The 144179-nt window shown below is 40.9% G+C and overlaps 1 protein-coding gene across 9 annotated transcripts; it reads left to right on the plus strand.

The window, feature by feature from the left end:
• The first annotated feature begins 1105 nt into the window (after positions 1-1105).
• MBNL3 (muscleblind like splicing regulator 3) lies at positions 1106-110586 on the plus strand. Of its 9 annotated transcripts, XM_027608780.2 has the most exons (11): positions 2013-2132; positions 2278-2367; positions 42924-43785; positions 78967-79131; positions 91366-91557; positions 92653-92889; positions 95956-96106; positions 97710-97745; positions 100353-100447; positions 101425-101498; positions 103265-110586. In XM_027608780.2, the coding sequence occupies exons 3-10, from the start codon at positions 43609-43611 to the stop codon at positions 101479-101481; spliced, it is 1110 nt and encodes a 369-aa protein (XP_027464581.1). In that variant the 5' UTR covers positions 2013-2132; positions 2278-2367; positions 42924-43608; the 3' UTR covers positions 101482-101498; positions 103265-110586. The 9 variants fall into 9 exon arrangements, 8 of the variants coding, with proteins under 8 accessions (XP_027464582.1, XP_027464581.1, XP_027464584.1 ...); XM_027608781.2 differs by lacking the exons at positions 2013-2132; positions 2278-2367 and adding an exon at positions 1106-1327; XM_027608782.2 differs by lacking the exons at positions 2013-2132; positions 2278-2367 and adding an exon at positions 15387-15451.
• The last annotated feature ends 33593 nt before the right edge of the window (positions 110587-144179 follow it).

The following is a 144179-nucleotide window of genomic DNA, read 5'->3' on the forward strand; positions in this document are numbered from 1 at the left end:
TGCCAAATGGGTTGGGGGGAGGGGTGTCTCAATTATTTAAAGGACAGTTTATGCCAGTGTTCTCCTTCCAACCACTAAGATCCCGCTCCTATTATCTGGCATTTAACAAACAGACATTGATTTCTTGCCTAAAATTAGCTGGAGAATTCTACTGGGATCAGTCCGGCAGAATTAAAAAATATTATCAGCCTGAGAATTCGCTCAGCTCCTCCACCTAACTGCAACTTCAACATCTCCTGCGATGTTTTTCTGCACTTTCTGGAGAGCATGTAGAACTCTGTAGTGGGGTGAAGCAGTTCATGGCAGGAGAGCAGCCCATGAATTGCTATGAGCTTGTCACCGAGGCTCTCGCATATGCGTATGTTATCAACTACAATTGTCCTCGTAAAATTAAATAAAAGCACGCGTTTATTATTGTGGGGCTCCAATTAAGGGACAGCTGGTGTTCCTATTACACTTGCATTAGATCGAAACTGGTAATTTAGCTGCCCAGATGCATGTTTTTTTAAGCAAAATATAAAATTGCAGTGGCTTTGTCCTTTTCCCAATTCACAAGTGTCTGGGACCCTACCTTCGGGCTCTTGCTACCTGTCAAACTCCATCAAAGAAAGGGTGCTATTGGCACAGATCAACATTTCCCTGTCTGAGGTTCTTAAAGGGAAGTAAAAGATCGGGGCTTTTATAGAAGGGAGGTCCCAGGAAGGCAGCTGGTGAGTAATTTTTTTTTTTTTTTTTTTTGGCCTTCAGTGAGCCGATATATTTATTGACTAAGGTCATTTTTGAAATTACCTGTCTCACTTTACCCGTATCTGAAGAGACTCTAAGCGTACAGCTTCGAACCACACGGCATTTCTCCCTGGCACTCCAGTTCCTGAAGCTCTAGAAACTTTGCCGCCTCCCTCCCCCCTCGCCGGGGATGTGTGCGAGCTCTGTTTGTTTTCGCTTTTGTAAAACCTGAGCGTTATGATTTGTCCCCCATTCCCTTAATAAAGAAACGACAAAGAGCGTTTGCAGCGGGGGCTGGGCCGCCGGGTTTGGGGGGAGAGGCGCCACACCCCCTGAGAATAAAGCCCGCGCGGCGCTCTCTGAGAACCACGCACGAATGAACGAAGCACACAAAGAATACATCGGGCGACGAAACAGCTCCCTGCAGGAAGAAAGTGCCCGCACTCGGAGCGGGAGCGCGACTTTTGGCGCTCTTTGGGAGCGGCGGGAAGGAGGCCGAGGACAGGCACCAGTGGGCGCGGGAGCGGGGGCCGCCCGCCGCCTGACTCCCGCCCGGTCCGCAGCGGCCAGCCCGGGCCAGGAGCGGCGCACGCCGAGCCAGGTGAGGTTGGCGTTGGCGTTGGCGGCGGCGGCGGCGGCGCGGGGCGCGCCGGCGCTACCTGGCCGGGGCGGGGCGGGGCCGGACGGCCGAGGGCCAGCCCCGCGCTCCCGCTGCCCGCGCGCCGCTCGACCGGCCGGCGGAGTAGCGCGCGAGTTGCCGTTTTGGCGCCCGAAGCCCCCCAGCAGCGCCGTTTCCGCGACGCGTCCCGCTGGCCGGGCGCGGGGCGCGGGGCGCGGGACGCCGGGCGGGGCGCGGGTGGGGTGTGTGTGAAGGACCGGCGGCGGCAGCGGCGGCGGCGGGCTCGGCCGGGCCAGCGGGTGGAGGGCACGCCTTTGGCGAGGCCGGGCGGGGTTGGGGCCGGGGTTGCCATGGCAGCCGCTAGCCCGGGCGGGAGCCCCACGCCCGCCGCCGCGAGGGAGCCGGGAGCTCCGAGGTGTGCTCCGCGCGGACTGAACCAAGAGCTCGGGAGGGGTGGGGGGGAGAGTGGAGGCCCGGGCCGGGCGCCCCCTGTGCCCCAGCGCGCCGGCCTGACCCGGCCTCGGCCCCCCCGCCCCCCTCCCCCGCGCTGGGGAGCCAAAGAAAAGCTCCTCGCCTCCGGGCCTGAAGGGAGGCTCGCCGGAGCCCGGGGGTCCTCGGGGGGGAGGGGGGAGCGCCGGGGAGGGGGGAGCGCCGGGGAGGGGGGGGAGCGCAGGGATCGTCGCCGCCGTCCGGGAGTCCTCGTGCGCGTGTCTCTGGCCTTGACATTTTGCACCCCACAGCGGCGACTCGGAGCAGGGTTGCACGTCCCAGCCATGAAGTTCTGTAGGTGGGGCGGGCTTTAATTTGCTTATATCTAATGATTTCAGGAGCCTCGCTTTAAAATGGCGGCATTCAGTACGCACCCCTGCTAAAGGCTCTCCCGGCACCGGGGCCACCTCGCGCAGCGCTGCTTTTGCTTCTGCCGCTAACAGATGGCATGTGCCGCTGTCGCTGCCGCTGCCCCCGCCGCTGCCGCAGAGAGCAGGACCCCTTAGCCCCTGGGTGTGCGCTAGCAGCATAAGGTAAGGCGGGAGATGAGTTGGGGTTTGTTGAGAGTGGCTGCCTTCCTAGGACGCCGCAGAAAGCAAAGGCCTTTTAAACTTTAGTTTTTCAAGTGGCAAGCAGAAGGAAAAGTAATCTTAAAACTTCGTTGCAATTTCAGGGCTTTGATCTTTCTTCTTCCTGTTCTTCCGTCTTCTACTTTCTTTTTCCCTCGTGTTCTTCCTTACACACACACACACACACACACACACACACACACACGTGTATATATAGTAATTTAAAGGAATTTCTTGCGTGGCATATCATCAGCAAATGCTTTAACAACTAATTTCCCCATGTTCATGCGGTATCATGAGCAGTGCCACAGCTTCCTTGCAGAGCCGGTCTTTTCCCGCTCTGGATGGACACATTCGGCAGCTTGCTTTTACTACCGGCATCTGAAGGGCGTGAGGATAGATCTTAGGAGACTGTTAAAAAGGTAACTTTATTTTTAGCATCCACACAGTCAGCTTTTATGGTAAGGAAACGCCATTAAATCAAGAGGAGTAACGAAACTTAACATTTAGGTGGTTCATTTGTGTTGTGTTAACACTACTGTAGTGGACCTACTGTGTGCTTTTCTGACTCCTGTCTAGTAATTGATGCGTATAGATACAACAGTGAGGGTGAGTTTATTGTATTGCCGTAATTAAGGTAGTGTGTTTTAGAGGAGTTCTTTTTTCCTAGATGTTCCTGAATTGCCTAATTGGGCATGGATCCCCACATATGGGATAAAGCCTATGATTAGGAGCTGGTATCCTATCGCTACGCATGTATTAACTTGACGGGAAAGTATCAATTAAAACAAAATTATTGCAAGATTTAATTTTGAAATGACTGCTAATTTTTCCTCTGTGTTGACTCCCCGGTTTAATCGGTAAGTCTGGGTGATTACTGATGTAATGGTTGGAAAGCAGACTCTAGAAATAGCAGTACCAGTGACTAGGCATCCTTAATGCAATTCATCCAAGGTTTTTTTTTTCCCCCCTTCTGATAAAAGGCATATTGACAATGAGGCTTACCAGAGACCTCAGATTTTTCTGATTATATTCATATTCTGTATTTTCTTTTTTGCCTATGCAAATGTTTAAATACTTTTTTAAAGTTGTTTTTTTTTCCCCCAATATGCAATACCTTTGGAGGATGCCTTGATGTTTATGGAAACTTCCCTAAACATAGTGTAAAAGGGCTTTTGCCCATAGCCAGCTGATATTATTCTGCCTCTGTCCACTTTTTACTTCTCTCCAAACAATAGAAGCCACTTGGCTGGCAGACTCCTCTGCTATTATATTTAGCAAGCTTCTGAGAAGGGGTGAAAGAGATGTTTTGCACCTATTAAAGAACAGTGCAGTTTTCCTGCCCAGGCGCTGCAGTGTGCCTAGAAAGGAAGACCTGAACTGTTTACAATGGAATTTACTATATAATAAATTTTGCATCAGTGTTTCCAGATCATTGTTGAGAGAAGCGTGTGGGGGATTCATTGCTTCACATCCGAAAGGAGAGCTCCTGCAGGTAGAGCAAATAGATACTTGCATCCTGCATCCTTGCCCCGGGGAAGGGGGTGGAGGGTGACCAAAACCAACTTCTCCCATTTGTAGTGCTTATAGACTTAGATCCCAGTTCAAGAAACTTGGCCTCCTGATGTGCTGCCTTGTTGCTGAATGACTTTGGACCAAACGCATCCTTACAAAATAAATAAATAAGTGAAAACACTAAACCTTGGGGCCAGCATAGACAGCCTAAACCGGTGTCAGAGGCGTTAGGGGGAAATATTGCCAGTTAGCATTCTGCAGCTTTATATAGTGATGAGATTAGAGACCCTGTATGACAACATCAGTGAAGGGGTTTGCCAGAGGAAGAAAAAAATATTTTGAGAGAGAATTGATACAGTGCGAGGCTAGAGGTGATGACTGCATGTTTTGCTCTACTTCTGAGAGCTACTTCATTTCTCTAATTTCCTTTGCTGCTTTAAGCACTCATAATGATTCCCAGGACTATTATAAAGTACCTTTTTTTCCTCAACTGTCCACTGCAGGCCTTTCAGAACAGCCGCTTTTTCGGGGGAGAAAAACCTATGATTATGAGCTGGTATGCAACGTATCTTTGGTATTCCCTTGCACCCACCCTTTACCTAAGCAAAGCCTCACACAGAGTAGATATGTACGAGATATTGAATCAAAAAGAAGACTCAGTCATTGGTAAACTCACAAGAAGCAGATTTCTGCCCAGCTTTTAATTGCAACAGTACATTTTGGTGTACTTGCAGGCACCGAAAAATTTAAAGTAGATGAGAAGGTACGCACTCCTAATTGTCTGCATTCTGTTTGCTTCTCACTTGGCCCTCTAGGCTCTAGTGTAATTCGCTTTTGTGGCCAGTAGGTGTTTGGTTATCTGCCCAGTTCTACAGTATGAAAAAGTAACCACAACACCTTGGGGGAAACAAAACAGGTTTTGTCTTTTGAGGCTCTGCGGCACTGCACGTGCTCCCACAGTGACAGTCTCTTGGCTGCAGTGCAGATACCTGACAATATAGTTTGAAGTACAGTTTTGTTCTCTACCCGGCTGTCTTCAGCTGTGAGACGGAGGGGTTGAGAGGAAGAGGGCGAGAAGCCATCAAGGGATGAAGATTTTCATTCCGACAACCATGCGTTTCTCCTGCTTGATAGCACAATACGTTCAGGAAGGGGGCGGGGTTTTTTTCCGTTTGGAAATAAATAATGCTGTCTGATAGGATGGCAAACAGGGATGGGACACAGCACACAAGAGTAAGTTACAATACATGTTTGACAAGTAATCTGATCGTGTAATTAAAGGTAGATAATGGTCACTGCCATGTTAAGACTCTCAAGTGTCTGAAAGAGCACAAGGCTGCAGTCACCTTTACTGCTTCCAGGTTCTTCCCTGCGTGCTGTTGGCGTTTCCTTAAACCACGTCTCCTGCGCTGAACAGATGGATCCCGCCCCCCCCCCATTCTCAGTGTATGTGATGTCAGAAAACAGAAATCAGAAGTTGTGTTTCTTTGTGGGCTCTTTCTCCCTCTCCTGAGGTGTGTGATATGGTTGTCACTCTGGAAATAGAAATTTGTACCTCAGATAGAATGAGGTGGCATTTTTTTTTTCTCTAGGAGAATAAACTGTGTTTGGGAGCAAGGAGTTTAATTTTAATTACCAACCAAGCAACAGACAAACACAAAGTATGACCAAAAAGAAAGCAATTAGATCTGTATCCATGTGGGCCTTCAGGTCTTAAGGAAACCAGATGGTTCCAAGGCATCCTGCTCTTCCTGAATGGTTATATATCACCTCAAGACAGCCAAGTGACAGTGTTGGAAAGACAACTTTGAGAATTAGGATAAATAAGGTATCTATGATATTATCAAGTGTTAATGACATCCATGTGACCTGAAAGGGATCAGATAGGTATTTTTTTCTCAGCTCATTCTAGTAAAAGCACAGTATCAATCCATTTATTTCTACTTGGTATTAAATGGAGTGACAGTGTTTTTTAAAAAGATTGATGGAAAGCATAATGCAGTCTGGGAAGAGGGACCTTATTTTTAGGTAAGAAATAAAGGTATTCTCAAGTGCTCTGGGCACATCCACAGAAGCACACACGTGTGTGCCTACACAAATTAGTTGTCACTTTAGAACAATTTATACAGCTACGCATTGATTTCTGCCTGGCAGATTATGGGAAAATACCTATTCAGTTCCAGGCAGTTAACTTTTGGAAAAAGGATACTCAAGAGGAAGGAAGAATGAAAGGAAGCTTGATTTAAATGCACGTGTGTGTGTGTGTGTGTGATATATGTATGTATGAATATAATATATATCCACATGTATATTCACATGCATATGTATATGACACACACATAGATAGATAGATAGATAGTTAGATAGATATTCTCCCTCTGTATGTTCATGATGCTTTTCAAGAAACTCAAGCATAGTCATCCCAGAACTCGATAACAGCCGTGAGAACAAAGTGTGAAGGGGAAGAAAGGAGCCTGGTTAGAGATTTAGGAATCAATTAGGCACGCTTGTTAAATACTATGTCCACTCTCAAGGCCCACTTCCATGAGTGCTAAGTTGGCTTATGAGTAGGAGTGATTTGTTTCCCATTTTAGGCAGGAGTTTCTTTTATGCCTGCACAGTGGGTGAACTCAAAGGGCCCAGGAAGAAAGGGCCTCCAATTGAGAAAGGCAGTCTGGACAGAAATGCAGGGGGTTGGCGCTAGAAACTTCTGACAGGCCATTTGATCTCCTGAGGCCACGGGAGCGTCCTAGAGCCTGGCAGTTTGCTGGATCTTCTTTTCCATTTTGGATCATTCAAATTGCCTCCAGATTGTCCTCATGGGATTCTTTGCATCCTGAGCTTCCTGGCATCCCCTGTACTTAGTGCGGAAGTTTGAGAAACATTTCTTTGGGCTTATTCAGGGGTCCCTGAATGTCCAGGTCACTCATTAGGCAGGTGGCTGGGTCTTCCGACCTCCCATCCTCAGTGCCTGGCACGTAGTAGGCTCTCCGTAAAAGTTTGTTAAATAGACGAAAGTGTGGCTTAGTCTTTCTAACTTGTCCTTAGATTTTATGAACACCTTTCCTGGGATTTCAGGTAGCAGTGTCTCTATCTTTAGGGTCCCCCCACATCAGTAACAACAGCAACAAGCAGGTCGAAGCCTAGGTTGAGTGTCCTCTGGCGGCCACAGAAGCAACTGGAACGGGTTCAGGGCAGAGCCTGCAGTGGCAGCCTTTGGGCTGAGTCCTCCAGGAGCGGCCTGCAAGCCAGCTGTTGGGTTCTCTGTCACCTGCGGTTGCCTTTACTGTACCCGCCTCCCATCCCAGGGAAATCTGTCTTCAGCGAGAAGTTCTGTAGAAACAGCTCTCCAAACCGTTGCACCAGATTTAAAAAAAAAAAAAAAAAAAAAGACCACAGTGAGAAATACTGGGACTCGGACGCCTTGTGCCATGCGTGGTTTAGAAAGTGATGAAGTCACAGACAAAAACCAAAGGACACTGGGAGCTGTCTCATTTGCAGTTAAACACTGCCCATTTGGAGGTTGAATTTACATAGGTTTTTATTTACCAAGATACAGGTATGAACAGCGCCTCTTTTTTACTGGATCCAAAAAGCACGGTCCACATGGTACAAGAGGCAAGAGCTCCCGTTTCAGATCTCCCACAATCATCTTTTGTGCCCGGAGGACCATCAGCCTTTAGGTACAGCCTTTGCACTCTCCCCTTGAATGGCAGTCTGAAGAGACCAAACAAGGGGGTAAGGGTTTTTTTTGGGGGGGGGAGCCGGTGGCCTGTTAGCAAAAAAAAAAAAGTGAGTAAAAGAACCAGAGAGCTTGCATTTCCCCTTTTGTCCTGCAGTCTTCAACCTTCATGAGGGGAAAAAAAAAAAACAATGCAAAACAAAAGCACTGTGTATAATATTAGCTTGGGTCTATTTCCCTTAGTATAATTTCTGTTTTGTGCTTTACAAACCGAGATAGTGAGGTGGTCACATGGCGTTAAGGTGGCTGCTTTATTACGATTAGATTCAGGTACCATATAACACTTTTTCTGAGTTGTTAAAAATGTATGGAGACACATTCAACAAGACCCATGGCACAGTGGAGGTTGCCTTTGCCCTCCGAAAAGCTGGCGTTCAAGAGATGGTCCAGTTGTGGGTGCTGTTTTGTTAACAGGCACAGTGATGGTTGTCAAAATGCTTGCTGTCTGTGATGGATGAGGATCCCAAAGAAGAGGCGTGTATTTTCCGAAGTGATTTTGAGAACAATTTAAACTCGCAACTCGTTTATGTGAGCATTTTTCCTAAGTAATTGGATAGCACGAAGAAAGACCTTCTTAGCTCACCCACAAGTATGAAGTGGAAAAATTGTACACATGATAAGGTGACATTTTAGGTCTAAGGGCTTAGTCTTAATTTTTTAGATGAATTAATTAGTATTAATTAATTAGTATTAATTTCTTAATACAGAAAACGCAGGGTGGGGGACAGGGAAGGTCAGGTGCCAAGTAACCTGATCTGTTTCATGAATGCCCGTGGCAGTGGCCTCAGGTGGACACAGAGGCCACAGTCAGTAAGCGCGCTGCTAGCTTCCTGAGAGCCAGGGTCTGGGCTCTGATTGACAGGCAACCCCCAGGAGAGGGCCTTTTTGAGAAAGACCTTAGGTTTGGGGTGGGGGGGCACTGACTTTTGCCTAGGCAACTCCTATGAATCCACTTTCTCAGAGAGAGAAACCTGGTTTGGCTGAGGAGACTCATTTGTACATATGCTGAGAGCCTCAGGGTAGTGACAATAGGAGGGCCCAATGCTTTTACTTTCTGGCTAAAACTTCCCTTTCCAAAGCTCCTCTGTATTGAGAAGCTGACAGGCCGGAACAATGTGGCATAGGGTTTGGCATTTCACACTGCTTGGAAAAAGACAAGAATACCTCCACGTGTGGCAAAGAGTGTGATGATGATCATAGTAATAAAAGGATCTAAAATATGATCCCCTTGAAAAGCTCTCATCCACGTTCATACTTTGAAGTCACGTTGTGGGATGGGGAGAGAGCGAGCCAGGGCAGAGGAACCAACTCTAAGGAGTGAGTTCCTCCTCTCTGGGACGCTGGAGTCTGCAGTCCTCTCCCTTACTAATAAAATAGTGCTTCTGGAAATTGATCCTAAATGAACAGGAAACAACGAGGCTAGCTAATGTCCGGTTCCAAAGGCTTATTTTACTAATGTGGTCCGTTCCTGTAGTCCTTAAAATGCACGCGTTCAAGCGACTGGTCTTGTGACCTGTGCTAGGTAAATCTTTTTGGTGGGGGGAGTGGGTAAAAGTCACGTTTTTTTTCACTGTCAAGCCTACTCCTGGCCTTCCATCTATCCCCAAACAAATTTCCGTATTTTTAGCCATCGAAGAAAACAGTTCAGAGGCACTCAGAAACGGTGACAAGCAGTGACAGGAAATGCTGGTTGCGCCCTGGTCTCCGTGACTTCGTGAGGCCACAGCTGGCTGATATGCTTTCAGCTTCCTGTTTGGGGGCGCTTTGGGTCAAAAGTAGCAGTGTTTTCCATATAGATTTTTTCTTTCTTTCTTTCTTTTTTCTTTTTTTTTTTTTTGCTTTATTCTGTAAGGCCACAATAAATCTGTCACTGGACTGCGTGTTTTGTATATTTTATGGACTGTATCATGTGGTTTGCATTTAATTTGGAAGGCAGTGATTTTATAATCAAGAGTTCTCCCCCCACACATACACACACATGTGCAGCTTTAGGGTCTGGGACTGCACGGGGCCTTCGAAAGTTTATAGCTCTATTTACACAATAGTGATTGCCGAGGAGGGCATTTCCTGCCAGTTAATGACCGGTTGGAAAGGCCAAAAGTCCAAATCCAGGAGGAGAGAACCATTCATTAAATGCCACGAAGGGACCAGGGCTCTTTTATCAGGAGGTAGTGAGGAGAAAGTGAAATCACATTCTGCCTTTTGAGGAGCCCAGAGCCGCATGTGGATGCGGGGCCTCGTGGTATGGGAAACGGAGCTGCTTTTCAGGACAGGAACGAACGAGCTGGCCCACAGGTTGCCAAATCAAGACCCGGGTGGGTAGGGCATTTCCTTTGGGTTGATGACACGGTGGAGAAGGGACACATAAGGAGGAGGGCCCTGAACTGGCCCAAGTATTAATTAACTGTGGGAAAATGCTCGACTCACAGGTGTTATAGCTACCTTGAAAACCTGTAAGATCCCGTGATTGACTTCCCTAATTGGTTGAATAACTGATGGTTGCTGAAGTGGACGTGAGCTTGGGGATAGAAGGCATGATTCTTTTCAAGGTCAGTTTCACAGGACACCAATATTCCATTTTGATTCCCTGATATAATGAAGGTAAATAAGGTACACGAGGAGCACTTTGCCTTTTGTGGAAGTACCTTTGAGGGCGAGGGCTGTAATATTAACCGTTTAACCTAAGACATTCCCAGGAAACAGTTTTGTCCCCAGTATAATTCTTGCCTGCTATAAAGCAGCTGAGGTGTGAAGAGTTTGGCATTGATTTAGAGCAAAAACAGAGTCGGACCGAGATTAGGTTCACATCCAGGAATTCCGGACTTCCTGGCCCGTCCTTCACTCCCTTAGCTTCCTAAGCCTTCAATTTGCCAAAATGTTAAATGTACATGAAAGATAAACATCTGTTCCCAGTTCTTTAGTAGATACCGCCACACAAGGGAGGTTGTGTGACACCCCCACTTCTGAACATAGCTTGATCCTTTACCTTGAAATTTTAATTTCTTTCATATCTTCCACATTGTGGGCTGGGGAGTGCAAGGGGTGGGCTAGACCTCTAAAATACGGGCGATCATTACAGGCCAGACACCTGGCTTTCTTCATGGGATTGGGTAATCTGTCACATGCACAACAAACCAAATATTAAGTTTCATTTTTGGGTCTGGCGAATGTCATTATATGTTTTTTTAAATATCCAGTAATCCAAGGATTTCTGGTCATTACCAGTTCACAAAATAAAAGAGTTTTCTGAAGTTTAAAACACTCTACAAATGAACTGTATACCCGTTACCGTTGTTGCTATTAGATGAGACCTCGAGGAGATTTATAAACAGAGTGACTGGATGAACTACAAAATATATTTTTTTTAAAAAAACGTGATTTTTATTTTTTGAACATTCTCGAGTTCGAATGTTAAGATACACTAAAATTTTGCGAGCTCAGGTTAAAGACAATATTCTGGTTTACAAAATGTTTTGGAGTAAGAATAAACAAGGTTTTCCTAAGTAGATGTTCTACTGGCCTGAAAATTAACACTCATTTATAATTAGCACAGCTGCATTTAAATAATGATTCAAAAAATGTTAGAAGTATCTTGTTCTAAGAGGTTACATACCTCTTCCATCTTGACATTATTATTTTGTTTAGCAGACTCTTCGTAGGTTATTCAAAAATCTATTTTAAGCTGGCTCAGGTAACTATCACAGTCTGTACTAGTGGCGTCAAAGGTAATGAAGATTTACTCTACTATATATGGAGCCAACGTTACCTTGTGGTATGGGAAAAGTCTATTCTATCATTGTAGTTTTTAAGTGGTAGGCAATAACTCATTAACGCATGATGAAATCCATTTAGTAGGTTGTGACTAGCACTTTTTTAAACAAAATTGAATAAAGTAGTAAGAAATTTATCAGAACATATCATGTAGGAAGGTCAGATATTTTTGGTGAGAATTTTTCAGATCTAGACACATATGTACTTAGGATGTGAAATGTGTTTCTTACTATTTGTTGCTGGCAAAAAGGTTGAAAAGTTAGTGCTTTGGTGGATGTTACTTCTAACTCGATCAGAAATGTTTTGTCGTCTGTTTTTGAGGGAAAGGTGGTCAAGGGATGCTGGGGGCTAGGGTGCTGACATACTGACCAAGGTTAATTCAATACCTTGACAGTCATGTGTTTTTCAAACTGAGAAGTGAGCCATATTGCTATCAGAATGCTATAGGGTTTAATGTCTATGGTATTTTGTAATCCTGAGGAGATGCACTTTGTGTAAGTATTAGGTATTCACCAAGTGGTATTGCTAAAACATGAGACACAGAAAAGAGGGCTAGCTAGGAACCCAAGGCAAAAAAAAAAAAGGACATCTTCGAAAAAAGAAAAAAACACCCTAAAAATCTTGGGATAGTTGGGCCTGAGTTGCTTCTAACAGGAAAAGAATCGTCAAGAAAATTTAAATGTAGGAAAAGCCCACCTTATTTTAGGAAGAGTTAAATGTAAATTAAAAGCGTTTAAAAATTGCTTTTGATTTTTTAGAAATCAAAAATGGTCCTATCCAGAGAGAACATATTTGCAAGAAGAAAGCTGATTTTTAAACAAATATCAATGTACACATTTACCACACATTGGGAAGAAAACCTGAGCATGGTTGTTTTTTCTGCAGAGAACAAAGGCACACATTAAATGAATTTGAAAATTGTGGACGGGAGGCAGAAGTCGAGCGTCTGTTAAATATACCTAGGATATTGATGCGAATGATTATACAAATAGAGAAGACAACAGCCACATAGCCTTTCTTGTTACTATTTTATACTAATGAGAATTAAGCCCAGTAGTAGAAAAGAAAAAGATTTACTCACAGGAAGTACTGAGTGTGATCTGTTGAGAGACTGGAAACATCCTTAGAAGCCTGGACAATTTTTGCATATTCCTTTGACTTAAATAATTGTTAGAGGGGAGGAAAATACTGCCTTCTGGGACACTTGGCATCTCCAGTTGGACCCTAAGGATCTTGTCTTCGCCCCTCACCCCCCCACCCCCCGCCCTCAGTTGCCTCCCAGGGTCACTAAATCTTAGTGCTGCTTTCTCAACTCTGAGAATTTGAAGTGAAATTAGGCTTTTCATCATAGACATTTAAATGTTAAACTTAAGTTGCCTCTCTGAAAATAAAATACAATCTCAGTTCTAATGAGTTGGTAACTAAATTCTGTCACTGTAAATGAGTTCTCCTCTCCCCCTTCAGATACACCCCATTTCAAACTTAAGAATAGAAAAAGACTTACACAGCTAATGGTTGTGTAATTAGCAATCAGTTGATGAAATGAGATGTAAAACAAATTAAGCACAACGATAAAGTGTTACTCCATCACCCCCCCCAAAAAACCCACCAAAAACCCTGGTTACATACATTACTGTATTGATGATGAACAAAACAAACACGCTGATGGGTGAACCTGCAAACATTTCCAGATCCTGGGAGTGACAGCTTTTAGCGGTTTCCCATTCTGTTCATTAAAGCTCTTTAGAAAGCACCACTATGTGTGTTTTTAGGCCGGAGGATAACTTTGCTTACAGCATCGAATGCACCATAAACAACATTTACAGAGTAACATAGAGTAGGTGTGATAAGGTGTGGGCATTTAGAGCGTGAGTTAGTCAGGATTTCCAGCTGCAGTAAGCATATGGTTGGTTGTGTGTCTTAGGCAAACAAAATTAGTCATTGGTTTGGGGTGTCAGCTCCTTTTTTTTTTTTCTTTTTTTCACTTTAGCCTCCTGGGTTTGGGGTTATGGAATACTCAGCAAATGATTAGTGATAAGAAAAAGCTATGTAAGAAGGTATGCTAAAGCCTACTAAACCCCAAGCTCTCGTTCCCTTCACATGGCATTCTCCCGTTTCTTGGTGTGTCTGTGAAATATGATCCCTCGCCTGACACATCTGCCAAATTACATTTAAAACTTTGAGGCAGACACAGGACTCAAGACCTTCAACAGGCGAGTCCCTTTCGTTTATTGTGAACAAAAATTTCCCTCAGAAGGCAATGAGGGCAAACAGACTTCTAGAACGAAAAGGGAAGGTGAAAAGGAAGAGAGAAATGCTAGATTTGCTAGTCTTTTCTTTTTAAGATTTTATTTATTAGAGAGCGAGCGAGAGAACACGCACAAGCAGGGGGAGGGGCAGAGGGAGAGGGAGAAGCAGGCTCCCCGCCGAGCAGGGAACCCGATGCGGGGCTCCATCCGAGGACCCCAGGATCATGACATGAGCCGAAGGCAGACGCTTAGCCGACTGAGCCACCGAGGCGCCCCAAGATTTGCCAGTCTTTTACTGGGATAATCCCTTATCCCATAGTCCTCATTTTTGTGGAACCCTACTGGCCAGACGAAAAGGAAGACGTTGATATTGCCGTTGGCTTCTCCATGAGGAAAACCCCTTGGTCTGAAGCACTGCATCCATTAGCACTTTGCAGGAAGCCTGCCGCGATCAGGCAGAAGGAAAGCAAAAGCCTGATCATCTCAGCTCGAGGACAGGAGCCCCGGCTCCTATTGTTCCTCATGGTAGTTAACAATTAAAACCAAACCAACCCCTCTGGAAACGAGAGGTCGGTTTGTTTTTAAGCGAAAATCAGCTGGGTCTCCTTGGGTTCCCATAAAGGGAATATTGTGAAGTACATACACATCCAAACTTCTGAGACGGCCTGCTTTAGCTTCCTAAAGCAGAGCAGACTTGGGAAATAGGAAGTCAGAAAATAAAAGCAACAACCATTGCTTTCTTTTGTGGCGCTAAGGGTCCCTTTCTGATTTGCTCGGTGGGAATGGCGGCAGAGAGGGTCACCAGGTGAGATGTCAGGGGCCTGTGACTTCCCTGGACACGTCTTCATGCTGGTGAGCCCAGACAGGGTGACACGGGCTCTTGGCGTTCTTGAGTGGCAGCTTTTACTACCACCTTCACCTCCAGGAATGTCTTAGACTTTTAAATCAATCTTAATATCCGTAGGCAGGAGTTTATATATAGGAATAAAATTTGAACCCCCATTTTCTCACCCAATAAAAACGTCCTATAATAGGTGTTTATTTAGAGTCAACTGACATTTATCGAACAATTACTGTATGCCAGATGCTCTGCTAGGTGGTTTCTTTTGGTTATGACGCAGTTTCCTTTAGCTCTGAAATACCTACCACTGGTTCTATCAGGGCAAGGACTCTCCTTGGCATCTAATAGTTACCAGGCTAAAAACGGCATCTTCCAATTCTTTGCTCACTTTTCAATGCCACGCCCCTCCCCCAACACACCATAATTTCTTCTTTGTCTGGTCCCGTTCTCTTCATCTACTCGGGGACCAACTCATGTCCTATGGGCAGGCAGCCTCTTCCATCAGCGAAGGCATTTGTCTCCTGGGAAGTGAAGCCAACATGATCTCTCATTCATCCCCATAGAACACAAAACCTGGTTTTGCTATCTGGTGGCTGGTGCTGCAGTCGGATAGGAAATGTCCGTGGATGAAGAGTTAAGGAGTCAGGACAATGACTGTCGAGTGAAACAGCGTGTAGAAAACCCTAGCACCAAGTGGGATTGAACTTGTCCAGAAGGCAGAGAAAATAACAGAGCAGCCATGGGAGTCCGTCTCTCGCCTCTCACCCCTCACCTCTCGCCCCTCACCCTTCGCCCCTCACCCCTCACCTCTCACCTCTCACCTCTCACCTCTCTGAGCGGCCTAAGGGGAACGGAGGAGGGGGAGGAGGACGAGGAGGAGTTGGAATCTCTTTGATTAAGGGAAGAAAACGGTGCTGTTGTGCGTTTAAGGTAGGAGTGACTTAGATCACGCTCACTGGCTGGCAGGGAGGCGGAGGTGAAGCAGAATTTGAACGTAAGAAGTGTCTGTAAATGGCCAGATAACGTATAGCGTGGCTCCACCGCTTGCGCAGCGTCTGCGTTCTTATGCCCTAGTAGTGCTCGTGCCGCCGGATTAAGGAAACCGTGAGGAACTCTCGCGTTTATTCTTTTTGCCCTTAAGGTATAGGGTTGAGCTTGTCACAAAAAGAAGTGAGATAGGTTGGAACAAAACAAAGACTGGATTTCGGCCAAAAGAATAGATAAATGGCTTTCGAGACCTCTTGGGGCTACTGAATTCGTGCACATGTGACTGACATCTTTCTATGGGTTGGGCTCCAGGAAAATGAAAGTCAAGTGGGGAAAGCTGTAAAGAATAACGAAGATTGGAATATAACTGCCAAGGATGTGCTTTTCCTCTGTGATTTCCCTTTAGACTAGGATCCCGTGTCAGTCCTTCATAAAGTTGGAAATTTCAACACGGGCAGCACCTGCCCTGTGTTGCGTCGGGCAACTTCCGGTTTTCGTGGATTTTCTCTTTCACCGTGTAATTCAAAAAATAAGCCTCGGGTCCAGGTTCAGTTCTCCTTACTGTAGCCACCCTCCCCGTTTTCCCTTTTAGAACATATTTTATTCTTCCTTTCTCAGCAGCTGATGGATATCGGTACAAAATATCTTGAACATAAGCCTTGTACTTAATGTCTGGGTTGATGTTGATTCTCGTCCAAGAGAAAGGGTTGTTGCTTCGAGGTTCTGAAAATGTTTTTTATTCTAAAGAAGAAAATGATGCCAATTTGGCGACATGTTGAAAAACTTAAATCTTTGAAGTGATTGTAAAGGTACTAATTATCTAAACCCGCATCCCCTAGTCTGTGTTTATTTTGCCACATGTTCCAGGTAAAAACAAGTGTGGGGGGGGTGCTTCTTAGGTGGGATGCCCGGGATTTGATGGTTAAAATGAATTCCACATTCTGAGGATTAAATTGCATTAAAGCTATATTCCCTACCCCCCTCCCAAAATATCTAGACACAAATGTGTATGTGATGGTGTATGTGTATATACGTATATATAATTTTATAACTTCAACTTTTGTTTTTTATGCTACATTTCAAGTCACTGGGCAAACACTACTTGTTGATAAGAATTTAAGAATACTCCATCAACATGCATCAAAATAGTTGCACAACATCTTCCTGCCAAGAGAAGATATTGCACAAAATCAGCAGTAACTCTTCCCTAGGAAAAATGTTTGTTAAATAGATTTCTAAAACAAGTGGGAAATCTTTGCTTTTACTTTCCTGTTTATGATTTCTAGTTTAAACGTCTTCCTTACCATTTGACACTGGAAAAAATAGATATCTAGAGTATCCTAAATAGAGAAGCAAGCCGAATGGTTTTACATTTAAGTTATTGAGGATGTCTTTGTACTTTGTTCAAGTAAAAATATTCAGCAGATCCAAACTTAAAATGATAGCATGAGTGGGCTCATTCAGTCCATGATCAACAATTTTCAACTCTTTGCTTGATAATTGGGAGGATTGCACAGGAAGGCAAGTTCATATGGTTGGTTTAAATTAAGGCTATTGTGTTGAGGGAATCAAACAGCTTGGTAATCAAGTTGTGAACTCTGTGCCTCTCTTAACTAATTAATTTAGTCTGATACCTCTTCAAAGGTCTTGTTCCATATTACCAATTAACTACACCTCTTAGGCATCTCAGCTCCTCCTCCAGGGTCTGCTCTCTGGTTTATTATTATTACAATTACTTATTGGATTCACTAAAAAAACCTGAATTTGCAAATGGGTCATTTTTGGGTTTGATTAGCATCAGTGATAATACCGTCTCAGAGTCCTTTTGCACAGCGAAATTGTATTTTTTTAACAGTGAGGTTTGCACATTGAAGTTAAAATTAAAATTATTAATAATTCATATGAAAATAATTAAAATGAAAATAATAGAGAAAATGCCTGCTTCTCAAAACTCGGTACCATGTTATCTTTGTGTGTATGTATGATTAACACTGTAATAAATACCAGAGAAATGACAACTTGTTTTGTTGAGCTTACAGTGGGGAAAATTCCAACAAGGAAGACAAAAGTGAGTGGTAACAGCTTTTGCCCCCACTTCTCCCCAGCTGTGTTCAGTAGAAAGGAACATGTACTCAGGGGTTCTGTAGCCTCTTTTCTTGGCAAGAATTTGATTCTTCTAGTATTCGAATTGAAAACCGTAGCCTTCTATGTGTAGAACAGTTGGCAAAAAGGGGGAAGGGGGCCAATTTATCTGACTCCAGTCGACAAGCTATACAAATTCATATGAAAAAAAAAAGCAAATCTGCAAAAAAATACTTGGAGAGAAATCAGGTATACCGGTTGTGTGTGACTTGCAATTGACTGTCTACAGTGTATCAACCCTGGCATTCCTCCAAAGCAGGCTTTGACCAGGTAATCATTATACTTATAACTTTGGAAAATTGCTTTGGCAATAAAATGTATCAGACATCATGTCTTCTTTTGGTTTGGAAAGCATATTTACAGGCTACGTATTTATTAGTTTATTATAGTGCTCAATGCCTCCCCTCTGACACATATGCACACAAACACACACAAGAACAGTTTTGACATTCATTCATTCATTTGTAGTTTTGACTTCTTTTTAAACCTGAGTTCTGTAGTAGATTGCGGTTGTGTTATAGATCTGTAGCAGCCATGGACCTTTTGCAGTTGTATCATCCCATGTAATATCTGGCCTAAAATCAATCAATCATACCTTTTTATTTAAATTTAAATATGAATCACCACCAGTTTTTAGTAACAGAACAGGCCTCACTATAGAACAATCTACTAGGGAGGAAAAGAAAAAAAAAGGGGGGGGAAAGGAATATTAAGAAGTGATAGGAAGAGATGATATAATTGTGTGCTCTTTTTAAAAATGTTTGTTTGTTTGTTTATTTAAGTAAGCCCTACACCCAACGTAGGGCTCCAACTCACATCCCCAAGAGTCACACGATCCACTGACTGAGCCAGCCAGGCGCCTAGGCCTTTCTCATGGAAACAGTTCCTTACTCTGTGCCAGGCACTGTGATAAGCACTTTGCACACATCCTCTCATCTCCTCCTCATTGCAACCCTGTGACGTCAGTGTTGTTATTTATCTCCTTTTTACAGACGGGGAACCTGACGCTCAGAGAGATTAGTAGCATGCCCAAAGACATTCTGCTAGTAAACCGCAGTGTCAAAACTTGAACTTAACCCTCTGATTCCACAGTCTGCACTTAAAATCTCCATGGTTATATTGTGGAAATTTAAAAAAAAAAAAAAAGGTTTCATTGGGAACTTGAGTGTGCCGTCTGTCTCGTTTACAATACGTTAGTGACCTAAGACTGAGCACTGGATAAGGACGGTGCGGCTGGAATGAAGTAAAGATCTGGAATGACCAAAAGCTGCAGAGTTTCCAAGTTATGGAACCATAACCTCTTAGAAGTGGAGGGGAGAAAGCATCATTCAATTAACAGCACCCTTGTGCGGGATAAGTCTGCTGTGCACACTACTGTCGGTTAACAGTTACCAGACTTTTAAAAGTTATATTATGGTGAGATATACTAGTATTTAATAGTGGTGGTGCCTGATATTTTTATAGGAATCTTTTGTTTAGGAGTTTTTAAGGTAAACTCTGCTGGATCCGTGCAGCGGTCACAGCCTATTTTAAATCCTGGATTGATTTTTCTGATATTTGACCTCCCAGGACTTTTCTGTTTACTTTCCTTCCCATCCCACTTGTAGCTTTTTTCTTTCCCTGTCTCTCTCTTTTCTTCTTTCCTTTCTTTCCTCCTTTCCTTCTCTGCATTGGTTGTTCGTTCAGCATACCCTTACTGAGCACAATCCATGAGTCAGCCATGTTTCTAGGTGCTGAGGATAGAACCCTGAGCAAATATTCAAATAAGTTTTAATATTAAGGTAAGGAACCTAGATGTTTTTCTACAAAGACTTTCAAAAGTAAAGTAATAGCTAAATTGAGGGGGTTGTTGATCTATTTTTTAAGAGATGCAAAAAAATAAAAATAAAAACAAAGAGAGGCGACGGATGGAGACAGCTTTGGACTCCCACTTATTCCGTCACCCATAAGGGGAAAGTTGATTTCTTACATGAAGACCCACACTCACCATCTCTGTTCTTTGTGGTGCCTCCCTTATTGATGCACCATGTATTGGGCACTTTGCCGTGCCACCCTGCATCTTTGTTTTCCCACCAGCTAGTGCAATGTCTTGCATACAACAGGTGCTCACTACTTCCATTAGTTTAGCAAGTGTTTGTTGAGAATTTAGTATACATGAGGTATTGAGCCAGTGACAAGATGAATAAGAGGTGTCCTTGAGGTGCTCACAGTCAAGCAGACAGCTAATCAAGAGTTCCATTATCATGTGACAAGTGTTGAGCTGGAGATGGGCAGACATGTTTGATGGGGATGCTGAAACCCTGAGTAGAATTCTGTGCTGGATCTAATTCATCCACTAGTCTGATATGCACATCCCTTCTGGGGCATTGTCCCCTACATCTGAACCCATCCAATAAGAAGGTATTCACTTCTTAACAAGACAGAGAAGTTAATCTGCATTTTCCTAATCTCAAATGTCTGCGTACTTCAAATCTATGAATACCATGTAATTACAGATTTCATTTGTAAATAAAACTTAAGTGGAGCTGTTGTCGATAATGCTTGGCACCTCTAGAAATTATATCTTCATAGAACTTTGAATAATCTTTACAGTTATTTATTTATTTGGTAAGCTCTACACCCAACATGGGGCTTGAGCTCAGGACCAAGAGCTGTGTGCTCTACCGACTGAGCCAGCCAAGCGCCCCAAACTTTACAGTTTTTTAAAAAGTACTTCGATTCATTATGTGCCCAAATCTCTAGTACTAAACCTATAAATCTTAAGTGGTGTTTATGCATTTTTGTGCCCACGGGAGGCAGGACAGAGTGGTGATGAACAGCAAGTATTCTGGAGCATGCCTGAATTTGATCCCTGCTTCACTACTCATCCACTGTGTGGCCCTGGATCAAGTTATTTAATCTTTCTGTGTCTCAGTTTCCTCATCTGGGAAATGGGGACAATAGAGGCACTTGGGTGGCTCAGTCGGTTAAGCGTCCGACTAAGCGTCCGACTCTTGGTTTTGGCTCAGGTCATGATCTCAGAGTCCTGAGATCGAGCCCCACATTGGGCTCCGTGCTCAGCGTGGGGTCTGCTTGTTCATCTCCCTCTGCTCCTCCCCCTACTCAGGCTTTCTCTCCCTCTCTCTGTCTCTAAAATAAATAAATATAATCTTTAAAAAAAAAAAGAAAATGGGGACAATAACAGTACCTACCTCACAGGATTGTTATGAACAATAAATGAATTAATGTATGTGAAAAAGCTATGATTAGTGCCAGGCACATAGTAAACACTGTGCACATTTGCTGTTATTATATTTTCAATTCAACTGCAATTATACACTTTTTTTTAAAGATTTTATTTATTTATTCATAAGAGACAGAGAGAGAGAGGCAGAGGGAGAAGCAGGCTCCCCACTGAGCAGGGAGCCTGATGCGGGACTCGATCCCAGGACCCTGGGATCATGACCTGAGCCAGAGGCAGACGCTCAACCATCTGAGCCACCCAGGCGCCCTGCAATTATACACTTTATTCTGTTTTTCATAAATCATACATAGTCCTCTTTAAATGACATTCAAATCATTGGAGATTGATGTGAAGGTTTCTCTTACATGGAGTCTCTAGTCCTTTGAGTCTTTTCACACCAAAAGCCAAGTAAGTTCGCAATTCTCTATACTTGAAAATGAGAGGGGCGCCTGAGTGGCTCAGTCGTTAAGCATCTGCCTTCGGCTCAGGTCATGATCCCAGGGTCCTGGGATCGAGTCCCACATCGGGCTCCCTCCTCGGCAAGAAGCCTGCTCTCCCTCTCCCACTCCCGCTGCTTGTGTTCCTGCTCTCGCTGTCTCTGTCTCTGTCAAATAAATAAATAAAATCTTAAAAAAAATAAAATAAATATTTATAAATAAAAAAAAAGAAAGAAAATGAGAGGCCGACTTTGACATTCCTTTCTGCTCCTGTTACATGGCCATAGAGTTTGACAATAAATTACATGACTACCTCCTATCAGCTTGGTAAAATCTCCATAGCTCACACATTATTCCATGCTAAGGGATCAGTGCTTTTAGAATGTTCGATGTGTGGCTTAGAAGCTACAAGAAATAAAACATACAACAGAGTTGGATTTACACTTCTTGACTGCATCGATGCCATGCTGTTTGCCAGCCTTGTGATTTATGTGCATATTTCTTTAGTCGACCAGTAACATCTTTGGCAGGATGCTGTCTGGGGACCAGAATTTAATGGTTGAGTTTCAGTCTTCTGCTGCTGATAACTGTTTTTGGCAGTGCTCCGGAATTCTGCCAAGACAAATTGACAAATACAGAGTCGTTTAGAGTGACAATGAATTAACACTGAGATTACTGTTTGCCTTTCATCTTTCTGTGTTGTTTCACATTTATTATTTCCAGAGCAGTGATGATATAGTCATTTTCAGGATTAAGCACAGGGGGAAAAAATGCTGAAAAATGGCACGGAGGAGTGAAGCCTATACTAAGTGCAGCTCAAGCCAGGGGCCAGGGGAGAGCCACTTTACGGACCAAGCTGCTACAATTTCCTCATCATTATATTTAGACGAAGATTTTTATCTTTGTCATTAAGTGGCACCATATGGATGCTGTGCCCACCGAGCCAGCTTCCTCAGTAGCAATAAGTAAATGGGTTAATTAACTTTTACATGTACGGTGGTTATCAATTTTTATTCAGAAATTCCCTTACATAAAATATGTAAGCAGTTAGATTGGGCTTAGAAATTCACCAACAGCCTTTACAACCTACTGTAATTATCCCCAGAAATCAACATATGTTCGGTGACTAACTCTCCAGAGCTTTTACTAAGATAAATAAACAGAAGCAGCACTAACCAGTTCCCTTGCATTTCCTAATCTTTGGCATGCCTTTTGGTCATATTTTAGACTTAAGGAGGGCTCTTCTTTCCCGAGGAATCCAAACTAGTTTCCAGTTGGCTCACTGGAAAATTTAAATCTCCCTCTCGCTGATCAACTTCAGTATATATCCCTTCACGTTGTGCATATGTCAAGGGGTCTGAACATGTGGTATGGGTTAGCGAGCACCTAGCACAAAATAACAGTGTGATAGTCCAACAGTATGCCTTGGTAGATTAAGATACTTACCGGGATACTGCCTTATTGGTTGGAACATAAACACTGACCAGAACACCCTTTCCACTGCACACTTCCTGGACACCCCCATGATTCAGCAACAAAAATGTAACCAAGTGCCCAACATATCCTTCAAGATGTGACTGGTGTTTCTAATCATGACCCAGAATTATTAGAAAAAAGCATAATTTTGTTTTTCCTATTCTCTCTCTAAGGGGGCAACAAAGTTTGAAGAAGCATTTCAGAAAGATACCTACCAAGACTGATTAAAAGAGACAAATATTAATATTTAAAAGTTTTGGTTTCTGAAATCTCATTTTTATGGATCCCCTCCTTGCCTGACAATTCCAATAAATGAGGTGTTAATATAATAAGACCTCAATGTGAATTTGCAGACTTTTGTAATATCTTTATGGGCCAGCAGTATTAATAAGAATTACTTATCATTGAAATTACGGTGTTGAGAAAGTTATTTTGGGATCAGAACTAGGATTGTAAAGAGGTTGCTACTTTCAGTAAAAGCACTTCCAAGCTCATAGAGTTGGGGGGGGGGGGATGTGTAGAATACAGAATAGTAATCTTCTGCGTTCTCTTTTTTAATGAAATCTGATTGAAGAATTATTTTCTCACCTAATAATAGTCTAAGGGAGTCTGGGGAAGAAGAGCCTAAAATGAACTGGCATCACCACTGAATTTTTGCATGCACACCTTTTTTTTAATTTCATAAATATGCATTTGTATCTGGAGGGAAAAATTCTTTTCTTTCATCAATATCATACATGCTTCAAAATACTTCTGCATTATTTAGAAATAGCAATGTAGACTAAGAGGATAAAGATGAAGAACACTCTAAAATGTTTTTGGAAGTTCAGTTTGTCAGTGGAAATTTTTTCAAGTAACAATCACACTTTGCTTATCCTGCAGGGATTTTCAGATGGCGTGTGGCTGCGAATGTTCACTGCTACCCTGCGTTAGCATTCTCCTGAAAAGAACACTATACAAATGGGAATGTTGCTTGTGTGTGCTTCGGGAAAAGCTACATCATTTTCCTGGGAAGCATGGCTTTAAAAGTTAAGGTCAGCTCTGTACCGTTCAGTGTAATGAGCAATGGATATTCTAATTTATTTAAAAGAGTTACCACCATTGCGACAAAGTAAATACAGAGTACCTTACAAAAATGTGCCCTAAGTAGAGTTTTCTATGTGCAAATATATACACTTAATTTACTTAAGGGAGGCTTTTTGATAGGCTCAATATGAGAATCTTGTATTTATGTTAACATATATTTTTGAAAACCTACTATGTGCTCAGCACTAAAACTGTTTTGGTTCCCTTTTTTTCCTCATTACTCCCTTTCCATTTGCTTGGTTAATCCTCTTGTATCATTTCAGCTTCCATCTACTTTTAGAAAATGTCATTTCAGGTGTATCAGATGTTTTTTAAAGCAGGTTCTCCTTACCTCTGCTTAGCTTAACGAGTGTGTTTGGATAGCAAATACAATAGGACATTTTTTGTGTGATGTCATCTCTAGCTGAGACAGTACTGTTCCACTGATCACTAATGGTTTTCCTGATTTTTCTATTGACACGAATAACCTGGTAAAGAAAATGAGGTTTGGAATTAGTGTTTTCCTTGGGTTTTAACTCTTATTTCTAGTTTCCACTACATGTGAAAATGGAGAATTCCTCCATTCTTTATATTACCAACCTTTGCAACTGTAAGGAGCACGTTTTCTTGATTTTAGCTAGCAGTATAAGATATATTTAATTTTGGACTTCTATTGGAGCATCATATTGTTCCATTTACTATGAATTGCTGACACATTTTCTCAAATACACTGAAATAGTAATTAAGTGGAACTCAACTGTCTGAAACCCATAATCAATAAGAATTTTTTATCTGCATTCAATTGTTGTGAGAAATAAAATATGAATTTACCAGAGATTAAGTATAAGAAAAAATAACCTGTTTCGTAGCCTAAGGTCAATTCATATTGAAGCCAAACCCCAAGAGCTTCTATTAACCTTAATAAGAATTGATGTCCAGGGATCCTGGCCTTAAGGCATTATAATATCTCTAGTAATGAGATAAAGATTTAATTAGGGTTATTTAATGTTGTTTAGTAAGACAAAAAAAGGATTGTATCAAAAAGATTTCCACCAAAAGTGATTTCTAGTTACCACGATTTAAAAAAAAAAATCTCCCAGTATTTTCATTAATTCAGTCTGTTTTATATGATCTACCGATTTTGGACAACAACGTGCTTGCTTTATCTTTTCATAAAACTGAGGAAAACGATGTCTTCTCATGCATCCAGTCGTTATGTTCACTATCTCATGCCACATTCTTCTTCTCCTATCCCTTAAAAAAATTCAGCCAACCTCTTTTAGGTACAGTGATGGCTGAAACTTTGCTAAATTTCCTATCTATACAGTTATGTTTGATTATGAACGAGAAATCCACTCATTTTCTAAACATTATCCATTGTTAGGGATTGATATGTAATTGATTCTCCTGTAATAATCTGTGTATATTTTAAATACCACCAGGGTGAGAAAAGCAGTCATTATAAAGGCATGTTTTTAGCTGTTTGGAGATATTTTATGGGGTACGTATTTCTTAAATTATGCTCGCAGAGATAGCCTTAGGCAGGGAAATCCACTATGCTTGCAATTCTGGGAACTGCCACCAGGTGGCATAATTAACACCTTTCTCTCACCAAATTGTTATTAATAGCCTCAGCGCTTTCTTTGGTTTTTCCTTTAAGGAGAAATTTTCCTTTTAATCAAAATACTTTGTACTAAGAAGCTCTGGGCCATATGCCTATATATGGCTTCCTGTGGGTTTTCTGCTTATAAACTTCCCTTCTACTGCCCCAGTTAATTGCTGTGCTGCTAGAACATTGCCCTAAATGACTGAAGTCTGATTTCTCTAGGTTTCAGGTGAAGTATTAGTTCTTTAGCACTCTTTATATAGGAAAGAATTTTGTCATGTTCAGTACAATGTCTCACCACATTTAGCTCCTTTTTAGCCAGCAGTCTTAAGATTCTATCCCTTCCCCCAATAACAGACACACATGCACACACAAACATACACACGCACAGACACACTGGTTTCCAGCAGTATAACATACATACATAGATACGTGGCTGTATCTTCCTTTGGTCTCTGAAAAATCCTGTGGTGGTCTCTCTTCCACCCCAGCCAGCTTCAATAACTCATTCTAACTCCTGCTTTCTTTTGGACACTTTGATGCTTGGATTGTTTTAAAAGCTAATTTGCATCAAATAGTAAAGATTATCTATTAACTGCCCTAGCTGGTTGTGGGCTGTTTTATAGTCCGCTTTGCAAAAGTGGGCCATTACTCTAGTTCTCCGGAACATTTGAAAGCATTCACTTCAGCTTCCCATTCAAAGAAATAGAATAGGTTTTGAGTTGAGACACAGTGGCTTCAGTTGTTATGATCATACGTATTCTTATGCCATGGAAATTAAGAGTTTAAATATGAAGAGAGTACAGAAAGAGAGAGAAAGAATTAAGCAGACACGAATGGAGGGAGGAAGGGACTGAGGGAGGAAGGGGGACCACTATTGAGAGATTGAGTTTAAAAACGTCTCCAAGGTATAGAACTAAGGATTCAACTCTAGTTATTGGAACTGAGCTCTCGTGCTGCCTGTGTCACTAACTCTTTGTAACCATGACTGAGTCCCTTATTCTTTATAGTCCTGTTGTCTTGTGTGAAAAATGAGGGCATTGGCCTGTAGGCCATCACTGCTCACATTTTGAGTCTGTGACTCAGGCTCATATTAAAGCAGAAATGTGGGAAATGCATCTGTGCTTGAGGTCTTGCTTGGGTTCATGATTGAACAACTCAACGAGCAATAAAAAGTACAGATCATTATACATAATGAAAATGTATAAGTTCATTCTCTTCCTTTTTGTGTCCTACATTTCCCGGCCCTGCTGCTATGGATGTAGTGCTCTGCATTCGGAAGACATGGGTAGATAGAACACTTTCATATGCACGTTGAAGAGAAACTAGAACTCTGCAGTGGGTCTTTCTTTCTCCCACTAGCAATAGACACAGTCACTGTGATGGACAAGAAATACCACTTCTGGATAAGAGAGAGTCTTCTAAGAAGGCACAGCTTGTCATTCTAGAGTTCTAGGAGTTTGTGGTTATAAAGCAAGGGAGATTCAGAACTTCCTTGCATGCTACCTCTAAGAATTTGGGGATGCGAGATTGTCTCCCCAACTAGAGTATAAACTCCTTGAGAGAAGAAAATCTGTCTTATATGCATTTCATGTTGCCCGAAGACCAAATGCAGTGCTATGCACACAGCACACAGGTTAGCAATGCCCTTGCTTGCTGATATCGTAATAAAAAGTTATACTCAGGGCATCTTAGCCTGACATGGTGATGTGGATGTTTCTAGCCCAGTTTCCCAGGCCGTGTGATAGAAACCCAGCAAAGAGGAGTACACCACCTAGGGAAGCAGCCCAGCATCCTGTGAGCCAGCTGATGCTGTCAGCCAGCCCTCCGCTGTGCCTCGCTCTGACTCTCTATAGTTTTCACCTATAGATCCTTCTAGAGAAAGAGAAAACAAGGCAGCCTCTTGCTTTTATTTTTTCTTGTTCATCTCCAGAGTTCCTCATTTTTAAAAGTACTTGTATAAGGAACTTGATGGCTTCAGAGTAAATATATAGCAAGACATTTAAACGATTTTTTATAATTATTTTAAAGTAAGGGGATAAGCCTTGTCAAATTCCTGTTCCCATATTGAACACGATGAGGTGATTTATTTCCGAAGCACTTAATTACTGCTTGTTTTGTGCCAAGTGCCGTTGTAAGTCCTTTATAAATATTAACACATTTCAATCTAGGAAACAACCCTATGAGATAGATGCTATTATTGGTACCTTTTTCTGGGTGAGGAAACTGAAGTCACACGGTTTAGGTAGTTTGTCCAAGGCCTTCCAACTACTAGGTAAGAGGTAGGATTGTGAGCAAGGCCTTCTGACTCCAAAATCCTGTATTCAACCACAGTGCGGTTTTTCCCTACATTTATAAAAATGCAGGGACATTTCAATATTTCTCTTTTTCGTTCCCATAAGTAAATACCCAGTTGCTGAAAGGTTGCCATTTTTCATGGCACTTTATTTACTTATTGTCAAATTAACTTTCCTTTTTAAAGATCTGGGAAAGGTACTGTTAAAGATCTGGAAATCATCTATTCTCTTTGTTTTTGCCACCTGGAAGCACTATACCTTTATTTGGATTATATAGAACTTTTTCCCATTTAATTAACTGATGTTGCTAATATCTGGGCAAGTTTTACTCTAGCCTCTAAGGATGCTGTTACATCAGCTCTGTTTTCTGTCCCTAGGGCATCTCTTCACTTTTTTTCCATCCAGGTCCTTTGCCCTCTCCCACACTGGATTTCTTTAAATGTTTACTTTGGCTAAAGTCAAGCCCGAAATATCAAATAAGTACTGTAATTTGCTTACTTATGTATTTTTTTCGTTGTCTTCAAATTCCTCGCAACCCACCTACCACATCTAATACTGTACAATGCCATTAACTGGGACCTGGGCTTATCATCTGCCTCCCTTACACCAGGGGAGTTCCCATCTGCCATATGATTTAATCTTGTCAGGAAACCAAGAGGCTGAGGCTAAGTATCTTGACTGAGGTTCAAATGCAGGTCTTTGGGCCTTAGTGTCCTCGTATGTGCAATGAAAACAAATGGGCTGAGAGCCCACCACTAAGTGTCAGGCACCAGCCTAGGTCCTGCCCTGAAGCAGTTCACAGAAATAGCTGCACAGCCATGATCCAGCGGGCTCAGGGTGGAGAGTTCTGTTTGAGCACTGCCCGGAGAGCCCCATGGTCCCTTTTCCTTGGTGGAGTTGAGAAGCTGGCTTTAGAAGAATGGGATTTCAGGTGCCTGGGTGGCTCAGTTGGTTAAGCGACTGCCTTCGGCTCAGGTCATGGTCCTGGAGTCCCGGGATCGAGTCCCACATCGGGCTCCCTGCTGAACAGGGAGTCTGCTTCTCCCTCTGACCCTCCCCCCTCTCATGCTCTCTCTATCTCATTCTCTCTCTCAAATAAATAAAATTTAAAAAAATAAATAAAAAGAAGAATGGGATTTCTCCCTTTCTAAGGGAGGCACTTTCCATAAATCTATACAAATTATGTATCTTTTAAAAACACCTGTATGTGTGTGGCATTGCAGTTATATTTGCTAGATGATTCAGGTCCGTGAGAATAGGAACCAGGTCCAGTGCCTTTTACATAGTACTTAATACATATTTGTAAAGCAAACAAAGCAAAACTCAGTTTTTGTAAATATGCAGACTCTTACCTGTACACGACTGACAGTTCAAGATCTTTAATGGGTAACTACTATGTCATGCATACTGCCCCCTTTGTTATTTATGTAATATTCAACTCCGCTCGTATTTATTGAGAACCTAGTTGTGTCGGGTATTGTACTAGGGGAGTTAATAGTAAATATACCTACGGTTCTAGCGATGTTTAATTCAAATTAGTGTTGTTCTTGAATGAAGTCATTGAATCTAGGCTGGTTTTAATAGAATGCTGGAGATGGAAGCCATATTGTAGTCTGTAGTCTGTACAAGAGTGACTGACAGTGAGGAAGAGAAGGTATAGGGGTAGAATATTCCAGCAATGAAGGTTTAGGAAGCCTTCCTTGAGAAAGAGGCACAGCTGAAGTATGGAAAACTCACATGGATGTTTTGGGGGAGACACAGAATTGCAGCTTAAGAGATAGTAGAGACAATGGGAAGATACTTGAGGATCATGGTCAAGGAATGGATGAGTTCCTAATGATATTGTGGTTTGGTTTATTCATCAGAAACCCTTGTGGGCCTAAACATAAGTTTTTCAAAAATGAAAGGTATATAACATCTGGTTTCCTAAAATTATGTCATCCACGAAAATTATCTTTGGGAAATTTGTTTGAGATTTTGAAAATAAAACGTAACACAAGGGGCTGTTGGCTTGTCCATGTTTATGCCCTTGACATCTAGGTATGTGGCCCCAAGTTAGTCCTTAATAAATGTTTACCCAGGGAATATATTTATGAAAGAGAAATTATGGAGAACTACTATTGATATGCATTCTGTAATTGGATATGAACCATTTACCCTAAGTGGGTTAAAGTCTTTCATTTATTTGCCTGAAGGTAATGAGCTAGATTGATCTTTCAGGATTACTTGTAATTCTAGAATGCTCAAAATCTTTATCGGTCCATAAAAGAATTTTGTCTGACTTTTGACAAGCCCGATAACCCAAGTTGTGTTTTTTCAGTGATTATTAATGCGAAAGCTGCTTTGGTGCCTGAGGTTTGAATGTTTTTGGTGGAACAGTGTTTGGCATTACATGTAATTGATAATGCTGTCCATATTCGGACCCTGGGAACGTCAGCTCCATTTTATGTTAGTGTGAATTGAAGGAGTTTCTCTTATGCTGAGTACCTTTATCATCTTTTGTGGGGTTATACTATTATTTTAAATAGAATCAAGGCATTTTTGTCTCCTTCATTGATATAGTAAGTTATATGGTGGTCAAATGTAATCATTTCAGTCATTCAGTACTCGGTGATATAGATGTTATAATGCTAACTTTAGATCGCTTCTCGGCCTTTTGGCTAATATCAAGTGTATAATGCTAACTGTAGTTTCTGCCCCATCCCTATAAGGTGTACTCACATGATTTCAAATTGATGAACACAACATGGTAAGTACAAGTATAGAATGTCACCAACTTTGATGGACATTCTGTTCACCTTAGTATAAATATAAGTGTTCTCTTTAACTCAATATTGGGGCCATTTCTCCTTTTCCTCTTTTGCTTGGCCATTTAAGCTGAGTTGTTTTTTGTTTTTTTTTTAATGATTGGTACTCTATAGGTATCTTCTTACTTCCCATGTGTGTTGGTGCTTAGCTCAATGCGCAGACTTCCTTGCTGGTTTGACTTCAGCGTTTTCCTGGAGTTTTGTTTTCAAATCCCTGCTTTCTTTTCGTGTCCTTCCTCAGATCTCATCCCGAAGCCCTCATGTAAGGATCTCTGCCTTACTTTTCCTTCTCTTTATGATTGGCATGCCCCCAATTTTGATAGAGCAAGCTTACAAAGGAGCAACAGAGAGAGGAGTTTTTGAAGGTGCTCACTAACTTGTTGTAGTATGATAGCTTCACAGTTGTTTCAGAATTTCTAAATCTTGCTTCAAAGTTTTCACTTTGATTTGGATAACACTTTTGGGTTTTTTTGGTTTTTTTGGTACAGAATTTTTATTATTGGGGAAGGGATTTAGTATGCCCAAAGGCTTTTATGCCTCCTTTCTGCCGGCTGGATGCCAGATCTCTGGGCCACATATTTTCTTGAATGGGTGATTTTAAACCTAACATATCAAGCATTTTCTAACTTACTTGCCAGACATGCATAAGAAGATATATTCAAAAAATTATAAGCAATTCAGGATCCTCTGGTTTCCATGGATAGGCAGTAATGAGCTTTCGTATTGTAATTACAGGAAGCTGGGAAGAAAATAGAAACTGGAGATTTTTTAATTAGTGTCCAGGACTCTATTATTATGACATCTGAGAATTTTGAATATGGAAAAACTCAGTACCACTATTTGGTGACAAGTGGAGACTTGAGATTTGTGACAGATTTTGTTTTGAAATTAGACCTTAACGTTGCTCCTTTGTATTGTCTATTTCACATGGCGTTAGAATGGTTGAACGAGATAATGAATATAAAACCCTTAACACAGGGGTACCTGGGTGGCTCAGTCGTTAAGCGTCTGCCTTCAGCTCAGGTCATGATCCCAGGGTCCTGGGATTGAGCCCCGCATCGGGCTCCCTGCTCAGCGGGAAGCTGCTTCTCCCTCTCCCACTCCCCCTGCGTGTGTTCCCTCTCTTGCTGTCTCACTCTGTCAAATAAATAAATAAAATCTTACCAAAAAAATGCTTAACACAGTGTCTGGCACAGAGTAAGAGCTCCATAAATGTTAACGATTATTAACATCAAGGAATATCAATAGTTTAATAACCAGGATACTGCTTTAGAATGCATCATAAAATGTACTCAGCAAAGCAAATTTATCTTCCTCATTGTGTTTTTAGTGGTTTTTTTTGTGAACCCTAAACACATTCTTGGAATTTTTACTCAATAAAATTCCCCAGTGTCCCAATTGATGAGAAATTGATGCAGAGAATATTTTTATAGAATATTTTGTATGTATGTTTATCCTGACCAGAGGAGAGCAGGAGAAATGGGCTCTTGTAGGCAGAAACAGGAAACACAAACACAAACCAAATATTTGGTTAAAGGAGAAATAGGAAAGATCCTATGTTTTGGCTAGCAGCAGATGGTGGCCAGGAGGGTTAGATGGTTAGAGGCAGGTAAGCGGAGTCTGATTTTGAAACATTTTCAAAATTAGAGAGGATCAGATAGAGCGTGGTAGAAAAGCAGAGTCCACAGTTTGGGAATCTATAGTAGAGAGGCAGTTGAGACAAAATCATGTGTGTAAAGAAGGTGGTATTCTCTGACAAGAGGATGGCAAAGCAGTTGCATTGAAATTAACAGGAGACACAGACTCACAGGGGTCAATAAATCTTTATAATCTCAGAGGCAGGGGCCTACCTTTCCCCAAGGATTCAAAGCTACGGAGAGTACCCTTCTGGTTTTCAGTAGTGTGAAATGCCTCCATAACCACAAATCCAAGTCCAACACTCTGGTTATGAGTTGTCAGGGAAAGAAACTACATGAATCAGGATGGTGGAGTTAAACTTCTGGGAACTCTGCCTGCCCATTCTGATCATGGATCGCCAAGATGTAAGATGTGATGAAATTGGATCACAAGCTCTTCATGTGTACACTAACAATTTCAGGTGTTTTATCCAAGTAGATGAACCTTTCTGGGCCTCTGCTCAAGGTCGAAGAAATCAATAGGTTACTTTGTTCCTCACTGGCTTTGCTAACTGTTGTGAGCTCATTTAGAGTTATTTGGAGTATTGTCATTTTGATGTGGACTTGATTTTCCACACCCTTCTTTTTAAAACCCAAAATCTGGATTTAAACTACACACCTTATAGGAGGAGGCACATAAGTTATTTCCCCATTTTTTGAGGCCAACTGGAATTGCAATTGATAGATTCCACGGAATTGTTCTTATCGAAGATGAGTATTACATTTCCAGGGTAAGGTGGTGCTTTCCATTCTCATGGTAAAATTAAACCAAGCTTCTCTCCACATCCCCTCTACCTGTTGAAGCTGACCCTGAGAGATAGTTACACATCTTTCTTTAGTGTTAGCAAAGACATTGACTACTTGTCCAAAATGCAATGAAAAGTTGTTAAAAAAAACCATTCTAGTTTACCTTTCCTCTAAATTTTCCTGTAAAGAAAGGCCCCTGACTCCTAATCCAGCAGAAATCTCTCTGAAATATTGAGAGACAAATGGAATTCTTAATTAATTAATTAACTTATTTATTTATTTTAAAGATTTTATTTTTAAGTAATCTCTACACCCAATGTGGGGCTTGAACTCACAACCCCAAGACCAAGAGTCGCACCTTCCACCAGCTGAGCCAGCCAGGCGCCCCTGGAATTCCTATTTTAGAGGCCTTAAGGAAGGGTACAGGTCAGATTCTTGTCCTGTGCTCCCAACTCTTCACTGCTAACCCTTTACTAAAGCAGCCCGCTTCCCAATCAACTCTAGGCGATTGGTTTATAGAGATATATTTCAGTCAGGGGTATGATATGAATGAGAAACATCAGGCCCCTAGCAGGAGTAACTTCAGACACAAAGGGTAGAACACTTGCGTACGCGTGCCTAGAAAACTCATTTTCCCCGAAACATCCCTTCAAGTCTACTAGAAGTTTTGGCATTGATGTGTTAAAACTACTGGGTCCTTGAAATCAGGGTGCATTTGGTCCTCTCCCAACATTTTCAGCCACAAAGCTCTGTCCTCTGTCCTTTCACTAGTTTTGTAAGCACTTCTAATAAGGAGCAGAGGTTTTGTACTGAGACTGAGAACCTTGATTTATTGGCTATAATACCTAGATATACAGCGATGAATTCCTTTACACCATTAAATCGCTTCGATGCGACTTAAGTTGACTTCTCTGACAAACAGTCATCTTTATGTGACTCATAAGCTTGACTAGACAGTTACTTGGCCGTTTATAAGTATTAAAGGATAAATAAACATTTAGTGATAGCTTTTGATCATTGTTTTGCAGTGTGTGTGTGTGTGTGTGTGTTTACTGATGAACAGTGAATGTTCAACCAAATCTTATCAGTGAGTAAATTGGCCCTGAAAATTCAATTGAATTCAACTCACTGTATGCTTTGGGAGGAGCGCGAGCACTTTCAAACCACTGGGGTGCTGGTTAAAGTCCTGTAGCAGGAATTTACAGGATGCCAGTAGGGACCAAAAAGTGACTATTTAAACATAACTCCCTGCCTGAGCTCATTCTGTGACAAAATATAACTGAAAAAAAAAAAATCCTCGTGGAGCTTTCAACTACAGTTTAAAAGGAATTTCCGTCATAGAGATTAAGATTGACAAATATTTGAGTCAATCTGGAAAACAGGAATGTAATTATATGTCCTTAATGACTGGGGTCACTGATAAATGGGGAGTTGGCAAAATGCAAACAAGAAGCTGCACTTTTCATTTTGTTTCTCTACCGACTTTTCATGCAGGCCTGACTTGAATCACTGCCTGGCCTGGCCTAACACAGCCTGTGAGCACTCTGACCTTCCTGTACCTCCCTTTCGTCTTTTGTCCTTCCGGAGTATGTTGGATGCATAAACTTGGCTCTGACTGCGTGTTGTAGGCTCCTTAAAGAAGACCATTTTAAAAGGGCAGAGCATTGTGACCACAGCATGTTTATGGCCACGAAGTTTCTACTCAGCTTAAAATCTTTGAGCGAGGCTCCTTTTTCCATAACAAATATATATTCCTCGGGTCACTTTCCAGGTCCTTCAGAAACTACCCATACATTATTTGCCTTCTGTGGTGTCAGCTGGCCATCCTAGCCAGCCCATGCCTGCTCACCATCCTATGGAAACCTGGCAACTATTGTTCTCTTTTCTTGCCTTCATTCACCCAGTTTCTGTTTCTTCATTCATTTATTTTTTAAGATTTTATTTATTTATTTGACAGAGCGAGAGAGCATAAGCAGGGGAAGTGGCAGAGGGAGAGGGAGAAGCAGGCTCTTCACCAAGCAGGAAGTCTGACATGGGGCTCCATCCCAGGACCCTGGGATCATGACCTGAGCCGAAGGCAGACGCTTAACCATCTGAGCCACCCAGGCGCCCCCTTCATTCATTTTTTAAGGGCCTGCTCTACTTGCTCCTCTTTGAAAGCTCTGGTGACCACTCCAGGCCTGAGGGACATTCTCCCCTTAGAATTCTCCCTGCATTTGTCATTCGTGGTCCTGAAGTTTACTCGTATTTTTCTTTTTCATTTTATTAACATATAATGTATTATTTGTTTCAGAGGTACAGGTCTGTGATTCATCAGTCTTACACAATTCACAGCGCTCACCATAGCACATACCCTCCCCAACATCCATCACCCAGACACCCCATCCCTCCCACCCTCCTCCACTCCAGCAGCCCTCAGTTTGTTTCCTGAGATTAAGAGTCTCCTACAGTTTGTCTCCCTCTCTGGTTTTGTCTTATTTCATTTTTCCTTCCCTTCCCCTATGATCCTCTGTATTGTTTCTCAAATTCCTCATATCAGTGAGATCATATGATACATGTCTTTCTCTGATTGACTTATTTCGCTCAGCATAATACCCTCTAGTTCCATCCACGTTGTTGCAAATGGCAGGATTTCGTTTTTTTGATGGCTGCATAATATTGCATTGTATATATATACCACTTTTTCTTTATCCATTCATCTGTCAATGGACATCTTGGCTCTTTCCATAGTTTGGCTATTGTGGACATTGCTGCTATAAACATTGGGGTGCAGGTGCCCCTTCAGATCACTACATTTGTATCTTTGGGGTAAATACCCAGTAGTGCAATTGCTGGGTTGTAGAGTAGCTCCTGAAGTTTACTCTTAAGTGTCTACATTGTTGGCTTTTCTTTCACATTATGTTGTTTTTGCCTCCCCAACTCAAGAGGTTTCCTCAGTGCAGAGGTGGTGTCTTTCACCTCTTCGGATTCCCCAGAAGCTTGGGACACAAGTCTGTGCATACAGTTGGTGTACAATAAATGTTTGTTGGTTGATTGATATTCTCACACATGAACATTTTTAAAGGCCTCATTCGCTTGAATTTTAGGACATGATGAAAAATATTTGTTAAATGGATAAAGTGAACAACAGATATGGGGTTTTTGTTTATTTTTTGCCCCTTGCCTTCCCCATCCATGGCCAACCAACATCTAGGGCGGTGCCTGGGTCATATTAGATACCCGATAAATATGTGTCAAATGAATTTTCAGCAAAATCACCCTGTATGTAATTAAATGCCATCAGTCTGATGACTCATTTTCTATTTCACTCATCTCAAGTGCTTGAGCATTATAGGACTTGAATTGCCAAATATGTTACATTCCCATTGACTTCAAGTTCAAATCCAGTTCATGAATGAAGAGCTTTTAATGGCACTGGACTTATGTCCCATGAACACAAGGAAGCAATTAACCAATGTTGTTTAATAATAACTGTGTCTAGAATCCAGGTTTTAAGGTGTATTTATATTAAATTGGAGTTGTTTAAACTCTTTAAATGGCATTTATTAGCGAGTTCTAATAATTTAGTATATTATTGAAAGCCATACCTTTTATCAAAAAAAAAAAAAAATCAACTTCAATACACGTAGCCAGTCACATATGTTGCTAAAGTTATGGTCAAAAGAGACACTGTGGCACTTTTTTTCCTGTGACCCAATGTATAAACTGAGGTATAGGGGGGTTCTCTTAATTGCCTTATGAAATGGAATAACTTGGCTTACCTGTTTTTTGTAGAAGGTATATTAAATGTATTACCCTAGGAGTAGTGTGGGGGAAAAAATGCAATGAGGCTCTAAAAAAAAAACTTAATGAAAATGTTTTGCACATAGGCAAAATAGCCTTATTTGTACAGCCTTTTCTTTGGGACAGGAAAACCCATTTTCCCTAGGACTCCTATGAAGTCCATCTGCACTGCTCAACACTTCTCCGGTGCCTTAAAGGGCGTGTATTGGTAGACCGCGAACCAAAACACGTGAGGGAAATAGAACTTGAAGCAAACTTGAAAACTTGAAAGGTTTTCAACCTTGTCAGCTTGCCAACTCAAAATATATGGTCACAAGAAATCCCGAGCTAATACAGATGTAAGGGAAGCTTAAAAATGGAAGGAAAGCAAAACATTGTTTTCATTGTTTATCCGGGAGCTTGATAAATGCATTTGGAAGAAATGCCTCTTCAGATAGTGCTTTAGGTGCCACATAGTCTCTGTGTGATCTTCGGGACAGAGGTGTTGGCAGTGTTTCCATGTTATGTGCTGGCTTGTGCATGGGAGGTAAAAGAGAGGACGAGGCATGGAAAGTGGAGGAAAAAGGGCCTTGCAAACAGCTTTGGAACAAGTTACTGTTTCCATGAGATCAGTACAGAGTATTTATTCCTTTTGTTTTACCATCAAGGAAACTTCCATGAGAAAAGGTATGAATCCTTTAAAAAGCTATCTGCTCTTTCAAAGGAAGCACTTGATAATGAATCTCGTGTGTATATAATTTCAAAGTAAAAATGTTTGTACTTTCTTTATGTCTTCTCGAGAATTCTTATAGATGAGCATTAGCGAACCGTCAAAACGAACCATTATTTTCCAGGAAGAATATGTAGGCAGTGTTTCTTCCTATGGCTCCAAGGGAAATCACCACCCCCACTCCCAGCTCAGTTTCATCACACTGATTATTGGGCAAAAACATTCCAAAGATTAACCTACTCTTTGAAGATATAGACAAAAATCATTTGGGTGTCCCGTATTTTTACTTTAAACCCAGGAAGAGATCTCACTGCAACCAAATGAGCAGAAATAGACCATTCCTGATGACAACTGAATGCTCCATATATCAAGAATCCCAGGTATTAACAGTCCAATTTGAAAGCCAGAATTGCGAGAAAATACTCAGCTTTATAGGGCCAGTTGATCTGAAACTGACAGAGGTGGCCAAAGTTCAGCCAGCCTAGAGGGTGTTCAACTGACAAAACTTGCCAGCAAGGTAAACAGAAGGGTTAATATTAAATTCCCATTTACTCTTTGACCTCTTAATATAGGAATCCTGGGGAATGCTGCATGGCTCTAACTTCCCACAAGACAGAGCCAGCAAAAGTAAGACATGATCTCTACCTTCAAGGAATGTACAGTCTAGTAAGGGAGAAAAGTTAAGGGTCTATAATGAGGAAGAATGTTTACAAATGCACTATGTGCCCTAAGACAGACACAGTATCATGATGTGGTTAAGAGGGGACTCTGGACTCAGGCTGCCTGGGTTTGAACCATGGTTTGATCATCTATGAGCTACACGAAGTTGTACAAGTTAAATGAATTAATCTTCCCCTACCTCTCTTTCCCCCATCTGTAAAATGGGACAGTAGTACCCCCCCCCCCCCCGCCCACCAAGAGGAATGCAGGGAGCAGTACGAATTGGTGTGAGTAATTTTGAGGTCTTCCTTTTGGGGCTGCATTTTGATGCAGCAGTGTTTGAGTGTGTGCTTAAGAGTGTTCTCAAGTCATGGGGCTTGGTGTCCCACTCATGGTGAATTAGCCTGTGCAGAATTCTGAAGACCTAGGGTCTGCCTCCAGTCCTACATAAACTCTCACAATCATTTCACTTCCTGGTGCATTAAGTTTCTTCTCTAGTTAAATGAGCATAGGAAGTTTCATGACAGCAGGGACCTTATCTTGTTCAACATCTAGAACAGTGCCTGGCTCATAGTAGGTGCTGGCTAAATGTTGGTGCACCTCAACTCGGGGAAATGAAGATGTTGATACAACAGACGTGAACGTAACTTTGAGAAGGAATCATAAGTACTGCTCAAAAATGACTGGCTTTCCATGTGTAAGGTTCCCAGAGAGATAAGAGATAAGAAATGAGCTCTATGACATTTCTCTGCCAGAATCTAAGCATGAAATTTCGAAACAGGAGATCTTGCCTCAAGTCATGGCTCCATCACTTAAAGCTTTGTAACTCTAGATAAATTACTTAACCTCTTTGGGCTTCATTTCTTCATTGGCATTTTTGGGCGATCACCCAGGCTTTTGAGTGTTCTTTAGAGCTCCAAAGATCAAGGAAATAAAAAGCACTCGTGAACTAGCGAATACTATGCAAGTACAAATGTACTAAGAAATGGTAGCTCTTCATGCTCTACATTAGAGGACGATAAATCATAAAAAGCAAAATTGTATTCCTGTTACTCGAGCTTAAGGTAGTGAAGATAAAGCCGTATTGTCTCCCAAAGTTGATCTTCTTTAAAATGCAGGGGAAAATGGCGCGCTCCCTGTCTTGTATACACAGCCAGACCAGCAGAGCAACTTGAGAGAACTGCTCTCCCTCGGCACACCAGCTCCCTTTAGCTGCCGCACCTCACTTCTTCTGAGCCAGCTTCAAAAACTGTTCCAAGTCTGCAGGAAGACATGTGCTGGCTAGGACGGTTTTTGAAGAATTGGTCAGGGTCCCATCAGAGGTTGCAGGCCAATTTCAAAAAAAGAAGAAAATTCTTTCTCCCATTGCCCCATCTTACATAAAATGCATGGCCAGAGTTCAGCACCTGTTTGCATGTTTCTTTTCCAAAAGTTCAAAATTCAAATGTATTATTTATTGTCTGTTTCTATACTTGATGGACCTCTGTAGAAAAATCTTTCTTCAGACCCTCAGGCCCTCACTGTTTATGTTCTGAGCAAATCATTCATATATATATATATATATATATATATTCCTTTTTGGTTATTTTTCATTCACATGTATCTTCCATTTGTGTTTTTACAGTCAAGATGAAACTCAATATCTGATACTCAGAGCTTACTTTTGTTTAGCAAATCCCTGTTATTTCAGTACATGTCCGTGGCATAATGCCAATAAATTAACCTTTTATCGATTCTCTCGGCCAAGTTGCTAAAAATTGTTGCTGGTTGACGCTGGGTTAAATTGCAAGCCTTAAAGCTGCCCAGTATTCACATGCTTTCAGGCAGCCTATGTAATTTAGTTGTAGGACTAAATATGAATATATTTTTAAATATAAACTTACAAACCTGCAGAATGTTCTCTCTTAGAGTATTTTCCATACTACACTAAATCAACTACAGTATGGAAACTAATTTGCTCTTGAAATTCCACTTAGGAACACTATGTAGAATTTGTGTCTAGGGAGAACCTAAAAAAGAAAGCTTGGGGTAGCCAGTTGTATCACTTGTGAGGCTTTTTTTGGGGGGGTGTAATGTTTCTTTAGACTTCTTTTTAATATATGTAATCCACCTACTATCCAATTCACCCATTGAAGTGTACGATTTCGTGAATGGGTTTTAGTATATAAAAAAATGGCACAACTATCACTATCTACTCCAGAATATTTTCATCACTCCCCAAGGAGACCCTGGACCCATGAAGCCATTACTTCACTTTCTCCTCTCCCCAGAGTCCTCACAACCACTCATTTGCTTTCTGATTCTGTGGATTTGCCTATTGTGGATATTTCATATAAATGGAACCATATACTATGTGGTCTTGGTGACTGGCTTCTTCCACTTAGCATAGTGTTTTCAAGGTTCATCCACGTTGTAGCACGTAGCCGTACTTTGTTCCTTTTAATGATGGAATCATATTCCATTTTGCAGGTATATCACTTTTTGTGTACCCATTCATCTGTTAGTGGACACTTGGGTCGTTTCTACCTCTTGACTATCATGACTAGTGAACATGAGTGTATACATAGCTCTTCGAACCCCTCCTTTCAGTTGCTTGGGATATATACCTAGGCACAGTGCAAGGTCATGTGGTGACTGTTTGCCACACCAGCTGCACTATTTTACATTCCCACCAGCAACGACGGTTCCGATTTCTCCAATTTTTCTGTTTTTTACTATAGCCATCCTAACGCTGGCGAAGCAGTATCGCATTGTTGTTTTCATTTACATTTCCCCATCTGGCTATTTAAAAATATATATATATATGGTAAATATTTTCCTAGAGGTCATTTGCCTGACAACCTTAACCCTCTAGAACATGATCCTGCATGGGACATATTGCTAAAGGGCCCCCAAACCAGAAAGCCTTGCACTTTGCCCCCAGGCCCATCATTCAGTGAGTAACTAACTCTTATTCAACATTCATGGTTGGCTGTTACATTTTCCTGAAGGGAGCTGGACAATCCTATGGCAGATACTGTGGCAGGAAGACAAGTGACAGTAGAAGTGACCATTAACAATGTGCCACCAAAGGAGGGAAACTATAATACTTTCTAGGACACTTATGACCCCAAGTCAAAAGAGGTCAAAAGATGTTCAGTATTTTGTAAGAAGGCAAAGCTACCTATAATACATTTTAGAAAGGCTTCCATGAAGGATGACTCAGAGAAACACATGTTTGCCCTTGGATGGATAAGCTTACCTGAATTTTCTAGATATTTAATTTCCCGGTGATATCTAAACAATTAGGTGATAATTGAGTTTCATCTCGACTGCGAAAAGACAAATAGAAGATTCAGATTCTGTAGGGTTGTTAAAGATCTCATTCAAAAATTTAAACGAAATGTTTTCAAGAACTTGAATTCTACTTTTTTGATGAAGTTGACCATGGGTTGATTTGACTGATACTCAGAGCTTACTTTTATTTTAGCAAATCCCTGTTATTTCAGTACGTGTCCGTGGCATAATGCCAATAAATTAACCTTTTGTCGATTCTCTCAGCTGAGTTGCTAAAAATTGTTGCTGGTTGACGCTGGGTTAAACTGCAAGTCTTAAAGCTGCCCAGCATTTAATGTATGACTGAACAGTGCTTTCTGTCTCACTTATTTGTATATGCTGAAACCTCCTCCTGAGTTGTTTCAGTATCCCTTTACAGAGACTAAGAACTAATAGGGCATACACAGAAAGAAAAAAATACCCACGGGCACCTGAGTGGCTCAGCGGGTTAAGTGTCTGCCTTCGGCTCAGGTCATGATCTCGGGGTCCTGGATCGAGCCCCGTGTCAGGCTCCCTGCTTGGTGGGGAGTCTGCTTCTACCCCTCCTTCCCACTTGTGCTCTCTCTCCTATCTCTGTCTCTCTCAAATAAATAAAATATTTAAAAAAAGAAAAAGAAAAAGAACCCAGCATCTTTTCAGAGGATTTTTTTTTTCTTTATCTGAAGCCCATTTTACATTTTACATTCTCCCCTACCTCATCTGCAGTGGGTGTCCGGTGAGTTATGTATGTCATGACCATTTGATGCGATCATCAACAATTACATTTCAAATACACATGCAGCAGGACCTCTAAGAGCAACTTAAATTTTCTTAGCAATTCGTATTCTGGATTTTGAGAGCAGATAAGCAAGCCTTCGATCAGACCATAGCAAAGCCAGGTTAATGACAGGTCTTTGGTAACCTCTAGAACCTGAGGGGCTGTCCTGTCCAGCTCTGGCAATTTCTGTGCGGTGAACCCCCAAATGAATTTCTGCCCCCAAACAGAATGAAACCATCGTTTCTCCTTTTTAATTGGGCTTGTATTTCTTTTTCTTTTAAGATTTATTTATTTATTTGAGAGAGAGAGTGTGTGTGAGCGAATGAGCAAGGGGAGGGGCAGAGGGAGAGAGAGAGAATCCTTGAGCAGACTCCCCTCTGAGCACAGAGACCCACGCAGGGCTGGACACGGGGCTCGATCCCAGGACCCTGAGACCATGACCTGAGCCGAAACCAAGAGTCCACTGCTTAACCCACTGAGCCTCCTGGGCACCCCAGTTGGGCTTGTATTTCAGCAGTAAATCTATGTGGCTGCCTCCTTTTACTCTACACTGGGAAATGCTCTTTTTATTCACAACGGCCGACTGTACTATGTTGCACTGGCAGTATCTAGGTGCTTCCTGTTTTAAATAGGATGTGGTACTTCTTTTCCAGATCTGAAGTTTAAAACCGAAGTATTGCATTCTAATAGCTAATTTTATTTTTTTTTCTTGCAGGTTTCTGAAAAGTGCCTTTTCTGAACACTGCTACTTCGATTCCACTCTAGAGCTGTCTCTTTATAAACCCCTCTCCCTCCCCAGCCCCCAAACCTGGTGTGCTTGCAGTTCAGTCTTAGCAACTGGTCCATTCTTTTTTCCCCTTCGATTCCCAGTTTTCCTAGTCTTTTTCCCTCCTCCTGATTTTGCAGCAAATTTTATATTTACAGTTGTAACATCCTTACCAATCTTAGTCATTAAATCCAAGAAATAGGGAGAAAAACATTTCTTCCCTTGATCTGAGACCATTCCACAAATTGAAGGGCAACCAGCAGCATATGCTTTTTGCAAGAATAATTGAAAACATCAACTGGAGAGCACAGAATTCTTTTGAAAGCCTGCCAGTTATTTGAAGTAACTTCGGCAGAGGAACAAATTAAACACTCAATATCTTAACCTTTCTGGTTGCCTTCTTAGGAGCTGGTCTCTAATTTAATTTTTAACTATTCTGATACAATTTTTATTTTGTGATTGGCTCTTTGACCAGACCCAATTTTGGCTGAAACAAAAACCTAAGTGCTAACAAAGAAGCATTTCACCAAAGCAACCTTACCTCTTCACATATAGCTTGAATTCACTTTTAACCTTTTAACAGCGGTGAAACTGTCCTAGAGAGGGTGCACTTGATTCTAACTTTGCTTTCAATATGACGGCTGTCAATGTCACCCTGGTTCGTGACACCAAGTGGCTGACTTTAGAAGTCTGCAGAGAATTTCAGAGAGGAACCTGCTCTCGAGCTGATGCAGATTGCAAGTTTGCCCATCCGCCAAGAGTCTGCCACGTGGAAAATGGCCGTGTGGTGGCATGTTTTGATTCTTTAAAGGTGAGTCTAATCTACACGCACATAACATTTCATTTAAATTTGTCGATGTCTATGTGTTTTGAAATATGATGTGCTTTGAAATTAGTAAAGTTAATAATAGCATGGAAGTGGTAAGTTTTGTTTGTTTGTTTGTTAAGACAGGATATAGACTCTGTGCTTGTAGAACTAAGCCAGACTGTAGTTCATCTTATCTCATCAAAGCCCACTGATCAAGATAGATTTGAAGGAAAAAAAATTAAAGAATTTTTGTAGGAGTGAGAAATTGCGGCCTTGCCATACTTTACTTCTTTGTATAGGATTTAAATGTTGAGTACAGTGATCATAATTCTCGTAGAGCCTAAAGAAGCCCTGTAGTGAATTACAGCCCTATTAACTATGTTATCAAAATACACTTGGCAGGGACCAGGCAGCTTTCAGAGGACAAGTGAAGTCATATTCCAAGAGTATAAGGTGAAAATCTCACCATCCAGGAGGAAAATGTCTTTTAAAGTTTATTTATTTATTTTAGTAATCTACACCCAACGCAGGGCTCGAACTCACAACCCCAAGATCAAGAGTTGCACGGTCTACCGACTGAGCCAGCCAAGGGCCCCCAGCATACTTAGTCAAAGTATATTTTGAAACTTTAACTTAAACATTGGTACCACACTAGGTTCACTTAACTTTCTTCCTGAACTGATTAACCAATTTTAGATTTGTGAGTACATTTTATAAGGCAAGTCTTATAGCCAAGGTCATCAAAACTGAATATTATGTACTAGACTATAACCAAAATACGAGGGCAAATGAGATATTATATAGTATAGAACATATGTGAAAATGCACTGACTTTCATGTTTTATTCATAGTTATCTTTACATTAAGGATAAAGATGTATAAATTAAAGCACAGAAGTAAAAATAAAAAATGGTAATAGATTCCTGGTTTAATAAGATTTGCTACAATGCATTCAAGAATTTTTTTTCAACATACATCAAAGTGAATTAAGCCTAATAAGAACCTTTTCAATTTCTTGATATTGTTTTAGCCTCATCATGACCAATTTTACCTCATTAACATTTTTATTTATGGCTGTATTGGCTGACAGAGATGTATTCCTTTATGTGATCATTTCTTCAGAAAACATTTCATCAAGTTACATCCTCCATAGATAGTTAATTTAACTTATTTCGTGGTTACTACTTTTTGTTGCAGACCCTCCCAAGTCAAGAATGCAAAGTTGTTATTGTAAAAAACCAGTAATTTTTGCCATCGAAAATGTTGAAATTGCTCTTATTTGCAGCAGATATTATGATTAAAGGGCTTATTCTCTACATCTCACTATCATTCGAGTTTCATCTACAATTATTTTGTGTATTATTAAAATCTCCTGCTGCATTACCTGGCAATGCCTTGAAGCAGAAAAGAGCACTGGGCTATTTGGGGTGGAAACAGGAGATATCTTTCATCCAGTCCGTCTAGTGGGTCTGGGATAGCACAAGGCACTGTGCATATGTTGTTTCAGGAGATGTGGGGGACAGTCCCAGCCTCGCTACTGTGTCTGACCTTAGCTACTTAACTCTGATAAGGCTTACATTCCTTTATCCCTACCTAACTTCCAGGATTATTATGGAGATGCCATGAGATTACATAAACTAAAACTCATGTATCACTCTAAGAGTGAATTAAATGGGAGATTATTTTCTTGCAGTTCACTAAGATGTTTGTTTGAGGAGTTCTTCAAAACGGCTCTATTTAGTTAGGGTTTATTGTTTGACTCTACAAACTCATGTTCCAAATGGACATACCCAAATCCAGTTGCCCTGAGTGTCATATTAATTCTTCAAGCTAAGTTATCACTGTTTTTATAGTTTACTCTTTGACTGAAAGTTCCTTGCAGGCTTTGTATATTCTCTCTTTCCAGACATCTGGTGGAAGGAGATAGGTGATCCTCCTAATCAATGGTATACTTCAGGTCAGAGTGCCATAAAGGAAATATTTTGAAGAAAATAATAAGCAAAGCAATTGTTAACAAAACACATACTGCACTACTACTTTGAAGGTTGGAAAATGTTTAATTCAGAGACTACATAGATAATGGCCAATGAATATTGATAAGCCACTTAATTATTTAAATACACTGTCTACTCACTGCATCCAGTGTTTTTAAAATAATTTTTGCATTATGTTAATATCTTGATGACCAATCACACAGGATAAAGACAATTTATATAACCCTCACATTTTCAAATTTTAATGAAAACTTTAATATTTCAAATACACAAAGCCTTTCAAACAGTTAATTAATTTGCCATTTAGACAACACATTCATCACAGTTCCACATCTACACAAGAGCTTTGTGGCTCTCTGCTTTTATATTATTCCTTATCCATGATATGCATGAACCCTATACTAAGTTGGGGGTAATTGACCTATGTGGATTGTACAACGATCCTATCTATAATACACAAATAGCATACCTCAGTGTTTATTGTGGCATTTACTACCCTCCTTGAGGTTGTATAATTGAAACACCTTTGAAATGCATCTGTGCGCTATTTCTGTTTCCGTGAGTGGTTAAATAATTGAAGCAATCATTTGATGAGTTTTGGGCTGCTGCTTTTGGTGCTCTGTGTCTTGTTTTTGTAAGGATTCCATTAGCACTAGGTACTCTACCAGATGATGATGGTTCTTTGCCTTCCTAATAGACACAGTAGACACAATGTTCTATACTCACCTCATAATGAGGGAATGTTGTCAAAATAAGGAGGGCAAGCTTGATGGCTAATTATGCATTGTGCTGAAGTGCTGTGCCCATCACTCCATGAATGTTGAGTGTTCATTGATAAAGGTTGCCCCATCTTCAGATAGAGATCTAGACAGTGCAGCCCATAGATTAATTTCCAACTACATAAAAGAGTCTCATGTCATGTTGATATGTAGCTGTTTTTGACTCAATTGCCTAGCCTGCTTGGCACATTTATTTCAAAATTCTCTCCAAAATATTGCTTAACCCGCTCTGTGCCAGTTTCTTGATATGACAGTTTGCCACTGACCTAGCTTGATACTTTCAGGGTATGTCTCTTACATTTAACAAAAGATCGTCACTAAAAAGTACCATGCTAGGATCTTTGTGATCGTTTCTGTAGCCAAGATTGTTATCTTCATGTATTCTGCTTCGACGATGTCATGATGTCTTGATCTCTCATACTTGAAGCAGGGTGACATTAGCCACGTGTTATCCAGGAAGGGTGTAAATGCTGTGATTATTTCATTATGGCAGATCAACACCCATTACATCTGCGGCCCCTCAACACATTGAGTAGTTTTGTAACAAAAATTTCCTGGCAAAGGCCTTGGCAGTGGGCCTCATCACAGGACAGTCATGTCAACCCGCATACATTCCTAAAAGATGGAAACTGCATGCAGAATGCATGTAAACTAGCCCCACACTATGTCTTCAGACATCACGTATGATCACAAGCGTAATCATATTTTGACAAGTGAAACCTGTTGTGTAAGCATACGGATGTGAATCCATCCTTGTAGGTCAGATTGTCCTGAGCCACCTGTATATTCTGTACTTTGTCTCACTAGTCACAGCCATTTTCACGAGTTCAAAATTTGACTGAATATTTATGTCATCCCTGTTTGCTAAGGGAAAACTTACTGGGAGCAGAAGACTCCTAGCAACATAATCCCAACGGTCACTGGATTATGCAAGACTTAGAGCCATTTCTAAGCTTGATCAGAGAGGTCTGCCTGCACTATAAAGATACATAGACAACACCTGTCATCCTGAGATTCCAAGAATATAATATTTTATTTGAGGATCTCTATCTTCAGTAATACTGAGCTTCAAAAGGAAGTATCTTTGACTGGTAAAAGTCAGTGCTATTTCGGACATTAAAAAAACTTTTTTTGAAGGAAAAATGGAATTACAATTAGAACCTAAACAAATACACATTGATAGCTCAACCTAACTTTTTAAATTTTTTATTTTGAAATAATTTCAGGCTTACAGAAAAGTTGCAAAAGTAGTACAAGGATTAGGGGCACCTGCGTGGCTCAGTCAGTTAGGCGGCCAACTCTTGATTTCATCTCAGATCATGATCTCAGAGTCCCACATTGGACTCCATGCTCGGTGGGGAGTCTGCTTGAGATTCTCTCTCTCTCTCTCTCTCTCTCTCTCTCTCTCTCTCTCTCTACCTCTGTCCCTCCGCCCCGCTCACTCTCTCTCTCCCTAAAATAAACAAATCAAGCTAAAATAAAATAAAATCTTTAAACATAGTATAAGGAGTTCCTGCATACCCTTCACCCAGCTTCCAGTAATGTCAACAACTTAGATACCTTACATAGCTCAGCTATCAAAACCAGGAAATTAACTCTAGTACAATATTATTAACTAAACTAGAGACCTTATTTGAATTTCACCAATTTTCCCCCAGTGTCCTTTCTCTGTTCCAGGATCGTATCTCCTTAGTCCCCTCCAATCTGTGACAGTTCCTCAGTCTTTCCGTATCTTTCCTGACCTTGACACTTTGGACGAGTACCGGTCAGTTATTTTGTAGAATGCCTCTCAGTTTGGGTTTGCAAGTGCTTTCTTATGATTTGATTAGGGTCATGCATTTTTGGCAAGAAAACCGCAGGAAAGATGTGCATTATATCCGAGAGTGCATGATGTCGATGTGTCTGATCACTCGTTATATTATGGTCAACCAAGAAGGGGAGGGAGGAGAAAATAGACCGAGGGCATGACAGAAAAAGACATGGTGACGGTCCCCCAGAATGACAGAAACCTGGAGGATGAGAAGCCCAAGAAGTTTTGGGATGTGTGTGTCCCTGTTGTGGGCTACTGTGGGCTGACCCTTGTGCTGAATGAAGTCAGTGCCCCTGGCCACCTCTAACTTAGGATCTTCCTACATCAGGAACCAGGTGTTCTGCCTTTGTTTCCAAGATAAATAATATTTCCCCCGATTGTGAAAGTTATCCAGTTCTATGAAGGGAAAGGAAAAGACAAAAAGAAATCTTAAGAAGCATACACAAGAAGACAAGAATAAAATGTAACAAAAGGTAGGTAAAGTGTAAATATCATCCCCACTGAGCCAATATCATCATTAACGTTTCTGTGTGTTTCCGTCCAGTCTTTCCATCCTTTATATGACTATACATATGTCTTATAAACCTTGCCTTACCTCCTGCATCCTCACAGACTTCACTCCCTCACTCGCTCCCCCAACAATCCTGGACAGCCAGCCTCTCCTTCCATTTATCCTTCCTGTCAATCTCATGTTCTTCCCAGGGTACCAAAAAAAAAGAAAAGAAAAGAAAAGAAAATCTAGATACTGCCTGATCTCTCATTCAGAGACTTTTAAAAAATATACCACTTATTGTGGCACTTTTTGTGGTCAGAAATTAAAAACATCATTTCTAGAAAACTGTAATATAGTCACAAAGATTTCAAAAGAAACAAATCTGTAAGTCTGTTACCTGATGAATCTCTTCAGTACGTATGTCCTTTCAAAATTTCTTTTAATGACAACTGTTTCCTCAAAAAGAGGAAAAAAAAGGTTTCAGTCATTCCATGGAATTCCAAAGGCTTTTCATACTTGTGAAAGAACAGTATTTTAGAAACATACTTGATGTAAAAGATACCATTTTTCAAATAATATACAGCCATCAGAAATTATGTTTATGAGAACTACGCCATCATAATAATAAGCTTTATCTTCTATTCAATGCCGACTGTATTCCAGAAACTTTACACATGCTGACTCTAATCCTCACCACAGCCCTGTGTAGGCTTTGCCATTGGATGGGCCCGGTTTTGGCAGCTGTGTGGCCTTGAACCAGCACCCAAACTTCCTGTCCCTACATTCCCTCACCCGTGAAAACAAAGAACCTACTCGCACCTACCTCTGGAGTTACTGAGCATTCAAATGAGGGGATCCACATAAGGCACTTGGAACAGAGCCTGGCTCATTATCAGCACTCAAGAAATGTCTATGTTCACCAAATAAATTCCAGGGGCCCTGACAATTTAAACATGAAAAATGAAATCCAGCCATGACAGTCCTCACAGTCCTTGAAGAATAGAATATACTAGGGGCACCTGGGTGGCTCAGTGGGTTAAGCCTCTGACTCTTGATTTCGGCTCGGGTCATGATCTCAGGGTTGTGAGATAAGCCCCATGTCACATATGGCTCCATACTGGACATGGAGCCTGCTTAAGATACTCTCTCTCCCTCTCTATCCCTCCCCTCAACCCCCCTCCACCTCCCCTCCACACTCAATGAAAAAAAAAGAATAGACTATACTAGAAGTATAACCCTGGGGGCAGGGAAGGCCTTCTAAGCACACTATCAAAGGCAGAGACAAAGCAAAGGAATATTAGAACTGACCACACAATACAAATCATGGCTGAGTGACAGAAAACACCAAAAAGTTAGAAGATAAGCCATAATTTGGGGGGAAAATTGTAACTAATGTGACAGACAAAAAGGTCTTTAATATACAACAAGCTTTACAATAAAAAAGAATACAAACAACGGTATTTTCCTGGAAAAATAGATGAAGGATAGAAACAGTCAAGCAAGACAATCCGATGTGTATGCCTGGGGACATTTTGGTGAGCCCTCCTGACACAGCTGCGCTGACACCTGACACAGCTGCCCTGACACCTGACACAGCTGCCTGTTTCCGCTGTCCCCGTCACAGTGCACCCCCCGACCTCCAGTCCAGAGAACTCTCACCTTGTAGTTCAGTTCTTTCTGCATTATTTATGTGTTCTACAAAACTGTTATTTCTAATCCAAAAAGAAAATTTTTTAGACAAGGCTAAGCTCCAAGGGGAAACTAAAATCATCTTTATAAGAGAAGTTTTATGATATTAAATATAATGCTTGCATACTCGAATCCTGAGAGAAAAGTTGAGAATTTCATTGAACATCTCCTCTACATTCTGGCATTCTGGAGCTGAGAATAAGGAATCTTACATGTTCCAAATACCTTCCTTCTTCCCCTCCACTCAGTGTCCATGGACAGATAGATACATAACTAGCTAGCTAGCTAGGTAGATAGATAGATGCAATTTATTCGTCCAGTCACTGGATAGGTACTTAAGAAGCACCTGTTGGGTGCCAGGCATTGTGCTAGGCAGAGGGATCTAGCAGTGAACTAGAAGCAGTCCCTGCCTCCATGAAGCAGATGGTCTAGTTGGGGGAGGGGCAAACAGAAAGGAAGTCAGTATTCAGGTGAATGACATCATCCGGTGTGAAGAAAAATGAGGCAGGGAAAGGACACAGGGAATGGCAGGGGCTGCTGTTTTAGATTAAATAGTCAGGAAGGACTCCTCTAATGCAATGATACTTGAGGAGAGGCATGGAGGAGGTGAGGGAGTAAGCTATGAGGATTTCTGAGAACATTCCAGGCAAAGAGAACAGCAATAGCAAAGGCCCCGCAGCAGGAGTGAGCCTGGTGTGTGTGAGGAACCTTGGGGTCACCAGGGTGACTGGAGCAGAGGGATGAAGGGGGAAGAGCGGCAGGAGATGAGGTGGGAGAGGTAAGGGGCTGTGTATATCATGGTAAAGACCCAGAGCATGTCCCAGATGAGGAAGGACCCTGGAAGCCTGTGTTAGGCATCACTGGACTCTCCTGATACAGATCTTTTCCCTGCTGCTTTTGCTCTGTATTTTTTGCTGTAATAAATCTTAGCCATTGAGTCTTAGAAGTCCGCTGGTGAATCGCCAAGCAGAGCTCTTCCATATATTATTCTTTATCATATGTTATTTACTTGATGATTTTTCTTTTACTTTTAACTTTTTAGAAAAATGTTGTGAATGGGTTGTTTCTTTCCCTTTTGATTTTTTAAAATTTAATTTTTGAATGGATAATGCATTTTAATCATTCAAAAATTTGAACAACAAATGGCCGTCAATTGATGAATAGATAAAATGTGTTTTCTACATACCATGGAATATTATTTAGCTATATAATGAAGTACTAACATGGATGAACCTTGACAACATTATGTTAAGGGCAAAAAGGCAGTTCAGAAAGACTCCATATTGTATGATTCCATTTATGTGAAGTGTCCAGAGTTGGCAAATCCACAGACGGAAAGCAGCTTAGTATTAACCAGGGGCATTGGTGGCAAGGAGAGAATAGATTGAAGGAGCAGCGGGAAGGGACCACTAATGGATAGAATGTTCTGGAAGTAGACAGTGGTAATGGTTGCACAACTTGGTGAATAAACTGAAAACCACTGACGTGTACACTTTACAAGGGGGAGCTTTATGGTATATGAATATCTCAAAAAAAGTTAAAAAAAATAAGTATAAGAGGTATGCAGTTAAAAAACCAATAAAGGATATGCAGTGAAGTTTCCCTCTCATTTTTTTTCTGCAGCTAACCTGTTGACCTCACAACCAATGTATTGAGTTTTCTCTCTCCCATAGATATTTTTGAACATACGTGCAAATATATATGTACCTATTCTCACTTCTTTACACAAATAGTAGCATACTGTTCTTCTCCTTGCTTTTTTTTTGTTTTATTTACAAATGTTAAAAGGAAAAGAAAAGATATACCATGCTGACATTAATCAAAAGAAACCTGGAGGTGCTATATTTATAATACCAATATATAGATTTATATTAAGGATAAACAGAATTGCACACAAGCACTGGGCTTAGTTAGTAAATCTGTTACTCACAGGCACATGTAAGTACTTTATATGGATGCTGGGATTAAACCAATAGGTGAATAGAGACTAGATAAAGATAGTCGGCTTCCTCACCATGAGAGAAAAGAGTTAAAAATAAGGAAAAGGGGAAGGCTAGAACTAATCCTAATGGATTAGCGTGGAAACATCAGTATGTTCATTTTCCTATGAACACAGATACAGAAATAGACATAGAGCTATGCGTATGCATGGATCACCGTACATGCTTATGTCTCCTAGCTCTGTCCTAGGGGGACATACAAGCAAGGGCACCCCAATAGTAATAAACACACCTAGCACCCAGATCTTGGTCTCTAAATACCATTCTTCAGGAAAAGAACCAGGGCTCCTCAGAGTAAGAGCTGACTGGACAGAGGCAGGGAAAGTAAAAGTGAGCCTGTAATGTCTTGTGGTGCCAGAAAATAAGTAAGTGCTCACAAAAGAGTGGGGCATGACAAGAGGACACAGGAGCGGGTCTGAAGGAGCTCCCACTGGCCAAAGTGTCAAGGTCACGAAACACAAAGACTGAGGAACTGTCACAGATTGGAGGAGACTAAGGAGACATTGACAAGTTAATGCAATGTGAGATCATGGGTTGCATCCTGGCACAGGGAAAGGGCATTTGGGGGGAAATTGGTGAAAATCAAAGTCTCTAGTTTAGTTAATATTGTACTAGAGTCCTGCTTTTGATAACACTACTATGTATGGTATGTAGGTTGCTGATGTGATGGGAAGCTGAGTAAAGGGTAGGCACGGACTCTCTGTACCATTTTTGCAATTTTTCTATAAGTCTAGAGTTATTTCCAAATAAAATGTTTCTAAAAGTTAGCTTTTGTGTTCTCACACGAGCACCTCCTGTCCCCTGATGCTCAGAAATACAGTGGAATATTGTTTCTTTTCATTTTGCCTTCTTCCACCTGGGGTATGGAAATGAGAAAATGCTGATGTCCGTGCAATGGCTGATCCTGGGCCTGACCCCAACCAGTTTAATGAGTCAGAGAGTTAAATCATTAAGAAAGCATTGCTACCCAGACTAGCGCTTCACAAACCTAGAAAATCAAGAATTTGGGCTGGAGAAGGAAGACCACCGAGTTTATACTGTTCGCATTTCCGGATAAGGAACCTGGAGACCCAGTGAGAGAGAGTGGCTGGCACAAGGTCACATAAGCAGTAGCCAGAGAGCCTGAGGACTCCAGTGTTCTTCTCATCATTTCGCTTCTTCCCCCTGCGGAGAAGGAAGAAATGGAGAAAACATCAACTGGGCTATTATTTTTACTAGACCAAAATCATCCGGCCCTTACCTTGGTCAGGTTGTGTCACATGACACTGGGGTGGGGGTTTGGCTCCCCTTCACTTTTTGTACTTCAAAAGGTGGGCGGGGTTGGGGGGGAAGCCAACGTTGCCTTTCCTAATCCTCATTTATTGTTTCATAACATTGCTTTTAGATTAAGACTTTTTTTTGAGAGAGAGAGAGAGAGCGAGCCTGAGCGGGGGGAGGGGCAGAGGGAGAGATAGAATCCTAAGCAGGCTCTACACCAGGGGGGAGGCTCATTCTCACGACCCTGAGATCACAACCTGAGCCAAAATCAAGAGTCCAGCGCTCAACCGATTGAGCCACCCAGGCGCCCCGCATTTAGATTAAGACTTTTCACATTAACGTTCATATTTAGTTCTTTGACAATCACTGGGGCTATTATTTTTGAGAAGAAAGAGGAATAGAGACCTGGTGGTTTTTATTTGTAGGCAAAGTTAGCTAACTTAAGTGATCTAGTTAGTTTTTTAATTGCTTTATTGAATGGCCAAGAGTCAGAACCCTGAGCTGTCTCGACTACCTTGTCTATCTCTCTCCCTCAAACCCTGTGTTGCTGTTACTTAGCTAGAATTAGGGATTATAACTGGCTGTGGATCATCTACATCTTTGCTGCATGAAACTCTGGCATCTGATTCTGTTATATACTCATTAGTACAGTGCCCTGGCTAGCTAGGGAGGCACCTGTCACAAGTCAGCTAAAACTATCGTAGAGGCGGTTCAGCTTTATTGTGGATCAGATATTGTTTCATCAAATAACTTGGACTCTAACCCAACCCATTTAAAATGTTGTTTTATGGGAGCATAGCTCAAGATCATTTCTCTCCACCTCAAAGCCAAGGTTTCCATTGGGTTGTATTTTTCAACCACCATTTGATGCCATTAAGACTGACCCCTTGCCACAGGACCCCTAATTAGCGTGAGAAATCTGAAAATCAGAAGTTGGAGAACTATCTACTATATATCAACTCTTTTTTGTTTGGAAGAAACTCTTACATGTTAGAGAAATATATACCTGATCCTACTTGATCATTAAATAATTCTCTTCATGTCGTGGAGCTGTTTGGAGTCATTACAAATATTGTCTTTTTCTCTATTTCAAGTTTTTGTAAAATGTGGATGCCAGGTACTTCTGTGCATCTGGAAATAGCAATTAGGTTTTCGAGAAACCTGACTTTATTCATAGAACATCATTTACCTACTGCTCTTTTTTGCCCTTACAGATTAGCTTTCTGTTTGCAACGTCCCTGAGCTTACCCTCTTTTCCTCTGTCTCAGTCTGCTGCTTGATTATTGACCTATAGGGTTATATATTCCCGAGGAATCTTAGCTGTCCGTTCTTTCCTCATTATCTCTAAGTAATCTTTTCATTTTCTTCCATATTTTCTCCTCTCTGTAATCAGTCTTCAGTGTCTTAAATTGATGGTTTTTTGTGGCTGATGCTGTAGAATCCAGATTTACCATCCTGGTTAGGTTTTTGAAACAATGCTTTTATTTCTGTGCCTTCGGTTCTCACCACAGGGTCAAGTTTTACTGCTAGATGTAATTAGAAGTTTGATTGGCTCATTTTCCTGTCTTTCTTGATATTGCTTTCTTAAAAGTCAGTAAACGATCCCGTTTATTCTTCAACCTTTTATTCTCTAAATAATCTCCACTATTTGGACTTGGCCATCTTGTCTCCAAAGTCAGAGTAAATTATTTCTTTCAGTATCTTGTTCATGATGAGTTTGTATAATATTGCTTAGTCTAATCTGTGATTTAGTCAAGTACGGTAGATATGGCTGTAGGATCCATCAATTTTGGCAGGTATAACGTGGCCACAGGCATTTAAATGTTTGCCGTAAATTGGATTTTTTTCTTCTATCCTACGTGGGAATATGTTTTTTGTTGAAACTCAAATTTTTATTTACCCACCGGATATTGGTAGAGAAGAAATTTGCTCCTACCCATGTTCTCATGGGTACACAGTGGACAGTGAAGGCAGTTTCTATACCGGGAAAACCATCCATAAGTTTGAAAATGTAGGGTCCACAGTGATGTAACTGTTAAATATGTTAAATATGTGGTAAATATGACAAATTCCCTCAGCTAAGACATATCCTACGTGTCAGCCATGATTTGCTAGCTAACTTATAAAGTAGTAAGGTTCTAATTTTGGCATCTAGGTACACTGAGTAGGCAGCAGTGTAGTATCAGTTAGCTCTTACTCAGTTTTAAATACTTTTTGGAGACTCCATTTTTAAAGGTGATGGTCTTTTTAAACCAGCCACATTGGCACATTGCCTTAACATTTTTGTGCATTGTATTTGTGAAAGAGTAACACTGAAGTAACACTTCGAGAATGTTTAATATCCTTAAGAACAACATGTTCTTGTTTTAAACATTTGGTGAATACCTATCTCAGAAGTTGTTTCTCTGTTGTTAACCTTTATGCTTATCACATGCTCCATTAAACAAACTTAAAATTTTTGCAGATTCTGTAGAAACATGACCTCTAGAATTTTTGCAATTTCTTTGTTATTTCATTTTTTTTTTATTAGCCAGCAAAGCATTCTATGTAGAAACAAATGAAATCTTAAAAAAGTAGCTGAAACATTTTAAAACTTTGTCTGTGTCTATTTCACCAGTCCCCCAGTGGAGGAAGGATTTATATTTTTTTCCAGCTTTACTAAGATATTGTTGACATACAACATGATATAAGTTTAAGGTGTACAACATGATGATTTGATACAAGTATATAGTGTGAAAAGATTAGCACAGTAAGATTAGTTAACAACTCTGTCACTTCCATAATTACTTTTTTGTGTTGAAAATATTTAAAATTGACTCTCTTAGCAACATTTCAAGTATACGATTCAGTTATTGTTCACTAAAGTCACCATGTGGTATGTTACATCCCCAGAATTTATTTGTCTTATAAGTGAAAGTTTATACCCTTTGACCAGCATCTCCCCATCACCCCCAACTCCCAGCCCCTGGTAACCTCCACTCTATTCTCTGCTTCTCTGAGTCCATCTTTTTTTAGATTCCTTGTATAAGTGAGATTGTATAGTGTTTGTCTTTCTGTGACTATTATTTCACTTAACATAATGACCTCCAGGTCCATCCATGTTGTCACAAAGGGCAGGATTTCCTTCTTTCTCATGGCTGAATAGTATTCCATTGTATATATATTGGAATATTGCCTTTTATTTTTTTCCAAAGGAGCGTTAGAAGTTGTTTCAATAAATTTCTGTTTCTTGGGTGAACTACAGATGCAGCCATGGAAATATCTGAAACAAAGCATGGTATCAGCAAGTAGCATAAACAGAGAAAACGCTGCCTTGTAATAACATCTCAAACAAGGGCTCCTTGTGTGGCCTTGAGCAAGACACAGACTCCTCTACTTCTGTTTCTCTTCATACAAGAGCGAGCGGCAGCACTCAATTTGTAGGGCTATTGGTTGTGGTTTACTACAAGGATTTTACAAATGTCAGGGGTCATTTAATGCTGAAAGTCCTGTTAAATCCATTAAGAATTCTATATACATCCAATTCCCCAAAGAAATGATTCATTCAACAAACATTTAGGGAAACCTATTACTTGCTAGGCACAGGGCTCAGTACTGTGCAGGATACAGTTATGGAAGACATGATCCCTGCCTGACCTCTTACTATGAAGCCGCTTGTGTTATGTGCCATAAGCCAGGTACAAACCACTAAAAGAGTCCAGGGGGAGAGGCAGGGGCCGGGATTATATCCAGCTGTGGCACTGAGACACGCAGTCATGGGAGAGGTACTATTTGAGGTATTCTTTGAGAGAAGGATAGGAAGATATTCCAGGAAGAGGGCATAACCTCAGCAAAGACAGAGAGGGAAAGGTGGGATGTGTGGGGAGGGAATTACGTGTTAAGTCAGCCTGGCTGAAGCTAGGGCTTGTGTTGGCAGAGGAGTAGCCCTAAAAGTCAGTGAGGAGTTTGAACTTGATTTCATAGCTCTGAGGAGTCTGACCGTTTTTAAGTAGAGAAATGACATCATCAGCCTCTGCAAGATGAATTGGTAGAACACGAGAGACTGGCAATTGGGGGAGGGGATCCTCTTAGAAAGTGGTGAAGTATTGAAGGTATGAAATGGTAAGACTCGGGGCGCCTGGGTGGCTCAGTCGTTAAGCGTCTGCCTTCGGCTCAGGTCAGGATCCCAGGGTCCTGGGATGGAGCCCCGCATCGGGCTCCCTGCTCGGCGGGAAGCCTGCTTCTCCCTCTCCCACTCCCCCTGCTTGTGTTCCCTCTCTCATTGTGTCTCCCTCTGTCAAATAAATAAATAAATAAAAATATTCAAAAAAGAAAGAAAGAATTTTTGAAATGGTAAGACTCTGAACTAGGTGTGGCGGGGCGGGGGCGGGGGCGGGGGGGAGAAGAGAAAGCCAGTGACCGAGGTGAGGTGTTGCTAAAGTCAACATGGTTAATTAAGGAAGAGGGGGGTTGACATTCTTCTTCCAGCCTATGGCCACTGTGTTCCCCTGAATATCTGATCTCATTGAATTTTAAGTGAAGGTCTGCCATACTTTTTTCAGTTTCACATCAGACGCCATCTTGTTTACCACCGTATCTTCTGTGCCTAGCACATGTATAGCCCGTATAGGGAGCTTGGACAGTATTTGTTGAATGAAATGTGAGCTTGCTGAATCACTTTGAGAAAGGGAGAATAAATATGGGCTAACCTGCAAGGTGCCCTGTCAGCTGTCTTTCTGCCTCTGTACTTCTACCAACCGTTTGATTTTTACTTAAATATGAATGAAAACCGTATACACCCATGTGCTAACTCTCCTCACTCAACCACCTTTTAACCTAGATTTGATGGCTTACACATTGCTGATTTTTGCAGATTTAATTTCATCCCTTAGCACTATAGAAACGTTCTTTGGCCACACGCTGTTGGATGCTCTCCAAATGTTGCATTTTGAATCCTTTTACCCTTTATATGGATTTTTAAAATTTTTTGCTGAGTGGCCCCCATTAAATATTATGTTAAAGTAATTAGTGTGATAATCTAGTAATATTCAAGCATTATTTTTGGGGGGACCTTACAATGTTTGAAATAGAATCTTACAGCAGATGGCTAGCTTGCAAATCAGAGTATTCTTGGAAACATGATTAGCACTGATAAGGTCATTCTGAGTCAAGTACAAGGTCATGATCTGCAGAAAAGGGTTCTGTGTAAAAAGTGACTGCCTAGTCCAATAAAAATATATATTTGAAGCTTAATTAATAACTTACTCTGAATGTACAGTGATCTTTTAAAAGTCCAAAGAGTTTGAGCATAGAAGGGCAAAGAAAAATTCTCAGAGAGCCCATGCACTGACATTTTTAAATAAACTTAACTAGAGCCCTCAATAGCTAGAACTGAGTCCAAGTAATCGGCTTTTAAAAGAAATGGGAAAAATGATTTCAAGATGTGTTTTTAAAAAGGTTTTCTAGGCTTATGAGCTATACCTTGGAGTTCGTATAGTCAAGCTCAATCTCTTATACCTTCTCCATCTTCCACTCCTTTCTGCCTGGTGATACCTGTTTTTCAGAACAGAAATTGCTGTGGGTTTAATCCTCAGTAATCAAGATATAATTCAGGTTTGGGCGTCTAACTCTACTTTCAAGCACAGGGAAGGTGCCTGGAATATTTTAGAAAAATGTCTCAATAAAGAAGGAAACTTTAATAATTTTCAGGATTTAGCAGCATTCAGCTGACGTCATTAATATTTTGCAATAATATCCGTAATTGGGACTTGCAGATGTTAATAGGCAACTGACAGCAAAACCAAAACTGAGACTCTCTCATTTCTCCCCAGTTCTCAAGACCTCACTCTGGGAGCACGGGACATTTACTCCATATTTGAAGTATTAGCGATAAAACATATTTAATCGTATTTAACTTGTGGCTCCCCAAATTTCCTATTCTCCCACCAGAGAAATGCATAAGAAAAAATGACATTGCTTCCCAGTCAGAGATTGTAGAGAAGAAAGAAAGAAAGAAAGAAAGAAAGAAAGAAAGAGAGAGAGAGAGAGAGAGAGGAAGGAAGAGAATTCAAAGACACTTATTGAGAAAGCCTTTTCATTCTGCAATAGTTCAGCTCAATAATAATATATTTGAAACAACACCAGAATGAAAGTGTAATGAATAAAATAACACACTAATGAAAAGGGGGTAATAGAGAAAGTAAGACTCCCCCAGAGAGAGAATTATTTGTGCCATTTTTCATCACACATTTTCCATTATAAACTCCTTGGCTTTCCTTGAAGCCAAAATGAAGAGCTGTGATGAATTCCAGCTCAGAGAAGTTTCCTTCTCCCGATCAAACGCACTACTTCTTCTCCAGGGGGCACCACTACACCACTACGCGGAGCACCTCAGTCACCTTTGATTTCTACCCTGTAGTTTTTCTGCGGTTTCTACCGCCATTATGTCAAATGCTAGAGCCCCTCATGCCTCTGCAGCCCTGGGAGAGATAAGATTTGCAAACTCCTCATGGGCAAGTTCCATGTCCTATTCTGTGTGCCTTCCACAGTATCCAGCAGTCTTTTTTTTACAAAGAGGTGCTTATTAACCAGTATACTTTCTTTTATCAGGCAGTGAGAACAATGCAGTTCAACCCATTCTCCTATTTACTGTGGTTGCCAGAAAGCCCCGAGCTACATTAGGGCCCCCCTGAAGCAATTAACCGGAGTCTTGGAGTTTTTGATATAATTATTCCTATTGTCCCACCTTCCCCATTACGTTGTATCTCTTACTCTTTAGGCTTATAATAATGATCTTGCTGGCAATGTATCTTTCTTGTAAGTGATTTCCAAGTCTTTAGGGAAGAATGTATAGTTGTATAACTAGTGAGAAAGTGAGGGGGCAAGGGAAGGGGCTAATTCCATGTCTGAATCTAGTATTTGCAGCTTATTAAGCTATCTGGTTTTCATTTAGATGTGTCCTTGTATGGCAGTCAGTCTAGTATTGGAAACTGGGGGCCTTGGTTGGAGATAGGCTTGCCGTGATACTGAGAAATAAACTAAGTGCTGTTGAGACTACTCATCATACAGAAAGGGAAAAGTTACAAATACTTGACACTCCTTAGACCAGTGTTTATTTTCTTCCAGTGAAGAGGACGAGAAGTGTTGTCTGAGATGGATTGTTTCCTTACTGTGTGCTGCACGTACAATGGATGAACTTTGTGTTCCGTGCTTGCTTTGAGGTTTGGGAATCTATCAATACCTCAGCTTTTGATTATCCATGCTGAAACACCGTGGTCAGCATTGGGTTGTTTGCTTATTTAATGTGAAAAGTAGTTCCCTCCTTTTAGTTTTCTTTTTCCAGATGTCTTTTTGGGGGATGAGGAGAAAGGGTAGCACTCCCAAATGAGTGTGCTTTCTGCAGTAAGTAAGGTACTTATTTATTGGAGAGCTGAGAAGAATTTACTAAGAAAATCCTTTGTCGCTTAAACTTGGGTACATAGCAAACATTTAGAGAAACACTCTGGGGAGGCTTGTAGAGCAAATGCAAGCAACATGTAATAAATACACAGCTAATCTTAATATACTCACCTTTAGAACTAATAACACTACTTTGTAAATAGAAAATGAATGTGTTTTCTAAGAGTAATAGAATAGAATTTCAAGAAGCCCAATCCTTCTTCTCCATGACCTACCTGGGCTGGCCTTCTTTTAAATCTTTTTTTTTTTTTTTTTTTTTTTTTTAGTTTTAAGTCATCTCTACACCCAACATGGGGCTCAAACTCACAACCCCGAGCTCAAGAGTCACATGCCCCACCACGTGAGCCAGCCGGGCGCCCCAGGACTGGCCGCCTTTTATATGATGGTTAACATCATTACTGGGATCAGAGATGTGGGATTCAGATATCAAAATCCCTTCAGTCTGACCTTTTAGAAACTGAATTATCAGTAACATAAGAAAATGCCTAATAAAGAGCTAAATCCATTGTTAGATAGGACAGTATTTCCACAGAGCAGAACTTCTCAAGACTCTTGTTGGCACTCTAGCAGCACCGGCTTCACCTGGGAACTTGTTAGAAATGTGAATTCTCAGGCCCCACCCCAGACCTGCTGGATCAGCAACTCTGGGGGTGGGTCTGATGGTGTAAGCCCTCCTGGTGATTCCGATGAATGCTGGGTTTGAGAACCACTGGTTCAGAGAATTCTCAGTGCTCCACATTGTTCCCTTCCTGCTTCTGCCTTCTTTTCTAACCACTTTTTTCCCAAGGACCTCAGACTTGGGTTATTTGTTTATATTCCGATCCTGTGGAAAGAAAGCAGCGTCTGTTCTGGAAGCCTTACGTATCTCTGGGAAACTTATTCTATTTCTCCCCTCAAGGAGCACCACGATGCTTATTAGCTAAGATAAGACTCTGAGACCTACTGCCCCGAAGACAGCAGTTTAGTTCTGTTGAACCCAACATGTCTCAAAATTCATTGACCACAGAACCCTCTTTTTGTGGAGTATATAGAACCTTCTCATCAGTGTCTGAGTGTATGAAACCAAAAAGAAAAAGAAATTATTTTAATAAGTTATCTATTCTAATCCTTTGGAAAGATTAGTGACTTTTTTCATACCCCCAAAGCTCCATTGTAGGTGTTGCTAACAAGTGTGGGGACTTGCTTATATATATATAAAGGACATATATCATAAGGGCAGGAAAGTTTTCCCTTCTGCCCTTCTGGGTTCTCTGGCTGGTATAAGAATTAAATTGCTATCGGACAGATTAACAGGAGACAAAAGTTAATAATGTGTGTTCCTCCTGTGTACATGGGAGAGACCCAGGAAAACTGAGTCATTCCCCCAAATGGCCCAAGCCATCACCTTACCTACTGTATTTAGCTAAAGACAAAAAGGTCTGATCCTTACGCAGATTTAAGATTCTACAGATTTAGAGTCACCCTCCTCTTCTTGGTCCAGCCAGCAGGACATCCTCACAAATAGTGTGAAGCTCTGAAAACCTGTGTCTGCTCTTTCTGAAAAATAGCCAGTTTAAAATAATCAATATGCCAGAGAGGCATAATTTGGGGTGGCAAAATCTTCTCCCCTTCAATATGTGCCTCTATATATGCCTATATGTAATGTACATTATATAGTTACTAGTTCTTTTCAATAGAAATAGATATATCACATATTCAAATATGTTTCACATTTATATGTGTCAATCTTGGCTTCTAAGAGGTCAACTTCATGAGATGAAAGATATGGAAAATGAGAAATTAGCTCAAACATGGATAAACAGTTTTATAACAAGATTCAATTTTGTTATTTATCAATTTATCTAAATAATATTCAAAATCCCTTTGATCGGGGCACCTGGGTGCCTCAGAGTCAGTTGGGCATGTGCCTTGGGCTCAGGTCATGAGGCCAGGGTCCTGGGATCGAGCCCAGCATTGGGCATCCTGCTCAGCGGGGAGCCTGTTTCTCCCTCTCCTGCTCCTCCTGCTTGTGGTTTCCCTCTCACGCTCTCTTTCTGTCAAATAAATGGGTGAAATCTTTAAAAAAAAAATCCCTTTGATCAATTACTTGCTAGTATTTAAGGCACCGTTACCATCTTCCGTTATAGTCTGTTATTTGTTCTGTTTTATCCTCCTAACTTAGCAGGAGAAAAATGACTTGCCTGATTTCTTTGGATCATCTTAATATATGTTATAAATAAAATATGGCAGCAGTTGTGGCGATGTAAAAATTGAAAAAGGACCAACCAAAAAGTGCAATGCTCCAAATTTTTCATAGAATAGGAATGACTGAGTGTTTTATTCATTAGGATTCTAAAGTGAATTTGTGATCTGCGAGATCTTAAAGTAAGAAGCTTGTGATGGTAGGAAAGTATCTCTTGACAGGATAAACTGGTCTCCCAAGTAGGCCCTGGCTTATTGTCAGTTGAAAAGGAAGCAATAACTTTTCTCGTTTCAGTTATTTACAAGGATAAGATTAAAGCCCGGATCTTGTCTTTTTCCTCTGGTCTTTCACTTGCCATACCACTGATTGGTGGGAACAGCAACTGTTTAAAGATGTCCAGTGGTGAGAAGCGAAGTATCCTTGGCTTTTTAACATTGTATATAAATTCCGACCCTGGGCACATGATAATTTCTATTACTCCCATAAGCAAGGATTACCCATATGGTAATGTAGTACCTTTTGTGGGGAAGTGAAATTGTAGTATTTTTTATACTTAATTCACAGTAACAATTTTTGTTCTGTTGTAAACAACTAATAAAGATGGGCGCCTGGGTGGCTCAGTTGGTTAAGCGACTGCCTTCGGCTCAGGTCATGATCCCGGAGTCCCGAGATCGAGTCCCACATCGGGCTCCCGGCTCAGCGGGGAGCCTGCTTCTCCCTCTGACCCTTTCCCCTCTCGTGCTGTTTCTCTCGCTCTCTCTCTCTCAAATAAATAAATAAAAATCTTTAAAAAAAAACAACTAATAAAGAAAAATAACTAATATTTTTTACCCTTTTCCTGATTTAATTTCCAAGGCATACTAAATTGCATTTTCTTCCTTTATTCTCTCAAAGTACCTGTGAGGTATACAGAGGCAGGAATTATTCCTAGCCTACCTGATTACCATAACGAAAATAATTTAGCCATGAGCTAAAGATAATCAGAATCCAGGGCACTTGTATCCCAGTCTAGAACTCTTTCTGATAAAATACTGCTTTCATCTTTAAAATTTAGATGTATTGCTGCCTTGCCTAGGAACAGAAGCATTCAAAGTCGAAAGTACGAATAGCCTGTGCCCTGATTCCAAACAACTGATTCGTGTCAACACTGGATTTGTTATCCTTATTATTTTCCCTATCATACAGTCTTTTAAAAAAGATTTATTTATTTGAGACAGAGAAAGAGAGTGCGAGAGCAGGGAGAAGGGCAGAGGGAGAGGGGGAGAGAGAATCCCCAAGCAGAGTCCCTGCTGAGCACAGAGCCCGACGCAGGGAGCCCGACGCAGGGCTCGATCCCATGACCCTGAGATCGTGACCCATGAGATCACAACCTGAGCCAAAACCAGGAGTCAGATGCTTAACTGACTGAGCCACCCAGGCATCCCCCTATTATACTGTCTTTAAAAGTATAAGTACACTTTTGGAGGCTGCATTGCTCAATTGTCTAGTCTCTTATTAAAAGATCCAGATTCCCTAGTGTCATCAGCAAGTACATGTAATAGTTTGTCTTCTTAAAGCTGTGGAAAAGCCTAAATGATAAGTTGTATTGAATAGAATGGGTATGTTCATATTATTGACATGTTTACCTGATACATCTAAATATTGATTTGCATTTTGTAGTCTTTGGTATTCCTTTGTGAATAATGTACTTAACCCAAAATAAATTGGCAATCTAGAGAAGAAACAAAACATACTCTTGTTCATAGGCTACAGCTGGAGTGAAGAAAAAGTCAAACCCTAGTTCCCAGGTCTACACATCATCACCCTGCTCTGCGCCATCAGAGTATAGACAGACCCTAGTCATTTAAGTCAAACCCCCACTAAAACTGAGCTTTCGGTGGCACAGACTTTTGTGAGGTGGTGTGTGTAGCATCTGTGAAATATCATTTGCCTGGGCTTTCAGTGGAATGAAATGCTTCCGAAGAACACTTTGGTACTGCTTTGCAATAAGGTTGATCTTTTGTCATTGTTTGGAGATTTTCTCTGCTTTGTGATAGTGTGGAACCTCCGGCACTCAGACCTTTGTGGTCTGAGTAAACCTGCTTCTGAATAGCAGTAGTGTGCTTTTCAAAGATTCTTCTCTTAAGGAGGTAACAATAGTCACAAAAGGCACACCGGCAACTCTTTTGCTGAGCCCACTTCCACCCGTTCGGTGTCCCTGGGGTTTCTGCTGTACTGTTGCTTAAGCACAAATGACCATGACTTAAGCTCCCTTACCCCAACCCCTGATAATATGACACTGCTCTCCCCCAAACCAACTGGCAAAAATTCTATTGTGCAAACATTTACTAAAAAGCTGGGCTAAGAGAGGACGTGTTTGTACTAATTGTTCTGCTTCGGTGAGGATGAAAGACTTAATAATTCATATAAAGCACTCTGAACAGTGCCCGGTGCCTGGCAAATGCACAGTAAATTTGGCTGTGATTATTCAGGTGGACATTCGGTGACCTTGTCTTATTCATTTCCAAGTCACTTGAGATTCCTAGGTGCTTAACAGAACATCCCACTGCCATACATTTATCTACTAAATCATTTCGGGGCATACCTAACAGCCAGTCGATGTGCAATCTCTGGTACAATCTTGGAGGGAAAATAGTGGCCCGGGCAGAAGAAGTATTTGAACTAGCTCATTCCTCAGCTTAACACATGCCGAAGGATTGCAAAGCGATATGGTCCTGGTTAAGAATGTGGGCTCCTGACCCAGCGCCCCTCGGTGCAAATCCTCGTTCTGCTCCATTTGGTCTGTCACTTGGTGGGTGTTCCTTCGCCTCACTGTGCCTCAATTCCTCAGCACAACACTGACCCAGGGTTATTGTGCAAATTACACGAGGCTACGCACGCAAAGCACTTTGAACAGGGTCTGGCACCTGGTAAAGACACAGTGAAAGTAGCTCTTATTCAATTGGAAGTGCTGGGTGAAAAAAAATGCAAACTAGACCACACAGTGTTCTATAAATCCCCCAAATGGGTTTTGCTGTTATGACTGCTTTCAAGATATTAATGGAAAATGTAATTTTACAGGGCCTCAACCTGGTCTCCAAATGTGTGTCAACAATTGTCACACGCCGAGTAATATGTGCTAAAACCAGAGATGCAGTTATCCCCCACCACCCTCATAAATGGTCAGAATCCGTTCACATCTGAAGGATCGATCATTTGACCTTCTATACCAGTCTAGCATATAAAGTTGATGTAAAACAAACAAAATAAAGCCAATCACACATTCCACTTATCTCTAGTAAAAAAACAAGTGTAAAAGATTGGCAGATTGATGTTTTATGCTATCTACTTTGTTTCACTGTATCACTTTTTTCTGAAATATTTTTCTAGAATGGAATTTGACTTACCTGATAAGAGAGACACGAACTGGATTTTTTTTTTCAGAAAGCCACATTTTCTGAAGTTTTCTAATTTTATTCTGATTTTCAGGGAAGGCACAATGAAGCTAGAGTAGATTTGTTTTCTTTTATTTTTCCCTCCCCCAAATAAGGATTCCAGGAATTAAAAGGCACTGGTTAGACTCTCACCATGATTCTAGAAACCTTTTTGTGCTTAATATAGAGGGTACACATAGTTAAAGAACACTACACCTTTACAAGTGTACTATTCCCCCAATAACTCTTGTTTCGGTTGTTTAAACTGACTTGGGGAGTACAATTAATAGATTTTAAAACTAATTAACTTGTGCTGTTCTTTGCTTTGTTTCATTTTTGTCCCTGTTTTAGATCTGGAGATAGGCATTCTTTGGCAGAGGTCATATTTCAACTTCTCCTCTGTAAGGATTATGAGACATTTACGGTTGAGGGATTGATTTATTTTAAAACCTAAAACCTCCACTTATCATTTTATCTTCTTTAAACTAACCCCATTTCTAGTTACATTGTTTGTGGATGGCCTTGTTTGGTTCTTTAAATACTAGGAACAGTTTCATCATCATCAAATATTAACTGCTCACTGAGAGCAGAAGGTGAGCTTGACAAGGTTGCTGTATTTACTAAGAGCGACTCATTTTAAAACATATTTCTTAAAAAGTAATCTCCATAGTTTCATCTGGAACGTTCTCAATTATGTTCACATCTCTGAAACACATTTCAGATGAAGCTCAATGTACTTGATAGATATTCAGGCCACGCAGAATAGATCTTTATTTTGAAAAGAGAAAACATTTGTATCAATAAAATTGCTTGTTTTTAAGTCTGCAGAACAAAAACAAACAGGAAGTTGGCCTGGTTTTCAGATACTCTTTTAAAAAAATTACTTGGTTTAAAAAGGCCACTTTCTTTAAATACACGATGTGTTTGGAGTTTGGAGTTTTCTTTGGGGATGTGTCTGATACTCTAAAATGCCTACAGTTTTAATAACAGGTTAGCAGAGTTTTCATTAAGAGTTTTGGTGATAAAAATATATTACCATTAACAAAATGTGAGCTTAGTCCCTGCCTCAAAGTATGTGAATGGCAGTGGATACCACTAAGACTTTCTGCTTGGAAATTGCATATTTGTTATTAGTCTGGTGGTTGGGTAGGCGTGTGAGGAAAATGCTTATTACTTCAAGTGGATACATTTGGCCTCCGTTTGGGGTTTGAAACAGGATTTCACATTTGTGAATTTAACAAGACCCCACGAACAACCATTTTGGTATCATGCTTTTAAATTTCTTTCTCTGAAAAAGGCCTTAGGTTTAGCGAAAGAGGGACTGATTGTCATCTTTGTGCCTCTAATTTCAAAATGCAAAGGTAAATCAATAACTATACCTGCCCTTTGCATAACCTCTGGGTGGAGGGATCCGAGGCTGGCTATAGAGATGTAATTATTTAATGTATTCTCAGCGGCATACTGAGCCCTGCAAAGATAAATTGTTTAAATCCAAACAATGATCAGGGCTGTTTCCACCTTATACTCTCCGTAGACGTTTGCGAGCTATTTGAAACTTTATTGCTTTGAAACTTTCTTTTTACTCAGAGACAGGAAACTTAATTTTGCCAAGTGGAAACCCCAAGGTTTGAGTCAAGTGCAAAACTAAGACCCTTAGGAATTGAGGGGCTTGCCAGCTACCTCCTTACTTCCCAAGTTTTAGTGTGGTTTAAACTCACTTGAGACCCTTAAGTTTTAAGTCATGGAAAACCTAAGCTAAGTGGCATATGGTTTCAAGGGACAGGAGTCACAGTGTAGGGAAAGCCCGTTAGAGAAGCCCTGAAGTTGTTATTCCAGACGCTGTCTGGCTGAAGCATTCAAAGAAAGGAAGAAAGCTGGGGAGGTGATGGTGGGGAAAATCTCCATCTTGTTACCTGTTGGCGCATCTGGCACATGCAAAAATGTTCAATGTCATTTCAATGGAACATCCGGTTCTTGGGCTGCACTGTTATTTTTCTAGTTAGGGGGAGAGAAATCGAAATGGAAAGTATGAAGGAAAAGCTAACTTGACCTATCAGATGCCGTGGGGCTTAGTTTGAGCTTTAGTAGGAGAAAATATTAGATCAGCATTTTCCATAAGGACAGTGTAACGAAATACTGGTAAAAGGTGTTTTATGAAGAAAAGAGGGATGGTTTCTGCGATTCAGCTGTGTTGGGTTAGCAGGTTTCTTTACTGTAGGACATATATGAGAGAGATCCTTTGATACACTCTGGTGTATTGTCAGGCTCCGAGAGAGGAATGTAGTATGCCATTTTTACAAGAATTTCCCCAGGAAACTGCGCTTTTGAGGCTCTTCTCTTGGGAGCAGTGGTCTATGGTACACACTCTCACAAATGCTTTCCAACTTTACTCCTTGCTTTTCCATCCCTTGTTGTCTATAAACACGTAAACTTCCCCAGTGTAGTACGATTTCATTCTTTCTGACCTTACCCATTCTGAATCTTTGATAATTCCAACAAAAGCATCTGCATCCTTTCTTTGAATGTTTGAGACGGATTTGCTTTTATTCTTTTAATTTCTCCATTTAAAAATGCAAAAGTCATCTATTACATTCTTACTTCTATTGTGCTCATGGGATATAAATGTTTTGGAGTGCACAATGCAATTAAAAGCATTTTTGTTTCACAGCAGCTTGTTAATAAAGTTATGGGAAAAATATGAAGAAACCTAAATGAAGTTTATGAGGTATTGAAATTTGGGGGTCAAAAATCAGTCGGATGAGCCATCGCTTGCCAAGCTTTGCTCTGGGCCAAGCACTAGCTTCTGTGCTGGGACTAGAACATGCCTAAGAACATGGCTTCTGCCCTCAGAGAGTTTATGGACGAGAGAATGCTCCCTACACAAGGGATCGTTGCGTACTTACGGGGATAGTAGTTCTCAAAGTGTGGTCCAAGGACTCTAGAGCGTCACTAAAACCCTTTCTGGAGTCTGAGAGATCAAAACTGTTTTCATGATTGTTTCAAGACCTCATTTGCTGTTTTCACTGTCATTCTCTCAAGAGTGGAGTTTTCCAGAGACTGCATGATAGGTGATGTTGCAACAATTGAATGCAAAAGTAGGCATGAGATGAGCTTGCATGCCTAATGACTAAAAAAAAAAAAAAAAATTCAGGACCGTGTCTAGTAACGGATTCCTAAATGTTCACAATTACCACTTTTGTGATATGCATATTCTGCCATGTGGGGCTATTATGGATTGCCATTCTTCCTGAATATATGATTTTGTTCATTAGAACCAACCATGCCCCTTTACTTCTCCCTCTCTTTTAATATGAGTAATCAAGAGTTGACTGAAAAAGACATCTATGCAAATAATGGCTATTCGTGCCATTTTTTGCATGTTTTGAATATGTATCTGCATAGATCTTATGTGTGCCTATGGAAACACGATGCTTAAGCCATCATTTTCCTCGGCTTTAATGGATGACTTTTGCTTGAATTTGAGTCTTCCACAGACGAGGCTGAAGAAAAAGAAAAGCTAACCCACCCTCCTCACCCCTCCCACACACAATTAAAACCTTCAAAACACAAAAGCCTCATCTTCCTGTAGAAATTACTATGTTCCAAAAATGTATATAAATTCAGAGTCAGGAGTTAGGCGTGGTGGTCACTGACCATGGCCTCTCCATCCCACCCCGAGGAGGAGCCCTGGGCAGGCACAAAGTCATTTGAATAGCTGATTGCGCCACTGTGGGTGGGAAAGTAGGGTGGCTGACGGGTAGGGAGCTGTGTGAAGCTTTTGGTGGGAGGAGCCACGGATTAAAAAATTGTTTTCTCCAACAGCCAACTTCCTTAAATTCCTTGCAGCTGGTCAGGTAAGCTGGGTCTGGGAGTGCCTTCTGCTTTGCTTGGGGCAGTTGAAGGCCTAGGAGAGCCTGGGAGGATTCCATGGAGGGAAATCCTTTTGTCCTTAAGGTAAAGGGAGGAAAATGGGTTTTTGAGGATTTGACTCAATTTAGCTCAACTCACCAGGGTAGAAGAATGGATAGGGAGAGGGTTGCCAGATGATATATTAAATGGAGAGCATACTTATCCTCAAACATTGTTCATTGCTTGTCTGCAATTCCAGTTTGATTGGGAGTTCTGTATTTCCACTTGATCAATCTGGCAACTCTGGATGGGGTTCCGGGCAGAAGCCCTAGCTGGGAAGAAAGGAAGCAAGCAGCTGGTGTCCTCTTTGTCCTGGGTCTGTATCACTACAGTAGGTCATATGGTGGGGTGTCTAAAAAAAGGGAGGTGAAGGAACCCTAAGAACCCAACATTTGACTATGGGCCGAGAGCGAGACACCCCTTTATGTCGTTTCATGACAAAGCCTATGTGGCATGATTTTATGTGTATTGTATTTGTTGGAGTCACAAATTGAATGCCATTATGTTTTCTTTCCTGTTTTCTGTCTTTTAATGACATTTTATGTTGGCAGCCATCAAACTGCTTTAAAGACAGCCTCCATGAATACTTTTGGTAACTTGGTACCAATGTGCTTTCATTGTCTTTGGTTTTAATTTGATTCCGGTCAGCTGCTTTATAAACAGAGAGGGCTACGTTCATGAGGAGCTTATTATTGAACAGATACTCAGTTAATATTTGTCTAGCACAATTAAAGGTATTCGATTAGACTGGGGCAGGTGGGCTGTGGAGGGGGGAGAGCAGTGGGGACATAGAGGAGGGGGCTGGAAGCAAGTATTGGTGAGGCAGGCTTGGTTTCACTGTGAACAGCCACTATGATTTTTAGTGTTATTTGTTCTTCAAAAAATTTCATGGAAAAATTAAGCTCATGGTTATTTGAAAACAAGTGTTAAATGTGAACGCCACTGAATGGGGCGGTGGGGGGCGGGTCTTGAAGTATATCGGGAACATTTTTCTTGTAAGAAGCCAGCGTGTGCAATAGAGACCCACAAGAAGGCCCCACCTGATGTGATTGCCCTAAAGCCACATATTCTACCTCTGGCTAAGGAGCTTCAGGGATTTTGACTTGCAGCCTATTCAGAGAAATGTGGGTTGGGGTGGAACAGTGGGTGAAGGCAGTGTACTCGAAGCTGACCCTGGAAATGCAGTGTTCCCCTTGGGCCGACTCAGGTGTTGATTACATATGAATCTGCTGTATGTTCCTTTATTCGGCTCTGTGGGGTCCTGTGGCCTGGGGAGTTTTTGTGGCTACAGACCCCTAGAATTAGACCAGGCTTTGTGTCTGTGTGCCTCATGGATTCCTGACACTTCTGGTTCAATTATACTGAATTACGAGGATTTTTCAGCCATCGGGGTCACATACACCCTAGAGTATATATTCCTAGCCAAAAAAAAAAAAAAAAAGTATAAATTCACTGTTTGCTAGACCTGAATAGAATAACCAGTCATTTGGGACAGACAACCAGGAACAACCTTATTCATAAGTTGGCTATTGTTCTCTTTTTGGAGGAAGAAGAGAGAACTTAATGGAAGGAAACAGCCAGAGAAGCAAGGAGGCTTATTAAAAAAAAAAAAAAAAAGATTATTTATTTGAGAGAGAGTGAGTGAGCAAGAACGAGAGAGAGAGAGAGAGAGAGAGAGAAAGCAAGCACAAGCTGGGGGAGGGGCAGAAGGAGAGGGAGAAGCAGACTCCCCGCTGAGCAGGGAGCCCAACATGGGGCCCGATCCCAGGACCCTGGGATCATGACCTGAGCCGAAGGCAGATGCCTCACCCACTGAGCCACCCAGGTGCCCCAGCAAGTAGGCTTCTAAGGCAGACTTAGTGTTGCTCCCTATAAAATCATTCTCACAAACTTTATTCATTTACTCAGCAAACTTACGGAGTGATCACTCTTCTCCAGGCTCATAAACATCCCTGGAGGTTCAAAGATGAAGAAGATAGAGTGCTGCCTTTGGATAAGCTCAAAGTCTAGTGGGGAGATAGGCATGCAAACAATTTATCGATGTGCACAGTGATAAGTGCTGGGATAAAACTGAGTGCAAGGTGCAGGTGGAGGCACAAAAGAGGGGGAGGTAAATGAGAGTGGGGGTGGGGAGAGGAGTCCAGGCAAATCTTTACAGGGGAAGAGTCATTTGAACTGAAAATCCATGTTGGGGAGTGCGAGCCTGGGAACTTGGCTTCTGTTCTTACTGAGCTGCTTGTGAAATAGGACAAGTCCTCTCACTTCTTTGGTCTTTACTTTCTCAGGAAGATAAAGGCACACAAGATGTTCCTTAAAATCCAGTTCAGCCCTAAATGTTACAAGCTGGTAATCAAGCTATCTTAGTGTACTGTCTCAGAACAAATCATCATTGCTGAGCCCTACTCCCTTCATCTTCTTGGAGGTCACCATTTGAAAGTTTTCTTGAGGCAAATAGGCAAGAAAATTCTTCTGCCCTCCTCCCAGCTTCTTACCTGAATTCAGACTTGGTGTCCAGTTTGGGCCAAAGTCATTGCCCAGTGTGTGCGTAAATGGGATGTCAAGAAAGCAGAGTTCAGTAGCGTAAGGAAATGAGATGCAGAGCTGACTGTAGTGAGGGGGGTGTGGTGTGTGCTTGGCTGGCCCTCTCTATAAGGGTCTATGTTCAGCCTCATTAATCTTGCCTTCAATATTTTCAGAAAATGCTTTATTAAAAGACTTTAAAAAAAAGATTTCTTGTCTGCATCCCAAATTTAAATTACAAGTTTTATGTAAGATTTAAGGATGCTCTTTATGCATATTTATCAATGTTCATAGATGGTATAATGTTGGAGGAGAAAATGATGCAGATTATATCCATTTTTAGAAAGACAGAACCCTAAGAGGAAGAAAGTGGGAAATTAGCCATTAGTATGCTGACGTCTGGCTAATACTCGTTTATGTTGGTGTCCCCTCACTTTTAGCTCCTTTAGGTTGTTCCTAGCCTTTAAATAGGTCTTGATGGTGGTAGGAACCAGGCAACCTCAGATGTGTGATTTGTAATTCTCGTATAACTGTTACTTCCTCTGAGCAGCCGTGTCTATGCATGTAAGTATGTGTCAGTAGGGCACTGTGATCAATAGAATTTTTCATTTAACACAGTCATTAAAATGAAATAACATAATTTGTTTCGTAGAACAAATCATCTGTTCGTTGCCTTTATTTAACATTTCACCTTAACTCTTGGTCGCCTAGCAGAGCTGTGAGGTGTCTTTGAAAAGGTAACCCAGTTATCATTGTATTTGAGGGGAGGGGTTCCCCCACTACCACCCCCCTCCCCGTAATTCCAAATGTATTTGAAGAAGCCAGTCATTCTCCAAACAGCTGTTTCTGTTAAGATACTGTGACTGACAAAGGGTAATTTTCAGCTTCCTAGGGTCCTTTTCGTATTCTGATGGATGGTAGAGCTTTCTCTTAGGAACATAAAAAAGTACATTTCACAGGGTTTTTCTACCACCAAGTGCATGGGAAGTCTTGGATCTGACAGACTCACTCTCATAACTCCCAAGACTTAGGTGGAATTTGAATCTCTACAATGCTACTTTTCTCTCTCTGTCAAAGGCTTTGTACTCATTTGTCAAAAGCCTGAAGGTAGGAAAAAGGAAATAGATTGAATTGTGGAGGCTTTACAAATGCTCAGCAACTTTTTCCTTTGTCTGTCATCAACTTTTTGATGCAGATGTATTTCAGAAGTTTCATTGACCATTTTATCCCCCTGCTGCTTTTTGGGTGCAATTTCAAAGTGGGTAGTGGGGAAGGGGGAACTGGAAGATTCATGGCTGTAGTGGCTCTTATTTCAGCCAAGAACCGCTTTCCTACTGAATCACTTTGCTATTTTCTTAACTCAGGAACATAGTGAAAGGCCAGATGAGAATGATTTGTTTTTAAGGCCAAAGGAAATGGAAAAGAAGTGAAATTCAGGCAAGCATACATGAACTTGCATGCTAATCTCTGCGATGCTTCTTTAATTCTCCATGTATACGTAGGAGGAAGCAGAGAGAGAGTTCTTTGTCTTTTTTTTTAAGATTTATTTATTTATTTTAGAGAGAGTGAGAGTGCGTGTGTGCGCATGGGGTGGGGGAGGGGCAGAGGGAGAGAGAGAGAGAGAGAGAGAGAGAGAGAATCGAAGCAGACTCCTTGCTGAGCATGGAGCCTGATGTGGGGCTCAACCCCACGAGCCCACGAGCCCGAGACCACGACCAGAGCCCAAACCAAGAGTCAGAAGCCTAACAGGCTGTGCCCCCCTTAGAGAGTTCTTTGTCTTGACTAGCCTTAGCTGCTGTTTTCCGGATAGAGCCAGCTCTGCTGGTGGTTGGCAACTGTCAAAGGTACGAGACTTGTAGGATCCTTTTTGACTTGGTCCACTAAGCTCATGGCAACTCTGAAACTGTGGGTCTACAAGGAGGACTTGAGACACCTTTGACGTGGCTTGGGAAACCTGAGGGGTGATTTTTTTTTCAGACTAAGATAGTTTCTGGGCTGTTACAGACCCAGTGTGATAGGATATCTCGTGACCCATTCAAAGTGCTTAGCTGGTCTAAGAAAAACACTGGAACTTTTCTAGTCGTTAGTTTTCCAAAGGCCAAGAACAATGGGTAATTACATACTGTGCTGGGCAGTCCCTCCCCTGCCTCCACCCCAACCCATCCCCACCTGTTTACCAAAACCTTGATCCCCTACAAGGACCAAAAGCAAATGTTAGCAAATGTCAAAAACAAAGTTTATCCCCCTCAACTCCAAACTCCAATTAAAGTATTTTGGCCTATAATTAAGTTCGGGCCTCTTGAAGAATGAATACTATACAAAAGAACTTTATCACCGAGTGTTGTGCGTATAAATGTTATCCTGAGTTCCAAAGTCATTTTGAAAAAACTTAAGAGGCTTGGTTTTCTTTTGAAATATTGTGTTCCACAGATAACATCGATATTGCATTATTTGGTCTCGTCATCTGTTGTTTGGATAGAAAAATGCAGATTTTTTTTTTTTTTTGTCTTTTATAAGCTTCCTTTAACACAAGCAGCAGTCTCTGGTGAGGTAGTATTGCTGTGCATTTGCATTGTTATAGAAGTAAATTATGGATTCTGTCATTCAAAAGAGAATGCTTTATAAATCAAGTAAAATCTCATAACTAAGACGAATAAGTTGTTTTTAAGCCTTATGGGGCCTCATATTCCATACTTTAGTTTTACAGCCCAACCTGATGTAATTATTATAGTGTAATTCTCTTTTTTTTTCTATTTGTGTGTACTGTTTTTGCTTTGTACAAATGTCATTAGTTTTCCAAGACAAAGCTTAAGAAAAGTTACTATATGGAAAGGACAGTAATATAAAAGCACAAAGGCAAGCAGTAATTTTTTATCTGTAGATTGGCAGGAAATGTGCCAAATATACCGTGTTCTCTCCCTCCCTTTCTTCCTCCCCACCCTCACTGATTGCATTCAATGTAAATGATGTTAAAACTCTAAATTGTAACAGTGGTAAAAATCCTAATGTATTCCTTTTCTTTCTATTGTTTAAACTGATCTATTGTTTGGAACTCCTGAATATAAGAGACAGCCCTCATTATAAAGCTTTTTTGGAAGGGGTTACAAACTGTGTTCTGTGTAAACGTCTGTGGTTGTGTTTGCCACTCGTCTGGAAAAGCTATCAAGGTGGTTTGCAATCCTAAGGCAATCCTGCTCAGCAGGTGCCTTATTTCTTTTTTTCACTGCTGCTATGTAACTGTCCCAAAGCATGGGAATCAGAGCAGTGGTCCTAAATGGGGATGGTGCAGGAAGAGGAAAAATCGTCTGCGGAGAAGGAAGGTCAGGAGTAAGTTATTTAGACCTGGTTAGGGGGCAGGATCTACAAATGCAGCTGCAGTTAGTGATGAAAAGCACTGAAATTGCAAAGAGGGAGCAGAGGTAGGGAGCAGAGGTAGAGACCGAGATTTACGATCTGAGCCAGTGCGGTGATAGATGAAACTTTACAAGAACTTCATTTCTCCAGGGAAGAGAGATTAGAGAGGAGAGCAGAGGATTTAGGACTGAACCTTGGGGAAATCTTAATGTAAGGGTGTGGGAGGAGGGAGAGAAACCCCCAAGTATAAACTAGCATGCTTGGCCGTGGATGCCACCAAGCATCAGTGCTCCCCGCGGGGCTGTTAATTCTGAGCCAGAAAACCTCCTTTACACTGGGTGGAGGGTGGAGAACCTAGGGACTAAAATCCTTGCGACTTTGCTTCGGTGCAGGTTGTGGTAGGTGTAAAATGAAGCTTATGTTTTCTCATAGGAGGCACATTAGTGGGGGGGCACCCCTCCATTACCGTGTTTTTGAGCACATAGAATGATTTCCTGACCGTCCTTATATGTGCTGAAATGATGTAGCCATTCCTAAAGCTACTTTTATGAAATCAGAACGACTGGGTCAATACCATTCTCAACTCTTCCTACCAATAAATTCTTCCTTTTCCAGGATATGCAGAGGAATGTAAAGGTACGTGGAAAGTAAGATCTGATTTGATTTTCTAAATCATTTAATTTGGTTAAAATTAAATAGATCATCGGGAGAAACGAAGGGACAAAACTGACAGAAAAAATAGCAGCTCCTTTGATTTGTCAAGCTGTGTTCTGAGTTATACTCAGCTTCTTGCCGTGCATCTAGGTTTGCGTTAAATGTAGCTCTCTAAAGGTTTGAAAGGACACACCTTGATTCACAGTGAAATTATAGGAATGCTTTAATGACCAGATAACTCAGTGTGGAGGAGTGGTTGTGAACGGTTTAGCCCTCTGAAGTAAGGGCAATTAATAGCATGTGTTAAAAATGCTTGATGAACTAACCCATTTCTCCTGCGGATTCAGGTGGACTAGCAACTTACATTCTTGGGTAACCCCCCCTAAAAAAGCTGCTTTTTTTCTCCACCTCTCTCTCCAATAAGCTCATGCACTGTAAAGAATTCTAGCATCAGTGGGGAAAAAAGAATTGCTTACAGTTGTGCTTGTCTGAAAAGGATTATGGGGGGCCTGGTCATATGAATGAGAGATTCAGTAGCCTCTTTGTATAGTGCTCACGAGTTAAACAAACACAACAACAGGTCACATTTGACATTGTGATAAATCTCTGTCCAGTGACGTCCTTTGGTACCACGTAGTAGACACCGTAATTAGCAGCCATGTCAGCATTTAGGCAACACCAAAGGCATATTTGATTGCCCAGGACTGACATATTATCCTGTCTGGAAGTGCGTAGACCATCAATAAAACATTGAAAGAGCCGAGACTCCAAAATACACTTTGGTCTCAATTATCCAGGTGATCTAGGGCCATTGCCTCCAGAACCTAAAGAACATGACTGCCAGGTATAAAGATTTACTCTCTGATGGAACAGAACCTCAGGGGATTTCAGGATGTTTCTCACGTTGTATGGACTCGGGAAAAAGAACTTTAAAATTGTCCAGAAAAATGGATCTAAAATTTATCAGGTATATTTACGTGTATCTAACATTTTCCCTCAATTTTCTTGATAGTTTCTATATGCAGATCCAAATCCTGAATTGTATTTAACATGCATGATTTTACATCTCATGTCAGGAAATTTTTATTTGAATCTGTAACGTTATGAGGGTATCATAGTATTCCTAATATTTTATGGGGTTTTTTTTAAAGATTTGTTTATTTATTGAGAGAGAGAAGGGGAAAAAGAGCGGCGGTGGGGCGGGGGCAGAGAGAGAGGGGAGAAAAAAATCTCAAGCAGACTCCCTGCTGAGCACGGAGCCCACCCTGGGGCTCGATCCCACAACCCCGAGATCACAACCTGAGGAGAAACCAAGAGTTGGGCACTTAACCGACTGCGCCACCCAGGCGCCCCTTAATATTTTATGTTTTAAACATAATTTGATGCATATCAAAGTAGGGCAGAGCCGAGGGGCTAAGAGAATGAGTTCTGGAATCAGACCAACTGGGTTTTAGTTCGGGTTTTGTCACTTTATAGCTGCGCAAATTTCTCTTAGTCTCAGTTTCTTCATCTGGAAGGTGAAGGTTACCAGGGTCTCGATCTTAGAGGGTTGGTACGAAGACTAAGTAAGTTAATTGGTGCAAAGTGCTTATTACAGTACAGCACACATGCTTGGAACTGCATAAACTTTTGTTATTTTGTTGCCAGATTTTTAGAAATACCAAAGTGCATTCATCTAATTTTTTATTTTCAGGGTCGGTGTGCTAGAGAGAACTGCAAGTACCTTCACCCTCCTCCACACTTAAAAACTCAGCTGGAAATTAATGGACGCAACAATTTGATCCAACAAAAGACTGCCGCAGCCATGTTTGCCCAGCAAATGCAGTTTATGCTCCAGAATGCTCACATGTCATCGCTTGTAAGTCACAGCTATGTCTTTGAAAAACTGCATTATGTGTCTTTTTTTTTTTTTTTTTTTTTTTTAAGAATAAGCCCTTGCCCGGCTTTCGGGAACTTAGTTACAGAAGGATGTAGGATGCCTGCTAATGTGTTAATTAACACCACAAAGCTGTTGTGCGTGTTGGGGGAGCATTTGGGTGTGTTGGGTTTAACACCTGTGTTGCATTTACCATGAATTCAGTTTAGAAGAATATTAATAAAGGAGCAGGGGCATTTTAAGATAAGGCGGAGGTCTGATTGTTATTACAGGTAAACCGTTGAATGCTAGGATATTAATCCAAACAAATTTCCTGGCTCTTTTATGGCAGTTTTGTTACTTTTTAATGGGCTTTTTATTTTGAAATAATTACAGGTTGAAGGAAAAGTTGGCAAAGACAGTACAGAGAGTTCCCATATTACCCCTCACCCAGTTCCCCCCCCCCCGCTAATTTCTTATGGCATATTTGTCAAAATGAAGAAACTGACATTTTACACATTGCTATTAATTAAACTCCAGATTTTATTCAGACTTTATTAGCTGTTCCGTTAGGGTCGTCTTGCTGTTCCAGTGTCGAATCCAGGGTGGGACGGTGCATTTATTTGACTCCTGTCTCCCTTCTCTCATCTGGTCTGCGACCGATTCTCAGTCTTTCCCTGTTTCCCATGACCTTGACATTCTTGAGGAATCCTGGCCAGATATTTGGTGGTGGTTTAACTTAACCCAGCCACAGAGTTTGCCTTTGCAGGAATTAAAAAGATTATGTTGCCGTTCTAGACCAGCGTCTGGTATTTTTATGGATCCTTTAAAAAGTAATTTTGTCTTACTGAGAATTCATCTTGCCCTGATACCTTATACTATAAAGTTGCAATTTAGTCTTAGACCTTTCATTATCTAGATACTAATTGGAAAGAGGTATGTTGTCTTCATCTGTTACCCATTTGGTTGGTGACTGTGTAATAAACTCACTGAAAGCTAAAGACCATCTAGCTTTTCAGCTATGTAGTATTTAGATGGATACAATGAAAATGTGCTCTCAGCAAAGCCTATTTCATTATAAAATCGATTCTCAGAATTCAAGGAAATCCGTGTGGACAGGGCAACCCCTTCACTGGTACATCTTTATAGTTAGTGCATAAAGCAGGTGGTAGGGGCCTTGATGAGTCACTGGAATTTTGCACCATGATCCTCTTTTTCCAGAAGGTCCAGACAGCTTTAAGTAAAGTTATTTGTTTATTTAGCATCACCTGTACTAGTAGTTTGCCAAAAACATTTGCCTTGGAACTCAGCTGATTAATTACATTGATAAATTAGCTCCCAGAAGGTCATATGGTTGAACTCCTTCTTCAAACTCTTTCGTTAGCTCTCACACACTGAAGTATTTTAGTTCCTCCCTATTTCTAAATGGGTAGGGAAGAGAAGGTGTTCTAGATTCTGGGAATAGTATGAACAAAACCACAGAGAAGTGAATGTGTGTGGTGAGTCCAGAAAATGTGAGTAGTAGGGGAATAAAGCAAGGGAGCTTTTCACCCACCTTTATTACTGCTCTTGGCCTCTCGTGGATCTCCCAATTTCAGACTGAGCAAAGAATAGGGGCCAGATTGTATTACACACCTGAGCCCAGCATGTGTGTGTGTTTTTTTTTTTTTTTCCTTAGGTCAAGAGACAGCATTGGGGCATCAATCAAATGCCCGGTTTCAGGGAATCAGAGCAAGGCCTGGGATAAAGTAGGGGTAAAGGCAGAAGGCAGACTATTCATCTTCTATTCAGCCTCCAGGAGAGTCTTTCCGTTCCCCGTCTCCACCATTCATGCATTATTGATCATGCTGGCTCACCCTGGAGACAAGGGAGTGGCTTTTTTTTAGAGTCCAATAAGAGATCCATTGAGTTCTCCAGCCTCTTGTGCTTTCTAATTGAATTCTCCATGCTTTCTATAAAAGAATACATTTCCCTTTTTTTTCTTCCATGAGGGTAATTTCAGATTTCAGGCTGCAGAATATGACTGATATGACTCACAGGAGTACAATTTATTTTATTGCGTATCGTAAGATACAAGACATTACTTAGAAGACCCCAGGGAGCAATTGGAAATTGCTTTTCTACCTTGTAGATTATTTAACAATAGCTGTTGTGATGTGGTAAACTGATAAAAGATTAATTCCTGCAGTTAATATGTATACAAAAAACTAACCCCAAGATGATTGATATGATCCTATTTTGTGGTCTAGAAAGGTTTGTAGGCGTGTTGTAATTGCACTAGTGTGAGCAATTTTAAGTGACATTTACCAGTCTGATTTGAAAGAAATGTTCCTTATTATGGATCTTGATATTACCATAGAAGTAACATATGATTTTACTTGATTTTTCTGGTACCTACGCTCCCCAAACAACTCTCTATCCCTTTTAACCCCCCACCACCCTGATAATCTGATTCTTCTCCCTAGACTCGTCAAGCTTTTATTTAAACTTCCAATCCTGATATTTGTATGGTTGCATATTAAGCCCCATTTGGTATCACTGGCTTGAACTTCAGGTTTTCCCACAAAGCGTACTTTGATCCGTTTCTAGGATACCAAGAGAGCACATCTGCTTTTGGAAAATTGAGTATGGTTTGCTTATTATAAGCCCCAGATAAAGGGAATGTCAACCTAAATGGGATGGTAGCTAGAGAACAGATTCTGTTTAGTGTGACTGAACAATGAATAAAAGCCACACCTAGTCAATTTGGGTGGAATGCTTGCCATAGCAGGCAAGTTTGTTCACTGTATTTAACAGGTCTGAATTGACATTGCTAATATAAAATTCCACCCCTGAAAGCTTTTGTTAGCTTTATTAAGGAAGTTTAGCAAGTGAGACAAGGAGCGTGACTCCCCAGTGTTTTTTGATGCAGTTAAGAGATAGTCTCTGATGTTCACAGCAAAGGAAAAAAAAAATCATGTTTAAGAACTCCCCCTGGCATAATTGGGAGGCAAACAGGAACCCTGTAGAAGAATTTCAGGGAAATCAGACACACTGCATCACTCTCAGGCAAACTAATGTTTTTAAATTCGGGTTTCACAACCGGGAATTTTCATTACAGGAGGAAGGATTCTCACTGGTGGATGTAATGTATGCGTATATAAAGGTGATATGGTGTCATAAATCTATTAAAAACATTTCTGATTTAGACATTTTGCATAATCTAGACCTATCCATGTCTAGTAAACCCCTTTAGTTTCTCTCTTTGAATGTGGTGATGCACATGGAAACAGTTCTTTACACGCAGGTGAATTTGACTGACCCAGTCAAGTGTATTCACCTGATGATTTATTATAGAGGTTATTGGTTCAGCCATTGGGGTGTGCCAAGTCCCTTGGTCTGCTATATGTTTTTTGTGGCCTTCATTCCTGTAGCCAAGTTAGGGTGTTTCAAATGACAGAGGCTATCAAAATGGGTTCCACTCCAGACTTGTCCTTTATTGCAAATAGTATCATCTGATATCTGTCTGAACCCTCCCCACCTTTTTACATCATTTCTGTAATTCTGTGTACCAAATACATTTCCCATAAACAAGCTCATATGTTTATCTGACATTAATATAGCAAGGAATGAAGGTGAGGTAGCACCTCCGAACCAAAAGGGGAAAAAACAGGAATTTCCAGCAGCCAAGGGGAAGGGAGATACACTGACAAGGAACAATATCTGGAGACCAGCGTTTTGAATGCTTTTCTCCTTTAATTAAATAGGAGCTATAAGGTGTATTATTCTACGAAACTTTGGACTGCAACAGTTTTAAGCGAAAAGAAGCAGAGTTGCAAAATAATTTATTTCCTTTTTCATTTTTTTAAAGATTTTATTTATTTATTTGAGCGAGAGAGAATGAGAGAGAGAACACGAGAGGGAAGAGGGTCAGAGGGAGAAGCAGACTCCCTGCTGAGCAGGAAGCCCGATGCGGGACTCGATCCCGGGACTCCAGGATCATGACCTGAGCCGAAGGCAGTCGCTTAACCAACTGAGCCACCCAGGCGCCCCTCCTTTTTCATTTTTGAAAATGTTAAGTACTTAAATGATTTAGTAAAGACAAAGGATAGCATCCTTCCCTAACCATGACACATTCTACATTTTGCCGATTCACATCAGAGTTACAGGTTTTCTAGTTCACACAGTTCACCTATAGTTCATATGGTTCACACACAAAGCTAACTTCGTTGGCTGAAGTATCTGCTATCTCCCTATTGTCATGGCTCTTTTATTAAAAGTTATGAGGGGCGCCTGGGTGGCTGAATCAGTGAAGGGTCTGCCTTTGGCTCAGGTCATGATCCTGGGATCCTGGGATCCAGCCCCATGTTGGGGTGGGGGGGAGGTCCCTGCTCAGCGGGGAGTCTGCTCCCTCTGCCCTTTCCCCTCACTCGTGCACTCTCTCTCTCTCAAAATAAATAAAATCTTTTAAAAAATAAATAAAACTTATCATGATAAAAGGTGGGCAAGCCATTTTGTAGATTTAATGGAAAAGGAAACCATGTCTATATTCCAGATGACCAGTCTCACGATCAGTACAGAAATTACAATGTATTTTAACGAAGGTTCTTCAGAGGATTTTGCAGTTTATCTACTCTTGAAATGATAAATGATGACATTTTGTTCTTTCATCTCAACGTGCTTACATCTACATGTTTTGTAAAGTGATTTTTGCAAAATATTTAGGTTGGTGATGACGGGCATTATGTATTTATCAGGTTAATATGCTCTTAATATAATTATGACTGCCATTATCATGTCATTATCATTGACTGAGGTTGACCAAATCACACCATAGGAGTGTGTAGAGTGCAACTAGCCCCAAATTCCTCTGGATTTTACCATGTTTGCTGAAAGGCTAGACAAAATTTCACTTTTAGATAAGGCAACTGAAGCCTAACATTATTTATTTGTTCAACAAATTGTTCCCACAGGTAGGCTTACCTTGAGGTTAGTGAAAGCTCAGGGCCCCTCATTCGCGTGGTCTCCATCCAAGGCCCTGAGAGGAGCCCTAGCAATGTGTTTACATGTGTTTGTAAAGTTTGCAAAATATATTTGTGTATTCTTTGTTCTTAAGACTCCCCTCCTCTACCCAACTGCCTAAACTTCAGGCCCCACAGATCCTAGATTCACTCCTGATGGCAATTACTGGTCCAAAGTGGAGTCATTATCCGGATTCTTTCCCTAGGCTGTGTATGTCACACAGCTTGAAGCTCCTTTTGTAGTCAAACAAAGTGAGTCCCACCAGCATAAGTTTGCTGCCTTGCCCCAATTCTGTTAATACACAGTGTGAAACCTTGTTTGTTCAAAGGTTAAATGGAAGTGCTACAGTTTTGCAGCCAAACAGAGAGCATTTGTACATGGTTATCTTTCATGATGCCTCTTTCCTCTGATAGTAACGAATCTCAACATTCTTCTGTTAACCTCCCTCATATATTCCCATCGGATAAATTCAATGTAATCTCCTCTCCACCCATTTTGTGTCCTCCTCTGGGGCTGCTTAGCTCCCGTTGGCTAGTGCCTGGAGCTAATGAGACCATGTGGGCCCGTTAGCTTCTTTGTTCTTGATCACGGTCTAAGCTACAGCCAAATACCTCAAAACTACTTGGTGATCACCAGTGAGTTAAAGGCAGGAAGTTTGGAGGGCTGTGAAAATCTTTTTTTCTGGTGGAAGATAAAGCAATAGCAACAATCAACAAAATCAATACTTGATAATCTCACCTATCGGGGATGATTTTTTTCTTATCAAAACCATCCCCTTGCACAGATCAATATAGTTCAGTAGGGCCATCAGGAGACCTAGAGTAAAGCCTATTGTTGCCCCCAGCACCTGATCATAATCTTAAACTGGTTCCCCCTAAACAGTCCTATTTTGCCTTACTATCCTTTATACATCTACTAAATACTTTGTTAAAGATTTATATATTTATTAGAGAGAGCACACAAGAGCAAGGTTCAGGGGAGAGGGGCAGCGGGAGAGGGAGAGAGAGAGAATCTCAAGCAGACTCCCCACTAAATATGGAGCTCGATCCCACAACCCTGAGATCATGACCTGAGCCAAAATCAAGAGTTGGGCATTTAACCAACTGAGCCACTCAGGTGCCCCACATCTACTAAACATTTTAAACTCTTCTTTAGCTAGTCTCTTCTCTTAAACCACTCTGTGGATGCCAGTCATACTTACAATTCACTAGTCCCCTGGAACCACACATTTTGTAATAAGAAGTTGCATCTTTTGGTCTATAGTATCATTAAGCCATTTTTTTTTTTTTTCAGAACTCTGCATTGGATACCTTCTGATACTGATGATTTAGCCACTCCAGTTTAAAAATGCACACATACAGGCACCCTACCCCTCCCCGCTCGTGCTCTCTCTCTCTCTCAGATAAATAAATCAAAAATCAATCAATCAGTAGAAATGTACACACACATATATTTGTGTATGCTTGGACAGGCACACACGTGTGTATAAATTATCCTGTGCTTCTCGTACCGTTTGATCTAGCATTTACCATCTATGTGAAAAGATAGTTTGGGAGCAGCCTTCTGCTTAAAGTCTTCCTCAGCAGACAGCAAAACCGATGGATTTATTCAATCTCTGTATTACCACTTCTGATCCTTGATTGTTTCATTTGTACTGTGATGTTTGAATTGGATTTTTCTAACTGGTAAACCTAAAAGTAATCAATGGCTTAGGAATCGCTTTTCATTCAACTCAGTAAATATTTATTGAGCATCTACTCTGTGCCAGACATTTAAGAAGGTAAGAGGTAGATAAAAAGATAAACTAGAAACCATCTCTACCCTCAAGGAATGTATGATCTAACAATAGTAAGATGGTGAATTAATGTTCTTGTGATCCTCTTAATTTCTGATTTCTACCTGATCTTCTGTATTTTTTTAATAGCTTAGGGCTTTTCTTTTTTTTTCCTCTGTAGAGTTATCTATTAGCCATGCAAGGTTTTGCTTTGATTTGTGTTGTTGTTTTGGTAGTGGTGGTGGAGATTTGTTGAACTGTTGATAATCATAACCTTTAGCATCCATTTATTCTGGACTCACATGGAAATGTTTATAGTCTCCAGGCTTCTTGCAGCTTCTTTGCTTTTCTCAGCCCTTGTCACCCCCCCCCCATATTGTTCAGTACCCTTTGTTAAAATCGGGTAACACTTGATTTCTTTATACTTTTCCTTTCCTAGTGGAATACTAGTTAATTGTCGCTATTATTACATAGTGGTTCACAAACTATTTTTAGGTCAGTCCTTGTTCACTTTTCAGGAACAGTCAAAATTGCCTTGCCCATCTAAAAAAGAAGTCATCTGCCCTTTTGCCAAATTCTTACCTGTAGTGACCATGTGTTATGCAGATCTGTGTTTAGGCACTCCCTTGTAAGTGCTGGCCTACTTTGCAGCTTCTCTTCTACCAAATATGGGCAGATCCAAACCATGATGTGTCCTCCCTTGCACGCTATGTTTTATACCTTTCACACTCACAGTCATCTATTGATCCTTTGCCTACCGGCCTACCTTCAGTGCTTCCTCTTACTTGGAAACTTCTGTGATTAAGGTCAGAAAAGCCAGACCTAGATGAGGACAACTTTTCACTTTTGACCCTTGAATTTATTTATTTTTTTCCTAGCTCTCTCTTGGGCCACAGTGACTTATTCATTAACAAGTATGGTTAGAACATAAACACCACTATCAGCTTGCATCTGTTTATAAAGTTAAGTCTCTATTATTAAGGGACCAATTAACCAGTCTGGAGGTTCCACGGGCCTCCTGCAATGTGCCTTTTGGCCACCTCAGTCCCCACAGAACATCACTCAGAGAGCGTGGAGATGACCAAGCAAAAACTCTGAAACAAAGATTATTCAGTTGAGCTCCACGTGAAGTTAGTCAAGTCTGGGGGAAACGAAAATTATACATTTCAGTGTGCTTGGGGATTATCTAAGTACAGAAATTCACATGGTGACAGTGAGCGGGGCTTTCTTTTATACTATATAAATGCTTGTCAATGAGCAATAAAATGTAGGTATTATGAGTGCTAATAAAAGTTAGAAGTGTTATTTTTCTGGTATTAAAATCGAGTCAACAAATCGTTACCAAATGTTTGCCTGCCGTCCTATAAAAGAAAATGTTTGGTTGTCCACCTCTAGACAGGAGCTCAGAGAGAGAAGGCCTCAATTATGTTGACTTCAGGCCAGGATTAGCCTCAGTGACTTAAAGTATTTTGCATTCATCCGACAATAATTGTAACTGACCTTGAATATTACTGAAGTAGCTACGAATAGATCTAAGCTGTTGGGGAGACACAAAGATTGCTTTAGCATTGCATTTCACTTCTATTTCTTTATACTAGTTTGCGGGATAACCCATTTTAAATAATAAGTTAACATTCCTAAAATGTATGTGTAAACTAGAGATACTTATTTCAGGCATAGTTTTTTATTAAGATGTTTCAGAATCCTTTAAGACCCAGTACGTGGTGGCTCCTAAATTTTTACCTTTACAAGAGTCCATCTATCTTCCCATCCTTAGCCACTGCATAGTTATCGTTGTATAAAGAAATAGTTAAGCCTAATTTTAGTTCAATTAAAAAACATTTTAGTGAATACTGTAGTATTGGTTTCTAACACCAAAACTTTTCAACTTGCAGAATCTTGCCACAAGTATTAGATTTCTATACATTCACATATAAAATTTGTGCTTTACTCCAGAAACTGATGGGAGTGCTTTACTCTTTAGAATCCTCTAGAATGAGGTTCAGCAATGGTTTCTGTAAATGATGAAATAGTAAATATTTTAGGCTTCGTGGGACAAGAGGCAAAGTTGAGGATATTATCTACAACTTTTTATTAATACAGGTCTCCTAATGAGCATGGTGGAATTTATTTAGGGATGCTGAAATATGAATTTCATATACTTTTCATGTGTTATGAAATATTATTCCTCTTTTACTTTTTTTCAACCCCTTAAAAATGTAGAAACCATTCTCACCATCTGGCCATGCAAAAGCAGGCTGGCCAAGTCTGGCTCAGGGGCTGGAGTTTGCCAATCCTTACCCTAGAACATAAGCTCTTAGACAGTGGATAGTCCAGAGCCCTGCACCAGTGGTGAATTCCACGAGGGCTTTGAACTTCCTGAGGAAGTTCCATAGACCAGAGTCCACAGCTTTCCAAGAAGTCCAGGATTAAGGAAGATCAGGGGCCACCGTTCTAGAGACAATCACTACCGTGCAGTCACTCCTGGGAATTCCTACCTCATAGCTAATACTGTTAGAGACACTGGGGGTAAATAAATGTCTAGAAGATCTTGTTATTCATGAATTGGTTGTCTCCACCATTCCTGTTGGCTTTATAAGACTCAGAGGAAGCTGAAATTCCACACCTCTGGTTTTCAAGGGAAAACCTCATATGTTCAAATATTTAGTAAAAATAATTTAGGTTCAAGTGAATATCTGAAACATATTTAAGTGTCCAGACTGTTTGAGACTATAAGTAGAAATCAGATTCAACCTGCTAGGAACTTTTCTCTTTAAAAGGTTCTTTACCCCGCAGGTGGGTTCTTGTTAGCTCCACTGACATGAAGGACTACGGTGGAGGTCTAGGCAGGATGAAAGCTGCGTAGTAAAACTGAATGTGTGAGCTTGCAGGCTGCGTAACGGGTGGCTGTGAGCCAAAGCTAAGCCCTTGAATGTTCAAATTCATGAAATGGAATAGTGACCCTGGGGCAGAAGTGGTGGTGGGAAAACCAAAAATGTCCATTTGAAAGTAACTAAGGGGAAGCCCGGGTGGCTTAGTTAGTTAAGCGTCTGCCTTCAGCTCAGGTTATGATCCTGGGGTCCTGGGATCCAGCCCCAGGGCGGGCTCTGCCCACAGCGGGGAGTCTGCTTGAGGATTCTTTCTCCCTCTCCCTCTGCCCCTCCCCCCGGCTCGAGTTTTCTCGCTCTCTCTCCCTCTCTCTCTCTCTCAAAATACATAAATAGATCTTTTTTAAAAATTCAGTAGTTTTGGGGGCGCCTGGGTGGCTCAGTCATTAAGCATCTGCCTTCAGCTCAGGTCATGATCCCAGGGTCCTGGGATCGAGCCCTACATCGGGCTCCCTGCTCAGCGGGGAGCCTGCTTCTCCCTCTCCCACTCCCCCTTGTTTGTGTGCCCTCTCTCACTCTCTCTCTCTCTCTGTCAAAAAATAAATAAAATCTTTAAAAAAATAAAAAATTCAGTAGTTTTTAAAGAGAATCGTAATAATGGTTCTCACATTTATAAAAGGCAAAAAGCAAAACGTATCCAGGAGAAATAGTGTGGTGACTTCAGTGAGAAATTTACTATGAACGTCAGAGAGAAAAGAGAATTAGAACAGGGTACTATTGTGTGGTTCAAATACAGAGTTTTACCATGAGAGATTCTTGCTGATTTTCGAGACAACCATGAATCCTCAAGTTGATAAAACGTGCCTTATCATGGAAGCATGCCTGAGTAGTTGTTTCCAAGAGATTTCCGTCTCATTCTATAAAATAATATCACATCAGCTAATTCCTAGAGCTTCGTATCTCATTCGATAAGATATGCCCTTATAGCTTTACATCACAGTGCCTCGTTGGGCTGGGGCAGCCCTAGACAGCTAGGCCTCCAACATTAAAGCACCTTCCCTGACTGCACCATCAACTTTCCAGGTACCTGGTGTTGCCAGTGTTGAGGGTCCAAGTTCTTTCTGTCCTTCCTAATACGCCAATTAGCTACTTTGATAAAATCATCTATGGTCCAGTGCAAATCCGAAAGCCCCTTCCTTCCAAGTTGGCATGTGGGTTTTTTTTAATGGCCTTCATGGAGAAGGCGTGCAGGTGAAAATCTCAAGTCAGACCAGGGGTTGGGTTGGTGAATATATATAGCCCCTCACTTGGTACTCCACAGCCTCCCATCCTACCTGCGTTTCGAGCTGTTCCTCTTTGTGTGATTTAGCAGAAGGTATGGGTACAGCTTGACGGTGCAGAAGATTCATTCTTTAGTGAAAGAAATAAAAAGAAAGCAGGAGAGAACTCACAGCATTAGCAACACACCGTGAGACTCCACCAGGTGTACATCAGTGCACTAACAACCTTACAGAGTCCCTGCTAGACATGTACCACATTCAGCTGTGGTTTGTCCTTAATTTGTTCAGTGCTTACATTTCTTTTTAAACTTTATCACTGATTCTATCAGTCATTCATTAAGAATGGGGTACTATAGTGGAGACAAGAGAACTATCAAAGAAATTAGAACCCCATTGAGAGGAAAAGACGCCCACTTTGGAACAAGCTGGAAAATAGCACATAAACTGATAAATTACATGGTTACAGATAATAAAGGCAATATATATATCAAGCTCTTTGAAATTGGGACTTTCGCAAGGTAGAAAAACCCATGGGAGCCCTTTCCATTGCTCCTGCTTTCCTTTACGAGCTGTGCTCTACTTGATACACCTTAAAATCCTGTCATCTTATTTCTTCCTGCCTAACAGGGATCCTTGGAGCATTTTTTAGGGCCCCTTTTGGACTGTGGATATCATCTGGCCCCCTAGGTAAAGACGAGGCTGGGCAAGTCAGATTCATTTGTGAAGTAGAACCCTTAATTAAAAAACAAAAAAACAAAAAAACAAAAAATGACCATACCCATCTCATTTTGGGTGGACAGCAAGAAGTTGTTAGAACTCTCACTTTTCTTTAATCTACCCCTTTCTTCCACACTCCTTGCTGTCTTCCATAATGGATAGTGGACCCAAAACAGAAGTAAGTTGTCAACAGGGTTGGTGGGAACTTCGGCAGGCTAGAGCCGGGCAGTGCTAATGGGAAAGAAGAAGGAATGGGGAACGAAGGGGCTTTCAGGAGAACCTGAAGTCGGCCTGCAAGGTACATTGCCTGTATATATGATATCGTCTGTGGCATGGTTTTTAGGTTAAAAACAGAAGCGCGAGAGAAAACGCATTTCAAAGACATTCCATCAGTGAGACTTAATGTGGCTAATTCATGACTCAAAATTGTGTGCCTGGTTTGATCAGTTTACCAATAAATTTGTTACTCAATGAGATTTGTTGGTTTAAAGCAACTCCTATGTGGGAATTAATATGAAACTAAAAATCAATCGGTAAATTTGGATATGACTTAGGCTTTTTGAAAGAGTGTGTCCTTGTGTAATAGTAGTAAGAATCTATTTACCGCTAATACCTTTTTTCTCTTTTAAACATACAGAGTTCTTTTCCTATGAATCCGTCACTTGCAGCTAATCCTGCAATGGCTTTCAATCCTTACTTACCTCATCCTGGGATGGGCCTGGTTCCTGCTGAACTTGTACCGAATGCACCTGTTCTGATTTCTGGAAACCCGCCTCTCGCATTGCCAGCAGCTGCTGGTCCCAAACTGATGCGTTCGGATAAACTGGAGGTATTGGTGTAGAACTATGTAAATACCTATAGGGTAGCTATTAACCTCATGCACAAAGCAACATTCTCAGAGCCCAGTGTTTTGAATGCTTTAAACAAAGGCACCTCTGGGTTTCTAGCTTATGGAGTACAACCTCGGGAAAACGGTAAAGGTTTTACTACTGTAGTCGCACCCTGCTGTGAAGTGCATTGATTCGGTCCTACAACAGGTCAAACAATGTCTTAGCGCGCCCAACCGCGGACTCACTGTGGAACCGGAAACCTGGTGGGAACGCTCCTTTTCCCCAGCCTCCCATATGACAGACTGCGATGAACTGTATTGTTAATGAGTCTCAAATTGCTAGAATAATCCAACTGGGGGATGAAAAAAAAAAAGGAGACTAATCCAACTCTCTATGAATGCAGAATGTGAAACGAGTATCATAGAATCTAAACTTTCTTTTTCTCCATCTTAAGAATGATGGACTAGATAATAAATACCCTCCCTGCCTATGAAAAGGCAATCTAAAAGAAACTTCAACCAGCGTTTTGATTTAAGGAAGTCCTTCCGTCTTCCCTTGTTATTCTTCATAGATTGAAAGAAATAGCTAGTCCGTTTCATATAGAGTCAAAGCCATTGGCTGACTTAAATGCCTGGCAGTGTATTGTAATAGAATCTGATTGTACACATAGCTCAGGCATGAGCCACGATTTTGCTGGGGAAAACTGCATGGCTGTGTGATAAAGACTCATCTTGGACTCGAGCAAAACAGCCCCCTCTTGCAAATTTGGCTAATTACACTTCAGGCTGTGAATTAACTGGAAGATTATTAAGTGGTTTCCCACAATACTTTTAAGCACTTTGATTTCAACATAAGGAAAACAGACAACTTTGCTTGGGAAGGAGCGGAGTACTTTTCCCTTGGACTAGAAATGTCTGTGTTTACACCTCACACTGAATATGGATTTACCTTATCCTTCAGCTTTTTAGATTTTTCCTAAATAGATGACAAAATCATGTAGACTACTGCTCTTGCATTTGCTGGCGAAATAAAGAAAAGCTAATCACCTTCCAGGCATCAATGTGTTGTGTGTTTTTGTTTTGTTTTAATTTAAGGTTTGCCGAGAATTCCAGCGTGGAAATTGTACCCGTGGTGAGAACGATTGTCGCTATGCTCACCCCACGGATGTTTCCATGATTGAGGCAAGTGACAATACCGTGACGATCTGCATGGATTACATCAAGGGGCGATGCACCCGGGAGAAATGCAGGTACTTTCATCCTCCTGCACACTTGCAAGCCAAACTCAGGGCAGCTCATCACCAGATGAACCATTCAGCTGCCGCCGCTATGGTAAGTAAGAAGGAACCAGGTGTTGTGGACCATTGCGGGGTAAATGATAGTATATTCCCCAGCTTGTCGAATATCCTTGTAACCATAATCTTGGATAGTCATGAATGGATCTTACTCTGAATAGCCAGAGTTATAAGCTGGAAAAGACAGAACCTATTTACTCTGCTTCATTCACTGAAATTTTGTCAAGATAATCGTTTCAAAAGCTTTACTAACGATTTTCGTTGACTGTGCTTTTTCCCCCATCTTTAGAGGAAGGCTAAATTATGTAATTTAAACAGGAAACTATTTTGAGTGGTTTTTGATAGCCTGACTAATCCGAATAACCTACAAAGGCAGAAAGTTACCTCTCGGCCCCGTGAGCCACCTTCATGGACACTTTGCTAGTAAGGTAGGAGGTCGGGAAAAGATACACACAGCACTCCAGTGTGATGGGTTGAGAAATAGGAATTAGGATTACTTAAATTGGTCATAGCTATCAGTAAATTTGATAAGCGACTTGCAATTTCTTTTTTGATGTGGGCCTTTCCTCATGTCATAGGGTATAATAATCCCAGTAAGGGAGCAAACCCTGAGGAAACCTCATGATCCCAAAGCCCATGACAGGAACTTACCTCTTCCTAAACGAGATGCATTTATTTTCAAACATCCCTATTTGTGAAAAAGGTTTCCCTCACATTGAGTTGCAATCTACCTTGCTATCACTGGAACTTGACACTAATCTCATTACACAAAATAAGTCAGTCCCTGTTCCATAGGAGTGGGGCTCTCGTGTCTTTTTTCTAAGGCAAATACTCCAAATTTCTCCAAACTTTTCCCAGGGAGTATAGATGGAAGGACACAGCACCAATTCTCCCCTGATCTGGAAATCAGTCTGTTGATGAATTTTAAAAAGACTTCATCAAGTGGTTTTGGTCTTAAATTCTCTTGAATGAAGGGATTTTTTAAGCTACGGAAATAGCAAGGTCTCCAAAATGTTCAGTGCAGATTTTAAACCTCCAATTCTTTGATCACTTCTGTTGGTGGCATAGAGTTTAGGAGCAGTGTGGGTCTATAATAGAGAGAAGGAATACAGTAGGCCCCCTAAAAAGAAAGGTTCTCATATGCCTGAGACGTACAAGGAATGGCTTGCTTATGCCATTGAATACCTGTTCCGTGCTCAGTCATGGGGCCTTCATATGTATGTGTCCATTTCTCATGACTTGGCTGTATTTGGTAGAAGACATAGAAGTCAGCCCCAAATTTCCACGTAGAGAGTTAACTATTTGTTATCTGGTAGGCCTTTATTTGTTACTTGTGAATATCAATATAGAATTCCTTTCTGAGTAAACTGATCAGAGCAGAATCTTAGCAGGAAGGTCAGATTGGCCACCAGAATTGGTTCGAGGTAAGATCAAATAAAGGAGGCTTCTTGAAGAAATGTGAGCTTTCTGGAATACTACTCAGCCATCAAAAAAAATGAAATCTTGCCATTTGCAACGACATGGATGGAACTAGAGGGTATTATGCTAAGCGAAATGAGTCAATCAGAGAAAGACAATTATCATATGATCTCACTCATATGTGGAATTTAAGAAACAAAACAGGATCATAGGGGAAGAGAGGAAAAAATAAAACAAGACAAAATCAGAGAGGGAGACAAACCATTAGAGACTGTTAACTCTAGAAAACAAACTGAGGGTTGCTGGAGGGGAGGAACATGGAGGGATGGGCTAACTGGGTGATGGACATTAAGGAGGGCACGTGATGGAATGAGCCCTCCTTATATAAGACTGATGAATCCCTGACCTCTACCTCTGAAACCAATAATACATTATATGTTAATTAATTGAATTTAAAGTTTAAAAATAAATTTAAAAAATAAATAAAAGAAGCTAGGCATAAAAAAGAAAGAAATGTAAGCTTTCTGTATTTTTAAAGATTCAGAGCTGAAATGCTTCGTAAAAAAGAGTTGTTGGTTTTTTTTTTTTTAACCTTCTTCGTGTTCATGTGCGTAGCTCAGCTTGACTTCACTGAAAGCAGTTTGTATGCATTTAAAAGCAAAAGACGGGAAGGGTAAATATTTAGTTCCCAAAGGACAATAGAGATACCTTTAGACTTTGTGATCCACAGGATCAAGGATGTCATGGCTTGCCCCCTTTGTGGCATGTGGAATGCTAGTCACTCAACACAAGTGTTCCTGTCTCCTTAAGAGTTTGGAGCATGCCTAATTCTTGTCACTGGGACATGTTTTTTAAGTCACATGTAATTTGCTGACCAAAAAAAAAGTAAAAAGTCATGTCAAACTTCTCCAGTGAATCTGATCCAGGAGCAAATCTGAGTATTATAAGCACAGTGGGATTTTGAAAGAAGTGTAGACATGAAAGAAGGATTTTAAATTCTAATGCATTTTAGAATTAAACCTGACAAGGACTTAATGAAGCCAGTGATACATCCTGAAATGCACAGCGAGCACCTGTAAATGAGAATTGCACGCATTTTGTTCTCTACGTTATCTGGGTGAGGCGGGTGGTGGGGAAGAAAAGAATTTGCTTTTCCCTCACATGTTAGTTGGGAGAAGCACAGTTATGGATTTGGACCTGAAGTCCTTCTAGAATTTAGATTTTGTTTTATGGCGCTACAGTATCAGACTCTGACCTCCTGACATCTGTTTTATCACCATCACCATTGATCTCCTAGATCCATGTTGGAATTTTAGCTGGCCAAAATCCCTTTCCTGCTCTATCTGTTGCTTCTGCTCATCTCATTGTAATAGATTCATGGATGAACATCCCCGAGATGTTAATTTTAAATGATTATTTGCTGTTAAGCTTGAGGTCACATCTTGCTCAAGTGAGAAGGCCCCTTTTTATTGGCCTAGATGAGTGAAGTTGAAAATCAGGGTTTTTTTTCCCTGTATGTGTATTTCCCGTTTGGGATTAAGTACTCATCTAGTCAGTTGCTCAGTGGATAGGCTGCCCTGGTGAAGGGCTCCCGGCCCACACTTTATCTAACTGCTGCTTGCTTGCTTTGAGTACATTTTTTACTTTCTCTGGTGCTATTTATTAATCCCTCCCTCCCTCACAGGCCCGCCAGCCTGGTATGCTTCAACTGATACCAAAGAGATCGGCACTTGAAAAGACCAATGGTGCCACTCCGGTCTTTAACCCCGGCGTTTTCCACTGCCAGCAGGCTCTGGCTAACCTGCAGCTCCCACAGCCGGCATTTATCCCTGCAGGTGAGAACAGGGCTCTGTGTGAGTCTAGCCATGTTGTGAATGTGTACAGAGCACACCAGCTGCCAAAGAGCTTTAATGAAGCACTGTGGACAGGTGTTTGGGTTGGAAATAAAACAAGGCCGTTAGACTTGCTCTGCCAGTCTATCGGACCAAATGTCTCTATGATGCCTTAAAAGTAATGGTTTGAAATCAAACGAGGAAAAACTGTTGACATTTTTCTTTTTAGCATTTCTAAGTTTTTGCTTCTGATGATTGTTTCACTTGATTCAGTCTCAAACTAATTCCTTGACTCTTAGGTATCCCTTGAAAAGACACTGGTCACCCCTCAAAAAAAAAATGTTTCCCAGCTTCAGCATTGCAAAAATACGTAATCTGTATATCTTTGATATGCCAAAGATAGTTATAATAAACCTACCCGTGAACTTACAGTGTAGTTATAAGACAGTATAGTGTGTGTGTGTGTGTGTGTGTGTGTGTGTGTGTGTGTGTGTGTGTGTATCTCACATACTTTTAGCCTTTAACTCTTGTACCGGTTAATATAAAAACTAGAGCAGTTTATCATATTTTCCTGATACTATGCAGGATATTTTGTTACCTTCTACATTCACATGTATATAATACCATAACAGTTTTGTACCAAACTGAATAGAAAATTTTGTTCAAATAAATATCACATATGAGGAGAAATACTTTTCTTCCTGTGGTTCAGTACTTTAAGAATGAGCATATAGTCTCTTAGGAATAAATTGAAAATACTAACCACTGGGAGTACAGTAGTTTTTGTTTTTTGTTTTTTGTTTGTTTGTTTGTTTGTTTTACCAGAATCATAAATGCCCCAGTTTGGAAACTATTATTAAATGAAAGTGCTATGCTTTAAAATTAGTACCTTATTGACTATATAAACGTACTAAACACATGGTCTTATACACCTACACTTGAAAACACCCATTGGTTAATTGATAAATTAATCAGCTAATTAATTTAGAAAGAAGCCATAGAAAACCAATCTTTAACCACAGTAGTTCTTTATTTAAAAAAACAGAATTTTTACAATTTTTAGACTTTTTTTGGCTGGATATGGCTAATTTAAAGTCTAGATTTAGGAGCGAAATGTCAGAAGAATCCCTTTCCCCCTAATTAATAGCAAAATTAAAACCTGTTGGACTGAGCACCCCCTCTTGATGAAAAACCTATTTGCTCTGTGTTCATAGTCAAGTTCACCATTATGAGGTGGATGAGGCTGTGGTAATAGGTGTCCAAAATAAAAATGCAATTTAAGCAAGGTAATTCCTTTAAAGAAAAAATTAATGTGCCCTGACTCTTTCCAAATGCCCCTTCCTCCCAAGCTGGTGGCCCATGAACCACATCATCAAAATTAATGTTCGTTTTTATACCTAAGAATCCAAGAATTACTTTGATTACCTGGGTTGGGGAGCTTAAAACTAAGCTGTAATTGTGAGCATGGGAGTTTACTGGTTTTGCATGTGCTCATTAATTAATATTGCAAAGAATATCTTTCTAGTTAAAAATGATTTCTCTCCATAAAGATTTAATAATGAAATCTCTCTCCTTTACTTTTCACGCTTTTCTGCATGGTGTACAGGGCCAATACTGTGCATGGCACCCGCTTCAAGTATTGGTAGGTTTTGTACAAACATTCTCAACTTTTTCTAATCCGAAAATAAGTGTTTTTCTGTCATGACTGTGAAAGAGATGAGTGACTGGGTGATGTGGTTCATGGGCCACCAGCTTGGGAGGAAGGGGCATTTGGAAAGAGTCAGGGCACAAAGAAGAGAGAAAGCAGGCAAGGTAAAGAAGCTTGGAAGTGGTATTGTGGCCTGCCTTTGCTCTGTGGAAGGCTGAGCATATTTATGACAAAAGTTGCAAGAAGGTACTTAACTTCTCACTGCAGTTTCACCACTGTGGCTACCAGACCTTTCCCTCTCCTGCAATTATAATGCAGCTATACCATGATTGGAATAATTTATATATACAGATATCCTAGAAAACAAGTTGCATCACTAAGTGTAAGCAGGTTAGGGTACTTCGTCCCCAGGAGGAAGAAAATAAGAGAATTCTGCACTTTTGTATTTTAGAGCTGATATTTTGAGCACTCTTTGGACATTTTCTGAAGAGTGAAGATTCAATAGGGTGCTGTCTGTTTCACATCTCTGTCATTGCGGAATGACAACAGTGCTACACTCTTGAGTCCTAGGTGATCACCACTGGGGCCAAATACTGACCCTGCCATTTCTCTGCTTTCATCCTAAAAATTGCAGCTGAACTATTTTGAAACATTTCCTTAGCCAGCCAGAATGGGCAGTTGTCTTCTCAGCTTCACACCTGGGGCTTTCTAACGTGTAGGTCGTAAAGTATAACAAAACCGTTCTTGTCCCCCCTCCCCCCACCAAAGTTACCCACAAGATCTAAATCACTCTATGTTGACAAGGGATGAGTTAGGCAAAGCTAGAGCCTTCTGTAGTGTCCTGGGAGGAAATGCCAGGAGCATGGGAACCAGGCAGAACAGAATCCTTTCAGAATGACTCTTTGGGGATATGTGATTCTTAACAATCACTTACCCGCAAATCCTTTAATAGTCACCAGTACAATCTGGTAGCCATCTCAAGACCATTTTTACATCACTAACATTGAAGAAGACAAGAAAGTGACTTGTTTCCATGGTAGGAGTTCTCAGTTCCTCCAGTCCATGGGCACAGACCAGGGGAAAGTAGCTCCATTTGATACAGGGAGGAATTGTCCCACCGCACACCCCCCACCCCACCATGTCCTATCAGTCCAGTGCTTTTCATCCTTTTTGAGAGTTTGCCATAGCCTGACCTCCGTCCTACTGGTTGACCAGAGGAGATGCAGAACCCAAAAGGGACAAACAGGTTTATTGAAATAAAACAAAAGGTCAAAATGACACACAGTAGTAGCACTCACGAACATAGCAGGGGGTGACCCCTGGCCTCGGAGGTGGGGCCTCCGTTATGGAGGGATCGGCTGTCCCCTGTAGGAAGTAAAACATGTCCACTGATACTAACAGGAGCATCACACGCGTATGATTAGAACAGACTTCTGCAAGTTGGTGAAATGTGTAGGAATGCAAACTGCATGCAAGAGTGTTCTTAGAATCGGCAAGTGATACACTAAGGGACGTCTATAGGTAACAGGTTACTGGAGATACGCTTAAGGGGTAACTACAGGATTTCTGTTAATCACCACTTGGGGTACATTTGTGGTTTCTGTGACATTGTGTATATTGATTTTCCTTTCTCCAGGCCATTTACTTTCTCTGTAGACTTTCAGAAAATCTGAATTCAATGGATGTAGACATAAATTATTATATATGCACACTCGCCATTCACGCCGTACCATTCACACATTAATTCCTTAGTTTGCTTTCCAAAATGAGCTAGAAATGAGAAAAGCATGCCGAAAGCTTTTAAAATGAGACAGAAACTAGAAAAGGCAAAAAGAGAACATCCCGAAAGAGACGTGACAGCTGCTAACCCTATAGTCGTCACTTTAATAATTGCGATGAAGACAAGATTTTGTCGGGTGTTTACTAGGAAGCCCCCCATGTGTTTGTTTGACAGACAGCGTAGATTTCCAAGGGATTTGCCAGAGATGTACTTAAAAACCTGCATGCACAGTCCACTGTATTTATCTGCTCCCCCACCATGTACCCACCAATCGAACTGCCTTTTCTTTTTTCCCCGCATGTAGATCAGGTAAGTATACCTGTAACTGTCTCTGTGCACCTGCCAAGCTAGTGACGATCCTCAGGTCTCTCAGTTAGCGAACCCAAGCCCCAATTCACACTTCCCCACTCACATTTCAACTGTGCATCCCAGTCATCTGCTCGACAAGGCATTCCAATAGGTAGCCTTGGTAAAATCAGCTTTTGTTCTATGCGCTCATCGTAGCCCCTTCCGAAAATTCGGCCTTTTAAGTCAACTGTGTAATGGGATTCTGCTGAACAACTAGCTGTTGAGAGTGATGCTGTTTTCCTTAATGGTAACTATAATGGGCTTTCCCCTTTTCTCTTTTTAAATTTTTTCCCCCTTCCACGCTGTGTTGCTTTTGCGCTGTGATTGCATGTTGTACCCCGGTGTGTCCATTATGATGATGTCCCATGGCTTCTTGCTGTGCTACCTACTGCGCCCTGTCCCATCGTTTTCTGTCATGGTTGTGTAAATTCTCCACCCTCCCGTGTGTTGCTTCCGTGGTTGCCTACTGAAAGTGCCCATGATGCACGGCGCAGCTCCCACCACTGTGTCTGCAGCACCAACACCTGCCACCAGCGTCCCCTTCGCTGCAACAGCTACAGGCAATCAGGTTTGGCCATTTATTTTACCTGTTCAGACCAGAGAACTACCGTGTGTTGCTAAGGCACAGTATATGCCTTTGGGATTGGCGAGAGACACTGAGCCGTACTCCTGGGTGTTTCTTAAGCAGTCGTCACGCTTAGAATTTTTGTTCTTGTGTATCTTCTGGACGGGTGTATCTGCCACCCATCCTGAGGTGAATCGGCAGTTTTCTCAGTTTCAGTTGGTTCCCGGAGGTCGCTCTTCCTATGCTATCTTCACGATTGCTCCTGTCACACCAATCCTCAAACACATATACTGAGTACTCCGTAAATGCTTCCTCATTGGTCAAGAGAAGAATCTATTTTATTTTACTACCATTGTTTCAGTTATTGCGTTTGAACTTGCCCTTGGTACTATCATCACCTTTTACCTTCAGATCTGCTGGAAAGAAAGCCAAACAGCACACTTCTTTCCAGGGCACAGATATCCTTATCATTAGCCCGTGATGACATCAGCGCTGTCACACTGACACTCCAACACTCGGTGACACTCAGTGATGACATCAGAGATCTCACACGGACCTTAGATGTGCCTGTGTTGTTGTGATTTTCATTTGCTTTAGGTATTTGCAGGCGGAGTCCCAAGACAGATTTTAAATTGGGGGAGAGTCTTGAAATTGTCATGAGCTACATACAACAATAATCGTGTAACATGAGGGCTGTTTTGCCTTACTGAGTGGTAACCATGCTTCAAGCCTGCACATTCCACAGCTGCTTCAATTACAAGTGATAACCACACAGCACATAGAGCATTAATCCACTGGGGGAATAAGCCACATTCTAATCTGTGCTTTGCAAAATTAACCATTAGTGGATATGGTTAATATGTCTCAATTTTTCTGTGAAATTGATTATGCTTTTTAATTGCCATTTCCAAACAGTGAACAAAATAAATGGGATTCTCTCAAGAAACTATTTTAATCTAAAATCTTTTTTACTACTATAGATACCCCCATTATCAATAGATGAACTGAATAGCAGCATGTTTGTTTCACAGATGTAGAAGTTACCAGTAGAACAGTAAGTTTCTTTAAGTATTAATATGAATAATATTTATAGATATCTTTTATATTTACACAATTGCATTTGCTAAAGGCTTTGGTAAATATTTTCATTAATAGGCATTGCTTATAATGTAGAGCTTGAGTTAAGCATTCCAAATTTTCCAAATCGAAATGTGGAGAGCAAATATGCAATTTTTTCTATGAAAAAATGACAGCCAGTACTGTGTTTTCCCAATGAGCTTACAAATTCTGAAATGTTTTCCTGTTAGGAGTGTGAGTTGTCAGCCCAAGGCACAGATCACTTTTGAATATTAATTCTTTAACACTTTTGTAGCTTCGTTTTTTTGTTGTTGTTGAAGTAAAGCAAAGTAATTTTGTCACAGTCTGACTACAATGAATATCATAAAGACAGTCAGCAATATACTTCTCCCGTGATGTCGTAAAAGATCGTGCTTTTTACACTCTGCCATTTTGTGTTGCTTTCCATGTAAGTCTATCAGAATTGCTCCAGCTGTTTTGAATTTTGAGTGATATAATTTAGTAACATAGTCATTATTTTTGTTCAAATCATGGCTTTTTAAGAAAAAAACTTGTTGTTGGACTCCCATTACCCCACCCCCCACCCCTTTGATCTCCCGTTTGCCCCATCCAGAGCCAGGCATAGCACACACTTAATTTGAGGAGTCCTTCACTTGGAAAATGTGACTTTTCAAGCCACTTAAGATTCCAGAGTATCTTAATTAATTACTGATAGGGACTTATTAATAACAAGTGTACGAATTCTGAATTGCATATATTAGTAAGTGAAAGTTTGAGGTTCTCACGACTGGAGTGTTTCATTTAATTGTTCTGTTCTCTTGGAGAACTAGTTCCCCAGAACCGGGCCCAGAACACAAACTCTGTCCTGGACCGAGCCTATGGCTTGACTGCACATTAGACCATTAGACAAACAAGTCCCTTTGATCATAAGGAATGTTTTACAGAGACACCTTTGAGTACGTGGAATAACGGAAGAAGCTGTAAATTGTAATTGTTTTCAGGTGAATCATTTGGGATGGTAGCAACTTGGGACTAGCATCAAACATGAGAATATAGGTTTTGCAAACACCTGCCTGATTCTCATGGGCTGCTTTACAATAAAGTAAACAAAAGTTGTCAAATATAATGACGAGCTTTCCAACAGCACATGTTTGAGAATCGTGATTCCTTTTTGCTAGACTCCATTAGAAAATTTAGACGTATTTGGCACACCATAATCACTTCAATGTGTGACAGATGTCGAAAATTTCTCCAAAGTTCAAAAACGTAATTTTGCAAAATGCTATATACCTAGATAGCACCTTGGCTATTTCTGCATGGCTCCAAACCATTCAAATAAAAAAAGTTTAAAGTATGTTTCATATTTGCATATTTCAGAACGGCGGGTATCAAACAGGTTTTCCCAATATATGTTTGAAGGGAGTTGAAGGAAGTGGAGAGATGGGTGGCTGTTCATCCACACATTCAGGCATTGTGTGGATGAAACCTTAAATGATCACCTTAGGGCAGTTCTGTGCACTAGTACTCAGTGAGGCCATGAACTGTCATGCCATATGACTCTCTGTGACCCTTCCCAACAGCCCCATTTTCACAGGTGTAGGATATGAAACTCAGAGTGGGGAATATATTGACAGTTCGCATACAGAACTGGCGTAAGAACCAAGTATCCCGACTCCTGCTTCAATAACCCCTTAATATTTCTCACTCTTTCTCTCTCTCTCTTTTTTTTTTTTTCCGTTTCAGTTGAAATTCTGAACAACAGAGTTACGGAGTATCAAGATCTCTCCATGAGAACCTCCATATGGCCTTTCCATATATATTTTCGTAGGTCCTCTTCTACCAATGCTACGATAAGTGTGGTGCGGTCAATATATTAAACCAAACGCATATACCAACCAACAGATTCAAACAAAACCAATAAAGCATTAAACAGTCAGTGGAGATGTTAAAACAAAACATACATAGAAAATGAATAACTAACATTTATCTTATTTGAATTAGTAGGTAGAACACGACCGTAAAGTTTTGTAGTTTGTTACATTATTCTTTGTGATTTTCCAATAACCATTATGCTGAGTGAATCTCCACAGTGGACTGTTGGCTTACTGTGCATTCTTGGTGGGTAAATGTTCATCTGTTTTAAAGTGTTACCTTACTGTTTTGTTTACACAATAGTCTTTTGGGTTGATTTAGAATGTAACAAATGTATCCAGTACCATTTTCCTCACTATTATTGTATTGTGGTGTGGTGTGTTGTGTTAGATTTTGACATACTATAGTGTTTTCCTCTAGATGTGTGGTGTTTGATTTCAACTAGAATATTACTAATGGGAAACAGAAATATCTGTGTTTGAAAAACATAACAGATTAATGTTAACATGCTTTCTCTCTCTTTAGAACATTTCTGTAGGTTTCTTGGGGCAGACATTCATTATAAACATGCATGTGTATAATTTGTACCTGCGGATCTGACCTTGCATAATACAATCACATGACTAGGTTTTTTTGAGAGGAGAGAGAAATAATTACCTGCAAAAAACAGGGAACTTCTGGAAATATGAACCCCTAATCTCACTCCTCAAAAAGCTTGCAAAATTACAATTTACCTTTAAAGGTAAATTTCTCAGCATTTATGTGAAGTGCCCATTACGTTTCTTGTGGTTCAAGGATCCTGTCTCCTAGGTTGAGCCATTTGTCAACTTCAGCTGAAGATTGGTACTTGGAGGCTTAAAGGTATGTTAATTGTAGGTTATAAATTAAACGGAGGTGAGGACATGGAGATAGTTTTTCCGTTTTATGAAGAAAGTGTGTGAAAACCTTTTCCACAAGTGCCATTCTCTGGATGAATATGGCACCTGCTTTTTAGACCACTCTTTGAATAGTAAGAGGCAATCTTGCAAAAGTCAGGGTGAAAGAGAAGTGGTTCTGAGTGAGGTCTTTCCTCCCCAAATGGATAGCCTTCTCCGTTGATCACAGTTGGAGTATGAGTATAGGTTTGGGGAAACCGTGGGGGTGAGGAGGAGGGTAGGAAGACATTTCAAGTGAGTCTTTGATTCACTTACAACTGCTAGGAGGGCTGTCCACAGTTGTCTTTAGCTTCAGTTCACCCAAATTTCCAGTCCTGTTGAACACTTCAGTGAAGGAGCCAACATCTGTGTCAAGTTGCCTTTCCCAGACTTTATTAACAGCAGAATCATATCATAACCAAGCCTTTTTTTGTTTCCTCGTTTAGATTTGTTTGTTTTTATATGTATTTGAATATTGTAATAGAGAGGTTCTCAGCACCCTTTGGATGAGACAGACCAGCTACACTCCATGGAGCTGAGCTGAATTCACGTTACTAATCCTCGTGACATAATTGTATAACCAAGTAAAACAGTAGTTCATATGGTAGGTGACATTACCTCCTCCACTGTACTCAGTTATTAAAGTTACTATTGCTATACAGTGCTGGAACCATAAGATACTTCACATCAACCTAGGTTTAATATTTTCTACTAAATATATATTCTTTCACTAGAAAGCATACAGTCAGCAAATTTAATGTCATAGCAGGTTTGTTCTCCTTCATGAAAATGACAAGGAAAGAGAAAATGGGATTTAGGATACCTTAAGCTGGTTAGCAGCATTTGAATCATAGAACAATGGAGTTGGCACAACCTTCTCACAAGGGATGAAACTGGGGCCCGGGGCACGTGACCTGCCCATGGCTACCTACCTAATCGGTGGCAGTCAGACCCAAAAAAATCTCCGGACTTTCGGTTGTTCCTCTGTTTCGCACCGTTTGTGCTTCGGCACATTCGCGACTCCCTCCCAAAGCAGATCCATTCCGCTCAGAATACAAAAGGGCAAAATTAGCTGTGCGGGAGTTGATATCCTATTGTTCTTAATGATCAAGCCCGAATCACGATCATCAGTAATTTCTAAAGGGTCTTGCTTGCATCAAGACCCTGTCATCTATTAACAGTATTGCCCGGCGTTAGAGAACAAGACGCGTCCAGACTTTTGCCTGTTGACTCCATGAACCACTTAATTTCTGTTTCCCAAAATCTTAACGTTGTTAGAGAAGAAAGTAGAGTACACCTTTGTGAAATAACTTGTGTATAGAACCCGTGCTGGCGCCTCTCCAGAAAGGCAGAGCTAGTCACACAAACCCAGGAAGGATGCAGCTGAGCTAGTCTGGGGTCTTCCTTAAAGGGGCTAGAGATGTCTTCAGTGCGAAATGAACTCTTTTGTGTAGTTTGACGTTTTGATACAACGTATACTGTCTCATTTAACCTTTTAAACTTCTGAAGAAGATGTACATAGACAAGCAGCCTAGTGTACAGTGCATTTTATGATGCTGAGAGCACTGGAAGACATCCGTGATGACTTATTTTTCAGTAGGAGGTTCAGTGAAGGATATTCAGGGTAGTTGCAGTGTGGGTGCCACAATATTTGATATGGCTGGCATTCTAAAAGTTACTTTGTAAGTGAATTTAGAAGAAAGACGATTCAAAGCACTCAAGTTTTGATCAGTTGCAAAAGAACGTTGACAAAAATGCAATTGTAAGATAGCACTCTTTAAACTAGTTGTGCAATGACTTATGCTGATTCTCTTTGTTCAAGAAAAGAAACGAAGAAAGGAGAGTCATTAGACTATAAATTTCCAGTTAAAAAGCCAAGTCACAAAACTAATCAGTGACTCTAAACAATAATTTACTGGATGAATTGTATATATAAAATTCTAACCACTTGTGATTCTTAGTTGACTTTTTATAAGCTTTGTATTTTATAAGGGCTTCTATTCTTATTTATCCAAAATTATTGTTTTTGTCCATTTCTCTCAGCCTTTTGCAAAAATAGGCAAGAGTACTGAAACTTGGATAAAACAGGTCAGGTATACAGAGAAAATAATCTAAAAGTTATCTGTTAAGAGGGTTTTAGTAGTATCAAAAAAAATTTTTTAAAGGCACTATGTGAACAGAAGTATATTTTAAAGAGGGATTAAGATGAAATTAAAACCAAATGGATTCATAAAATTGCTATTTAAATACAGTATTTACTTTTGCAATTGGAGCATGATTCTCTAACCAGCTGTTGCACTTCATCTCACTTGTCTAGACTAGAGTCTAATTTGTAGTTCATTGTCATGTGAAAAGTCATCTTCTCCCTCCTCCATCAACCTTTGCCATCTATTTTTGAACATGCGAAAGCACTTTGATATTGCCGTTAAGTGTTGTCCCGCACCACGGGGCTGTGTTCACTAAGGTTCCGACTTACTTTAGTCTGTAGGGTAGGCTGTAATGCACAGAATGATTAGAAACTGGAATCCTCTTTCTTTTTGTCTCTTCTGCATTTCTACACACACTGAAATAGAAGTAGGGAAATAGGCCCTCCCAGTTGTGTTGAATAGATGTAGGAAGATAGTGGCCTCATTGTTAATTTTACCAGTGCCCGTCGAAGGCACCGGAATGAATAGTATCTAAAAGAGTATCACAACTTTTTTTGCAAACTTAGTTGATAGCGTCATCAAACTGTAGATAATAATTGCAGACATAGTTTCTGAGCACCAAGTCCCTCACTGGTGCCAGGTTTTCATTTTTCTTTTTAGTTTTTAAGGTTTTTGTTATACTACATTTTTATATCTCTAAGTCACTAACGAATTTAACTTTGCAGGAGAGTTAGAGAAAAGTTAAAGATTTTACTACATGTACTCAACCCACCTAGATAGGTTTTAAACTGACACCGAAGCATGACAAGATATAGATTATAGTCCATAAATATTCTTTACAGTTCACAGTTTAAGAACAAACTTAACTTTATATACAAATAATAATTTTTTAACTAATTATATTTAGTTGTTGCTTTAGCAACAAAACTACAACATGGCTACCTTTAGACACCTGTTTTCTTTTGTGTGATAATTTTACTCATTAACTATACATGGTTTTTGACAGTATGAGTATGTAGAAGGTACAGCTCAAAATTCAGAGAACAGATCTGGCTGAATTTTTCTTTAATCCCAAATTGCCACGCGAAAGCTGAATTTGTGTCCTTATATGACTTTTTGATCAAAAAGTTTACAACACATGGATTCTAGAGTCAGGCTTTTTAGCTTGTAGAATTTGTTGTGTGGATAGGGTTATTCCACAGTATTTCAACTTCAAAACATGATCATTGCATTTTTAATCTATTATCTGACCTTTCTTTCATAACATTACTTATTCCAAGTTACTCTATGCAGGAGGCATAGCTGTCACTACAAAAATTCGCTTTTCTGGAATTATATACCCACCCCAACACATCCAAAAGAGGCTTAAAGAATGATGGACACGTATTTTGGAATGAATTCGTATTTGTAAAACCATACATAAAGATACTGTGGAATGACCCCTTAACAGTGTTTGAGAGACATATGCTGCAGTAAACTGATGGTCTCAGTTAGGGTGCGACTGTGTGAGACACACCTTTTTTGCACTTATGTACATAGTCCGTGAACGCTATGCTTGGAACTTTTGTTTTTTAAATATAAGAAATCTGTGATAATAGCAAAAAAGTAAGATAGAGTTATTTCTAAGGCCTTGAGAAGGAGGGGGGTTTTGCTAGAAGACTTAACTAAAGCACGATGTTGCTTTGCTGTTGGGGAGGCTTTCTGGTTTGCTATAGTTCACCAAAAGAAAAGACTGGTAACAGGTAACAGGTCACCTTCCGCTAACAGCACTGACCTGACCAAGAGCGAGAAAGTCCTTTCATCTTTTACAGTAGCAAAGATTATTGGCTTTTTAGATTAATCTCCATTGTAAACACACACACACACACACACACACACACACTAGGCAGGTTTCTGGCAAAGGTCTTCCTTTTCCAATGGTTGCAAGCAGTGAAGTACCCTGTAGGCTGCAAGATGGATAGATCCATTTTGATCAACTTAGATTTCATCTTTCCCAGAAAATTACTGATGGAGAGGTATCCGTTCCATCAATTAATATCCACTTAAGTGACAATCAAAGTGTTAACGTTCACCACTACTTCTCCTTTAAAATTCAGATCCCAAAACCCAACTGGCAACCACTGAAAGACTTCATTTTACAGCTAAGTATGGCCGGCACAGGCATTTCATTCCCTCCAATGAAAGGGAAAAAAAAAAAAAATGCCCCTGGCACAACTTTATAAATGGCTTTAAACTTACCTTATACCTGTTCAGTGGAAGCTGTTCTCTGACTCGCCTTTACCAGATTAGAAAGTGCTTCATCGTGCCATACAGCCTCCCACTGTTTTAACTAAACAGAAGAGAACCAGCCCAGATCTCACATATGTAGCAGCTGCAATCAGACCATCTCGGTCCATTTCCCTACCTCCCATTCCCCCATCTAACTTTTTGTTGCCTCCAGGCAATGGGGTTAGAAAGGTGTGAGGATAGATCACCATGGGTATTTTGGGTCCTTCCCCTGCCTTGGAGAAGGAACCCATCCTGGGATCGGGGGGCTGGTATTAGTATTGCTACCCATCTTGCTGGTTCTCCCTTACAGAGAGAGGGAAACAAGCCAAAGCCAGACAGCAATCCAAGCCTTACAGTTGTCCAATAGCTCAGGGCCAGTTGGTTAGAAATTTCTCTCTTTCCCCCCGCCCCACCCCTTCAGCCCTTAATCACGTAGAGTCAGCTCTACAACTATCAGCCTGACCATCTGATACACTGGTACAAAATGTAAGCATTCATGCATTCTGTAGTTAGGGACTCCAACTTCCACCTCATCGCCAACCTGTTTTCCCAACTTACCCTGTGTTCTTGTGTTGACATTTCCCGGTGGAGCTATAAGCAACAAGAATATATTTTCATAAGGTCAAGAGAAATATACAATTTTAAGTGAAGAAGAATCATTTATAAAATAGTAAGAAGGAACCTAGAAGCATCACAAAAGATAACCAATTAATTGATGGCATATTGCCCATGCTGACCGCCATTGGGTCACACTCTTTGGAGCTGAAACACAGGGGCTGTGTTTCAGTGAGTCAGATTAGAGAAGGAAACATAACAAAATGTGAATGACTTGAGGCCCAAAAGGGACCTCTGCCATTAAACCCAGGAAAGGGCTTAGTTTGACTAGTTCATACAGTTTCTAGCCCCTCCACTTGGCCTTGCCTGGGAAAGAACCACCCATTAATACTCCAAAGCAGGATGATTCCAGAGAAATTTTATCTTTAAATAGAACCCAGCCTCAATAATAGTAGACCAAAAAGGGGAAAAAATCTATCATTCGAAGTCCCAACTCTTTGAAGGTATTGCAAAAATTCTCACTAGTCACCTTCTACATCATATTAATTTTTTTTAAAAGTACCTCTGTAACAAGACCTAAATAAAAGTAACCCCACTTTAGGCCATGCTCTTTTCCCCAAAAACACACAACCTAAAGATTTATCTGTCATAGAAGTGCATGGTTGCAAAGCTTTATTTCTGTATACAGATGCTCTCTGTTCATGATGGAAACCAAATTATTCTGTTGCTATGTCTTTTGTGTCTAGCAGTTGAGAGAATGATACGACCACCGTATTGCTGGGTTCTGGGGTTGCCCTTTTCAAAATAAATTTCCTTTTATTATTGTTGCTGCTTTAATTATTAGCAAATGAACCATTTGTTACCATACCCCCAAATTACAATCATTTAAATTTTAAGAAAAGATGTTCCTAAATGCACTCTTTTTTTTTTTTAAGGGCTGACTGTGCGTTTATATAACAACAGTCCAGTATAATGTAGAAAATGAAGCACAAATTTGGGACAAAAGAATGTCAATTTAAAAATACCCATAGATAAGAAAATTATTAGCCATGCGCAACAATTATAGATTTAAATAATGACCATGATATTTCCCAGATGAAAACTCCTCCCATCATATTTTGCCTCCAAAATGCCATAGTTCATTCCCTCAACTGCTATCAATAGGGTAGATGCTTTGATTTTTTTTCCATTTTTCCCCCCAAGTTATAGCGCTGTACTGCTTGTTTGTGTTTAGAAGTGTGCGTTATGTAAGTCATCTTAGTATGCTACTTCTGTGTTTATTTTTTGGTTCTTTTAATAAAATGCATAAATTTCATGGTTCTGTCTTTTTTTATGAATCCATATTCACACATTAGGAGTTTACTTAAAAGCTATTCCTGTTCTAGTATATTAATCCTAATATTCAGTATTATGAATTATATAGATAATACACTCATTGCATTAGATGTATTATTTCTCTGATATTGAAGTTACTAACACAAGAAAGGCACATTTGTGTTTTAGCAAAAAAAAAAAACTATTTTGAGATAATGCTTACTGGCTTCTATCGTGCTTCAGAAATTCTGAGGCATTTCCTAAGATACATTATTAGAAGTTCATATTTTCCAGTTACTCGTTTCTATCTTGCATCTTCAGTGGAACACATGAAACCAGTGTTGTTCATTCTGTTGTTTTTTTTTTTCAAGATGGGCACCAACAGTTTCATAACAATGAGATGCATGAATTTTTCCATCAATATTGAGCCAGAGGGAGGTTGACCCACAGGCAAAACTGAATGTACACTGTTTACCTTGGCACTTTTCAACCTCTGTCAGCAGCCTTCTAAGAGCCTCCTTTTGTCAGCCCCCACGGTAGCCTCTGGCTCTCTAGAAGTTCCACGGTAGCAACTTATCAGGCCCGCTTACCCAGACAGATCTGGAATTTTTTTCCTTCAGAACTTCCCCGTTGGGCATCTCAGGCTATGAAGAGCAGCTCAGAGCTGAGATCTCAGAGACCAATCATACCACGTTGTTAGACTGGCAGTGTTTATGGACTGCCCCCTGGGAGTGTTTGTATTTAAAAAGGCATGACTCCTGAGGCCCTCCAGGTCTCAGCCGGTAGAGCTCCGCGACGCTCGACCTCAGGGTTCCGAGTTCAAGTCCCACGTGGGGTGTAGCGTTTACTTAAACAATAAATCGATAAAAAGTAAAAAGGCATGAGTCTCCAGTGGCCAAATACCAGAAGGCCACATGCCTAGATGAGAGATATATGTTTTTTTTTGGTGGAACAAACAGCATTTAGGCAGTGATCACATTCCTGGGGACAAGTGGTACGGTCATTCACCACCTCAAGAAGGCCCTAAAGGAAGGCTCTTGTAATTTTGTTATTGTCGGGAAAGTTCTGATCTAATAATGAACCTAAAATACTGACTAGATGGTAAACGTTCCAAAATGCCACAGGCCAGAATGCACTCACGTGGTCAGTATCTGTGGTAAAGAGCATGACGCGGGATAGGCCTGATGCATGATCACATTTCTCGAGGAGTCTGATGCCCACATTTGCTGATATTCCACAGAGGGACACACATACTCAGATGGTTTCTTTACTCTTTCTTGTACTGGCCGTGCTCATTGAGCTGAGCCCTCCCAGATTTTCTTTTCAGCGCCCGGACTTAACGCTTTTCCCTTGGGCAGGAGGACAGTGGGTACATGGGGAACAAAATAAGAGCCGAGAGCTCCAGTGATAGCAAGGACAGCCACCTGGATGGAAGGGTGAAGTTTGTGAGAGGAACAGCAGGTCCGATCCCTGTCCTTACAAACAGATGCCTAAAGCAAAAGCACAGCATTCCAAAGTGGAAATCGGAATAAGAAGAAAGTTCTGGTCAGCGTAGCAGGCATTTTTGTGTTGTGCGTGGAAATGGCGTGTGGTGCAGAGTCAGGCAGAGCACCTGGGGCAAAGCAGAACAGATGCAAGAAAAATCGTATGTTTTTCCCGATGAGAATGAGGGAGGTTCCCCCCCAATGAATGATTCAGCGCATTGCATGTATGTACAGGTGCAAAGGGGGGGGGGTGGGTGAAAAAGCACAGGGTAACAGTGTGCCCACAGCAACAAGCAGTGGCGACCAGCACCGGTTAAAGCAGACAGCCTGGTCATTGTCAACAGGACCGGAGAGAGTGCCAAAGGAATCTGAGGAGTCTCTGCAGTCAGCACGCTTCTAGAGATGCAATGGCCACAGAAAGTGATGGTCAGCTCATTGAGGGTCAATGTCGGTCTTAAGGGGAGGGTGGGGAAGAACAGGAGCGGGACCGAGACTTTGCTTTTAGCCTTCGGACCTGAAGAGTTGAACAAGTCTTTCCTGGGGAAATTGGCAATTAAGAGAGAAACATATCTGTGTTAATTATATATAGGGGGGGGAGGGAGGGAGAGAGAGAGAGTGGTTATTGATGTGCCTTTGTTAACTATTTAATAAACATGTGTAACTCATTCAACGTGTTTTGGTTCTTGTCAATTTCTATTTCCAACGTCCCATGTTAAAGAAATCTGTTGATGGGTTGTTGTAGTAGGAAAAGCTGAACTCACATGAATCCAGGCATTCGTTGGTCACAATTTGGGGCCCCAGGCAGGGGCTGCTAATAAAGGAGGCTTTTGTGCCTCACTAAATCTCAAGCGAGTGTTCACCATAAACTGAGCACCAGCCAGTGGTAGAGACCACTGTAATAAGCAACTCCCTTCTCCTGAAAGACACTGTCAGAGATCTCGTAGATCCTGAAGATGCTTGGGACCTCCAGAGTCATTGGGATGAGATTGTGGGGCCCAAGGGGCACTCGAACCATTCAGGAAAAATGGCTCAGGAGGGCCAGACAGGCAGCCACAACCACGGCTTTTGTCCCCTACTCTCCACAGCCTGGAGAGATGCCCCTGTGGTAAAAATCGACATACACAGGTCCAGATACTGTTACGGGGCTTAGGGAAAGGTCAATCCAAGAATAACCTTTGAGTGATAACAGACTAAGAAAACCTTTAAATAGTATTTTAAGATTATTATCTAGCCCACAGTTAGTTCTATGCCACCTGACCCTTCTCCCTCTCAATCCACCCTCCACATTACTACTGGGGTCATTTTTCTACGACGGGAAAATTCATTATCTCTCTTCCCTGACTATAAATCTCCCAGATGTCTTCACTGCCTTATGGGATAAATCCTACACTCAAACACAGCAATCTTCTGTGCTCAGGCCTTAGGCTTGCCCTCAAGCGTTCTCTTTCCCCCCTGCCTTCTGTAACCTGTACAACTCCAAAGAAACCAATCCACTGTTGGGGAAATATAATTAAGAACAAGACCTCCCAAACCCAAAATCCCCTCCACAAAGGTAGTAGTGAGAGAAAACACTTCTGTTATTGAATGAACGTTAAACCAAAAGGGACGCACGCCATCGGCAATCCACTAAGAAATTGCAAAGGCAGAAAGGAATCACTCCCTTGTATGGCCAAGTGCATGGAACCCATTACATACATGTTTACAAGATAAACAATAACTGGTCCTCAAGTAAGAGGTTTTGACAGCACCTTTTGTCATTCATAGTTCATCCTAACTTTATCCGTAACTGAGGAGACCACCTGTGTTGACTTTATCCGTAGGAGAAACAAACTTTTCATATCTTTACCTCCAAGAGATAGTTTTGCAAATTGGAGCAAGGCGCCCAGGGAAGTCAGGATGTGACCCTCCTAAGGAACAGAGATCTGGGGCTCCATAGCCCTTGATGTTTGCATTTCAAAGAGGGGGCACCCAGGTCCCTGAGGAAAGGTGGAGGGATTGTGAGGCTAGGAAAGACTTGTTTAGTCATTACTGAGATTTACGTACACTTGACAAGGACAGAGGAAGAAATTTTGTCAGAAAAGGGAGGGGTGAGGGAGAAGTCTCTTCCCTTATTTCTGACAAGGAAAATTAAGCCTCTTCTTTTTAATTTGCATTTGCCCTCACACCACTCACGTTTCCTAGACACATACCACAGTTTCCCATACCTTTGTGCTAACTTTCTCTCCACCTGAAACAGCTTCTGTCTTCTTCCTGCTCTTCTTCAAAAACTCATTATTCAAGGTATGGATCAACTCTCAAGTCTTCCTTGAGGTCTTCTCTGGCCTTACCAGATACCACCGGGATGCAGCTAGTATTTACTTAGTGCTTACAGCAAGTAATCGCAAAGCTCAGGAGCCACCCTCCCCACCCTTCTGACATTGTCTATATGCCTCCTCCACTAAACTGAGCTGTAGCCACGGAGTAAATGCGTAATAGATTTTTGGAGACATAGTCAACTAGGGAATCAGAACACTTCTATTGTAAAAAAAGAAGAAAGAAAGAAAGAAAGAAAGAAAGAAAGAAAGAAAGAAAGAAAGAAAGAAAGAAAGAAAGAAAGAAAGAAAGAAAGAAAGAAAGAAAGAAAGAAAGAAAGAAAGAAAAGAAAGAAAGAAAGAAAGAAAGAAAGAAAGAAAGAAAGAAAGAAAGAAAGAAAGAAAGAAAGAAAGAAAGAAAGAAAGAAAGAAAGAAAGAAAGAAAGAAAGAAAGAAAGAAAGAAAGAAAGAAAGAAAGAAGAAAGAAAGAAAGAAGAAAGAAAGAGAAAGAAAGAAAGAAAGAAAGAAAGAAAGAAAGAAAGAAAGAAAGAAAGAAAGAAAGAAAGAAAGAAAGAAAGAAAGAAAGAAAGAAAGAAAGAAAGAAAGAAAGAAAGAAAGAAAGAAAGAAAGAAAGAAAGAAAGAAAGAAAGAAAGAAAGAAAGAAAACCTCATTCAAATAAAAGGGATTTATGTAATGATACAGGGAAATTTCTCAAATTCTGATCGCAAGAAGAACTGGGCCTCGCAGAACTGGACATTTATCAGGTAGCTTGTTTCGTCTCTCTCTGTCTCTCTGTGTACATCTGTGCCTGTCTCTCTCTTCTCTTCCGTTCTCTCTCTCTCTCTTTCTCACTCTCTCCCCATGCCCCTCCAGTCTCCCAGCTTTCTCTGCCTACTTACCACACTCAGGTGATTGATCAGGGCTACTTCCAGAATTGTATTCTTATCTTAAGGGTCTGTATCGGTGATAGCCTGCACCAGAAGCACCTGGAAGGCTTGTAAAACATAGGTTGCTGAGACCCACTCAAGAGTCTCTGATTCGGTAGCTATGGGATGAGGTATGAGAATCTGCATTTCTAACAAGTTCCCAAATGATTCTGATAATCTGGGGACACAGTTTGAGAATGATTGATCTACTTGAACTTCAGACTTGGTTCCCCACAGTTGACTCAGTCACTGGGTCCCAGTGCCTGATTCTCATGAGAGAAAATTTGATTGGTGAGTCAGACATTCATCCCGGTAACATTCAGTTGTGTCCAAAAGGCTGGAGTCACACGTTACATATGAAAGGTTGCCTCTTTAAGGCTGTGGGCTGGGAAACATTTTAAAGGAGGTGGATCTCTAGCACAACCTCTCCCATGGTTCCTTTCAAAGCTATAAGAATTTCCACACCGAACTAGCTCCCGGGTCTATACGGTTCACGTCTCCGTAGCCAATAGAGCCAACAAGGACATGATGACCATCAGTTGGCATCTCCAGCCACTCATCTCAAAGTAAATCTTTACACCCATCCTTAAATGCCTAACCTCCCTCAAACATGCTGCTCTTCTACCCAGTTGTCCAAGGAAGAACCCTGGGAATCTGACCTTGGGCTCTCTGCCCCCACATCCTATCTATCAAGCCCTCTCAGTTCTATCCCTGAGGTATTTTTCTCTCTCCCCACTATACCTGCTTTAGTTGAACGGGACACCCTGCCTCCAGCGCCGTCTTCCTCCAATGCATTCTTCACACAACTGTCACAATGATCTCTCTAAAACCACTTCCCAATCTCAGCTCTCGGGCCAGCTGTGTTGGGTCGGGGGCAGCAAAAGTGCGGGCCTGTCATCTCCAGCAGCTGCAGGTCTACCTACCTCAGAACGCCACACAAAAATTCTCATGCTGTGTACACTTGGATGGAATAAGAAAAAAGATTGGGAAGCTCTGATCTAAAGCACAAGTGTGACGATGCAACTCCTCTAGCTTAAAATCTTTCAATCACTCCCCATAGGTCTCAGGATAAAGCCTAAACACAGCTTCCAATAGCCTCTAACATCTGGCATAATCCGGTCCCCATCTGCCTCTCCAGCCTCATCTCTCGCTGCTGCCTGCTTTGGACTTGCTTCTTCAACGGCAGGTAGAAGCTTGTAGTTTCCAGAACACGCCCTGCTGTTTCATGCCTGCAAGCCATTGCTCATGGTTTCCTTACTGCCTGGAATGTCCACCCTCCCCCTTTTTACCTGCCTAGCATCCTTTGAGACCAGGATAGTCTCAAAGCACCATAACCCTCAGGAAAACTTTCCTGTCTTCTCCCCACCTGCGTCAGTGTGCCCCTCTTTGAAACTCTCACAATACTTTCAGTATACAACTGTCACTGGATTTACCACACTGCATTAGAATATTGTCCAGTTCTCCCACTAGCCTGCAAGTGTCTATATTTCCAGCACCTAACACAGTGATGAAAAAGTATTATCATATAACTCAACAACAACGACAACAACAAATAAATGACCGGATTCAAAAATAGACAAAGGATGGACTTGAACAGATATTTCTCCAAAGATATACAAATGGCCAACAAACACACAAAAAGATGCTCAACATAATTAATCATTAGGGAAATGCAAATCAAAACTACAATGGGATACCACTTCACACTCATTAAGATAGGTATCATTTACAAATGGAAAGTATCTAGTGTTGGTGAGGATGTGGAGAAATTAGAACCCTTGTACATTGTTGGTAGGCGTGTAAAATGGCATCGCCATTATGGAAAACAGTTTGCCAATTCCTCAGAAAGTTAAACATAGAATCCAATGAATCAGCAATTCCACACCTGGGAATATACCCCAAAGAATTGAAAGCAGGAACTTGAGCAGATACTTGTATGCCAATGTTCATAGCAGCATTATTTACAATAGCCAAAAATGTGGAAACAATCCAAGTGTCCATCAACAGATGAACGGATAAATAAAATGTGGTATATATATAATTAGTAAAATTATATAGTATATAAAACATAAAATGTGGTGTGTGTGTGTGTGTGTGTGTGTGTATAATGCGATATATTCAGCTTTTAATAGGATTGAAATTCTGACACATGCTACAACATGGATGAACCCTGAGAACATTATGCTAAGTGAAATAAGCCAGACACAAAAGGGCACATACTGTATGATTCCACTTATATTAGGTGTTAGAATTGGCAAATACGTAGAGACAGAAAATCAATAGAGGTTGCCAGGGGCTTTGCGGGGAATTGGGAGTTATTGTTTAATGGGTAGAGAGTTTCCATTTGGGATGGTAAAAAATGTCTGGAGCTGGATAGCGGTGACAATTGCACAACACTATGAATATACTTCACTGAATTGTTAAAATGGTTAAAATGGTAAATTTTATTATATATATAACCATATATTTTAAAATGTAGTATCATGTGTTGAATGAACAGATCATAGAAATGCCCTTTTGTCCTCTCTGGCAGCTTTAGACTTGAGATTTGTCACAGATCTCTTAATGGTGTTTCATACAATTAACCTTTTTTGAATACTTCTCCTGTAGAGAATAAAAAGAAATTATTCAGACTTAGGTTCTGTTATAAAGGAACTTAAAAACCAAGAGAGGAGGAAATATATTGAAATTAAGTCTCATTTTGTGGCAAATGATAGTAATTTAGTCAAATCAATGCAGAAGCTATGAAGATATTCCACAAAATGGGTATATTATTTCTCCAATTTAAATTTAATTTTCTCGGGGCGCCTGGGTGGCTCAGTCGTTAAGCATCTGCCTTCGGCTCAGGTCATGATCCCAGGGTCCTGGGATCGAGCCCCGCATCGGGCTCCCTGCTCGGCCGGAAGCCGGCTTCTCCCTCTCCCACTCCCCCTGCTTGTGTTCCCTCCCTCGCTGTGTCTCTCTCTGTCAAATAAATAAAATCTTTAAAAATAAATAAATAAATAAATAAATAAATTTAATTTTCTCTGAGTCCCCACCTGATGGACTGGTAGAGAATTTAAAGCCTTTCCCTCTGCCTCTCACCAGATGCTCATTCAAGGACCTTGAGGGTTTTACACATTCATAAACATTCAGAGAGAAGCATTTTGGTCTTAGGCTCATTCTAGTCTATATGCTCCTTACCTGAACTTGTATGTTTCTTTAGTTTTTTAAAGATTTTATTTATTTATTTATTTATTTATTTGAGAGACAGTGCATGCGCGTGTGCACGAGCCAGGGTAGGGGCAGAGAAGCAGACTCCCCGCTGATCAGGACTCTGGGATCATCACCTGAGCCTAAGGTTGACGCTTAACCGACTGAGCCACCCAGGCACCTTGAATGTCTCTTTAAAAGCAGATGACTCAATTGAAAGCAGGGACTCAAACAGATATTTGTACACCCATGTTCATAGCGTGACAACGGCCAAAAGGTGGAAGCAACCCAAGTGTCCATTGATGGATAAGTGGGTAGACAAAATGTGGTCTATCCATACAATCTAATATCATTCAGCCTTAAAAAGGAAAGAAATTCTGACACCTGCTATGACGTGGATGAACTTTGAGGACATTATGCTAAGTGAAATAAGTCATTCACAAAAGGACAAATACTGTATGATTCTACAAATATGAGATACCTAGAGTTGTCATATTCATAGACACAGACAGTAGATGGTGGGAGCACCTGGCTGGCACAGTCCGTTAAGCGTCCAGCTCTTGGTGTCGGCTCTGGTAGGGATCTCAGGGTCCTGGGATCGAGCCCCATGTTGGGCTCCATGCTCAGTGCCGAATCTGCTTGAGATTCTTTCTCCCTCTGCCCCTCCTGCTCATTCTCTCTCTCTCTCTCTCTCTCTCTCACACACACACACACACACACACACACACATTCACACACATAGATAAATAAATCTTAAAAAAAAGTAGATGGTGGCTTCCGGGGGCTGGGGGCTGGGGACAGGGGGAATGGGCAGTTAGTGTTTAATGGGAACAGAGTCTCAGTTTTGAAAGATGAAAAGAGTTCTGGGGATGGATGGTGGTGATGGTTTCACAACGTGAACATACTTCATGCCACCGAAATGTACAATTAAAAGTGATTAAGATGGCCAAATTTTTCCAGCTTTATTGAAGCATAATTGACATATAACATGTGTAAGTTTAAGGTGTACAGTTTGACGATTTGATGCACATATATTTTGCTAAATGTTTACCACAATAAGGTTAGTTAACGTGTCCTTCCCCTTACATAATCGCCATGTTGTTATCATGAGAACATGAAAGCACAACTATCATATCAACTGCCAAGGATACAATATGGTATTGCTAACTATAGTCACCATGCAGTACATTATCTCCCCAGAACTCATTCATCCTGGAACTGAAAGTTTATACTCTTTAACCAACATCTCCCCACTCCCCCTGCCCCCAGCCCCTGGCAACCAACGTTTTACTCTGTTTCTGTGAGCTTGATGTATTTTGATTCTATACAGGAGAGGTATTATACAGTGTCTTCGTTTCACTCACCAAAATGCCCCCAGGGTCCATCCATGTTGTGCCAAATGGCAGGATTTCCTTCTTTTTTGTGACTGAAGAATATTCCATTTTTTTCTTTACCCATTCCTCTTATGATGGTGAATTTTATGTTATGTGTCTTTTTCCACAATTAAAAACAAACAAACAAACAAACAAAGCAGGTGACACCGCCGCTTCAATGCTAAGCATGAACAAGGAAATCCCACTTGCAAAACCAGGAGCCACAGGTCCAAGGGATCAGCCTCCCTAGTTGTACCCCCTAGTCATTTCCTTCTGAGGTTCTGCCATCTCCCCCAGAGCACTGAGAGGGTACAGGGCACACAATAAAATAGCCAACAGCCCCCTGATGGAATGCCCTTCCTTCTGTTTGGGCCTCCAGGTCTGCCAGGGAGTTTTCCAAACCTCTTTATCATTTTGCCTTTTCTGTCTTTTCCATACCCAAGCCTTCACCTTTATTCCTTCCCCCTGTGGGACTATCCGGAATAATTCCTTCAATATGGCAATGCTTAAAAAAATAAACAGCATGGACAAACAGGATGGGAGTTGGCTTCTCATGTGTGACTCAAAAGCAGATCAGACAAGGCAGAATACATACGGGAGGAAAAAAATACCTAGAGCACTGAGGAAAAAAACCCACAAGTTACTATCAGTAAGTGATCCTTAGCAGAAGTAAAATGGGAAGAGTGGTACATTATAAGAATGCGGGTGTCTCTTCGTCAGAGTTCTTCTGGTTATAACAGAATGCAAAATAAAGATGGTTTAAGAGGACATAATAGTATCAGGTCAAGTAGTTGAAAGATCCATGGATGGGTTGGCTTCAGGCATAGCTGTATGCTGGTGCTCACGCTGACCTCTCCACCAAGAGGGCACAGGTTCCCTTTTCTCCGCATCCTGGCCAGCATTTGTTGTCTCTTGGGTTTTTTGGTAACTGCCATTCTAACCAGTGTGAGGTGATACCCCATTGGGTTTTTTTTTTAATTTGAGTACAGTTGACACACGATGTTACCTTCGTTTCGGGTGTACAACATGGTGATTCAGATTCTCTACCCGTTGGGCTGTGCTCACTGCAAGTGTGTCTACCCACCTGTCCCCATACAACCCATTGCAATATCACTGACTGTATTCCCTATGCTGGGCCTTTCATCCCCATGATCTATTCATTCCATAACTGGAAGTCTGTATCTCCCACACCCCTTCACTCCTTTCCCTCAACCCCCCACCCCCTTCTCTCTGGCAACCATCAGTTTGTTCTCTGTATCTGATTCTGCTTTTGGTTTGTTTATTCACTTGTTTGGTTTTTAGATTCCACATATGAGTGAAATTGTATGGTATTTGCCTTTCTCAGTCTGACTTATTTCACTTAGCATAATACCCTCTAGGTCCATCCATGTTGTCACAAAGGGATGGCAAGATCTCATCCATTTTTATGGCTGAGTAATATTCCGTTGTGTCTATATGTGTGTGTGTGTGTGTGTGTAAGTGATATATATATAATCACTTCTTCTTTACCCATTTATCGATGGACACTTAGGTTGCTTCAATATCTTGGCTATCATAAATAATGCTGCAATAAGCATAGAGGTGCATATATCTTTAAAACTGGTGCTTTCATTTTCTTTGGGTCGATATCCACTAGGGGAATTATTGCATCATATGGTATTAATATATTATTCACACTATCTGGGACATGAAAAAAAAAAACCTAAGTGTGGATGCATGGATAAAGAAGATGGTGTGTGTGTGTGTGTGTAATGGAATATTAATCAGCTATGAGAAAGAAGGAAAATGTGCCATTTGCAACAATATGGATGAGCCTTGATGGTACTATGCTAAGTGAAATAAGACACAGAAAGATAAATGCTGTATCATCTCAGTTATATGTAAAATCTAAAAACATTGAACTTATGGAAATAGAAAGCAGAATGGTGCTTGCCAAGGGCTGAGGGGTGAGGGAAATGGGGAGAGGTTGATCAAAAAGTACAAACTGTCAGTTCTAAGATAAATACACTCTGAGGATCTAACGTAGAGCATGATGACTATAGTTAATAATACTTGTATACTTCAAAGTTGTTAAGAAAGTAGAGCTTTAGTGTTCTCACCATAACAACAGAAACAAAATGGTAATTATGTGAGGTGAAGGATGTGCTAACTAAACTACGGTGGTAAACAATTTACAATATATACATGTATCAAATCATCACATTGTACCTCTTAACATTATACAATGTTATGTGTCAATTACATCTCGGTAAAGTTGGGGAAAAATAAAAGAGAATGCATTGTTCTCAGTAGTGCCAGCATCATTCGAATGGCTGATTTGTTGGCCTAGTTTTTTGGGGCACATGATTATACCTCCTTAGATCACATGCTCATTCCTGAAGCCAGGGGATACGACATTCTAATGGGTCAGGTTAGAGTTTATGCACCTACTTTTTGAACCAGGGAATGGGACATCTCTGCTTAGAAGTTGTGGATTGAAAGAGAGAGAGTGTATGAGAGAGAGCAAGAGAGAACCGGTCCCTCGAAGGGAAGCCAAAGTACTGTTCCCAGAACAATTGGGAGTGTATGTTGGATGCACAAAAACAACGTATGAACTTGAGAGACCACCCAACTTACAAAAGGTCTTCAACTAATATAATGCTGCTATACCATACACAAATGAAAATGTGCTCATGCCTTCTATATGGAAAGACAGTCCAAATTCACATATCCTAAGTGCACCCAACATTAAGCCCAAGATCCTTCAATGATTGACAGTCATCTTGGGCAGATCTTGCTGTAGTTCCTCAGGGTTTCACATCTATAGGTAAATGGTACATTCGACCACATCCCAAACACCCAGTGTCTAATATTAGGGGGAAAACAGGATGAATTAAATAAAACCTCCCATTTGGAAATGGAAAAAAATGGACATGATATATGAAGATTGCCGATCAATATCATATCGATTTATGTATCCTATACATAATAGCAATAACTCCTTGGCCGTAGAGTGAGTTCTTGATCAGCCCAGCTGGATGTCTCAGGTTCTCTTCTCTCAGATCATCTCCTTTGTGCATTGTTCTACTTGGCTACTCCTGAAAGGGGCATTAGGGAGGTTTACCCTTCATGAGACTGCACCATTGCAGTGACCCTCTTCCTGTGGATGTGAGTTCAGTGTCTTGGGGATTGCCGTAGGGGTTGAAAATCATAAGCCTTCATTTTTTTTGGCCCGCTTGGCTTTTCTTTAACAATGCATTTCCTAGGGTATGGTTGTCGTCCTCATGGCCCAGGATGGCTGACAAAACTCCAGCTATCGTATCCACATTCTAGGCAGTAGGCTGGGGAAAGGTGAAGAAGGGCATGCCTCCTTCTTTTTTAAGGAAACTCCTCAGGAGCCCCGTGAAACATTGTTGCCTATGTCTCATTGACCAGAATTTAAAGGAACGGCCATGCCTAATAGTTAGGGGGTTGGGAAATGTAATCTAGTCTTTTATTCGAAATGGTAATGTGCCCAGATAAAAATTGGGAATCGGTTACTAAAGGAAGAGAAAAGAGATAGTGGGCTAGGCAACCAGCATTCTATATTCTACCACAATAGGTTTGATTTAGATTCTATTTCATGGGGTGGTAATCAAAGGAAACGATGTGAACTCTCGTCCTTGATTCTCCACACTAGCCTAGATCATTCTGTCCTTTAGCGATAAGCTTTAGGACTCTGCCCAGGCCCCCTAGTCCCTCAGTTAAATTACCTCTATCTTGGCTTTTGCATTGGGGTCACAAAAAGTCACCTTAGGGTAGAGGGAGCAGAGCTAATCTTCTTTCTTTTAAGATGCATCTGAGGTATCAGCCCTTCTTTTAACAGGAATAGGTCCTTGGGGAAAACCTGGGGGATCTGGATTTTCCCAGGCTCCATTCTTACGTTCCACTGTGTTTCCTTTTATCCTTTTTTGATGTACTCATCTCTGCACTCTACCCATTTCCCTAGCCCTAAAATAACCTTCGTTAATGAGACATCACTCAACATCAGATCATTGTCAGTTCGTTTTTCCCTTGGTCTGACAAGAGAATTGTGAACAGAACCTACTTGAGAAAGACATAGACCACCAGTTGTGTCTTCGGCCATGGCTGCCAATTCTTTGCCACTGACTGTACCAGCTTCAGTTTTGAGATACAGAAGCCACTGGGTTTTTTTTAATCCTGTAAGTCTCTAAATTATGGAACAGTCAGTCAATTTAGACTATAGTCCATAGGCAGAAAGCACTTACCTTAGTTAGACATGCTGTATTTCTTTTTATATTTCCTTGCAGACTTCCTCAGTTCTAGTTTGAGTCAATTCCTCCCTTGTGGTGAAAGCAACAGGAAGTAAGTAGTAAATGTCAACCTCCTGATTTTTCCCTGTAATTTCTCCTAACACTGCAGCCATTCCCCTTTACACATCTGCTTCATTCTTTTTTGGTAAGAACAACGCTTTGTTCCTCTGTGCTTTCTGCTGGCCTTATCAATTCTTGGATTAACATACCCTCAGTTTAGTCAAAAGCACCGGGACCCTGCAGAATCCCAGAGTTCCAAATTCAGATTTCCTAGGGAGAGAATCTTACTAATTCCATGTGGTCAATTGCCCAGCCATAATTAAGTCAGCTACAAAAGGGGGCAACGATAAGGTACTAAGAATGTGGCAGATAGAACTCTCCCCTGCTGCTTTGAACTGTTATTCTCAAGGTAGAGATTTGGTTGTCTGGGCAGACAACTGAAAAGTCATCTACAGATGCAATCATAAATAACTATGATGCAAGATAAATACCAAAGAAAGATAAGAATTAAATGCCATACCCGCACAAAGGAAGACGAGATTTTTTACAGTGAAGAAGCTTCATGGAAATGAAGATGGAGGCAGAGATTGGAGTGATGGATCTACAGAGCAAGGAATGCCCAGGATTACCATCAAACACCAGAAGCTAGAGGAGAGAAAAAAGAATTCTCTGCTACAGTTTTCAGAGGGAGCATGGTCCCACTGAAACCTTGATTTTAGACTTCCAGCTTCCAGAACTGTGCAAGAATGAATTTCTATGGTCTTAAATGACTCAGATAGAGGTACTTTGTTACTGCAGCCCTAGGAAACTACCATACACCCTAAAGTGACAGATGCCACGTGCCCCAAAGCCTTACCTCACCTCTGAAGGACATCATATTTAATAACTTCACCATTACAAGGAATGACTTCTCATGGGGAAATCCTCACCGCTACCCACTCCACCCCTCTGGCCTCTCATTCCCTTTAAGGATCTTTTCCTTGTAACTTATTTCTTAGGACAAAATCATACATAATTTCATCTTCCTAATATTATAAAAGAAAGAGCCTACCAAAAAAACCTAAATTACTTTTGGGAGTGCTCGTTTATTGTGTAATCAGTATGAACGGTACTCCCCAAACTTGGGTACGGGAGGCATATCACGTTTCTTCATTTCTTTTAAGTCAAAATTATTTCAACTCCACATCTCTGTGCTGCCAGACTGGCAAAAAAAAAAAAAATTAAATTCCAATCATTTTCTGGAGCTTTCTACACTCCTTAAGATCACACAAACACTCAGGAGCTTTGTGTGGCAAGTGTCAAATAGAGTAGCTCTAATCGTCAAGCCATCATGCTCTGTAGTCCAAGCCTGCAAGCTACTGCAAAAACAAGCACTTCTCCCATGCCTGGGGGAAAGCAGCAGCACCTAGAATCTAGCTCCTAAAGTTGACCACAGATACATTACCCCCCAGGGGTTCTGCCAGCAAGGGGCCCCAGATCTTACTACTCCCCAATGGGCAGCTGTCAGTCCTTTCCAATGCTTGGAGAAATCTCACTCCCTCTTCTGTTTACTCTAAAGTCAACTGCTTCCTTCCCCTCCTTTGAGCATAATCCTTACGATAGGCTCAGGATCCCGGGTAAACCAAAGCTAGGAAGACAGACTTTGGGCCCTGCAACACAACCCACTCTTTCCCCCAGGAAAGAAAGCCCAAAGGACTTCCATTCCTCTTTGGAATATGACAAGTAGAAGGAGAATAAACACAGTATCTCAACAAATTACTCTGCTTCACTTAAGTACCGGGACAAAATAACACTAAGAGTTTATATTCTGGGAGCACTTACTATGTGCCAGCCATTATTCTAAATGCTTGGCGTGTACAACTCATTTCAGACTCACAATCAGTCTGGTAGGTGCCGTTAGTATTCCTGTTTCCCAGATGGAGGCCTAAGGCACAGAGAGTTGATGTCACTGGCCTAAGGTCACAGAGCTACTAAGTGGCAGGGCTAGTATCCAAACACAGGCAGTTTGGCTCCAGAGACTGCACCCCACTTTACGCTCTACTGTCTCTTGGTGGAATATATCATCTTCTCATCCACATAGATATTTTAGACCCCATAATTCCTAGATTTGGATGATTATCAGGTTTCTTTGAGAACCTCAGGGTTACCTCCTTCTTCCCTACCTCCTCTACATCTATAAGGCTGCTAAGAGTCGGGTTTCTCAATAAGCCACCACAGGGACACATAACCTTCTTCGTGTCCATTCTACGGATGTTAGCCCTTTTAATATAGAGCTCTATTATAAGTCAGTATTTCAAACCAAACAGTCTTAGAGAATAGTTGGCTATGATCACGTGCAGATCTCTGGTTCAACCTATCATGGCTGGAGTTAACTGTATTCCTAGCGTTCGTTGCTCTCATTGCATATGGCTTAGGCTCGAGCAACTTTATGCAGAAGGAATCCTGGGGGCTGATTTCTTCATAAAGGGGCTATGGGAGTGGTGGTCACTAAGACTGCCGAAGACTACAGGCCAGCGTCATGCTAAATAATGAGGACGTAATAACTTTGGCTGGAGCTTAGCAAGTATTCTAGGGTCACAAGTCAGGCGACATAGTAGGTCAGGCCCTACTTTCCCTGTACTTTATGCTGGTGAGCTGCTGTCTTTCTCAGAAAGAACCGTGAGCTAAATCATGGGCTCCAATTGTGCATAGGTGCCTTCTTGTCACTCTTACTCCTTCAAGTGATGACTCTGGCTGCATGTAAGAGTTCCTTGTAATCGGTAAATCGGTAATAAAACCACTAAAGGTGAATGTCAAAGACATCTCTGAGTATATATACTTGCACTAGCCAGAAGGATAGGAAGGTTAGGAAGTCAGAGCTTTTGCCTGAAAATATGAAGACATGATGAGACACGATCAGCACATTCTTAGCTTTTCCAGTGCGTGAGTGGGATCTGCCCAGATGGGTCCCTCAGAGCTGTTAGGTGCAGGAGTTGAGTTACCAAGCAAGAAATACAAGCTGAGGTCATATATATATACATATATTACATACACATATATTTTGTATCTAAAATATCTGTTATTCTGCTTTCTTTTCATTGCCCAATGATAATCATGACATGTTAGATCTGGAATCAGAATCAAAGATAGGACAAGGTCAGAGAAGCCAGATATAATCAATGATAAGCTCATGAAATGGAGCCTAAGGAAAAAAAGAAAAAGCTGCTGTGTTCATTGGACGAGGAGTCCAGTCAAGAAAAGTCATCATAAGTAGTTAGTTCAAGGTCCCATTCTTTTGCTATTCTTTAAGATGTGAATTACAGAGATTTAAATATATATATTTAGTGATTTTTTTATCTTCCTCCTCAGAATCTTTATTAAGATTGGACCACCAAATAAGATGAGTAGAGGGTTTTTCAAGTCATGCTTCAGTGAGATTCCTCCTACCTGTGATTAAGTCAAATCCTCTATATACTTTTATGTACATAAACTTAAACGGTTGTCAAGGTGAATCAGCCTGCAAATGCCTGGGCAGGAAAATTGCCCTGACTCTTTCTATTCTTCGTATTTACCATGCTAACTCTTCTTTTGATGCTTTCATCCCTGCGAGCCTCTCCCTAACTCTTCTCTTCCTTCTCTTCAAAAATCTGAATCATGTATTTCCTTCAAGGATCAGTCCACTGCCCAATGACAGTCATGGCATGTTCGATCTGGAAATATCCTTAGGGTGTTTCCAGCCCACTCACTTGTTTTATAAATGAGAAAATTGAATCCCAGAGTAAGGAAGTGACCTACCTACTAGTCCTGAAACCTAGGTAATCTTATTCCCAATTTGGTGCACTTCTTACCCCTGCACACCAGTACTCAGGAGGCATTAGTCATGTTCCTTTGCCCAGTTACATTTAGAAACATTTGAAAAAAAAATAGATACGGAATCAGAGACAAAAAATATCAGCTATGTTGCTGATAAGGCTTGGAGAATGTGGCCTGGATCTATGGCCACAAATGGGCTTCTAATACCTGTCACTTCAACCGTCCTCCACATCAAACTGGACTGACTTGGCACCAAGACAAAGAGCCAAGAAGCCTAGACTCAGGGCATTCACCACATGGCAACATCATGGTGGGGGAAGGCAGGTCTGAGCCCCACATACTCAAACTTTACCCAGTTTCGCCAAACATAAAAGTCACCCCTCCTCTTGGATAAAAACAGTGAGTGAGAGGTAGAAAAACAAAGCATAAGCTCTATTCAATATTTATGAAGGGGTAAAAGTCCCTCTTTTATAGACCAAGTTTGGAAGGAAGACATGAGGAGGAAAATGGCTCCCTCTAACAATCTTCTATTCCCAAGGAGTTTGTAAGACACTCAGATCTGGGGCTATGTTTTGTCAGTAGATACTGTAAATGAACAACTGCCATTTAAAAATGCCCAACATCTTCCTCCCCTTCTTGATTTCCCTCGGGGAAACCACAACTCCTCTTAAGTTATTAATGAAGTTGTAGTAGAGCTGATACCCTTTACCCCATCCTTCACCCAGCTCTAAGGATCGATATGTGACCTGGGCCAGACCAAACAGGCACGGCAGTGGTTGAGAAATGGGCAGGTAAGACAAACTGTACCAATATGAATCAAATTGAGACTTTGCTGGAATTACTAGGAAAGAAATGGCACTCTCTTTCTGCTGGGCTTTTTAAGCCTAGAGAATGTAAGCCTAGGGTTGCTGATTACCATCTTTGTAAAAGCCTGACTATGCAAATAAAGTATAGGGACTACACCAAAATAAAAAGCTTCTGCATAGTGAAGGAAACAATCAACAAAACTAAAAGACAACCTACTGAATGGGAGAAGATATTTGCAAATAACCTCTCTGAGAAAGGGTTAGTATCCGAAATATATAAAGAACTTATATAACTCAACACCAAAGAAAACCCCCAAATAATCCAATAAAAAAAAATGGGCAGAAGATATGAGCAGACATTTCTCCAAAGAAGACATCCAGATGGCCAACAGACACATGAAAAGATGCTCTCCATCACTCATCATCAGGGAAATGCAAATCAAAACCACAATGAGAGGGGCACCTGGGTGGCTCAGTCGGTTAAGCGTCTGCCTTTGGCTCAGGTCATGGTCCCACGGTCCTGGGATGGAGCCCCACACTGGGCTCCCTGTTTGGCAAGGAGTCTGCTTCTCCCTCTCCCTCGGCCCCTCCCCCTATCTCTCCCCCTGCTTGTGTTCTCTCTCTCTCTCTCTAATAAATAAATAAAATCTTTAAAAAAAAAAACCACAATGAGATATCACTTCACACCCGTCAACATAGCTAAAATGAAAAACACAAGAAACAACAAGTGTTGGCGAGGATGTGGAGAAACAGGAACCCTCCTGCACTGTTGGTGGGAATGCAAACTGGTGCGGCCACTCTGGAAAACAGCATGGGCGTTCCTCAAAAAATTAAAAATAGAACTACCGTATGATCCAGCAATTCCACTACTGGGTCTTTACCCAAAGAATACAAAAACACTAATTTGAAAAAATATATGCACCCTATCTTTATTGCAGCATTATTTACAATAGCCAAATTATGGAAGCAACCCAAGTGTCCATCGATAGATGAATGGATAAAGAAGATATGGTACATATATAAAATGGAATGTTACTCAGCCATGGAAAAGAATGAAATCTTGCAATTTGCAACAACCTGGATTGATCTAGAGGGTATAATGCTAAGTGAAAGAAGTCAGAGAAAGATAAATACCGTATGATTTCACTTACATGTGGAATCTAAGAAACAAAACAAATGAACAAAGAGAAAAAGAGACAAACCAAAAAAACCAGACTCTTACCTATAGAGAACAAAGTGATGGTTACCAGAGCGGGGGAGGGGTAGAGGGGTGGGGTAGGGGGGTGGGGGAAGAGACGAAGGAGAGTAAAGAGTGCACTCGTCGTGATGAGCACCAGGTGATGTATGGAGGTGTTGAATCACTATATTGTACACCTGGAACTCATATAACACTGCATGTTAATTATATTGGAATTAAAAAAATTTTAAAGCAAAAATAAACAAGGAAAAAAATAAAGAGCCCCAAACAACAAAACAACGCAGAATTCTAGACACAAAGGAAAGCTGAAAAATTTTTTACAGCAAACATAGTAAAAAAAAAAAAAAAAAACTAAACTAAAAAAAGTTCTTGAAAGCCGAAAGGAAATTATTCCAGATATAGAAGTGAAAGAATGAACAGAACTGGAAAGGGTCAATATTTTGGTAATTATAAAAGACAACTGACTATTTAAAACAACAACAGTAGTAGTATTTTGTGGGGTTAAATGTAAAATATGCTATTAATAACTAAAACAGCGGGAGGGAGAAAGAGAGTTCAACTGCTGGGAGGTGCTTGTATTGCTCTGAATGCGGTAAAAGTACACATTTAAGGGAGACTGTAAAAAGCTACAGATGCATTTTGACATTTTTAGGATGACTTCTAAAAGAATAATACAGAAAAGCATAGTAAAAAGGCCAAGGGAAGAGATAAGAAACACTTCATTAAAACAAGGGGACCTAAAGAGTGCAAGCAGCAAGATGGTAGGTTTAAGGTCAACTATATCAGTAATTATATTAAATATAAATACCCGAAACACTCTAACCCAAATAAACTAAATTATCAGACTGGATTTTTAAAAAAGTAGACCTCCCCCAACTATGTATATTGACAAGAAATAAGCAACACACTTCACATGTAGAGACAGAAAAAGATTGAGAGCAATATTAAAGAAAAAGATACACCATGCAAGCACTAACCAAAAGAAGCTTCTGGGTTTGGGTTTTCCCCCCCCCCCCAGATTTTATTTATTTATTTATTTGTCAGAGAGAGAGAGAGAGAGAGCACAAGCCGGGGGAGCGGCAGGCAGAGGGAGAAGCAGCCTCCCCGCTGAGCAAGGAGCGCGACGTGGGGCTCCATCCCAGGACCCCGGGATCATGACCCGAGCCGAAGGCAGATGCTTAACCGACGGAGCCACCCAGGCGCCCTGAAAGTGTCTGTTTTAACTTCAGACAAAATATCTTTCAAGGGAAGAAGTATTATGCAAGATAAGTAACATTTCGTAGTTCCAAAAGTCTCAACTCAACAGGAAGATATAATAATTCTAAATATATATAAACCTAAAAACATAGCATTTATATATGAACACATGTATGCTTTCGACCGCTGCTGGAAAACATGTAATTGAATCAACTGGCCAGTAACCAAAACAAGAGACAATACTGAATCGTGGTCCTTCACTCTGGACCAACTCCCATTTAAGGATTTCTGGCCTTTTGAAACAAGGGTCTCCATCTCTGGCAAATGGGCTGGATGAGAGACAGGGATATTTTATTCCTTGTTCTTAGGATGTATTCCAGTGAATGGTTCTTCACAATAGAGGCCATTATTACATTGTTTCAGGAAGGGAATACAGGTCAGTGTTTGGGATGGAGCTAAGGAATCAAGCATGTCTCAAATCTCAGGCCCACCTGGTCCCAGTCTGATTTACCAGTATTTCCAGACTCCCTGGTTTTTTTCTCTCTCTAACTTTCACATAGGAAATGGACTTACACATTTACAAGGACTCTCAACCATCTAAACTTTTTGGCAGCAGGAAGATATGGCCTCATTTAAGGGAATTTTGTGCTCTTTGTTTTCCACTTACACATGGGCCAGTGTGGATCAAAGCTTCTATCGTTGTAGATACTTACTGAAGGCTACAAAAAGTAGCAACCACCTCAGCATCCCGATCTTTTCCAAGATTCGGACCAATAGTCACATGGACTGATCTACAGCATGCACTAAAACCAGCTTAACCAGATGGTTTACAAATTTATCATAAAATTTACCATCTTCCCAGTTGGTCTGTCACTTTCCACATGCCAGTTCTGTTTCCAATTTTTATCTTTCAGATAAAGGCAACAGAAACCAATTTCAAAATAGTTTAAGCAACAAAGAGATGTATTGGCTCACATAACTGGGAAGTCCAAGGGCAGATCTGGCAGAGCTAGGTCCAGGGGCTCAACAACGCCATCTGGCTTCTTTTGTCTTTTGTGCCTCTCTTCATGCCACTCATTTCTTTGCTGGGCTCTCTCAATTTGGCAGGAGAGATGGCGACTGGCTGTTACAAAGGTAAATAGACCTTTTTTCCTCTGCCTCAGAATACGCCCAGAAAAATCTCAAGAAAGGATTCTCATTGGCTCGCCTTGCTTCCTGAGATGTTCTCTGTACAAGCCGCTGTGTCTAGGGGAGATCTAGTGTAAAGATTGGCCTAGTCTGGGTACCATACGCATTTCTGTGTCCATGGGAGAAATGTGCCCCTTGTGAAAACAACCTATATAAGGCAGCAAGGGAGAAACAGTTCCTAAAACAAAGTGTTGCTGGGCCATCAAAGGTGTGTCACGTTCACTACAGACCTGGACCCTTTTTTTCTATTTACAAAAACAATACGAGTTCGCTGGGAAAAAAAAAAAAAAATCACAGCTTACAGAAACACAGCATAATATTTTGGTAAAAAGCTTCTCTCTGAAATCAGATCTGGGCTTGAACTATGACTCAAACACATTTTATTTCGTGATCTTGAGTAAAATACTTCACTTTTCCAAACCTCAGTGTCGTCACCTGTAAATTGGGGCAAACAATAATATTGACCTCATGGGTTATTTATGAGAATTAAGCGTGATAATGCATGAAAGTGTTAAGAACACTGTGTTTTTATTTCAAACAACGACATATAGAGTGTGGGGGCTGCCGGTGGGGGGTGCACTGGATTCAGCATCTGACTCTTGGTTTCTGCTCATGATCTCAGGGTTGTGGGATTGAGCCCTGAGACGAGCTCTGTGCTCAGCGGGGAGTCGGCTTGAGTTTCTCTCTCTCTCCCTCTGCCCCTCCCTCACCTCTCTCTCCCTCTCTCTCTCTCCAAAATAAATAAATCTTTTTTAAAAAGACATAAATATAGATATGTAAAAATAAAGGTATATGATAAGCCCTTAATCAGTGTTGGTTACAGTCATTCAGAACATAGAATGTCCCGGTCATCGATAGTTCCATCTTCTGGTCCCAACTTCAGCCTGCCAAATTCTTCGCAGTCAGGAGTATATTCTCTGCATTTTGTCCTAGATTTAAGTTGACACACATTTCTTTTGTTTCATGGCGTAATCATAGGATAGTATCATATATGCTGTCTTGAAACCTGATTTTTTTTTTTAAATCTGCAACTCCCCTTTCCTTCATATAACAGTAGAGAATATGTCCCAGCTCCTGTGTGAGGCAATCCCTATTTCTTGCTTTATATTCACACCAGTCTAACAAAACAGCCCTTCCGAAAGTCATCAGGGACCTCCGTGTCACCAACTCCAACAGGCTCTCTACCATTCTCCTCCTATTCCATGTCTCAGCAGCATTTGACACCATTCATCATTTCTCCTTTTTAAAAACGCCCCTTTGGCTTCCATAATACCATATTCTAGTGCTTTTCCTTCTATCACTCACTCTGCTCCATGCTTCCCAGTCTGCTCTTCAAGTCCATGCTCTTCTTTCTAGACATTCAATGTTGGAGTTCCTTAAGGTTCTGTCCCAGTACTTCTGCCCCCATACTCTCCACACTCACTCCCTAAGTGACCTAATCTACATCCATAGCTTGAATTATATCTAAGTACCAATGACTCCCCAAATCGAACTCTAGCCTAGATCGTGCTTATAAGATCCACTTGATATATCCAACTTGGTATGCTGAAGGCCCTTTAACTAAATACCTCCAGATCTAATCCTCCTTCAGTATTAACTATCGCCCATCCAGTTCCAAGAACCGAAAAGCTAAGTGTCATCCTTGACCCTTCAAATTCTCCCCATGCCATCTGCCACCAGCCTACTTTAGCTGAAGTACTGCAGAAAACCTCCTATTTTGTCTTCCTGAAAATTCTCTGGCTCCCCTGTAACACATACTCTGAACTGTAGCCAGAGTCCTCTTTTCAAAAAGCAAATCTGATCATATCACTCATTTCTAAAATAACACTTTAGTGGCTTTACATTGCTTCTAAGATAGAAATCAAAGTCTGTGATGTGGTTGCATAGCTTCTGGTGGTTTCTCCTCTGCCGCCCTCCCCTGGCTCATCTCTTGTCATTTCCCATCTTATCAGAGGTTATTCCCACCCAAGAGCTCCTCCTACAATAGGGCTTGGGATGAGTCCTGGTGTTCTTCCCTGCTACTCTTTTATCTACTTAACCCTTTCTCAGCGCTCAGATCACAGAGTAAGTGCCCATTACCTGGCCCACTCTCCTTTCCTCTAGGCTATGGAAAGGTTTTTTTGTTATATGATCTTATGGAAACTTTATGAAATTTTTAGTTGAATTGATTTTTCCATCAAGTACCTAGTTGGATCAACTCTTAGAGCTTACTGGTTTTGGGAGGGTCTTTGGGGGGGGGTTGTCCATCTACGTTCTTTGGTTTTGTATATCAGATTCAAGGTGTATTTTCATGTATCTCAAAGCTTTCTTGAGGATGTATGTAATTTAGTTTGGAGTATTGCTTTTAATTTTTTTTTTCAGGGAAAACTCTTTTATTTTTTTTAATTTTATTTTATTATGTTACGTTATGTTAATCACCATACAATACATCATTAGTTTTTGATGTGGTGATCCACGATCCATTGTTTTCGTATAACACCCCGTGCTCCATGTAGTACGTGCCCTCCTTAACACCCATCATGGGGCTGACCAATCCCCCCACCCCCCTCCCCTCTAAAACCTTTAGTTTGTTTCTCAGAGTCCGTAGTCTCTCATGGTTCATCTCCTCCTCTGATTTCCGCCCCCTACATTTTCCCCTTCCTTCTCCTAATGTCGTCTCGTGTTATTCCTTATGTTCCACGAATAAGTGAAACCATATGATAATTGACTTTCTCTGCTTGACTTATTTAACGTAGCATCATCTCCTCCAGTCCCATCCATGTTGATGGAAAAGTTGGGTTTTCATCCTTTCTGATGGCTGAGTCATATTCCATTGTATATATGGACCACATCTTCTTTATCCGTTCATCTGTTGAAGGGCGTCTCGGCTCTTTCCACAGTTTGGCTATTGTGGACATTGCTGCTCTGAACAGTCGGGTGCATATGGCCCTTCTTTTCACTACATCTGTGTCTTTGGGGTAAATACCCAGGAGTGCAATTGCTGGGTCATGAGGTAGCTCTATTTTTAATTTTTTGAGGCACCTCCCCACTGTTTTCCAAAGTGGCTGTACCAACTTGCATTCCCACCAACAGTGTAAGAGGGTTCCCCTTTCCCCACAACCTCTCCAACATTTGTTGTTTCTTTCCCTGTCCATTTTTGCCATTCTAACTGGTGTAAGGTGGTATCTCTATGTGGTTTTGATTTGAATTTCCCTGATGGCTAATGATGATGAACATTTTTACATGTGTCTATTGGCCATTTGTATGTCTTCTTCAGAGAAGTGTTTGTTCATGTCTTCTGCCCATTTTTTGACTTGATTATTTGTTTTTTGGGTGTTGAGTTTGAGAAGTTCTTTATAGATCTTGGATACCAGCCCTTTATCTGTAGTGTCATTTGCAAATATCTTCTCCCATTCTGTGGGTTGCCTCTTTGTTTTGTTGACTGTTTCCTTTAATGTGCTGAAGTTTTTTATCTTGATGAAGTCCCAAAAGTTCATTTTTGCTTTTCTTTCACTAGCCGTTGGAGATGTATCCTGAAAGAAGTTGCTGTGGCCGATGTCAAAGAGGTTACTGCCTATGTTCTCCTCTAGGATTTTGATGGACTCCTGTCTCACACTGAGGTCTTTCATCCATTTTGAGTTTATCTTTGTGAATGATGTTAGAGAATGGTCGAGTTTCATTCTTCTGCATGTGGCTGTCCAATTTTCCCAGCACCATTTATTGAAGAGACAGTCTTTTTTCCATTGCATATTTTTTCCTGCTTTGTCGAAGATTAGTTGACCATAGAGTTGAGGGTCCATATCTGGGCTCTCTATTCTGTTCCACTGGTCTATATGTCTGTTTTTGTGCCAGTACCATGCTATCTTGGTGATCACAGCTTTGTAATAGAGCTTGAAATAGGGCAACATGATGCCCCCAGCTTTGTTTTTCTTTTTCAACATTTCCTTGGCGATTCGGGGTCTTTTCTGATTCCATACAAATTTTAGGATTGTTTGTTCCAGCACTTTGAAAAATGTCATTGGACTTTTGATCGGGATGGCATTGAAGGTATAGATTGCTCTGGGTAGCATAGATATTTTAAGAATAAACATTGGAGTATTGCTTTTAATTTTATTTAACTCTGTGGCTTTTTTTTTGGAGATAATTTTCACCACCTGTTTTCTGATTGATTTTATAGTTGTTTTGTATGCATGTGATCTGCTTTTTTGATGTTCTATTAATTTCAGGGACAGGAATCCTAGTTAGAGGACGCTCTCCTGTCTGTCCTACTGTCTTCTGTGAAGATTCTTCTTTGGATGGTGTTATTGGTGCAAGGGAGAGATGGGGCGGAGGGGTTAATGTGTCTTGTTCTCCTTTCTTGACTGCAGTATCCTTAATTTCCCCTCTGCTTTTCCTCTCTCCCTACACAGCCTTATCTCTAGAGGGTACCGACACCGCTCTCTCTCTCTCTCTCTCTCTCTCTCTCTCTCTCATTCTCCCACAGAAGGGTAGGAGGCTGCCCCTGCTGGTCTCCCACTCTTGCAAGCAAGCTGCTTCTTGCAGTCAGGGCTGTGAACTGCCAAGTCCCAACCTGTGTTCAACATTTTGTCATTTAATGTCTAATGTTTGCATTCAAGGGTGATTTAATCTGTGCCTCGTCGAACTCCTCTGGTCACATCAACTCTTTTTCGAGGAACTTCTTAAACCTCCCCTCTCCTGTTTGCTGCGCCCACAGGCTTCTGCAGCAAGTGGGCAGAGAGAGCTTTGCTGGAATTGATTAGTTTGTTTCTCCTTAAGGGTGATTTTACAGTTACAGTGTTCTCTGTCTCCTAGCCATGCTGAAGGCAATGGGTTATGTATGCTTTCATATGTTTTCCTTGTGGATTTTATGGGGTTTTGAGAGGACGGTATGGAGGAGATTCAAAAAAGGAGATTCAACAAACAAGGAGATTCAAATCATTGTTTTCTATATGTTTCCCTTGCTTTTAAAAAATGGTTTAATAAAAAAAAATAGTTTAATCACAGATGTATGCTTCCCTACAGGTTATTTTGCTATGTTTTGCTTATATTGAGCTTTATAAAAATGTAGTCATACTATATATTCTTTTAGGAATTGCACCTTTACTCATCATTGCTACTACTCATCCATGTTGTTGTATAGCTGTAGGCGATAAGAATTGTAATACGCGGGGCACCTGGGTGGCTCAGTCAGTTAAGTGTGTGACTCTTGATTTTGGCTCCGGTCATGATCTCAGGGTCGTGAGATCAAGTCCTGCGTCAGACTCCACACTCAGCACAGAGTCTGCTTAAGATTCTCTCCCTCTCCCTCTGTCCCTCCCCACACTCTCTCTCTTTCTCTCTCTCTCTCTCAAAAATAAAAAAATTAAAAAATAGTACAAATAATACAAATAAAATAAAAATGATTTAAAAAAAGATTTGTAATATGCTGTAAGTACAAAATATGCCCTGGATTTTAAAGAATTACTGTAAAACAAAGGATTAAAATATCTCACTGATAATTTTTATATTGATTACATATTGAAATGCACTGGCTACATTGTGTAAGTTATATTATCAAATTACTATATATACATATATGTATTTTTTTTACTTTTTAATGTAAAGAATATTAAAGAATTTAATATTCTATCCCTTCCTCCCCACTCTCTCAAAAATAAAAAAATTAAAAAATAGTACAAATAATTCAAATAAAATAAAAATGATTTAAAAAAAGAACTGTAATATGCTGTAAGTAAAAATATGCCTAAAGAATATTAAAAATCACATCTTGGCCCGAATTTGTGTATCATGTTAGATTTCTATTGCAATGTGCGGCTTTAGGGTAAAAACTAAGGAATAGAATTTCTGTGTAGAAGATTGTGCGCATCTTCACCTTCAATGATAAGGCCAAATTATTTTTCAATGAGATTGTGCCAATTTGTAACATGAGCAGTACTGGGCAAGAGTTCCCATTGTTCCACATCCTCTCTAATACTTGCAATTTTCAGACAATTTAATCAGTACCAATCAGATAATTGTAAAATGGCACCTTATTGAGGTCTTGATTTTCATTTTTCAGATTACTAATGAGGGAGGACAAATTCTCATATTTTTAAATTGCCACTCATGTTTCTGCTAGTATGAAGTGTCTACTTTGTCTTTCTCCTCTCTCTCTCCCTGATTTTGTCCACTACCTTTTTTGTGTTTTTCTTCCTGATTTGAAGAAATATTTTCCCTATTTAAGACACCAAAACTTGTTCTATTATACATGTTGCAAGTGTCCTCTCCCTATTTATGTTTTGTCTTTTCACTTGCTTTATGGTATATTTTTGTAAACAAAAAGTCTCCATTTTGGTGTCATTGAATTTATCAAACTTTGTTTTTGGGATTAATAGTTTATTTGGGTCCTGAGTCTAGCCTCGCCTGAGATCATAAAGATATTTGCCCATAGTTTTCTTCTACAAGTGTGGGAACATAAATATGAAAGTCATAGACATATAATGTATCTCCATTTCTTTAAGCCTTCCTTAGTATCTCTAAATGCAGGTTCAGAAATTTCACCATGGATATCTTGCACACCATTTGTTATACGTATTCCTAAGGACCTTGGTAGATTTTTTAGCTATTATAAACGGTGTCTTTAAAAAAATTATGCTTTCTGGGACTCGTGCATGGCTCAGTCAGTTAAGTGTCTGCCTTTGGCTCAGGTCACGATCCCAGGATCCTGGGATTGAGCCCCACATCAGGCTCCTTGCTCAGCAGGAAGCCTGCTTCTCCCTCTGCCTGCCACTCCCCCTGCTTGTGCTCACTTGCTCTCTCTCTCTCTGACAAATAAATAAATAAAATCTTTTAAAAATTATGCTTTCTGTTTGTTGCTAGACTATATAGAGTTACATTTATTTGTTGATCATATTGTGAGCCATGTTGCCAAACTCTTACTATCGATTCGTTCTGGTTTTCTATGTTAAAAAAAAAAGTCCCGTGGATTGCAAATAAAAACAGTTTTGTGGGGCGCCTGGGTGGCTCAGTCGTTAAGTGTCTGCCTTCTGCTCAGGTCATGATCCCGGGGTCCTGGGATGGAGCCCCGCATCGGGCTCCCTGCTCGGCGGGAAGCCTGCTTCACCCTCTCCCACTCCCCCTGCTTGCGTTCTGTGTCTCTCTCTGTCAAATAAATAAATAAAATCTTTAAAACAAAACAAAACAAAACAAAAACAGTTGCGTTTCATCTGTTTCACTTTGTTTCACATCTCAATCCTTAATCCATATGGAAATTATTTAGCTGTAGGGTGCGAAGTATGGCTTCATTTCATTCTTCATGTGGATAACCAATTCATTTATTGAACGATGAAATCTTCCTTATCCAATGATTTCAATGCCTCTGTTAGATACCAAGATCCCATTTATACATGATTCTGCTTGTGAGTTCCCTATTATTTTATATTATTTTATATTGATTATATTATTTCCCTTCTCTAAAGAACTTTTGGCACTTCTTGCAAAGTAGGTCTACTAGCAACAGATTTCCTCAATTTTTGTTTGTCCAAGAAAGTATTTATTTCTTCTTCACTTTAGAAGTGCAACTTCACAGGGCACAGAATTCTAGGTTGGTGGGTTTTTTTCTCCCAACACTTTATTTTTAAAAAATTTTTTAAAGATTTTATTTATTTATTTGTCAGAGGAGGGGAGAGAGAGAGAGAGCACAAGCCGGGGGAGCGGCAGAAGCAGATTCCCCCCGAACAGGGAGCCCGATGTGGGGCTCGATCCCAGGACCCCAGGATCATGACCTGAGCCGAAGGAAGATGCTTAACCCACTGAGCCACCCAGGCGCCCTCTCCCAGCACTTTTAATGTTGCACTCCCCTCTTCTTGCTTGCATGGTTTCTGAGAAGTCAGATATAATTTGTATCTTTGCTCTTCTATCCGTGAGGCATTCCCCCCCCCCCCGTATTTTTTTTTCTTTATCTTTGATTTTCTAGAGTTTGAAAATAAGATCCCTAGGTGTCTTTTTTCAGGCATCTATCCTGCTTAGTGTTCTCTAAGCTTCCGTGCAGTTGCGTGTCTGACATTAATTTGGAGAAATCTGCAGTCATTATGTTTCAAATATTTCTTCTATCCCTTTTTCTCTCTTTCTCTTCCTTCTGGTATTGCCATTCTTCATGTTACACCTTTTTTTAAAGATTTCTTTCTTTCTTTCTTTATTTGAGAGAGAGAGAGCATGGGGGGAGGGGCAGAGGGAGAGGGAGAGAGAGAGTCCCAAGCAGGTTCCACGCTCAGTGTGTAGCCCGACGAGGGGCTTGATCTCATGACTCAGATCATGATCTGAGCCAAAGTCAAGAGTCGGACGCTTAACCAACTGAGCCACCCAGGCGCCCCTGCCTGTTACACCTTTTGTAGTTGTCTCTCGGTCCCGGGATATTCTGTTCTTTTTTTTTTTTTTTTAAGTCTTTGTTCTCTTTGATTTTCAATTTTGGAAGTTTCTTCTGAGACACCCTCAAGCTCAAAGATTCTTTCCTCAGCCATGTCCAGTCTACTAATAAGCCCATCAAAGGCATTCTTGATTTCTGTTACCATTTTTTTTTTTATCTCTACCATCTCTTTTTGGTGCTTGCTTAGAATTTCCATCTCTTTGTTTACATTGCCCATCTGTTCTTGCATGCTGCCTACCTTATCTTTTAGCATATTATTCACTGTTGTTTTAAATTCCTCATTGATAATTCCAGCATCACTGCCATGTCTGGTTCTGTCACTTCAAATTTTGTATTTTGCCTTTTGGTATACCTCGTGATTTCTTTTTCTGTTCAGACATGATGCACCAGGTAAAAAGAACTGTGGAAAATAGGCCTTTAGTAACACTGTGGGGAGGTGTGAGGAGCGGGGAAGCATCCTATAGTCTTATGATTAATTCTCCGTCTTTCAGGGAGCCCGTGCCTCATGCCTGTGAACTCCACAAGTGCTCCTCAGTACCTTGCCCCACTTAGGTGAAACAGGCTCCCTAGAGGGGGCTCTGCCTGGCTATTTCCATTCACCCAGATCAGTTAGGCTCCGATCATATGCCAGCAGGTTAGGCTCTTGTTAACTAGTTGCTAACTAGTTAACTAGTTCCCCTGAGGGCAGGCCTTGTTAAGAAAAACAGAATGTCTGGCATATTTCATCATGGCTTCTTTTCCTCTGCCCCTGCCTGAAGCACATAGAAATTTTTCTCCGGTGTTTTCTGTGAGAACCTGGTGGGGCTCCTGGATATAAAACTCACAAAAGCATGGGGGCCCCTCTAGGACTGGGTTCCCCTGGACTTTTTAACCCTCAGACTCGTCTACACTGAGCCTCCAGCAATTTGTCCATTCGAGTTCCAATTTCCCTCCCCGGGAAACTGCTTCCCACAGCAGGGTCACTCACGGGTCTGCTCTAGTAAAGCCATCATCCCTTAGTTTTGCCTTTCTGTCTCTTCAGTCGTGGAGGCAGCAGTTAGCCCCATGTCCTTACCTCTCTTCTGTATCTAAGAAGAGCTGATTTTTTTCGGGGGGCCCGGTGGCTCAGTTGGCTCAATCGGCTGAGCATCCGACTCTTGGTTTTGGCTCAGGTCCTGGTCTCAGGGTCGTGGGATTGAGTCCCCGCATCTGGCTCCGTGCTCAGCAGGGAGTCTGCTTGGGATTCTCTCTCTCTCCCTCTCCCTCTGCCCCTCCCCTCACCCCCATACTCCCTCTCTCTCACCCTCTCTCTCTAAAATAAATAAATGAATCTTAAAAAAAATTTTTTTTAAGAGAAGAGTTGACTTTTTCACCTATTTAGCTTTTTACCTGTTGTTAAGATGGAGTAGAAACTTCTAGGTTCCCTACACGGAACCAGAAGCCAAAAGTTTAGCACCGATTTATTTGTTTTTAACATTGAGTTGTGAGAATTGTTTATATATTCAGGATACAATTCTTACCAGATATATAATTTGCAAATATTTTCTCTCATTCTGTGGGTTTACTTTCACTTTATTGATAGTATCATTTGAAGCAGAAAGGTTTTTATTTTTATTTTATTTTTTTTTAAGATTTTATTTATTTATTTGACAGAGAGAGACACAGCAAGAGAGGGAACACAAGCAGGGGGAGTGGGAGAGGGAGAAGCAGGCTTCCCGCTGAGCAGGGAGCCCGATGTGGGGCTCGATCCCAGGACCCCGGGATCATGAGCTGAGCCAAAGGCAGATGCTTAACGACTGAGCCACCCAGGCGCCCCAAAGCAGAAAGGTTTTTAATTTTGATGCAGTCCAGTTTAGCTACTTCTTTCTCTTGACATTGTGCTTGTGGTGTCATCTCCAGGAAACTATTGCCTACCCCAAGGTCACAAAGATTTATTCCTATATCTTCATTGAAGGGTTTTATAATTTTAGCACTTACATTTAGGTCATTGGTCTATCCATCTATTTTTGACCTATTTGTGTCTTTGAGTTTAATGTGTGTTTTTTGTATACGGCATATCATTGAATTGTGTGTTTTTTAATCCACTCTGCAAATTTCTTTTTGTTTGGCGTGCTTAGTCGATTACATTTAATATAATTACTGATAAGGTAGGCATTATGTCTGCCATGTTGCTATTTGTTTTCTTTTTTTAAGATTTATCTATTTATTTATCAGAGAGAGAGAGAACAAGCAGGGGGGAGCGACAGGCAGGGGGATAAGAAGGCTCCCCGCTGAGCAAGGAACCGATGCGGGACTGGACTCCAGAAACCTGGGATCACGACCTGAGCTGAAGACAGACCAACTGAGCCAACCAGGCGCCCCGCTCTTGGTTCTCTATTGTTTTTTCTTTCTCTAGCCTTCTACTGCTGCTCTTTCAGGGCCATTTACACAAGAAAACAAGTTAAGAACTGCTATATATTTTGAGTCAAGTTGGCCTTTTATTCTGCAGTTACCCTTTCTATTCATAATAATGTTTTTTGTCCTAGTCTTTTTTTTTATTTTTTAGTAATATTGCTATCCTAGCTTTGTTTTTGCCCACTGTTTTGCCTGGTGCATCTTTGCTTTTCCTGGCCTACTTCTGTTATTTCAACCCTTCCTGGAGGTGTTTACTTATTGAGATTATTGATGTATTTGGACATGTCTCTATCATCTCACTGGTTTATCTCTGTTCAAACTTCTTTTTCTATACCTCCTTTTAATTGTCTCTCTCCCCCGATTAAGTTACAACCCAATTCTTGTATTTTGTTCCTTTCATATTGCATTCTCTTTTCTGGTAACAGGTTGCAATTTATACATCAGATAATATTCTCTAACTGGTCATCATTAAAATTTTGTTTCATAACACAGCCTAAAGTTAAACATAATACTTTGTGGGCGCCTGGCTGGTTCTTGATCTCGGGGTTGTGAGTTCGAGCCCCATGTTGGGTAGAGACTACTTAAAAAAAACAAAATCTTAGAAACCATAATAATACTTTACTCTTTCTCCCCAACAAAACATGGATATTAGTACATTCTAACACCAAGCAACCCTCTTCCCATCCCTGCTAACCGCAATAACCACTTATATGCCATTTGATCCAAGATTTTATTGTTGTCCTTTTTATAGGCCAATAAATTGGACACGATTGATATTTCATAAATAAAATGTTTACTTAGATTAACAGGCATGCTTACCATCTACTCTGTTCAACATTCCGTCCTTTCTCAAAACAACTTTTTAAAGTAGAACTTAGAAACAATAGCACGTACACATTGAAAATATATAGTTCAATAAGTTTTGACAAATCTGTCCACCCGATGTTGAAGATGCAGTCACGTGCACATCCCCGAGCACAGCCCACCCCCTGCCACCAACTGTGGGCGAGTCTGTCAGCAGCCAGTGGGCCCTGTCGAAGAGGGCTGGGGACTGGGCTAATCTGGAGAGTGCATGCTCTCTTCTAAGTGGAA

Source organism: Zalophus californianus, chromosome X (assembly GCF_009762305.2).
Source record: "Zalophus californianus isolate mZalCal1 chromosome X, mZalCal1.pri.v2, whole genome shotgun sequence".
Classification (NCBI taxonomy): domain Eukaryota; kingdom Metazoa; phylum Chordata; class Mammalia; order Carnivora; family Otariidae; genus Zalophus; species Zalophus californianus.

Bases quoted from the DNA above. Each gene is read 5' to 3' on its own strand.
- MBNL3 (XM_027608781.2), top strand. From the start codon at position 43,609: ATGACGGCTGTCAATGTCACCCTGGTTCGTGACACCAAGTGGCTGACT. The intron at 43,786-78,966 runs GTGAGTCTAATC...TTTTATTTTCAG, and splicing joins CATGTTTTGATTCTTTAAAG to GGTCGGTGTGCTAGAGAGAA. The intron at 79,132-91,365 runs GTAAGTCACAGC...TTAAACATACAG, and splicing joins ATGCTCACATGTCATCGCTT to AGTTCTTTTCCTATGAATCC.